Below are 144179 nucleotides of genomic sequence, written 5' to 3' on the forward strand. Positions count from 1 at the left end.
CATGAGATATTAAAATGAGGATTTCTCCACATATAGGAATTAGTAATAATAGAGTGAGATGATTCACTTTCTCTTTTTCAACCTTTCAATAAAATAGCTAGGCAGTCTCACATAAAGATTTGTAGCTAAGATCCTGTATCCTAACCTATTTATTACCTCACATACACCTGTTATATGTGACTACACATTTTGTCCATTTTAACACTCCATGTAAGTTACATCTAAAAAGTATTATCAGTTTTCTTATAGTTTGATAAAAGCAGTTTGGACAATTTCCACGTTGATGTAATTATTGGAAGACACATCACTACCTCCATAATTGATCCATAAGCATGAAGACATAAGGATATTTATGGACATTTTTAATGGGAAAATAGAACGAGAAAGACTAAATAATAGATGATTTTGAGAGAAAATTATGAAATACGGATGAAAATGTGAGAACAGCCACATGCACAACAGCTATTTGATACTACAGTGTTTGATACTACAAATGTAGACAAAAATCTGATTTTAAAAAAGGATTACATATTAAAAGTGTTATCACAAAGCAAATTATTATATTGAAGACATAGTCTCTCAACTGCAATGTAAGAAAGAATAATATCAAAATACCCTTTAATATTGCTAAAGAAGTAATACTGAGATATTCAGCAGATCAACAAAACAAATGCATATTTGTTCATCCCACCTATTTGAATTTTAGATTTTCAAAACATAAACTAGTTGGTTGATGTAAAGGGCTATTAAAATTTATTTCTAGACCTCTGGAAACAAAGTTGGTTTTCTATAAATTGTAGAGAAATATTAAACATTTTATAAGTTAAATTCAGGCATAATCAGAACAATTTCACTTTTGACTAACCAGCTTGAAAATGACTCTGACAACAATTGCAATCTCTCTTTTTCATCTGATCATTGAAGAAGCCAATGATAAAGTATTTTATCCAATGTGGATGTGGCAAGTCAAAGATTTCTTTAAAAATGTGTTGTTCATCACTTAGCCATACTGCTACTGCTTAAATTCCCTCTCACCTTTATTTTGTGATATTGGTTTTTGAAATCAGTCAACTCTCATGCCTTTATATGTGTATATTAATCCATACATATAGGTGTAGGATTTTAAATATCTCTTCAGTATTATCAGAGTTTATGTAATTACTTAAAAGAAGCCAATTAAAAAAAATAAATAAAAAATAAAAGAAGCCAATTATTTATTAGTTTAGTATATGTCAAACTTCATGATATAAAGGGATTCACTACAGCCTGTATGATTGTTTCTATATACAAGTTCACAGAAAAACTAATATCTGATAATAGTCATTTAGAATATTTTGGAGAATATACTACCAATGTTGCGAAACAGTTTTACAGATACCAACAAAACATGAGAGAAATCTTAAGAGAAGCATGATTCTAATGATGTCTTCATTTTCTTGGAGACTACAATCCCTACTCTCTGCTTCTCAAGTTACTTAATACTGTTATGAACTATTAACATAGAAACTATCTAAATTTTATGATTGTCAACTTAAAGGGGAAGGTATATTACTCGCAGAGTTTAATTTTTTCAGATAATAAATTTAATATACTAAAGAGGAAAGATATTAAATAGGGCAAGACTAGAGAATTCACAAAATCTGGAACAAGCAGAAGCGCTGAACTTTTGGTTCAATTGTGGGCTTAAGGCTTCCTAGCTAATTGCCCTTGGATAAATACTTTTACCATTTTGAGTTTCAGAATCCTTAATGCTTTAATGTCTTGTAAATTTGTGAAAATGCTCTGTGAATTGGAAAGTTTCTACAAACAGAACTTATCAGTATCAATTTTCACAAATTTGGTTTTGTGATTAGTGATCTTTGAAAAATATTATGAAATAATCTGAGTAACGTAACTTCAAGAAAGTAGGCTTTAAAATATAAATCACAACCAAAACTTAGTTTATAAAAATGCCATAGATAATGTAATATGTATAAGAAAAAAGGGAGTGAAACAAATAATAAGTTGTTCCTCTCAAAATGAAATGTTTCTCTTGTAAGACAAAAACTGGAATACCTATCTTCACCTAATGGGTGGTAAGTCAACCTCTGTGAAACAAAATTTGTAAAAGCTCACTGGAATCTTCCCTCTCTCAATCAACCCTTGTAAGAGACTCGTTATCATTAAAGTAATTAAAAAATAAAGTTATTTTTTGATAACTCTTTCCGAAATATAACTCTTTCTGAAACAATAAAAGAAGCTCCACCCTCTTCTAAGAATACTGAGAATTTAATCCCTGGTGTACAATGGATTGTTTTGTAATTCTAGGGTCGGAAATGAACAGAAAATGATATATTCCTTGGCGAACCATGTGCAACCATCTCCAAAAGCATGTAATAAAGAGTTTGGGGATGGTCCATTAACTTGCTGATCAATTTCTCTGTGCTGTATGGATGCTATAGTGACCTTTAAGAATTCATTCTCTTCCTATCCTACCAAGAATTGTTCTCTACAGTTGTCAAATAACTATATTTTGTGGGCATATCTATTTAAAAAAGCTTAATTTGAGGGACATACTAGCTTATTGACATGGTATAAGCCTGTGATATATGTTGCATTCATGGCTTCCTTCTAATTGCAGCATTGCCAGATAAGGGTCTTCATTTGAATGACCAGTGCTCCCTCAACCCTGGTCAGATGTATCAGGAGAGACCATTAACAGCTTGCTCTACTTGCTCTACCCTCACACTTGAAAGTGATGAATGGTAGCCATATGATTTTTGCTATTCTTAAAATTTTCCTTATGAAAAGAGAATAGTTTCAAGGGAACATAAGGTCCATTCCCATGTTAGTGTATATCACCTGGGCACAAACTACTGAGGGCAACATAATTATAATTGTCTTAGTTCTTTGTAACTTAAGGTCCTTGTATAGCCCGCTAAGTGGTGTTCAATGAAAAAGAAACAGAGAATTCAACAAATAAATGAGCAAAAGAATGATTATATAAGCCTATTAGTCTATCCCAATAATCTTAAACCATAAAGGTCTTCTGAAATGTGGAAAAGCTGTGCATGCTTCTTGATATATATTATGCTTTAGGAGAAAATTAAAAGAACAATCCAAATGGGCAGATTGTTATGTTTTTAATTTAGGAGATGCCATTCACTGAGAGTGAGAAATAAGGGATACATGGAGAAACTGAGGAAAAATGCAAACAACCAAATCCAATTTATAAAGAGCAAGTGTATTAGAACTTACCTATCTGTTTCCCCCATAAGACTGTGATCCAGGGACCACTGCTTTGTTTACAGTCTACTTCTGGGTCATAGTAGCCAATGGCAAACACAAAGTAGCAATTCAGTAGATGTTTGTTGAATGAGTAGAAAAAGCAGCTTATTATTTTAAGATGCCATGATAAGTATGTATTTACTTTAAAATGCTATTTATAAATATGTGTTTTCCTCAATCATGTAAGATTATGAGAAAGCTTTAAAAAAAGACTTTTCTGAAGTCCTTTGGGTTCTTGTACTAAATTATTTTAAAACCAACTGTAGCTATAAAAAGCCGTGAACGTTTAGGCCATGACTCCATAGTGATTATTTGACTAGCCAATACTTGTCGAAGCTGTCCGAGAGATTGTCAACCCATTCTTATTGAGAACCTAGTGACATTATTATTAAATAAAGTTTTAAGAAATCTTACTTTACTGGTAAACAAATAACTTGCAAAATAGTCGTGATACCATAGTTGGTTTCCAAAATAATTATGAAGAGGTACACAGAGTATAACACACCACTTCTGCGTTAATGAATTCAAGGGAAGGCAACGCCACTATTAGTAATAGCTTTTTATTCGGAGTCCTCATTTTCCAGATAGGTCACATTAAACACAGCCATTAAACAATAGCGTTGAGATAAATCCATACAATGTATGCTGCTTTTGTTGTTGTCCTTGTTCACCAATTGCTTGGTGCAGCTAAGAACCTTATGGAGTGATGGGGCTGATACATGGGAATAGCCAACCTGCAAAACACTGAGGCCAGGAAAGTCAGACTTTAATCAGGTCTCATTCAATTATGTTTCAAATCAACACATCTTGATAGCCAAAACTCTCATTTGAATTAATGCTGTGATAAATGCTGCCTGTTGTCAAAAGAATATAATTAGACAATAATGAGTGGGCATATATTATGCCAGACCTCAGTCTACTTGTTGACCTCAGCAACTTCTACTCCATTAGGCAACAAACAGCTTTTAACCTAGTTCTAATAAAGCATATACTGCTCTATCGCTACATGACTTTTTTTTTTTTATGGTGTCATTTTTTAAATTGAGCACTGCCTAGATCCTTTAAAGGGAAGTCATGTTTTACAAGATCTCGGGAAAACGAAACAGAGTCAATTTCCCAACCAGGGATTCAATTAATTCATGGAGTAGTGAGCCAATCCTTGTATATTGCCTGCAATAAGGATAAGTATGTAAGGTTAAGAAATAATATGAAAGTATTCTTTAGAATTGCATGATATGTCTCTTTAATGTTTACTTTGGTATAGGAATAACTAACACTGATTCTCACTACTTTTAACTTTGATGAAAAGATCTTTTATTAACATTTAATGAAAAGATTGTTGTGTTACTGATTTTTTTTTAAGTTCACCAGTGAACAATTTGAGAACTTTTGACTTTCTTACAAAAATTTCTATAAATTCTTATTCTGTGCTTGACTTCAGTGATTGAAGGACCTAAAAGACAAAGTATTATCAAGTTATTCATTTTTGAACGTGTGGGATTTTTTTGAGGGGTTAGTTTTGGAGGACGTGACTTTTTCCACATTCTGAATTATGCTGAAACCCCTTGAAATATCACTGTTTGATCATATATCACCCCCCCAGAGCAAGTTGCTCCTTAGAGGGGTGATTTTGGCATCTCATAGACTTCCTTGGAAGCCAAGCACCAGAGGTCTGTGATAAAGGCAGTCGCCAGCCAAATGAATAAAGGCGAGATTCCCTCAACTCAACTACAAAACCTCAGAGTCCTGACTGCTGAATTACCACCAACTTGTAAATAAATAATCACTACTAAATACAGATAATGTGTTAAACAGCTAACACTAGTAAATCACCGGTGACAGAGAGCCTAAAGGTAAATCCCTCACACATTGGCACAACCAATTCTTAAAATCGTATAGTGTTTTAATGTCTTCAGACACATATAATAAATTGAACAATTGGTTACTCAGCGTTAAGAATGTTTTAAAAATAAAGCCTACTCTCTGTTGATTTCATTTACATACTGCCTTAGATTGTACTACGTGGCTATCTGTCTAGTAAGAGAGAGGCAACACTTGGTAAGACTAAATGGAAATTAGTTTTCCATCAAATTTCAGCTATCAAGCTAAATCAACCTGTAGTCTCCTGGCAAAAAATAACATCATATAACAGAGACAACACATTTCAGATACATAAATTGTCCAAAATATAGAGAGTCAATTAGGTTTCACGTGTACAAGATCCCTTCTTTTCTAATTTAAACATTTATGAGTAATAAAAACCAAGAGTAGCGCTTTGGAAAGGCTGTTACTAGGAACCAAATACAGTTCTCGAGAGAATAAGGCTGATGGGAGTTGTCCACTCTTCCCTTTCAAAGCAGTTTTGCAAACGAGGTACAGTCTAAATTCTTGACGGCATTTGACGGAAATATTTTCAGCTGAATTTTTCGAGGTTTAAAATTACAAAACTTAATTCAGTTCAATGTTTGTTTTTGCTTTTGCTTTTGTTTTAAATATAATGATTTTATGACATTTATGCTGTTTCTACACTGGCTTGGTGGCCAGAAAAGAAGGCACAGAATTCTCCACCAGTTTGCAAATAACGCATTTTTCTGCTCCAGTGCACAAACAGCCTTTATTTAACTCAGCACCACATTTTCTAAGGTATGGGCTGGAAACTGTTTGTCATGAAGCTGTAAAATGCCAAAAATTTTAAATGCTGAAGGAAAATGTCAATCAAGGCATTTTCCCATCTGCTGCTACTTCTGCAAGTGCTAATTTTGTTTTTCCCAATTCCTGAAATTTGAGGTTTCCTAGCCTCACATGGAAGTAAGTTTGAAACTTGCTAAATGTCACAAGAGAAGGTGTAAGCAAATGAAGGAATAGGAGGTGTATTGTTCTCAAAGGACACCAATAAAAAGAGGCTGAAGAGCATTGAGAGAAAGGAAAAACATTTTGTTAAGACCCAGACCTCTTGAGAAACACTACACAATGCAAGTAACCGGTTCTGGTGTCACACATGCATTAAAGCATTTTTTCATGGTTTTGAAATATAATGGGAACACACATCTTGAACCACTTAAGATACTTTTGAGAAACCAATCAACGTTATGATATCTACATAGGCAGAAGCTGGATGTTATCGAAAAAACGTGAAGAAGTTTCAGGTATCAGTACAAATGTAATTCTTGTGATTTAGCATGACTTTAATAAAAGCTTCTACAAGGACTTGCACATAACCATGACTGACGGATGTATTTTTTGACCTTTCAGTTAGCTCCATCAGCTCACTCAAACACATTTTGAACAGATTATGTACTGTAGTACTTGGTAGACTATACATTAAACGAGAGACTTTGCTCTGAGGCACTGCTTCCCACACTCCATGGGGAAAAGGAAGCAGGAAAAAACAAAACTCATAGAGTTCGACAGCTACCGAGGCAACACTTGCCATTTACAATATAAGCCCAAATATTTTTGCAACACAACTATATATTAATTTAATAAAATACACAATATAGCTCTTATACACTCAACAATTTGGCTCATATGCACTGAATCTGCAATAAATCAATAAAAATATGTCATTTGATGTAAACACATTGAATCTTCTTACATTTGCACATTTAAATGGTCATATGATTTGTGTATGTCTAAGACATTTTCACTTTCCTGAGCTATTTTAGTGTCCACAAATGAATAAAACCTATCAATCATGTTAATTTCCTCTGAATATTAATCATTCCGCGGTCACTATTTTTTTTCAGGTCAAATTTAAAACATATCCGTCATTATTTATACAGTTTGTTGGACACTAAAAAGCTGAAGAGGCATTTTAAACCTTTTAAAATTTCTTCTCCTTTAATGAAGTGAATTAGTCTATGTGTGTGCAGGACAAAATGGACTATATCTTTTTACATTTAACTTTAATACGACATGAAGTGTCTTACAAATGACCAAGTTTTTTTTCTTTTTTTAAACTTTTTTTCCGACTAATGATATGGAATGTTCTTTGTGTTTATATGTGTGGCAGGTAACTTTATACAGAAATGTTTACCACAAATATGTGTTAATGTTTGGTGTAGCTTGGACTACTGCAAGGTCTTTTCGGGACTTTAAGTAGAAGCCTGTGATGACTGCTAGAAATCCACCACAGATCACAAATTATGACCCTGCTTTGTATGGGGTTTATAGGTAAACAGTTAAGTCAGCATAAATCACGGAGGACAGTCTTAAGAGTGATCAGAAATACTTCCATTCTCACACTGCATACCTTCCTAACAGATTGTCAAAAGGTAACTCGCCTCCTCATCCTCCTTTTTCTTCTTTCTTTTCTCTTCTCTCTTTTTCTTTTCTCTTTCAGCATCATTAATTCTGTCCTAATAGAAGTTTGGTCAAAACAAAACCATTGTTATCTCTGGAAAAGAAACAGCAGTGAAAAGAACATACTTGTGGGCACTTCAGATGTTCACTAAAAGCCTTAAAGCAGCATTGGTCTTTCTTCATCCCTGTAAAACGGGTTGTCACCAGGAGGGATCATTTTTAAATCAACAGAAGAGACAAGAAAATGCCAATGCTTTTTTTTTTTCTTTTTTTTTTTTTTTCACTTTCTCACAGCCACAGGGTCATTTCCCCGGCAGTCCTGCAAAAGCTTATCAATTTCTCTCACGACTTCCTCTGCATCCACCGATTCTCTGCCCAGATCCCTGTTGGGGTGATCAAGCTGCTCAAGAACAGCGCTCATCTCGCTGGAATCCCGGCTGGCTCTAGAATGCACATCTGCAAAGACCCTTGCCATTTGATCAGAAGCCATGAACGGAGGGTCTCTTGGTTGCTTACTGGGTGACAGGTACTGACTGTCAGTGGGCAAGTACTGGCTGCTTGCTTCGGCCAGGGCTCCTGGTTTTGCTTCGCAACCATCCAGAGAGCCTTTTGTTGAGGTGCAAGGCTCGATGCATGCCTTGGTGGGGCTGCTTGATGCTGAGGGGACCTCCTGGAGGAGAGGGCTCAGGGCACGTTTGGCTTTTAAATAAGGTTTAACATTGGCAATGAGAATAGTGTGCTCTCGCTTGTCTTTTCCAAATGTACAAAAAGTCTTTTTCCCAGTGGGGTTCACAGTTTCGTAAGTCTCAGTCTCAACATTAGCTTCAACTGTGGGTACAAAGAGATTTGTGCGGTAATCTGCATTTTCAGCCTGATTGGCTGCAGGGAACTGTGGCATCCAACACCTGTCAGAATGACCAAGCACTCGGCATTCATCTGTGCAATTAACACACTCTTCTGGTTCTGCAAAACAAAAGAGAAAACAGCAAATCCAATCATTAGGGTTGCTTTTAAATTTCTACTGAGGCTGCGATCAGCTCTCAGTGGGCTTGTTTGACCTCTGGTCTCTTAATTAAAAAGGAAAAGAAAACAATAATTAAAACATTTCAGGATGGTTGCATAAACCTGCTGGTTGAGACAATGGTTTTATTTAAGTCTATTCTCTAGATATTAATGAATTCCCATAGCCTGGGAAGAGGTAAAAAGTGGCCATTGGAGAATCATTCTCAGTGGAATAGAACATCACTGTAAACTAATCTCCTGGAGTATCAGTTAGTCTTTGTTCTGTATAACCCATCCTAGAAACAGTGAACTTCAAAAAGGATGACCAGGATTAATTTTTCAAATCAAATAATGGGGTAAAAACTAGATCACATACTTCCATAACAAGTCCTAAGCTGCTTTTTTTTTCTTCATGTTTCATCCCTATTTTGCTTGTAATTGTTATTTTGGTGACAGTCATGAAATAAAAGGTTTCCTTAAAAAGCCTACTTTTCCTACTGAGAGGAGCAAATGGAATTTTCTATCAGAATGTGTTATGAATAAACTTGTCAAAAAGTGTACATTCCTATTTTATTAGATATGGGCATAGATCATGCAATCAGTTTTCTTCACTTCAGCTTTTTGTTTTTGGTGTAAGTAGGTGAAAATGGATTTAGTCAACAGATATAGTTCAGATGAATGACAACTCATGATTTCCTATTTTAAATGATAATGTTTTCTGTGAGAATGTTTGCTTCTCTCTTTTGCCAATAGGCATACAGAGAATCTAAATAAAGCCTTCTTTAATGATCCCTATTTCAAAGATGCTGAACAGAAAATATGAAAGAAAATTCCTGCATTATGACAACAGCTGCATAATTCCACCACCCCAATATTTTAAACAATAACTTTGAACTACATCTTCCTAGTTGTCCCTTTCACCTACAAATGATTGTTTCCCTTTATGTTTAATGGTTCTTTTTAAATCAGGACTTTTTTTTTTTTTTTTCCAGGAGAGGATATTTACAATTTACCTTTGTGTGATGGGAATAGAATTCCCTACACATTTAGGGACCTTTGGGATAGTCATTTAATTGATGTGAGAGGATCCCTACAAATTCATAGTATCCTGTGCAAGGAAAAAATAGTCTATATGAAAGATATTTAAAATAGAAAGCACCAAATTTAACACCACTGATAAATTCATTTCTAAAGTCATATATAAAACCTGAGTTCATATTTAAAACACATAAATAATTCCTTATCCTAAAATAAAATAAAATAAACCACAACTTTATTTATCTCAAAAGGTAAAAGAATTTCTTATGAGATTAATTATTTTTTAGAAAGATATCAAAATGGTGTCTTGATAGAACCAAAGTACTGTGGTATTTCATAGCATGTGTCATTCATATTTGTGAAATGTTAAAAATGTATTCAGGTATCTTGCCTCTATTTTAATTTTTCATGTTTTCAAAAAATATATTTACAGATGAATGAATGAAATATGTTGTTTATTATGTAATGGTGGCAGGAATGGTGAAAGATAGCCTCAAACTGAACTCAAATACTACCTGTCTTGGAAGATTATTAGGCAGATGGACACGAACAGCAGCAGAAAACTCTAGACATAGAAATTTGCTAGGAAGCCTTCCTATGTGGATTTAAAGTCGAGCAGAATTTTTTTAAAAAATGGATATCAGAAAATTTTAATATCAGGTATTTTTTTTCTACGTATTGTGAATGAGAACCATAAATATAACCTCTACATGAGTGTTAGTCTGTGTTAGAAAATAAATATGTATCATTTCTTTCAACCAATTTTATCATCCAAAAATACAGTAGAAAACTTTACTATCTATTTCATTACTTTTGTGTCTTTTAGAGCCATGACTTTTAAAAAATTCATTTACAACTCGTACATTCTCTTTGAAATATGCTAACATAGTTTTATATCTCAATATTGACTGGACTTCAATTTCAGCAACTTGGATAGCCTGGCACTGCATGAATTCAATATGAATTTAAGAAGAGACTGAAAGAGATAGAATAATGCAGATGTATGAAAGTATAAATCGACCCTGAATTTGAAACCATCAACATGAAATGATTGTTTGCATTTCACAGCTGAAAATCTGCAGCTTTTTACTTGACTCCTTTATGTCACGACCTAGGGAGCAAATTCTAAGTATTGATTATGATACATTATAAGCTCTTCACCTTCTGATTAGACTGTAATTTTGACGGTTGCAGTTCCCAGACAGAGAAGAAAATCTAATGGATACTCTTGTACAAGCAGCAGAAACTATGAGCAAAAAGTGAACTATTACTGCCAGGGGTCAAATAAGAATTTATGAGAAAGTGAAATTATTTCTGAAGGAACATAAATAAATAGATGAATAGGTAGGCACAAAAAAGGGACATAGGTAGTATGTAACGAGTGACTACCCAGACATAAAAATAGACAAAATGAAAAACAGAAGAAAAAAAAGAGGGAAGAAGGAAAGCTAAGTGAAGGGAAGGACAGAGGGGGAAGGGGCGGTTGTGCAGGAGGATTTCTGTCATATGTACCTTCTATTATGTATTTTTAAGATCCCCTCAATGAACCCCTCAATAAACCAAGTATGTATAATAAAAATAACAGTGTGGAGTATTTTCTCAAGACCTAGAGCTACAAGGTAAATAATCAAACTCTTTCTTGTACCTTACGGAAAATGCATCTCAGAATAGGTAGGTTGAATTATATACCACACAAATGAAAAAGAAGAAAATTATATAGATTGCTGCTATTAGCATAGATTAGATATTTGTATTAGAAAACAAATTCAGAGACTCCGGATAGAAGAAATCAAGGTAAACATAATTGATCCAAGACTCAGTTTCTTCCTCTGGACCAATCTGGATTTACAAAGAAATTATTTACCTGCATTTTCACCCTTTCCTCAATAAAACATGATTACCTTTTCACAGAAGGCACCCTTTGCCAAAATGATGGCATAATGCAAATGGTATGCAGATGAGAAACTAAGAGATAAGCATGCTTATATTGCAAAGAGAAAAACTATTCTGAAGGCCAACAGCTGGAATTCTGGGCAGTTCTGCCTATAGGGAAAGTTTAGTGTCTCATTTTTAAAATGCATGATTCCTTGAAGGACCATGGAATAATATAATAAATTTGTATACTTGTTTAGTATTAGGAATTTTCTATACTCCTGGGCACCTGGGTGGCTCAGTGTTTGAGTATCTACCTTTGGCTCAGGTCATGATCCTGGGGTCCTGGGTTCAAGTCCCGCATGGGGCTCCCTGCAAGGAGCCTGCTTCTCTCTTTGCCTGTGTCTCTGCCTCTCATGAATAAATAATTAAAATCTTAAAAAAAAAAGAATTTTCTATACTCCTATAGCCACTATTACACAAGCTCTCAAAAAGAGGGATCTAAACACAGTCATATTATTTTAACTTTTCATCTTAATTATATAATATTTTTGCGAACGATATAAAGTCACTCAGATGACTACAGTACTTGCAATTCAGTTGTACAATAAACCACACATACAGACACACATATAGATCTTTATTTGCATGTGTGTGTGCACGTGCGTGTGTTTTTACACATGTGTTAAAAAACTGAACTTTCTCTGGGATATAGTCCAAAGAAAATCTTAAAACTCAAATGTATAACCAATGTATTCCTGAAAATTTACTATCTGTAGTTGTCTTAAGAGAAATACAGATGAATCAATAAAATGCACAAGAAAGTTCTATACTCATAGTTTAGGAGATAACATGAATACATATAAAACACACACACAGACACATATATATATACACAAATTTTTAAATATAAAACATTACAAACATAATGTATACATATAGGTATTTATATATATATTTTTATTTTATTTTATTTTATTTTTTTTATTTTTTTTTTTATTTTTTATGATAGTCACAGAGAGAGAGAGAGAGAGAGGCAGAGACACAGGCAGAGGGAGAAGCAGGCTCCATGCACCGGGAGCCCGACGTGGGATTCGATCCCGGGTCTCCAGGATCGCGCCCTGGGCCAAAGGCAGGCGCCAAACCGCTGCGCCACCCAGGGATCCCGGTATTTATATTTTTATTTAAAATCTCCAAAATTTTAATTTCCCTTTGCCCTACAACTGTAGGTATGAAATCCATGATTGGACTAACAACTTGGCTACCCCTGATTTTAGAATATTATGTAATTCAAATTGATTTAGGCATAAATGCCTGAAATCTACGTATTCATATTTTCTGACATTTCTGGAAGCTCTCTCTCTTTTTAACCTAGACTAGCAGTTTACTAACTTAATCTTAGCGATATTCTGCAAGCAATCGTTGGGTGCCAAACTACACCTTCAAAGGAACTATAATTGCAGAAGTTACATCTCTGTGAGGAAAGAAAATATTTAGGTAAAACATCAAACTACCTGCTCTTAAATTATCGGGTTTTAGCAATCTTCCACAAAGGTGTCCGTAGCTTAATGTTCACACTGTGATTTTCATGTTGTAACTAAGGTCCCTGTATTGCTAGGCGTGCATAGCCATCTCAGCAGTGGGTAAAAGGTGCCAAAGATTACTATGTATAAGATTAAAATTTGAAGCCAAAACACCATTTAAACTAGCAAGGACTAGTAAAGATTCAGGGAGCCTTTGGTAAACATGATTATTTTGGGAAAAGTCAAGGGAACCAATCCTTGTGTGTTATGGCTTTAGTGGTGTTCACTGCAAAGGGAACATGTCAAGGAGTCAGTCTCCATAAAATGTCTTGGCCCTGAGTAAATCTATGTATTTATTCTAGTCTCTCCCACTCTCAAGCAGGAATTTATCACAAATCAGAAATTAAGCTTATTTTCCCAGTCTTCAAAGCACTATGCCACATTACCCAAACAGAGATACTTGGCAACTAATTTGTTACTACTTAGGGAGATATTAGAAAACATAAAAGGATTTCCTCCCCTAGTTTCAACTAGCTTGCTGCCTCGGGAGCCCACATATTTGTACAAAAACATGCATAGAGTTTCTAGCATAAGAGTTTCACATATGCGTCTGATTTATTTATTTTTTTATGATACAGAAATAAATGTCTGTGTCATAAAAATCCAGAAACCAAAATCCCCTGAGTCAAGGTATCAATGAGGAGGTTCTAAAATGCTGTGGCCACGGGGTAAGGGCATTTGAGAGAGAGAGAGAGAGAGAGTTTTCTTTGCTTTTTGACTGTCAACAAAATGGTTTTATTTCTGCTTTGTAAACAGCTTTAAATAGGAAGAGTTTTTATTCTCTTAGTGTGGTGGTTGCTACTGTTTCTAACAGCATCTTAAAATTAGAGTTGTTTCCAAGTAGACAACTCTATAAATGGAAGTCCATTTTTTATTTGTTCTCATTTTTCTTTTTTATTTCTAATTTACCTTCTTTCACCAACGTAAGCTTTCATAACACCTAATTAGCTGTCTGGAAAAGCAGAGACCAGGCACCCATCTCTATTTATGGCTGGCACTGGGGTTTTGGAGATTAACTCTACAGAATCTAAACTAGGTACCCATCACAGACCAGCAAAAATGACAAGCCAAGACCTTCGACTGGCAGTTTCTGTGTAACCAGTTTTCTCCTGAAGGGTTTCACTGGTATAAGAACAGCTTGTTTTCGCTCTTTTTCTGTTCTTCAGCACACACACTCAATTTCACACATGCACACACACTCCCTTATGAGTGCGGCAAATTACAATTTAATCCAAATATATTCTAACACATCAGATACAAAGGATCGATGCTAAAATAGAAATCTCACCAGAATACAGTCCAACGGATCCCTAATAAAATGTTCCTTTCAGTGGGTTGACATGATTCACAAAGTCCTGTGAGCTGACACTTTTCTAACATAAACAATCCTTTCTTTTTTTTGGCGGTGGGTTATTACTCACTTACTTTCCTTTACCGTCCTGTAAACTCCCTATACTTGTTGGGGTGATGGGGTGAATCATTCCGCATACATGGCACCTTAATCTACATTCATTCAAATTATTTTCATTTATGATTTCTATGTCCCATTTACTAGCCTCTTAGTTAAAAATAAACCTTCTGATTTTGCTCTGACTATGAGAGGGGTGAAAATTTCACTTTCAATCTTATTTCTAGAGACAGCTTTGGAAAGTTGTCTCCAAATTTTTTTCCCCTGTGTCAGAACAAGAAAGAAAAGAATACATTACAATTTTATCACATGCTTTTCTTTTCTTTTTTTTTTTTTTCTGCTACTGTTCACATGACTGCCAGGCTTAATTTTAGCACAATTTTTAATAAGCTTGGTGCATCCCTCGTGCACGGAAGAAAAGGAAAAGGTTAGGGAAAATGTGGTATCAGAAAACTAACCACTTTGGCTGAGTGATCTTTCATCTATTGCATTGTATTTCCCCTGCTTCTTGTGCACAGGAACATACTGTTTTACGAATCGAGGAACATGCACAAATACATACAGGCAGGATGTGTTTTTGCCTCTTTCACTTTTTTAATGTAAGGGGGACCATGAATCTCATTATAATATGACGATGCTCATTTTATGAGGATGCCTGTTTACGTGTTGGCAGCAATACCTGATTAAACCCTGGGTATACAACTCCAGAAACTTAAATACTTCCTGATAATTGGCTGTAAGGAATCAGAAGGTGGAAACATAGTTCACATAATAAAAAACCTCGGAGACAAACACATATAGTTTTAGGTTGATCCACTGCCAACAGGGCTTCCAGACTGTGCCTCAGTTGCACAATACCACTCTGCCTGCTTTTGATAGGTGGAGAGCATATTTTGAAGAGGAAGTTATTATAACACCATCAAATAGTCAAACCGTGGCAGCTTTGAAGTAGCAATCCTCTAGCGTGCACCTGCATTGCACAATGCTTCCCAATGTACTGCCACGGTTGCATTCAGACACCAGAAACCACTGGCCTATATCATATTCAACTGCATCCAATTGCAGCTGGGTATCTGGAGCACTTGGAGCCCCTGCACTTATTATTCAGCGCACCTGCACGCCTTCAGGGATGGTTTTAAGTGTTTGTGACCCCTTGGACATAATAGCACGTCTACCAGAGTGAATTTTCTGGCATATATACTGACAACACACAGATAATGCTCCGAGATGAAGACGACTTACATTAAATGGAAACTTACGTTAAGGAATGAAAGCAAAAGGATATAAGGAGATTTGCTATGCAAGCATCAAAAATATTTTAAAAATGAGACTGCAGATCACGCATTGGGAATCCATAGCACAAACCTAATTGTGTGCCCTGGTACACTGCTCTGGGATTAGCCTTCAGTTTTTAGCTACCCCCTTCCCCCTAATCCCATAATGTAGGTGCAGCCATCACCTGGGGGAGCAGCAGATGCTTGGAAGCGAAGGCACGGATAAATGGGGGCCATCTCTGTCTTAACTTAGGCTGAGGAGAACTGGCTCAGAAGTTGGATACTATACTAATGAAACAAACTTTGTTTTTTGTTTTTGTTTCTGTTTTCTGAGAAAAGGACCCTGACAGAGTCTCTTAAGGAGAAACAATATGACACTAATGTGCCAGCAGAGGAAAGACAGCTCAAATTCAGTGACAATTTTAGATGTGTACAGTTCAGTAGTTAGTTTAAAGAAGTTATACTTAAGCATTCACAAGAATGAATAAAACACCAACTTTGTGCTTCGAAGGCATTGGAGATTTTCAAGCAAAGGCATCTTGAATAGAATGTTGTAGAACAGTAAGGTTGTGTCAAGATAAGGTTGGTAGTACGTAAAACTATGTCTCTCCACTTGTAAAATTCTGTAGGATTTTTTAAGAAAAGATTTTATTTATTGAGACACACAGAGAGAGAGGCAGAGACATGGGCAGAGGGAGAAGCAGGCTGCTCCATGTAGGGAGCCCGATGTGGGACTAGATCTTGGGGTTCCAGGATCACGCCCTAGGCCAAAGGCAGGCGCTCCATCACTGAGCCACCCAGGCATCCTCCATCCGTAAAATTTTATCTCTTCATTAAGGCATTTACACTTTGACTAGAATTAGAAAGTAGGTTTAAAACCAACTACGGGAAATAATTCACGATCAATAACATTTTGAACACAGGAGTGTCAGGCGACAGAAATACAGGGACAAGTACAAACTATGATATTGTGAAAGGCTTTGTACAAGGAGTGGTACTTGATCTGCAATTCAGTGGATGATCAGGGTTTCAATAAATAGTGGGGAGAGCAGGCAAAGGATGATCTAGGGAAAGGGATGAGAAAGTGAAATAAGAACCACACAGGACTGTGCATTTCACAGGGTAGTAAAAGATCAGCTTAATAAGTCAAAGGACATATGTTACAATGCCAAAAATGTAAAATAATAATGCACAGAAAATTTGCTAGGATTTGAAAGAGAATGGAAAAGCTCTGAATAAAAACAAATGTAATGAAGCAGGCTATGGGCACTGTGATAGGTATCTGAGCAGTGTATTGTATGTCTCAGACAATTTTTGAAATATTTAGGTGCTTGACTGAAAAAGTATTAGACAACACTTATTAACATACAACACTTTGATGCATTCAAATCAGCATTATTTCTGGAAACAGATAGCTGGAGCTTTGGTCCCAACCAGGATTATCTCCAGTGGAGCACAGCAGGACATGACATGATTCACTGGCATAGTTATTCCAACTTCATCGTGACCCCATTCTGCTTGTGTCTCATCCTACTCCTTCTAAACTAAAGAAAGTCTTAATGTATGTTGACTTAACTGGTACTTTATATTAACTATATAAATCCTACAATTTATAATTCTTCATTAGAAAAAATATTTCCTCTTCTTACATCTATTTCTCTCTTTTCACTCTTTCTCTAATTCGCTATTATTATTAATAAACTATAAAATTGATCACATATTAGAAAGATTAAATGATTCTTTGAGAAGGCCAGAGGAGGAAAGGTTTGGAAGAAAGAAGACCCTTTAGGTAACTAGGAGAGAGGTAATAAGTACTTCTCAAGGCGAGGCAGAAAGCCACAAATAGGTAGATGTTGAATCTCAGAAACCTTTCCAAGTTGTTTCTGGATATCATGAAGAATAAATTACTACAGGAAATTCCTGAAAATGTTGTCTAAAATAAGCACTCTATTTTGGATGAAGATAGTGCCACCATTTCCCCACTGAATTATGGATTCTAGCATTAGCTCCCTAACTCTTATTTTTCAAGCCGTCTGCCTCCATGAGATCCTTATATCTCTTGAGGATCAAGACACTGATACCATTATATACGCTTTCATGCTCCATTCCTTGAGCACACAGAACTCATTATTCACACCTGAATGTTATCATTGATGTGAAGGAAGACTACACCAAGAAGATATCAAATACTATTGATAATCTATGATGAGAAAGACCACTCCTTACAAATTACTTATTTCAAAACCATTCAGACTGGAATATAAATAAAAACTTGAAACCAAACACCAAAACCAAACCAAACAATAAAAATCCCATTCATTTTTGAAGCTGTGATGCTGGCATTCAGAATGATCCCAGGACCTAAACAGTTATGCATACTGGCTCTCGTTTGCTGTAAGGTATAGAGGATTTAAGGTAACACCAGGTCTGGGGTACCTGGCCAGCTCAGTTGGTAGAGCAGCTGACTCTAGATCTCAGGGTCATGAGTTCAAGTTCCACATTAGGCCTAGAGCTTATTTTAAAAATAAATAAAGTAACATCACGTCTGTATGTCAAGTACCATGTTTACATAAAAATCCAAAGTCCTCTGGTAATTATTGAGAACTTATAAAATTCAACGTTTATGATTTATTTATTATAATTTCAAATAAGATAAACAAACCTGCCTGGCATATATCCACAGAAGCACAAAGGCCAGAATATTTTCCCCTCAGGGACTTTTAAAAATCAGTGACACCTCTATTGAAATTAAAGTCTATATTTAAATAACCACCTCTTTATACTTTTAAATTACAGAAAACAGCGAGTGTCCTTAAAACCCACACCTCAGCATCTATAGGTTTCTTTCTTCACGCCTACGTTTCTCCCTTTGTCCTTTTTTTGACTCTACTGCATTGTGTCAAGTGTGCCAGTTTCTCCCTTTTATTTTATTTAGCTGCATCTGTATCTTACCCTTTATCTTATAGCTATCATCACATATGAATTAATTAATAAATCCTTGTAATTTTAGAGTCCTAAAAGGGTTAATGCAGCTTCCAAAAGAACCTGATTTACATGCAGCGATAAACTTATGCTCTGGCATGCAATAGTTAGTAAAAGCTGTTTGGTTTACAGGGGCAAATTCGAAAGTATAGCATCTTTGAAAATAGTCTGATTTAAATATGAGACTATTCTTCATCTTTAAAAAGGATGTTTTCTTATGCTTTTATTGCCTGTGTTAGCTAACCCCATCTCAGATAATGACACCATTTTTGATGACACAGATGAATACATCTAAAATTCAAGTCATCCTCCCAGCAAAGTGGTAATCCAGTAAGGAAGGTCAATGAAAACATGCCTATTAAGCCGAACCCTTTGCAAGAAGCAGGCAAGATAGTCTTATTAGCGTTTTTCTCCCAGGCTTGCTATCTGATTTCTATTGGGATGTGTATCTATTTACCAGTTTAAATTTCATTGTTCATCTTATTTCTAGCACTTGTTTGTTTTCAATTGCTAGAGACAAGTACGCAGAATCGGGTGTCATTTTTAACAGTCTCAGAAAATAGAGTTAATTCAGATGCAACTAATCCTCTCCTGCTTATTATTTAGTAATCAACACCTGCCAATAGGATTTGGGAGTCCCAAAAGATAGATTTTTCAGAAAAAATTTTATATGTTCTGTATTTTCAAAGACATTCTAGTCTCCAAAAGCTTTTCATTAAATTCATAGAACTCCACTCTTGAGACAGATCTAAAGTTTCAATTCAGTTACCTTAAGTGAGATGGATATAGTTCTGAAAAAATAGAGGGGTACCTTGCTCAGATGAGTATTTTTAAAAATACAATTTTTTTAAAAAATATTTTATTTATCCATCCATGATAGACACACGGAGAGAGAGAGAGAGAGAGAGAGAGAGAGAGAGAGAGAGCAAGAGAGAGGCAGAGACACAGCAGAGGGAGAAGCAGGCTCCATGCAGGGAGCCCGAGGTTGGACTTGACCCCAGGTCTCCAGGATCATGCCCTGGGCTGAAGGCAGCGCTAAACCGCTGAGCCACCTGGGCTGCCCAAATACAATGTTTTTAAAGAAAGAAGCAATATGAAATACATGTATGTAAATATATGAGTGGGGAATATATATAAAACTATACTTCTCTGTAAGTGTGATTCCTACAAAAACTATTTTTATTGTGATTTAAACAAAAGCTAAAAGTCCTTAACGCATATGCATACACATACACAGATGACAATAAATATGTATTTTAAGCAAAAATGCCTTCTGTGAAATGAAGTTTGTCTGAAAGAACTATTAAAATTGATAGTGTCGGGATGCCTGGGTAGAGCGTCTGCCTTCAGCCCAGGGCGTGATCCTGGAGTATGGGGATCGAGTCCCTCATCAGGCTCCCTGCATGGAGCCTGCTTCTCCCTCTGCTGGTGTCTTTGCCTCTCTCTCTCTGTGTGTCTCTCATGAAAAAAATAAATAAAATTTAAAATAAAATAAAATAAAATAATAAATAAAATAAATAAAATAAAATAAAATAAAATAATAAAATTGATAGTGTCCCAAAGGTAACTTTAGAATAATATACAGATAGTTTGAACCTAAACAATTTGGCCTTGATCTTACTAAACAACTCCTACCCTCACGCTGCTAATACTGCAACAATTGTTGCTACTATTATTATGGATAGTTTTAAAATACATTAAGAGTAGGAAAGGAAGGATAACTGACATTTTAAATAAAGCCTGTTCTTGGAATTATTTCTCTAAAACCATTCTGTTCTTATTACCTTTAGTGTTCTGTAAGTTTATTGGAAGCTGATGTTTTTTATCCTGTATGATTGGGTCATCCCAAGAATGAAAATTTAAGCAAAATCAATACACTCAATAGCATGTTCTAGAGTAAATATACAGAAGTGTTTCTTGTAATGGATTTTACTGGCAATGACAAGCCATTTTTCTGTAACAGCTTTAATATTTTGTAATCATGAAAGCACACTGAAGCAATGGAGAAACTGGGAAAAGAGGTCAGGAAATTCATATATAGGAAGATAGGAGATGTGTCCCTATATATCACCCTGCTATGTAATCAAACTGAGAGTCAAAAAGCTATTGGAGAATGCTACCCTTGAATCAGAGCAAAAATAAAAATGTGCTTTTAAAGGATATGAAAGCTTATCCATACATAATGCAGTATGAACATCAAAAGGTGTCTACAGTGATGTTTTAAATACTTTCTTATCTTGGAGAGTACTTTCTGTGATTTAATTGATAATCAACCATACCTGGAGCAAAGAACAGATGATAAAAGTGAAGTGTATTTCCCATGAGTAATATTAACAGGGAAATAAATATAAATACATGAGAGCTCATTTTATTTTCAGACTTGTAATCTAAATCCAATCTAAAAAGAAATTCATATTGACATCACAAGGAGAATTCGTTGAGACAGTCTTTTTTAATTTCAGGCATGCTATATTTGAATTTTTCCCCCTAAAAATATGTATGCTCAGTCTTAGGAGAAGTGATCCTTTGTGCTGCCAAAACTATTTTTGAATAGCTGCCTAACAATTTCCATGGTCATTACCGAAAAAGGTTATACAGTAGTCCTCCCTTCTCTATGGGGATATGTTCTACACCCCCAGTGGATGCCTGAAACCATGGATAGTACCAAACCTTATATAAGCTATATTTTTGCCTGTATATACATACCTACAATAAAGTTTATTTTTCAAATTTATTTTAAAAATTAGGTACACTAAGAGATTAACAATATCTAATGACAATATAATGCAATTATAACAATATACTCTAATAAAAATTATATGAATATGATCTCTCTCAAAATATCTTATTGTATTGTACACACCCTTTTTGTGATAATGTGAGATGATAAAATACCTATGTGATGAGATGAAGTGAAGTGAACAAGTCAAATTTCAATACTTTATTTCACAATGAATCCCTTTGCAATCTTTAGGAAAATGTCAGAAACCTCCACACTGAACCCTAAAATACCTTTAGAATGTTGTAATTATTTGAGACAATTGGAGAATGTGGAACCTGCTAGTGGACACATATTTAGGATCACAAAGTATCTGCCCAAAGAGAGACCAACTTGAATTTGAGAGAGTGTCACCTAACCTTAAATTTTTAGGTGACTTATTTTAATTTTACTAGTTCAGATGAGTATGTTCCTTTACCTATAAATATCTAGTATTAAAACTCAAGCCCCCTCCCCAAAAAAATGGAATGAAATCTAACTATTTGATTGGGCAAATTTCTCTTTTTTTTTAAGATTTTATTTATTACTTATTCATGAGAAAGAGAGAGAGGCAGAGACACAGGCAGAGGGAGAAGCAGGCTCCATGCTGAGAGCCTGACGCGGGACTCGACCCCGGGACTCCAGGATCATGCCCTGGGCCAAAGGCTGACGCTGAACCGCTGAGCCATCCAGGGATCCCCTGATTTGGCAAATTTCTAATAAAAGATATATTTTAGTATTTTATTCACTGAATTGATAAAAACATACATGATCACAAAAGAAAATACCTAATTATTACTGTAAATAAGGTCATGGTGATAAGTATAATAGCAAAATAGAAAAATTATTAAGTTAGAAGTACTTGGCAAATAAAAACTTCTTATCTATTGGGAATGACGCTTTTATGATTAAAAACATATATATCTGCACATAATTTTGCATAAAATTCCAAATATGAATGATTTATTGTAAGATCAACCATTTATTTTAAAAGTTCACAGTCTAACATATAATAACTATTGATCTCCTTATTATCCATAAACATAAAGATTATCTAAGCCATATATTTGAGAGATAACCATGATTTAAACAAAAATATAGTTATGATGACTTTATAACACACAGATAAAATGATTATATGTGATATAATCATTCTAGTATGTTAAAAATCAAAGAAATATATATGTGCAAAAATAGGAAAAGATAATAGTCAGTGAAACTTCAGTAAGTGTGTTGTAAATTGAAGAGTTTTATTGTAGCATATATGTTGATAGAAAAAATTCACAAGCTTCACCATCTTAATACTTTAAGTGAAGGAAATAGAAGTTTTGAAATGATAAGATAACTTCCAATGCACCAGAAAACTATCAATAAAGGACTACAACCAAAAAGGCAAGCATGCATATCCTTATCTATGCACCCTTTGTACCCATGATGAAAGAACATATTCCCATACCAAATGGAAATGAATGGAAGGAGCCTTGCCTAAGGACAAAAATCTTCTGGAACTATTTAGTGGACGTAAAAATAAAGGCCTAATCTACCTTGCAAAGGCCTTTGGGTTTCCTGAGGCCCAGTTCTAACTCCCAGATGACGCTGGTTCACATTAGTAGATAGTGATGGTGGAGCATAGGTGAGTACATGCACACACCTGTGCGTGTGCGGGAAGCATGCACGTGCTCACCAGCAGAGAGTCTATGTCAAGTTAAGAGGGAGAGATTTTTTTAAGAACACATAGAATAATGTTCAGAAATTTAAATTCTAAAAGCCAAAATGTTTTTTCAGTATAAATTTTATCCTTAAATTTAATTTCAATTTTTACAGAATTGAAAAAATAAAACTTTTTTCCCAATTGATTTTAATAAATGTGAAGTCGCAACTATTTAAGGATAACAGGGATGATTTTACATAGATGTGTCAGTATATGTGTAGGTACATGCACTCATGTTGTCAAACTTTCCCCCTCACTCCCCCGAATCAGACATAAATAAAACTCTCCTCACTGTAGCACTATCTGTTTAAGGACTTTACTTGCATTTTCTCTCCAATTTCCATTCATTTCCATACAGAAATAATGTAACCTCTTCTCTTTTTCTGGCATGAGTAAAGCAACACAAATGAATATAACAGTAATTGGTAGATTGGTTTAACACACATGTATATTTTTCAAGTACCACAAAAACCTGATATAGTATTTTTCTCAACTGGCTTGTTTGCCTTGTGTAGAGGTTAAACTGCTCAGAAACCAATCTAATCTCTCAAAAGCATTCAAGTGACTCAGGCTTGGACTATATACAATCCAGACATAGAAAAATATAATGTGATGAACTAAAATTTCACCTGAGATACTTATTTCTCTTACTTAATCCATTCAGTCATGTCAAATTTCAATGTGTTTTCCCAGAGTCTCTGAGTCCCATTCTGAACATACTTCGAAATTAAAATATGTTGACAAAATTTATCAAGTTCAGAGGATTTTAATTTTGAGCTTCACTAGCTGTTGCAATTGATAGGAACTTTTTTCTGCCCTGCCTTTAGGAATCTGTAATAGGGTGATGTGTACAGATTTTACAGTCATGCGTAAAGTAGTCTTTGATATATATCCATAAAATAACACTTCTAATATGGAGTGCAATTGCCTGTCCAAAGTGGAAGAAGAATTTGTGGACTCAATTTCTTAGGTGAAACAGTTTCTTCTTCAGGCTGCAACAGTCATGTAACTTGCTCTATACCCACAACTAACACCGGAGGAAAATAATCAACCTCCTTTCCTATATCAACTCACAGTCCAATCTACCAATTTCCTCCCTAGTATATTCTACACTAACTCCAAAGTGAAATTTGTATAAGAGGTGATTTTCTTTTTACATTAAATAACTAAAGAATTGAACTACTTCAACTCACTTAAGAACAATAAATGTAAAAAAAACTCTGATGTAAAAAAAAAAAAAAAAACTCTGATGTAAAAAAAAAAAAAAAAACTCTGATGTAAATGAATATTTAGATTCTCTTTTCAATCCTTTATGCCACACAGCTTTTCCTGAGATACTAATAGTACTGATGCAGATATAATAGAATAGAATTACTTATTTACTATACCACTTTCTCTTAAAGAAATCAAGTCTACAAGTTCTGCATTAATGTGTGTATAGTCTTACGAGTGCCATCATCTAACAAGTAAAATTCGGATCACAGAGAAGAAAGCTAGCAGATGAAGAAATTGCTCACCTGGAGGAAGCAGATCAACAGACTGAAGTCTAGTTGTGATGGTGTGTAGGGTGAGGATAGCAAAGGAAAGCAAAGTCGGGAATGCTTGAAAAATAAAATATTTTTAGTTAACAACTAGAAAAACCAAGTGGGAAAAAAGGGCCAATTGAATCATGAATCCTTCTCTACCGATTGCAATTTTTATATTAAAATTCTTTAGATTGTTCAGTCCTTAAAAGATAACGGTCATTGGTATTTCCCCAGATATGTACAACTTAGTGTGATTGGAAGAAAATTACTTTGGGGGAGTATTTCAGTTTAGATGAGATAGAAACAATGCAAAATAGCTATATGAATGCCTAGGTCAATGGGAAAAATACTCTTGTGATGATGGATTCACTTATCCTAGATAAAACAAAAACCTTTCTGTAATAGTGGGTAGAAGATAAGTAAGCAGGCCACCAAGTCAGTTGCAGACTGTTCTTTAATATCCCTAGAGAACGAGGCTTAATAGAAATGTTCACTGCTAGTGAAATTTCGATGTGTATTGTCTGGAACTTGAAACAACAGACTATTTGAAACTTAGCTCTTTACTCAGTCACTTAGAAACTCTTAATTTTTGGAAGCATACTGACTTTAATAATGAGAAATATGCATATTTCTGTAACTAATCCAACTCTTTTTTGTACATATATTTTTTATAAAATTAAAGAGATGCTACATTTTGTTTTTGTCTTGCCTTTTAAGCACCTCTAACTTAGCCATATATGGAGGTACAACTGGTCAGCTTCTTACACATGAAAAACAGAGAACGCTTTCTTTGGACCTAAATGCACAGTGAATATATGAAATCAATTGCTATCTGAAAATTCTGCCCCCCAACCCCCCCAAAATGCCTGTTGGTAAGCAAAGTAGCTTTATTTTTTAAATAGTCTCATTTTCTTATTTTCAACCTTTATTCAACATCTGTTGCTTGCCCCTCCCCTGTAATGTAATTATACAGGATTCCAATGTAAAACAGGTTGAGTAGTTAATAACAGGCAGCTCAAACATTTTTCCACACTGTTGCCCTGCAGATGTTTTCTTTCATTTTTTTCTCTTTTCCCTGGCTTTGTGTTTAATTTGTGTATGTTTCTCTCCTATTCTTAAAGTATATTCCCACAACAGATGGAAACACCTGAAAATAAGTCTGCCTCATACACATGCTTAAATGATGCCTATTGTGATATTTAAGTCAGAATAGAGAATACAGAATATTGGTTAATAGAAAAAAAATAATCTGTAAGTCACCTTGTTACTACGTTCAATTTAAAATTCTGAAGAGACAATCTGGTTTTTGCCAAAGTAATTTGAGGAAAAGTTTATAGTCTACAACCTTCATTTATTCTTATTTTGTTACCAGACTCATTTGTCATTTTTGCATTTGACACAATTCTCTTAAGTTTTCATTCCCCAGATATTGGATTGTTTTTTTTTTTTTCTATCCATGGACCATTTTACTATGTAAAAGGCACTTTACATTCATTTGATAATAATCCAAATTCAGTGACCAAAATCTAACATATTTCAGGTATATTCAAAATATAGCATATATTTTGAAAATAATAAAAGAATCATATAAGGTATAGAACTGTTTTGTTCAGAAAAATATATTTTATCAAAATTGGAGGAATAAAAAAAAGGTATAAGGTATGTTCTGGGTTGGATACTGTCCCCAAGTAGTCCTGTGCACCAGGAACATTTGAATATGACCTTATTCAGAAAGAGGGTCCTTGCAAATGTAATTACTTAAAATGAAGTCATACTGGATTGGAGTGGGCCTTAATCCAAAGTATGATGCTCTTATAAGAAAACTGAGACACAGAAACAGTCACACCGAGAAAATGCCATGTTAGGATGGAAATAATCATTGGAGTATTGTGCTAGCTTTGCTGCAACCATCAGAAGTCACTAGAGGCAAGGAAGGATCCTCCTCTGGAGTCATTTGAGAGCATAGCCCTGATGATACCTTGATTTTGGACTTCTGGCCTCCGGAATAGAGAGAGAATAAATTTCTGTTATTTTCAGCCACCCAGTATATTATTTTGTTGTGGCAGCCCTCTAAAACTGATTTTGGTTTCTGGAAGTGATATGCTGTTTCACACCTAAAAATGTGGAAGTGACTTTGGAACTGGGAATGGTAATAAGCTGGAAGAATTTTGAGGTTCATGAGTTTTAAAAGCCTCGTTTGCCTTGAGGGGCCTATTGGAAGAAATACAGACATCAAAAAACTTATGACTCTGCTCAGAGCTCAGTAAGAAGTAAGGAGAGCTCGAGAGAAAGTTTCTACCATCTTTGAGGATATATATGTGGCTTTATCATCAAGCACAGAAAGTACATAAAAATATGAATGTTAAAGGTGTTTCTCATAAAGTCTCAGATGGAAATGTTATTGGGCAGTGGAAGGCAGGAAACTTGGCCAATCTTGAATGAAAAGTAGAAATTGTAATTGACGAATTTGGATATTTAGCTAAAGAGCTTTCTGAGCAAAGTATAGGAGGTATGGTCTTGGTTTCTCCTTTCTGGCTATAGTAAAATGTGAGGGCAAAGAGGTCAACTGAGGAATGAACTTTTAGGCAAAAAAGAAACCAACACCTGATTTGGAAAATCATCTGCCTATCCAGATAACATGCTCTGGAAACAAGGATGAGTGTGTAGCTAGACAGCCATTTGCTGTAGAGATTAGGGTGTGATTTATGGATCCAATCAACCATCATTAGAGAAGTCAGAATTAGAGATAAGACTACTAAGGATGGATCTATGGAGAACATGTTTGTTTAAGGGTGTGGATCCCCTCAACATCCACAGAAGACAAACAGTTACCGAGAATTTTATGTAACACTGCTAACGTGGACCGAAGAGGACAGAGGTGAGACAAAATGAAGGAAAAATTACTCTCAAGTACAGCCAGAGATACAGGGACCAGGAAGAGTAGGCTACTGCCGCAGAGGGTCAAGAGGGCTTAGAGCATAGAGCACCAGGACACAGAGAATTATTCTCAGGCCTCTAAAAATCTAATGGAATTTGCCCTGCTGTGCTCCACTTCCTTTAGACTAGTAACCCTTTTATTCCTTCCATTTTCTTCCATTTACAAAGAGAGTGTCTATCCTATGGTTGTTCCACCACTGCATTTTGGAAACAGGTAATTTCTTTTCTAGTTTGATAGGTCTGTGGAAGGAGAGGAATGCTGCCCAGGGGGGACCATACCCAGAGTCTCACCTATACCTGATTTAGATGCTGAAATGTGAGACTTTTTTAGTTGATATTTAGATGAGATATGGGACTTATGGTTATGCTATAAAGAGTTAAGATGTTCGGGTGATATTGGGAGGGGAGATGGATTTTTTAAATGGGACAGATATGAATTTGGGGGTCCACAGGGTAGACTGGGTTGGAGACTGCTCCTCCAAAATTCATGTCCACCTAGAAAATAAAAATGTGACCTTATTTGGAAATAGGGTTTTTGCAGACATAATCACTTAAGGTGAAGTCAGTTAATACTAGAATGAATCTAAATCCTAAGACTGCTATCCTTACACAAAGAGAAACAAGGGACACAGAGACAGTCATACAAGGAGAATACCATATAACCATGGGAGTAGAAATGGGAGTGATTTGTCTACAATCGCTGGCAACTACCAAAAGCTGGGAACAGGCAAAGAAGAACCCTAGTCTAGAGCTGTGAGAGTATGGCCCTGCTAATACCTTAATTTTGGACTTCTAGTCTCTAGAACTGCCAGAGAATAAATTTCTGTTTTTTTAAGCCACCCAATTACTCGTATTTTGTTACAGCAGCCCTAGGAAACTAGTACGGATTGTCAAAAACAAAACAAAACAAAACCCTTCAAAATATAAAATACCCAGATGGAAAAAAAAAAAAATCGCTGTGGAGAATGACAATAGGGCAAATTAAAAAGTAGATACCAGGAAAAGCAAAATAAGATTAATATGAATGAATTAACATGTTGTCTTCTACACTATGGTTCATAAATAAACTAAATTTGGCATAAGAGATAGATGCATATGCCAGTAAAATTGATGCTGTTGAGTATAAGGCTTAAGTGAAATCACACAGGAAAAATATATCTGTGTGTGTGTGTGTGTGTGTGTGCGTGTGTTTGTGTGAGATTATCCAAATCTTATGAAGTATTTTGAAATAGAATATTTTCTTAAAATTCCTGCAAATTAATAGCTCTCTGTGCTTATTGTCTAAGATCGCTAAGACTTCTCACTTCAGTGTCTATTACTTTCGATTTGTGTGTATATTAATCACATTTTTGGTACCATGTGTATGGCAGCTTTGCTTAAGATTTTCATGCATATAAATGGGCTTTTAAACAAAATGTGACTGTAGGTATGTACACATAGGTGCATGAGTATTTAGATTAACAATAAAAAAAGTCTCTTGTAAGGAGAAAGTATATCTCCATATATGTAAATATGGCTTCAAATACATGCTTGTTTTTAGTCAGAAATTTACTTAGCATTATCTGAAGGCATATATTAATAAATTTTTCCACTTTTTTAAGGAAATGAATGCATAAAAATCAAAATAGTTTTTATGCTTATATGGGTGACATTTGACTTAATTTTTTCATTTAAGGGGAAAAAAATAAGGCAGAAATATATTTCCATTAAGAAATACAATATTGGGCAGCCCGGGTGGCTCAGCGGGTTTAGCGCCGCCTTCGGCCCAGGGCGTGATCCTGGAGACCTGGGATCAAGTCCCATGTCAGGCTCCCTGTATGGAGCCTGCTTCTCCCTCTGCCTGTATCTCTGCTTCTCTCTCTACCTGTTTCTTGAATAAATAAATAAAATCCTTAAAGAAAAAAAAAGAAATATGATACTTGAGGCTCGCCTGGGTGGCTCAGTTGGTTAAGTGGCTGCCTTCGGCTCAGATCATGATCTCAGGGTCCTGGGATAGAGCCTCATGTCAGGGGGGTGCTCAGTGGGGAATCTGCTCAGTGGGGAATCTGCTTCTCAGTGGGGAATCTGCTTCTCCCTCCCACTCATGCTCTCTCTCTCTCTCACAAATAAACAAATAAAGATTAAAAAAAAAAAGAAATATAATACTACATTTCACCCAGAGATTCTGCACATTAGCAAAAGTTATATGCATTATTAGCAAAGTATTTCTTTTTAATAATTGAGTGCACACATGCACAAAAACATAGTTTCCCTGGGGGCTTTATGTCCCAGCATATTAATAAGTCATCTTTTTTTTGGTAAACACTTACCTTAGTCCTTTTGGGGTATTATAACAAACTACCATAGACCAATGATTATAAACAACAGAAATTTATTTTCACAGTCCTGTTAGCTAAAAGTCCAAAACTCAGCCACCTGCAGACTCAGTGTTTGGAGAAGACCTACTTATTGGTTCATGGAAAGCTGTGTTTTCTCTATGTCCTCACATGGGAGAAGGGGGGCTATTATAAGGCCATGAATCCCATTCTTGAGGGCCCCACCCTCATGACCTAATCTTCTCTCAAAAGCATCATACTAAACATTAGGTTTCAGTATATAAAATTTGGAAGGGCACAAAAATTCAGTCTATAGCCACACTCTTCTTCATGAAAGGAAACAAATGCTGTGAGAGGGGAAAAACTAAATATCAAAGAGCTCTACAAAGAAATGGAACCAAATCTCATACCTGGTGTTTTGGAACCACCTAAAAATAATTATATATTATTATATATATATATGTATAATATACATATATTATATCTCAGTGTATGTTAGTTATTGGGTATTCATGTGCGCTTTGCAAGTGAACAGTCTAAGAATGGATCCAAGTTACATATCTCTCAAAGTGGTTGAACCTAATGGTGTATAAAAACTGACATTAGTATCTTACACATAAATGCAAGAAATTTATCTTTCACTGTTTTGTTATACTGTTTCAAAGTAGAATATTTCTGTCATTTTATTTCAGTTTCTTTAAATAAAAAATCAATGCATGCTTTATTGCGGCATAGCAAATTACCCCCTGTCACTTTATCTCAAATAATGTCTTCTAAGTACCATACCTACATCTTAGGTTTCAGTGGCTTCTTGGTAGGGATTTGAGTCACCGAGCTGAGCTTTACAATAGCAACGAGCTATTAAATTAATTTTTCTTTGCTATTTGGCTCTCAATCATTATGCTGACCCAGAAAAAGAATGCAAAATTAAATTTTCAAAACTGATTTATAATATCAGAACTATAATCAAAGGGAAACAATACTTGGTACACTTTGGGTTTTCTACAAAAGTTCAGCTGACTATTAGACTGCTTTAGTGAGCAGATTTTATAATCTGTAATTCTTACCAAAACGCCATGAAGGCATAATAGGCCACGTAATCATCATTATCTTTGACGACGGCTACAGAGAAGAGGGAAATCATTTAATCCATGTGACATGTGCCATGTCAAAACAAAATGGCACACTGACAGGGACAGGCTGGGTTATGATTAAATTTCAGAAATTACAAACCTATGTAGCTGAATTCTCATTCATTTTAGTCTTGTAATCAGAGGACAGGTATTTAAGAATATTAAAATACCCAACTAGGTCAGAAGAAAATCTTATCTGAAAATTCTCTGTGAATTTCCTTAATTCAACAACAATAACAATGACAGTAAAAAAGAAAAAAGGTAAGTCAACATTCTTATTACAACAGAAAGCAAACATCACTAGAGCGCTGTGCAAGCAAAAAAATGCACGAGCTTACATATATGCCACAAGCACAGATGAGTTCTATTGTGAAACTTTATTCCTTATTCTGACTTTGGACTTCAAAATGTATTTCATTACATAAAAAAGCCATAGTAAAATAGATTCTGAGTTTAGTTTACAAAAAACCCGCTTAAGTCGTAGGGTGGCTGACTATAGTACTAAGAATACTAATTCTGACTTTAATTTGAAGTCCTAGCAACAAGGAACAGTAAAACATAATAGGAAGTGGAGAAGGAACAGAGCTGGTTCCCTCCAGTCCAGACACTGGAGTGATTCTATGAGAATATATGAGTAAGAGTTTGTCTTCTTCCAGTCTCCTTTGTTCTCTCCTGTATTTTCCCTCCATTTAACACACTTTTCTCCCACTTTTGAATTTATTAGACTTCCCTTACTTTCCCAATCAAGAAATACCATATTGGTTTATTTACTTCCTCAGTAAGTTTGCTATGCTCCCAAACTGCCTAAAGATTTTTTCCTCCCTCGAGAAAACTCTCCTTCAGGCCACGCAGTTCATATCTGGTATATGTTACGCATACAAACATGAAAGCAACCCGATTAACTTTATCCAAATTCAGGCGACTTAATAAACCCCTAATTCCCTCAATATTTAGAGAAAAATAAGGCACCTTTTGTGACCTTTTTAATGAATTTCTTGGCCAAAGAGTCCAGGTCTTTACAAAAAATGGTAACATTTACGAAACTAGTTAACTGCCTGGTCTGTGAAAATTGATCAAAGTAAGCTGAGGGCATGAAAACACGAGCAAAGCAGAACACACAAATGCACACGTGCACCTGCATTCACACAGATGCATACACACTTTTATAGAGAAACAGAAAGGCCAGTGTCACATGGGAGCCTGCCAGCATCCCTGGCTGGGCCTGCTTCTAATAGCCATTTCCTTTTCCCACTTTTTGAAGGCACAGTCAGCAGCAGGGGTTCAGAATGTGGCAAAGACAATGAGGAAGGGAGAGTGTTCTGTGTATGTGGGTCATTTATAAATCAGGCACTGCCTGTCTTGCTACATGCAGCTGCATATGACACTGCTGAGTTCTTTCACTACTCAGAGAGCACAATGCAGGCAATGAGAGAGCAGTCCTACCATCTTCGTCTCCAGCTATCTGCTCTGTGTGAGAAGTTGAAAATTTCAACCTTTAAAACTGCATTCTTACGAATATAAATAATATTTGGCGGTTAAGAATAGTGAGGAAGGGCAGAGACTGAATTTGGCAAACCCCATAGCTGGATCTGAAGTCTCACTGCACTTATTCTGGATCAAATCACTGAACTTCAACGTTCCTTCATTCTTCATCTGCAAAATGGGGATATCCTCATTGGGCCGTTTTGAAGATTAAAGGAGCACATGCATGCAAAGCACTTAGAACAGTTCACAAAAACAACTCAGTGGACGATGCCAGGAAGTTATAATGCCAGGGCAGTGCTGGCAAGTCAAAGAAAGTACAATAAAATTTGTACACAGACTCAGTGTGAATGAGAAGCTTGCTGGAAGTGAAAGCCACTCATCTTGGGGCTCAATGTTTTAATATTACAGAGCAAAACATACATTACTGTTGTCACTTTTATTTTTATAATACATCTCACCCTAAATTCAAGCATAGGATGAGTAATACACATAATCTTTTTGGGGGTGGTATTAATTTATACAGTTGCAGTAGAAAGGTCGAAAATATATGAATTTTTTCCTCTAGGGCATTTTGGGAGTGAATGGAATCAGAATTTCTGAAACAATGATGTCTGTGCTTCTTTAAGAGGAAAGTACATTCAAGATACACAAGGTAATTTTATAAACTATGAAAGGTGATGCTAGTTTTGGTTTTTCTTTGATTATTTTAATTAATCAAATACCAGTTTGAACAATTATTTCCACTACATCTTAATGTTGGGAAAAATAATGAAGAAGGTTTATTTTTTGTTTGGCCTTTTTTTTTTAAGAGTTTCTTTATAGTAATCTCTATACCCTCTGTAGAATTTGAACTCAGAACCTCAACCAAGATCAAGAGTCTATTGTACCTACTGAACCAGCTAGGAGCCCCTGTTTGGCCTTCTATTCATTATTCACATATGGTTTATTAACATTCAAAGAAATAGTGACTAAAAAATACATCTTATTTAACTCTTAATTGAACATTGTGGAAAGAACTTAATTTTCAGAATTGCTTGCCTGAAATTTTCTTAAGATCTATTTCATGTTTCCACGTGTATGACTTACTTCTCACATACAGAGTAATAGTTACAGTGATGCACTTGTTTTATATTTTTCCAAAGGTATTTGGACAATATCAATATACCTCTAAACAAAAGAAAGCAAGTATTCACTCCCACAATCAAGCCATCTCTTAAGTCAAGCATACTCATCCAAACTCCTTTCCTATTTATGAGAGAGAGAGAGAGAGAGAGAGAGCGAATGGGAGAGACACAGGCAGAGGGAGAAGCAGGCTCCATTCAGGGAGCCCTATGTGACACTCGATCCTGGCTCTCCAGGATCACGCCCTGGGCCGAAGGCAGGCACTCAACCGCTGAGCCACCCAGGGATCCCTCCAAATTTCTTTCCTAGCAACTATTGTTTATATGCATACACAGTCTTTGTGTAGTTTGAATCTCAAAGGAAATGTAATTATGTGTGGTAATTTATATTTTAGGGATGAGAGGCTTAGAGATCCTGCAATAAAATGTCCTTATTTTCCAGGTAAGAAAACTAAATTCAGAATAGTTAGTAGCAAAATAAAAAATTACTCTCCTAATCCCAAGTACAGTTCTTTTCCCTCAATCTATGTATTCATACATTTTTCTTTTTATGTTGTGTTTTTGTAGTAGTCACCCATAAAAAACAGATGACCACATAACATGTCCAAACAAGGGTATTTCTGAAAGTGATAGAGACCACTATTAATGATTATGTCTGGACAACAGGTGTATACAGAGATTTTTTCTGGGTAAATAATGACAAATGATAATCTATCTATAAAGAAAGACTAAGTTTAGCATCCTCTGATATGTTTCTGAAAAGGTCATTTAAATAATAAAACAAAAACCTTATTTGGGATCAGTAATATTAACATTTATTCTAGATACTAATATGAATTTTTATTATTTAAAACTGGAAAACGATCGCATATTTATTGACTGTATTAAAAGATGTTTCATCTACATACATAGAAAAGTGCAGTAGAAAATCTTTACGGCATGGGGTGCCTGGGTGGCTCAGTTGTTTGGGCATTCAACTCTTGATTTTATTTCAGGTCATGATCTCAGGGTCGTGAGATCAAGCCCGGTGTTGGGATCCATGCAGGGTATGGAGCTTACTTAAGATTCTTCCTCTCCTTCTCCTTCTGCCCCACCCCTTACTCAGAAAGAAAGAAAAGAAAGAAAGAAGGAAAGAAGAAAGAAAGAAAGAAAGAAAGAAAGAAAGAAAGAAAGAAAGAAAGAAAGAAAGAAAGAAAGAAAGAAAGAAAGAAAGAAAGAAAGAAAGAAAGAAAGAAAGAAAGAAAAATGAAGAAAGAGGAAAAAAAGAAAATCTTTGCTGGTTTGTGAGAAAAATCCTTAATACCACAAACAAAAATAAGGGAATGTTAGGGAAATCCACACAAAATAAGAGCTAATCAAAAACCTTTAAACCAAATTAAGAGTTATAAAAAAGAGTAGTGATAAAAACATGCCTTAAAAAATCAAATAAATAAAACAGCTAGTGAAAAACAACATATAAAAAAAGAGGAGAGATCCCTGGGTGGCTCGGTGGTTTAGCACCTGCCTTTGGCCCAGGGCGTGGTCCTGGAGTCCTGGGATCCAGTCCAGGGTTGGGCTCCCTGCATGGAACCCGCTTCTCCCTCCTCCTGTGTCTCTGCCTCTCTCCTTCTCTCTCTCTCTCTCTCTCTGTCTATCATGAATAAATAAATAAAATCTTTAAAAAAAGAGAGAGAGAGAGAGAAGGATAAAAAGGCACTAGATCCAGAATGAAAATGCAAGTATGCAAAGAGACTGTATGAATTAATCATACAAAACAGAAGGGAGAAATATAATGTGCAAATTTGATGAAGCGATTCTAGTGGTGCTCACTTGAGTAATCAAAGAATGACAGATCAATAATTAAAGTTAGGAAGAACTGAAAGAATAGTTTCTTTAAAATTCAGGAAATTAATAGAAAGGAAACCTCACCTCTTTTTTTTTTTTAATTTGGGGAAGAAACAAACCAGAAATATGAATAATTTCACACACACACAAACTTTAAAAACACAAATCAATGAAACATAACTAAATATAGACTCTCTAATATCTCTTTTGACACAACATCAATGCCTACAAGGGAATGCACACATTACAATAATACACGCTGAAACCATTCAAATGTACCATGGCTAGTAATTATCTAGGACACTAAAAGATCCTGGCAAAAGTTAATCTAATAAATCTGCCATTATCTTTAATACTTCAAATCTGCGCCTTGAGCTAAACAGTTGTCAGAACGGAGCTCTGTTTACATAGAACTGAATCAGAGTGGGGAAATAAAGATGTCAAGGCTTTTCCATTTTTTTTTTTCCCTTTCGGTTGTTGACATGAAATGATTAGCTGGTACATTTTATTCTGACTTTCCACACGGTGCCAAAGATCGCCTTTCTCCCCCCTCCTAAATATGCTACATAACGTGAAGGTGACTGCTCATTTGAGTTCTTCAGCTCTGAAAACTGGCTTTGGCAGTGTTCAAGGCCATTCTACACGGCAACATTTCTGATCATTATATCTCTATGACCCGAATCAATCAGCCTCAGGGTGAGAAGCAATATGTTGGAATATTTTTCGAAAGGATCATATTATTTAATGATTTCTGTAAAACAGGTGATTTCATTTCACTAGATAATACTCAAAATTAGTACTGTAAATTGTTCAAAACACAATACGGTGCTCTTTGGTGTTTTCAGGAACATAAGCAGAAATAATTGCCTGCTGTTTCCCTGGAAGATTAAGAGAAAGTAGTATGAACTTTATAAAACATGAAACACTGATGTTGGAACCTTGATTTTCCTTCAAAACTGTTGGACTCTGCGCAGGCAAATATTCTATAATCTCGATTTCTCTATCAAGTCAACAAGAAAAGTTACTCTGAATATCTCTCAGTAATGGTAGCTAATATGAATGATCATATGTTGTTAAAGAAAAGCTAAGCAAAATAAACAAAAACCACAAAACCCTCTCCTCTTTCTATATGTATCTTTTCATATCTATACATTCTTTCCATATTTATACATACATACAGAAATGCAACCAATCAATTCAGAATACATCAGGTTAAGGTAAAAATCCACTTAATGAAATCTCTGTGTACACTCTTAACATCATAATTACATTTTACTGCTTTATCAAGATTATGGGTGTTCACCTTCACGGAATTTAGATGCTCCACTGTTATGACTTGATTGATTATGCATGGAAAGAACTGGAGAATACCTGAAATACTGAAGCATATTTTAATGTATTTGAAGGAATGATGGAAAGATAAGTGAGATTATGATCTATTTGATTTCATATAACAAAGAAAACTTAAATTCATTTAATGTGAAATACTGACGACTTGTAGTATCAGTTCCGTTTTGTTTCTGACCCCCTTTTCAACTTTCTTTGTAGTCTTAAAAAAATTCAGTTTTGTTTTGAGCTGTAGGATGAGGATGCTAAATAAATAGACCCTGTGTTTTTTATTTCGTTATTAGCATTCCATGATCTTAAAAAAATTCTAGAATATTTGATTTTTGATCTATATAGAGAATATATAAAGATGGTCATTCTTATCCAAGCAGTGTGATTTGGTAACAAGTGGTTCATTGCACTTCTGGTAGAAATGCATTTATAATAAACCTAAATAGCAGATAATGTGGTAACAGAGCTATTCATGTTGGATATGAGGCAGTTGGCTTCTTAACAACATTTTCCGTATTCTGCTTATTTGGCAAAATCTCTGCATTTTTTTCTGTATGAGTTGTATAAAGTACATGTTACATTAACATAAATCTGAAAAGATAGCTTGTAAAACTAATATCCTGTCAGGAATAAAGAGAATCATCTTAGATTTCTAGCATGAAACACTCATGCAAAAATTTGCTAAACTGCTGTTCTGTAACATGGCTAATATACATAAAATAATTTTATTTTATGAATAAATAAGAACTACTCTGTATAGGCATGAGGTGTAGAAAGAGCGGAAAACCAACCTGAATTCATCGGTTTTCAACTTAATGAAAACAAGTGCATGTAGCTCAATGGAGTGGGGGCACCTGAAAATGTAAGCAGGTACCTAAATGAATGGTAGATTGTCTCTATAAAAAAATGGATCCTCTACCATAAGAAAAGCAAATGACTCCTCTAAAAAAGTAAAGTTTTAATAATGAATAAAAACAAATAAAGGATAAAAGTCAAAGCCACACAAATGATTACACTTGATGCAAGTATTTCCTAATGATTTAAGTCTACTTAAAAATCCAAAAAAAAAAAAAAAGAGAATTATTTAAAACAAATCAAGTGGGCAATTATTAGTTTGTTGAGAGTGTCAATCAACTCTGGACGTGGGAGGAATTTGAGTAGATGAAAGCACTGCCAACCTTCATATTTGACTCCTTTCTTCTATTAACATAGATAAAAACTTAAGCAGTTTCACTGTCATTTAGAAGAAAAATGTTTTTTACCTCAATGTGAATTTCAATTTATAATTCTTTTCTAATCTCTTTTGTTAACACTCAAAATGTGTGAAATCTTATACCTTGCTTAAAAAAGAGAACCACTAACTTCATTATTCAATATAAATGATAAAAATAAATTTAAATCTCACTATTAATGCTTTGAAATATGTAATATATTTTGCTCAATACTGTTTAAGACTGAGTGCAAAGAATTAACTTTAAGACATTTAAAAATAGCCAAATTATTTCCCTTATTTTTTTGTCTGCAAAAAAGTATGTATCTTTATTTTCTTCTGTTAAAATAATCTATCTGAAGTAACATTAACATTTTCTAATTGTATTCTAATACAATTTTCTATTCACATAATATGGTTTTTCTTTCTTAAAGTATTAGGACTAAATAAATTAATTTATAGAAAATTATAAACCCATTCTTGAAAATTTACAAAATAAGAATTTGGTCCTTGAAAACTGAGGACTCAAATAATTTTATGCCATCTGCAGTTTTCTTTTTGTGTTCTAGAATCAAATTGTATTCTCATAAAATGTTGTCTGTTAAAAGTTAAAGGTAACTGGTTTAGAAAACCAAGGTAATAGTTAAAAATAAAATATAAAGATCAACCATCTATTCTTGTGTCTTGGTAAGAACAACTCTTATAATATCATGTATGTATAGAGCTTACAAACTGTGCTCACATTTATCGGTACGCTTGAACTTCACCTCTAAAGAAGATGGGGTATTGCTATTCTTTCAAGAGGATCCTGAAATCCAGCCTTAAAAGAACAAATGGCAAAAATCCAGAATCCAGGTTTTCTTCCTCACTATTTACTTCTACATGAACCAAGATATCCTGAGCAGACTTAAAGTACAAGAATAATTGCAAAGCCATAATCCCTCTTTTAGTAAAGTGGAAATAATATCTAAATTACAGAAGTTTTATCTGTGAGGACAGTGATGATATTTGTAAAGTGTTTAATACAAAGTAGAGATGTGATAAATGGCAAAGAGGTAGTCTACTGCCTTGGTCCAAATTTTCCCATCCAAAATTAACTTTACTTCAGAAAAGCTTAGTCGGAGAAGGGGAATGATAACCAGCAGGCTATATCTTAAAAATGAGTTGATTTTTACTGAAGTAGTTGTAGTAAGTACAATTTCCCCTGAAGACATAATTTATCTTTGGAAACCAGTCTTTTCCTTTCCTTCTTGCCCTCCCTCTTTCATCCTTTCTCCCTTCCTTCCTTTCCTTTTCTCTTTCCTTCCTTTCTTCCTTTCCCTCTTCCTTCCTTCTTTCTCATTTGTAATCTTACTTTTATCTTGTATGTTTTTATATGACATATTTTTTTTCTGTCAGCATCTCAAAACCAAGGAGCTGAGCTAGTATTGATAATAAAAGGCAAAATTTCATTAACTAAATGTGATCATGCCCCTCCTTTTTGAGAACTACTTAATTTCTTAAGATGTAAATTGTCATTATATTTGGAGCCATTTTTTTTAAGACTTAGTATTTTGAAAGAGAGAGAGTGAGCGTGTGCATGCACACCAGAGAATGAAAGGAGGGGCAAAGGGAGAGAATCTTAAGCAGGTTCTGGGTTGAGTGTAGAGCCCAATCTCAAGAAAGTCACCTGAACTGAAAGCAATAGTCTGCTGCTTAACCGACTTTGCTACCGAGTGTGCCTGGAGCCACTGTTTTATACCAGGTACCTCACAACAGAGAAAAAGCAATTCAACTTCTCCGTCCGCATACACTCAATTTTAACTTATTTGGAAAAGAAAAACAGAGTTGGTTTCATTTCTTGCAGACAGTAAGAAACTGTTTTCAAAATTATATTCAATTGAATAATTGAAGCTTTCACTTACTGGAACAAAAGTGTGTCCTACTTAGCAGGTATGCTGAGCAGGAATCAACTGGTTAATAACATATAAAACACTAAAGTCTATATAGCTCAAAGGCCAATATCTTTCTACTCCTCATCAGGGAATTACAGAAACATCCTGACCCAGCTCTCTGGACACACAGGAGTTCCATCCTGATTCAGATCCTTGATTAATATACTCTAGAATGATACATCTGGCAATGGCCTACATAGGATCTCTCTGAGGACTAGGGAAAAAATAGATTCTATTAAAATAGAACAATTATACTACCATATATTGTGACTGTATTTTGGTTTGCAGCAAAACAAAATGAAAAAAAAAAAGGTTAAAAATTTTAAAATAATCAAATGCTGATCTCAGGAGACTTCAGGATAACATAAAAAAATGATAAAATTTACCTTCATATTGCTTATTTTAGAGACTAAAACTACTACTTCGTGTATTTATTCAACAATCAATAAAAACTTCATTTTGAAGGTTAAAAAATTGCTTCTAACTTCTGAATTAGCTAATGCTTCATGACACTTTTCTTAATACTGAACATTCAGTTCTAGAGGAAATCCCTGCATGTAAGAGGAAGACTGACACCAGGATTGTCCTTCATCCTCATTGATTACTTTACACATTCATTACTTTCCAAATTCTAACAATTGCTTTGTATGATGGTAAATCTGCAAAGCATTGCTGAACATAATTTTATACACAAAAAAGTAGCTATTATAATGTAGGAATTGTATTGTGCTCCAAAAATATTGCAGAGAGAACCCTCCTCCAACAGCCATTTTTAGTAATAAACACCTGTGGCTGAGAAAATATAGCATGAGGAGTCATACAGTTGAACTGGTCTACCTACTTCTAGCATTTACATCTAAATAACTAACATCAGAGTAGGACCAATTTTATTTGCATCTAACTTGACCCAGAAAAAATATATAAAACTTGGCTATAAAATATCCAGGACATGTTGCCATCAATTATCTGCACATTCCTGATATGCCATTCTTTAAGCACATGGACTAAAAAATATACCTCACTGAGTATTGCAATATGGCCTCTAAAATGTATGCATCTATGATTGATAAATTGTAAGTATTCTTACAAACTATTTTGATTTTAATTAGTCTCTGAAAACCCAGCTTAAATTATTATAAAAGAATATAGAATATGAAACTATAAAAATGCAATAGTTTTTAGATTTTCTTCTTAAATAGGGACTTTATAAACTGTGTTCTTTTTTCTTCTTAAATAAGGGATTTATAAACTGTGTTCTTTTTTTTTTCACAATACGTATATCCTACAAAGACAGTAAAAGATTACAAAATGTTAGAAAGTAGTATAAAAGACTTATATAATTAAGAAAACGCTTTTCTGACTGAAGTGAAGAGCTATGTAATAATTTAATTTTTCTCATAAAAGATGTTTCTGAGGGCAGCTTGGGTGGCTCAGCGGCTAAATGCCACCTTCAGTCCAGGATGTGATCCTGGAGACCCGGGATCGAGTCCTGCATCGGGCTCCCTGCATAGAGCCTGCTTCTCCCTCTGCCTGTGTCTCTGCCTCTCTCTCTCTTGTCTCTCAAGAATGAATGAATAAATAAATAAATAAATAAATAAATAAATAAATAAAATAAAATAAAATCTTAAAAATAGATATTTCTGAGTAATTGAAAATTAAATAAAGCAATCATCAATGCTAAATTATTGTATCACCACCATGATATTTGAGATAGTAAGATCCAGATGATTTTAAGCAATTTAATTCACCATTGCCACATAAAGTATATAGGATCCATCTCTACTCTGATCAACCTGTAATTCCTCTAATAATATGCTCAAACTTTAAAAAGATAAAACATGAAAGACCAATGCAAACATTTTTAGTAGGCCTGAATTTGAAAATTTGAGTATTATTTGAGAAAATGTTTTCTGTGTCCTAACCCCTTGATATATTTATAAAAGTAAATGAACATATCAGTTTCCTTTAAAATAATTTTTCCCCTCAAATAATATTTTGATTCACAGGAGCTTATAACACTTAAACAGGAAAAAAATGTTGATTTGTATTTCAAATGTTCTCTTTTCTTGTTTTAACAGCAGTAATTTCCTTGGTATTTGAAAACTGTGGACATACCTTAAAACGGAAGTATTGACAAGAGTCACATCCCTTGAAATGAGGAGTCAGGAACTATACCCTCCAATCTAATCTGTGCCATGGATTTCTTTTGGCTATGGTGAAGCTGAGAAATTCTACTGTTTCTATTTCTTTAATTGAAGAAATTCTTAAGCCTCTTAAGAGTTTATTTATTAGGGAAATGGATATGAAATTCTTTAATTATAAAACAAGTTCAAATAAAGATAAAATCAGATATTGTATCACATAGATTATCTTCCCACTGAATATATATGTTTAAATACACATAATGTTTGTTTTTTTAATTGGAATGCTAATTTGGAAAATGAGATTTTCTTTTATGGAATGAGCTAGAAAAATTAAATAAGCATTTTTTTCCTCCCGTTTAGAAGGAACAGTATGAACAGGAGATTAAAAAAGAAGAAAAGAGAAACAAAGCAAGAAAAGTACTAATCTAGAGTAAGTGAATGTGAAAATACAAGTTAATTTGTGTTCTTCCCTTCTATTATAAATTATATTAATTCATCGAGCATTGCCATTTTTAGAGATGCATTCCAAAAAATGGATATGAAATACATGCAGCATTTTAGAATTCCCAGATGTAACTATTTTACACTAAGTAAAATATTTAAATTACTATAGAAGAAACTAGCTGTACTAGTTTATGGCACATCTTAATTCATTTTAATAAAAGGCTTTTCAAATTTTATTTCATTGTAAGACTGCCAAATATCACCCTAGTTAACTTCAAAACATTAATAATATTACAAAAGTAAAAAGTAAACTAATACAGATAAAATTAACTGTTGATAAATGAAGAAGGCAGCTAGTTAAAGAAACATTCAGTTCTTGTATAGAAATGAAAGCTGGCAGTATGCTTCCTGGGCATGGCTGAGAAATGGAGAATTTCTCATTTATTTATCCATAAAATTACAGACAATTTAATAATAAGCATAGAACTGTTATTCAAAGCATGAAAATGCTAAATATCAATGTCTGGATACCAGAAAATAGAGGATGAAAAGAAATAGTAACAGAAATTTTTATCAGTCTGCAGCATGAAATATTATCAAGTTGAAATTATCTTCCTGAATTTTATAAGCCTTTTAACTTCCTGTTCTCACTGGCATTTATTAAACCATAAGTCACCTTAAATTGGTTTACTTGTATTAAAATTTAATAAGCTCCAGTATATATTCAAAATAAAAAGTCATAGTCTGATATGCATTCAAATATAGGTTTGCCTTTAATTTAAAAATAAATACCTTTGTTAGTTGGCATAATATTAACATGTTTATTGATTTAGGAAAAGGTAAAATATGTAAGGACAATATATTTTACTTTGGAGAAACTAAAATAATTCTAGATCAGCTGTTTCTATGAATTACATTTTAAATAATTTTCTTTCTCATGGATTCTCTTTCAAACTAAACATTTCCACTTGTAAATACACAAGGGAGATGAGTAAAGCTATTTGTAAAGCTATTAAACATTTAATTGATGTGTATACACACTACATCTCTAAGTAAAAAAACAGCTTGTATTCTTTTTAAAAATTAATATGCAAATGTTAAAAGCTTTAACATTAAAAAATAATCACCAAGGAGCCAAAAAGAACAATATTAATTTTTATGTTTCACTTTTTATCTGTCCATTGGTCTTATATTTCTGTTTTCCTGCACAATCACTGTTTATCTTATTATATTAAAAACCCCGATACAGTAAACTAACTATTGGTTGATCTGCTGTGCAAAATCAGTCTCAGAGAAAGTACTAAAAGTGCCCCTTTTGCCCTAAAAAATGAGCCACTATGGATAATAAATCATGGTCATCCCACTAACTCCTGTTACTAAGTGGTATTAAGATGGTTATAAGTTAATGGGTGAATGAAGTTAATTTATTTTATTTTTTCACATGAATTTAATTTAAAATGAACACAAAATTTGTTTCATTACTCTCTATTTTTTATTTAATAGAATTTTGGCTAAAATGATTCAAAGTCTATAATTTCTTCATACTCAATTTTGTGAAACACTTTTGACAAATGAATTGATAAACAGTCACCAAAGAATTAATAAGTTAAACTTTCAATGAGCTGGAGTAGATGAAAAAAGTATATTACAGACATTTTTCAGAAGATATGATTTTAATTCAAATCCATGTAACTTAAATACCTGCAAAATGATTCTGCCAAAATGTTGATGCTGGATTTAAAAATCACAAGGGATACCATTTTCAAAGGTTATATAGTTATACTGTCAAATGAAGGGCATACAATATAGCTAGTTAGAGTAATGCAATTAGTGAACATGCTGTGGTTAGATTATTTTGAAAATTGTACCTGGCACAAAGTAAAGACTACACAATTTACACATCACACATCATCAAACACGAATGATACCATAAAGGGTTTGTAAGGCTCATGCATTGAATCTTTTTTTTCTTTTTTTAACCAGAAGAATTTTCAGTTTTATTCAGAAGTCATATTCTCTGATCATAGCTACATACTAAATATATTATTTCACCTACTAAAAATTCATGATTTTGCTCATTTTTGTCTTTTCCATTCAATTTCAGGTACCTAATTTGATAAAACAAAGTATATTCCTGTGTGCATATTATGGCAATAACTTGAGGTTTTTTAAACTGCCGTATCTAACATCTGAACTCTTTTACTTCATTAAACAATCTCTTTAAATTCTAATTGGACAAAGAACCTTTGAGCACAATCCCCTAAACTCTTTATTACATTAAACTGACATTATAGTCATTCTTGAAGCTATTTGTGAAAACATTTTTGCTCAAATAATGCCAATAATATGAATATGGTTAGAGTGCTGATCTAAAAATTAAAAATATTGTTTTCGTATATGATTTCTAGAACCTAGTATGAGATATGAAAAATTAATTATATTTCTTTCTTAAGAATATCCCCTTTAAGAAAACTGGGCTAGTTTTCCACGTAAAAACTTTGAGGAATCTATAGCCTATTATTTTTTTTTTTAATTCCTATGGGGATCTGTTTGTCTCCTTTGGAAAATTGTCTATTTGCAAGACATGGATGAAGCTAGAGAGTTTTATGCTAACCGAAATAAGTCAGTCACGAAAAGACAAATACCATATTATTTCACTCATATATGTAGAATTTAAGAAACAAAACAGATGAGCAAAAGGAAAAAAAGAGAGAGAGAAATAAGCCAAGAAGCAGACTCTTAACTATAGAGAACAAACTGATGGTTAACAGAGGGGAGGCAGGTGGGGCATAGGTTAAATGGCTGATGGGGATTAAGAAGGGCACTTGTGAGGAGCACCCAGGTTTCACAAAATGTTGAATCACCATATTGTACACCTGAAACTAATATTACACTGCATGTTAACTAACTGGAATTTAAATAGAAACTTAAAAAAAACTTCCTATGGAGTTTTAGTTTTTATCAGGAACCTTAAAAATCATTCATGTTCTTTGAAACAGTAATTTTGCTTCTAGGATAAATTCCTAAAGAAATAATAAGATATATTAATGCAAATTCCCCATTATATATAAAAGTAATTATAAAGTATATGTATATGACATATAAATAACTTTCCCCAAATGGAAGCATGCATCAATAAAGACTTGTTCAACCACATTTTTGAATAGTGAGTTTAAATATTGAGTTGAATATAACTAATGCTTTTGAAGATTTACAAATTGGGGATTTGCCCAAGATATAATGCTAAGTGGCAAGGAAATGCACAAATTATATATTTGGGATGAATCCAATTGCAATACATATGTGTGTATATACACACATACACGCACACACACACAATACACACACACAGAATATATTTGAAGGCACTAAGAAAACATATAAACGGGTTTACAAAGATTGTCTCTAGGGAAGTTTTATTATAATTTAGAATCCCCACAAAGTTGGATATTTTAATGTGAGAGAACTCAAATTAGATGATTCTTTCAATAAACAGATCACAAGCATCATCAGAAAGATAATTAACCAGAAACTGGGTCCTTTTCCATTTTCTATAACTATATGGTGCTATACTATCTCTCTACCCCTTCTCTCTTCCCTAATGCCTCCTTCTACCTCAAACTCACCTCCTCTGCCCCAGTCATCCTGGACTTTGTGCTTTTCAATCAATATGCCAGATAAGCAGGGACCACACTGGTCCTTCGCTGCTTGAAACTCTCTTTCCCAGAGAACAATCTGGTTGCACTTCCTCAGGACCTTCATGGCTCTCCTCCCCGCTGACTTGCATATGTTGACTAGAATGCATATTCTCCATGAGGACTCCTGCCTCACCTTTCCACAATATATCTGGCTTAGTGTAGATAGTGAAAAAGTGTTAAGTGAATGAACATTATTGCCCAGAAATATTTTAAATTATTAATACACTATCATCCATCCTCATCATTAGCAACAACAGGACCGCTGAAAATTTGGGACAGCACAAATGAATTCCCTCTCAATGACCTTTTAGTTATTGATATTATATGTGTAGAATTAATCATATTTCTATACTGAGGAAATAATTGGTAGAATTTGAATAGAGGCTGCAAAATCAATCTTACAGTAGCAAAACATTTCAGAGTCCATACATCAGTATATATATATACAGCATTACAAGTAGTGAGGCATGATAGAGATAACCTAGTTTGTTCCTTTCATTTAAAGGTAAGACCCAGTCAGTTAAGGTCCTAGTGAAAGACAGAGATAAGCAACTGATATTATTACTAAGCCAATACCAGGAATGAATCTACTAATTCCAAAGCTGACATTCATTACAATGATGTAAAAAGTTTCATAATGTATAGCATTTCTACAAATACTCATGCAACCACCTCTGATACTTGAATGTCAGAAAGTGTTTACAAAACAACAAAAACAAAAACAAATCTTATATTAAAGAGACAGATCAGCTTAAATATAACAGTTACTAATCTAGCTTTTTATCCGACCAAAAAAATAAAATAAAAAATGCATTAGTATGTGTTGATTTGTATAAAATAGAAGTGTTGTTATACACAAACACAACTTTTCGTAAATAATTTTTAAATGCACTATCTAATGATCCAAAGAGAAAAGACCATGACCTCTAAAGATTTCAGAGAAAATGGACTGAAGGTGGGGGACGATTGTATCAAGCTTTTCTCAGCAGAGAAAAAAATTTCCAAAGATGTTTGTAGCTCATTGCAGTATGGGTAATCTCAACGAACAGTCACTCTCTCTGCACGGTTTATCCTGACCAATATACTCTCACAGGATTCCAACCATCCTGAAAATACTGTACCTGATGGGAAAAAAAAAAAAATACTTCTATCATGTTCTAGGGCTTCATTTCCCCGAGGGAGCTCCCTCCTCAGCTTCAGCCTTATACAACAATGACAGTGGGATTTGAGAGAATAGTTCATCACAGGAGACTTTGTGGTATCTGTCCTCTTGTGTGACAAAACTCCACTATTATTTTCTGGTATTCATGGCAAATTGGTGGTCAATATATACATCTTTATCTATTTTAATCACAAAATTGTAAGGCACACTTTACTAAATCCAATAAAAAGTAATGTACAAATCAACAATGAATGTGAGTTCCCTCACCCCTACCCAGAGAACTACTTCATAACTGTTCTTTGGATGATGCAATGTTAGATTCTTTTTTTAATGAAAAGGTGGTTTCTTTAATAAGAATGACCCTAAAGAGCTGGTCACATCTATAAAATGAAAATTTAAATCCAATTGAGATTGTGTTTAAACTAATAGTTATTTCTAATTTAAATACTTCAAATTACCTACAAAATCGTTCTTACGAACCTCCATTGACATCAAGGGGACTGTTCCACACAATGGGAACAAATTCAGCTCTCTTTCTCTCATTACTCGCGTTTTGTGGGTCACTTTCAAATTTCGTAATTTCAACCATTTACCCCTCTTTAAAAGTTTCAGAAGTAATTTATTTTGCACTTGTGAGATAGGGAACATAAAATTGCTTTTAATAAGCAAAAGTAGAAATGTAAATGGTAATAAAATAAAAGTTAACTACCTAAAATTTCATTTTATCAAGTGACTTTGGAATTGTAGCCATGTGCCATTTTTAGACTTCTATTAAAACCATTAATTAATATTCTGAATACATATTAGAGATTACTGATTAAGTGATAGTCTGGCAGCTAGAAATTTTCCTATTTTACTTCTAATTCTTAGTTTATGCACTGAGAGTATGACTCACTGTGCACTTATAAGAAAATACTAATATTTCAAATAAGAATACAATCATTATTGCAAAGACTATGAAACAGTCCACAGTGACATTCTAGGCTCAGAAATTCCAAACATTCCTTGTTCACTGTTCAAGAGGATTCAGATTATTTAAACACAGGACATTCCTGGAGGAAATGATTAAACTTTCATTTAGCCTTGGGAACTGAAATATATCTTCTTTTACCCTACCTAACCACAACTGTAGTTTCTAAGTCTAAAATGATATGTTACTTTCCTATGTTATATCCTGTTTATATTATAAATCACTGTTCCTGTTTATATTATAAATCACTGTTCAAAATCACCCGACTGTGTTTCTCTGATAGACTTTATATCTCATAAATTGCCAAATAGTGTTAATTATTTTATTTGTACTGAGTCAAACCTTTGCTTTTCCATTCGTACTGACCACCACATGAATGCTGGTCTTTACCACTTTGTATGAAAGTTACCCAACCCAACTGGCCTCAATGCCACCTTTCCCTTTCTATATTTTGTGCAGTCACAGAGAAAGTTTCCCTGTGTAGCTGCATTACCTACCAACACATTTTTAATGGCTTCCTACTCATCATTAAAAATGCCCAAATTCTTAGGTTAACATCTAACAACTGGCACAATTTTGTCTCCTCAATTTTTTCTACCAAAGTTAATAATGTTTTAAATAAACTTTTAAATTCTAGAATAATTTTGGATTTATAGAAAAATCGGTAATACAGAGAGCTCCATGTACCTCACACCCAACTGGCCCTATTATTATTATCTTATATTCATATGGTACATTTGTCACAATTAATGAACCAATATTGATGCATTATAGTTAACTGAAGTCCATATTATACTGAAATTTCCTTAGTTTTCACTGTATATCTTTGTTCTGTTCAAAATTCCACACAGGATATTGCTCCTCAATATTTTTATCTGCAGAAGAGATGAAAATACCATCCTACAGATTTCACAGCTGCAGGTATGATAAAATTTTCCCTCTCCCCCCATTTTTAAAGTCAACACTTGTTGATTTCACATGCATGGTAGGTAGATCTAAGATGTGCTTTTCAGACTTGTATGTTTCAATAACAAAAACTCAAGCTAGATGTTGTTTCAAGAGCTTCAGATGGCATAAATATTTACTGGGGCAAACTACCAGATATCAGGACTTAGGTTTGTTTTGTGCATAATTTTATTCCTTAGTGCCTAATACATTGTCTGGCACACATAAATGTTGAATCATCTATTGCAAAATATTTTTGTAAAGATAAAAAAATAATGTATGCCACTTTGAAATATCAGTAATGCTTTAGACATCAGTATAATTACTACAGCATGGATTTTTTATTTTTTCCAAAATTTTAACAGATACTACACATTAGGAGCACAGACATAATTATAAGGGGATACTTATAGCACCAAAGGAACAAACTACTTTTAGTCTCCCTCAAATAAATTAGAAGTAAATTACAGATAACATACTAACTACTATCTATAATATCTATTCATCATTGAAGATTTCAATAAGGATTTATATGGCAACATACTCAATTGAGTCAATATTGACTCAATTTGAATTTCAGTTGTTTTTGGATCAAAGCAAAAGAGAAATCTGACTTCTTTTTAAAGTAATTTATGATGCAGATGGGTTCCCCAAGATAGAATTAATGATTGTGCTGTATTATTAAAGTGAATTTGAGCAGTTTAGCATTATTAAACTGATATCACTGAAAGACTGGTTACATCTGAAAAAAATGATAGTGTATCACTCAAATATTGATAGTATTAATAAATGAACTGAGGACATGTAAGTAATACATATATTGAAGTGAATGTACATATTTATATTCATGTCACTACAGTTCCAAAAAACAAATTAGACAAAATGTGTAACCTCTATTTATAAAACATATTGCTCATTATCTAAAATAAATACTTTTTCTTATAGCTTTTTACAAAGCTGTTTCTTTCACTCTTTTCAACAATCTGCAAAAAAATCTGCAAATGATTATTAATAAGATATTGTCATGTGAACATGAAAATAATTATATTGTTAATGGGTTTTGAATATTCTTATGCTAATAAATCTATGTGAAAGTGTATTATTATATACTGTTTAAATATTTTTGTAATTTCAAGTTAAAGTGTCTAATAACCTCATAGAATTTCCAGGCACAATTATAATACATTTCAGGAGTTAATGATATTCTGATGGATGTAGGCTAAGTGTAAAAAAAAAATTAGAAAGCTTTCTCCATTCAAATTTTGAAGATAAATAATATATACATACATGTATATATATCTCATATATGCTTTCATACACACGTATGGGTATGAAACAGAAAATGAGTTTAGTAATCAAATGTATAGATAATCAAAATACCTAATTAAAGCAAGTCTAGGAGATGCATTTTCTGAACTGAAATTGTATGTAGCCTAGTTTTAAAATCTCAATATTTTATAGGAGGAAAGGGGAGCAGAAAGAGTGTTGGTATCCTCGGTATAATGCAAGGAAGAAATCCAGAAAACTCTTGCCTCTAGAGGGTTGTTTCTCTAGTCTTTTCCATTTTATTTTGTTTAAATATTTTATTTATTTGAGAAAGAGAGAGGGTGTGCCCACGCGTGGGCAAGAGCACAAGCAGGGGGAGGGGTAAGGAAGAGGGAGAAGCAGGTTTCTCACTGAACAGACAGATGCTTAAACTTAACCAGCTGAACCACCCAAGCACCCCTAATCTTTACTATTTTAAAAATATGTTCTTATTAAAGTATAAACTCCAGAGGATTTTACATCATGTTCTGACGAGGTACACTTACACTTCTCTTTGGATATTCTTCAGTATATGAGGACTTTCCTGCTCTTCCTTTTCTTAGTGTTGTCTCCTTTTCCTTCTGACAAATATTTCATTTCCACCATTATTTTCCCACTCTTCTTTCACTCTAAATAGACTTATCTAATTATTGATGTATTTTTAAATCAGTACATAGATATGGCCAACTGTAATAGTATTCTCACAAATAAAGGAACACCACTTTCCGGGGTGTTCAAATATAATGACTTTATTGCAAATATGGCTTCTGGGTCTAGTAATATGAAGGACCGCTTCTGAGCTCTGTCTCAGCTAAGAATCAAGATAAGTCTTCATTTTACTAATTTGTCTCCTGTGTTTCATAGGAGACAATTCATTTTACTCTTTTCCTGAACATGTCGATTTATCCACATACTCTAATTTTTGTATATACTTTATAGTCCAATATTAATAACACTCAAAAAGATAACCCAAATTTACCCATCTTTCCCTCAATATTACACAATAATCTAAAAGTCTGCAGTCAGATATTTCAAGGGGAGTATCATATGTTTCAAATGGATTGTATTTTCTTTTTGGATCGTCTCATTTTTCTTGTACTCATTCCTGCTGCACCACTTGCTTTCTCTGCACATTGCTTTAACCAGCCAATATTATTCAATAACCAACAATATTATTACGACCTGATGGAAGTAGTGAAAGGGAATAGAAGGGAAGGGAGAAGAAATGGGTAGGAAATATCAGAAAGGGAGACAGAACATGAAGACTCCTAACTCTGGGAAACGAACTAGGGGTGGTGGAAGGGGAGGAGGGCCGGGGGTGGGGGTGAATGGGTGATGGGCACTGAGGGGGGCACTTGACGGGATGATCACTGGGTGTTATTCTGTATGTTGGCAAATTGAACACCAATAAAAAATAAATTTATTATTATTAAAAAAATTGAAATCTTGATGACCCTCTCTTACTCCCTACCAAGATGTTGAGGCTTTTAGTCTCAAAATATTGGCACCCCCATGACTCCCTCTTATTTTCAATATCACCTAGACTACCGAGAACTTCATTACTTCTCACATACGCAATTGCCACTGTGAGATAATGAACAGACCCATGAAATTGTAATCAGATAGCCTAGGCTAAAGTTTTGGTTCAGCCACACAAAAGCTTGATGACCTTAGACTGGTTGTTTCCTCTATTTAAAATGGAAAAGGCAATTATATCTTATAAAGTTATCTTATAACTATCTTATAAAATTATTCAAAATTGTGTATGGTGAATGAGATAATTTAAGTAAATGTGCATAATTCAGTTCTTTGAAGTCATTAAACGTTTGTTGGATCCGTTTCTAACTGCAACAGACTTGACTACCCTGAAGATTAATATACTACCATGTCATTTACCAGAATCAAGATCCAATAATATTTACCCCGAGACTTCAAGTTCTTTAAAATCTTCTCCTTGATCTTGTTTTAATCCTCCATAACTTTTTTTTTTTTGTAAATAAACATTGGGGATATACTGAAAGTACATCAAGAATAAGAGAGGTATCTCTTTTGCAACACAAAGCTTGCAGACCACTAGGGAGACAAATTAGTGCAGAAAAGGTCTCAACACCAGAAGCCACTTTCTTGAGAAATGAAAGAAGAAATTGGAAGAAGACCTCCCTGGCTGGTGTAGAGTAAGCTAGCAGGAGGATGACACAAGGGTAAGGTTTATAGGCCAAGGTTAAAACTGTAGAGTTCTTTCCCCAGTCCTCCATGGAAATCACTGCAGGGTTGTAATTGGGGGAGTGCAATGATCAAATTTACATCTCAAGGACAACACTATCTTGCTAATGGATGGCATTTAACTACCAGACAACAAAAGAAGCAAGTGAGCACTTGCCAGGGAGGGTATTCTGAGAAAGGGAGGCAACCTGGGAAGGGGAAATACACTGGAAGGAGGGGAACTGAAGAAATTTCAAGTCGAAATGGATGGTGTAACAACAAGACTTAGTGATACCTAGTGAGACAATGGAGAGAAAGAAAAGGAGTCCCATTCTTTGTTTCTGACTTGGGTGAGTAAGTAGATGGTAATAACCCTTACTGGGATTAGAACGAGCTGGCTGGGGAGACATAATGAAAATAGAAAATACTGGCCGGTTTGGGATGGAGAAAAAAAAAATGAGGTAAATGGAATTTATCCAAGCTTTTTTTGCTCCGTTTTAATTGTGCAAAACCTTTGATCAAATACCTAGAGAACTGTGAAATGCCTTAATACATAGAGACTACAGTGTTTTACAAATTGTAGATCATTAATAAAGTGGAATTAAATGTGTGTATGTAACTTCCATATCTCTGAGTCGTCTGTCATAGTTCTAAAAGTAACATGGATGCTTGAGTTTAATATATGCAGCATAACTGCCTTGGGGATTTCTCTTTGCACATGATTATTGAAGACTAAATAAGCAGAAGGGACTAGAGTGGAAAGAGCACAGACGTGAAGTCAAGCAGACAACTGTTACGCTGCTAAAGGCCTCAACTGTGGGCAACTTCCTTCAGTGCTCTGATGCAAAGGCTTTTCATTGATTACAGGAGATAAGAGCATCTCATCAGCTTGCCATTAGGACAAATTTGTTTAAAAGTACTTGGAGCAGGAGCACCTGGGTGGCTGAGTGGGTTAAGCATCCAACTCTTGATTTTGGCTCAGGTCATGATCTCAGGGTTGCGGGGGATCTAGCCCAGGTGGGGCTCTGTGTTGGGCTATAGAGCCTGCTTAAGATCTTTCTCCTCAATCAGTCCCTCCCCCTGCTCCCTCTCTCTCTTAAAAAAAAAAGTGCTTGGTGCAGTGCTTGCCATATATAGGTGTTCAATATTTTTTTTTCTTTTTAATTCTTTATTGCTAGTAGCTGATCTTCTGTTATCTGAGTAAGTTCACACAGTCAGTCCAGTGTTTATAATCTTTTAATGATTTTGCTAGGATTTATATTTAAGATATGGTTGCCAGCTCTGACAACTTTGCTAATTATCAACAAATATAGATAATACTTTGAACTCAGTAATTTTCCTTTTGAATTATATTGCTCAGAATGATTTCAGTGAAATTTTATGGGCAAAGTAATTAAATTGCATGGCTTGATATACAAAAACTAGAAAGTATTAAACATGCCCCAGCTTTTTTGAAATTTGATGATTGATCAGTTTGGCCATTGCACTCCTTTCTTTTTCAACTCTCCTCTGGTCTATTATTAATTAATCACTCTAAAAAAAGTGATAGATAACTCCACTCAAAATAAAGTTTTCAATTGCTTGTAGAATATGATTCAAACTCGTTAGTATGGCATTCAGGGTCTTTCATAATCTGACCCTAATCTATTCATTTGGTCCAATTTCTTTCCATTATAACTCTACACCCCATATTCCAATAAGAATATTTCTACTTTTTTTTTTTCTATACCTGGATTATGGTGTCACCTGCCACATCTCTAAATCTTTGATCATGTTATTATCCCAGTTTCAAATATTTGATTTACCCTGTGTCTTATAGTCTTACTCCACTTTTAAGAAGCATGTCTAATATATGAAGTTATTCCCTATTCATTTCTCACCAGAATTAATTTTATTTATTAATTAATGAATGAAATCATAGCTAGGTGGATAGAGAGGATTGACATCTTCAAAGACTAAACAACTTGAAGGCAGAGTGTCATATACATGAGTGTTAAAATAATATTTACTGAATTAATGTATTTATATTTTAATTAATGGTTATGAGCAACAGTTACAATACAACTCTATGAATTAAAAAAATGATCAGATACATTTACTTAAGATTTATTGTCTATCATTTTTCAGCAGTGTAGAGCAGTGCTTATCTACGTGCATATCAAAGTTTTCTTTTTTGTATCAAAAGTTTTCTTTCCATGTATCAAAGTTTTCTTGCCATCATTCTCTTAAATATCTTAAAAATGTTAATTTGTAGAGGCAAAAAATCATATGTCTATATAAAGGATATTATGTAAAAAACATAGTAATTAATATTAGGAAGGAAATGACTCAGGACAAAAACAAAACAAAATAATTTCATCCCTCAATATGAATTTTCAAAACCTCAAAGAAACTAAAATCCGGGGCAGACAAATCAATCTCCATGAAATATGTATTTTGCTTCAAAAATACACCCTGTATCAGAAGTGGGGGTGTATTTGTTATCAGTCTGCAGATTCTGAAAGTAGTACTCAAAAGGATCTTATGAAGTAATTAAACATTTACATGTTCCCAGGTTACATTTTAGCTTCCAAAGGCAAATATTTATCATATCAAAATTATTACAGAGGTGATAGACCTTTTTTTTCCTATATTTGGTCTGAAGCAAGACCTGAAGTGCACATTTATATTATGATTTAATAGGAAACTGGATAAATAATTTCTCTGAGTGGTAGAATTTTTTTTCATTATGTTACTACTTGAATCACAGTATAAATGGTTGTTAATAAGGAAACAAAAGCCTCAAAATACAAATTAAGTACAATTCCTTGTCCATAATTTTAAAATCCAAAAATAGTTTATTTATTTACTTAAAGATTTTATTTTTTATTCATAAGAGACACATAGAGAGAGAGGCAGAGACACAGGCAGAGGGAGAAACAGGCTCCATGCATGGAGCCTGACATGGGACTCGATCCCAGGTCTCCAGGTCACGCCCCGGGCTGAAGGCGACACTAAACCACTGAGCCACCCGGGCTGCCCTCAAAAATATTTTAGATCTGGAAATGATGCTTACTCATAGAGTGGTAAAAACTGACTTGAACTGATATAAGCTATTTATAGTAATCATTTAGTCCATTTAGCATAAACATTCAGCCTTTTTTACTACAAAATTTAATGTGTTTGATTGTGAATACAGTCCCACAATCCAGTGGGGATGTTATATAACATATGATCTACGTATTATATCACCTTTCCAAAATCTGAAAAATTCTTAATTCTGGAAAGCATCTTGTTCTAAGAATTTTAAGCATATATAACAAAACATCAGCTTTCAAACATTTATTCAAACTGTGAAACTGGAAAGTATGTGAGGAACAAATTTGAATATGTTAATGTATTTGGCTATATAGTTACCAAATATACATAGTTTGCTATATGACCTATTCCTATTTCTGGTTTTTTAAAAATAATTATAAATATAAAACAAATGCCATATCTGTTTTTGACAGGTGTGTACCTTGGCATAGAATTTTTTGGTAATTTCTGGATCTCCCTTGGCTTTTCACAAAAGTGAGGCCAATTATATAATATAAATGCTTATGTAAAATAATAAGATTAAAGATCTTTGCCTTGTACTTTATAGAGAAGATTGGGCCCACCTATTATGAACTCTATAATTATTTTCCCTTTACCTCTACATTGCTGTTTATCTTTTTAATTTATTTCTCCTTTCTTTCCTTCACAGAAAAAGAGTTGATCTTTACTTTAAAGCTAGCATCTCCATTACATGCTCCAATGAATATCCTCTATCTGGCCCAATCCTTCAATATTTCCTTCTAATGGGATCCTCTGCCTTAGCATATTAATAATTAGTTACCCTAAATAATTACAGCATTTTTCACTCATAATATTATCTTCCTTAGCTACTATTTTCCTTTTCTTTCCCTCATTCCATTATTTGCTGGTCTCTTTGAAATAACAGAGAAATTACTATCTCCAATCCCTGACCTTACTTCATGGTCTATCTTTTTGAATTTTTTTTTCATCACTCCATTATAACTCCTGTCATGGAAATCAAGAGTGATCTGTCAGTTATCAGATTGCATAGTTCCTTGAGCCTCATTTTCTTGGATTCTCTAAAGAATCAAAATGTTTGTTTTTGCCTATCTCTGGCTACTGCGATGTTATGGCTTTCCTATTTCCTTCCTCCCTTACCTATCACCTCTTTCCCATTTTCTTTCTTTTTTATAAAATTTTTATTTATTTATGATAGTCACAGAGAGAGAGAGAGAGGTAGAGACACAGGCAGAGGGAGAAGCAGGCTCCATGCACCGGGAGCAACGACGTGGGACTCGATCCCAGGTCTCCAGGATCGCGCCCTGGGCCAAAGGCAGGCGCCAAACCGCTGCGCCACCCAGGGATCCCCCCTCTTTCCCATTTTCATCGGCATTTCTCTTTGTCCCTTCTCCTCTGAACACACTGGACTATTCATTATCCTCCAAATATTATATACAGTTTCCATATCCCATGACTGCATTTATGTATTTGTTGTATTTCTTCCACCTCTCAAAGTAAAAACCTTCTTTATCCCTTAGGGCTTAGCTCAAATTCCATCTTCTGTAAGAAGTCTTCATCGAATAATTATCAGTATTCTATTCTTTTGAAACTCTCAGACCCTTTTATAGGCACATAATCAATAGCACATTATTTTCTACATTTCATTATTTTTTGGCATATGTTTTACTTCCATTACAAGACAATCAGTTCTGTGAAAATGGGTTTTGGAAATTTCAAAAGAGTTCATTTGAAAATTTTATCATCATTTGAATGTAAGCTCAATGTGAACAGGGATATGTGTTTTGCTTACTATTCAATCCTCAACACTTGGGGGAGTGCTTGGCACATACCAGAAACCCAACGAATATTTGTTGAATAAATACACAACATAGCACCTAAGATATATGATGTGTGTATATGATACTATACAAAGTGTTACTGAATTACATTAAAAATTCAAAACATTTGATTTCAAATGAATGTCCTTCCTTCAAAGCAAGTGAGCTCTGGAATTTATATATTTATGCTCACGATGCCAGGTCACATCTATGGGCCTTTACTCCAAACTAGTTCATTGAATTGCAAAATAGAACTCAGTATCGCCCTGTTTTTAATATAACAGCATTATCCAATTTTACTTAATGTATCGATTTAATTTGGCTCTCAAGTATACGTGGCTGGAAATGAAATCTAAAAATTCTAGATTTTAGTCACCTAACTCATCTATGAGGTCTCTGGATTTTGGATTGTCACAGAACATACTGAATATGTTCCCTGGCGGGTTGAACAATTATTGAACTTTCTCCCTTCCCAACTTCGAAATCCTGCAGGATTCCACCCTGGATCCTTCCCTTACAATACTCATGGATTCTAATCTCCTGGATTCTTTTCTCTCAATGGCCTTTCTCATTCATTGATTTACATACTTTGAATATCATCCTATGTCAATGGTTTCCAAATTTATACCTCCTCACTTCTACTCTATCAAACTATAATTTCCAGTTGCCTCTTCTGATATTCATCTGAAGTATTTTTATTTCCCAAATATTTTCCCAGTGATGACCTCAACCTGTCTTTGCCACGTTGGTCAACTGAACTCAGTTGCTCAAGTAATAATGCTAAGATTCATTGTGACCCATGTCCCATACTACCTCATTGTTTTTTAAAAGTTCTCTCAAAGATTTGGTTAACTGATTTTTGTTTTGTTTTTTCCTATCATCTTTCAGTGGTGGAGTTTCTTTAGTAAGTCAGTTCCAGCATACAAATAAGCATTGTTCATTTGGAGAAAATGCTGCACGTTTCTAATATTTATGTGTTAATTTAACATATGTGGTATAAATTACACAAAATTGTACTTAAATAATTCAAGTTATAGTCCATTTATTTGGGTATAAAATGATTTCTTTCCTTTAGAAACTTTTATCCTAAAGTCAATTTTAAATGAATGCTAAGCAATTTATTATAATCGTAAAAGTAGTGTCATATATAAAAAGGAGTTTTTAATCTTTCACTTAGTTCCATTCCTGCTACTTCTTTACTACTTTGAGCCTCATTTCACCTTGCTTTGGACTACTTTCTCAGCTTCTTAGAGTATCCCTGTCTCCCCAGGCATTGACAAAAATAATCTCTTTAAAATGAAACTTTGAACTGTTACCTCCTGAACCTCTAATGGCTCCCTGTCAGCTGTCCCATTACCGGGCTTGTCATCTCTGTGTCATACACCTCTTTCTAAATCTCACACCTTCCTACTCACATGTGTCCATACGTTGCTTTACTTCACTTGTGTTTCTGAGAGTGCCCTGTCATCCTCTCTCCCCAACATCTCTAGGCCAAGTGAGATAAACATTTTCTGAAGGAAGTCAGCTCACATGTCTCCTCCAGGAATTTTCTTTGATCTGCCCAAATGTTGGCTGGGTTTTCTTTCTCATGACTCCAAGTATACCTGGGGTCTATCTCTCACTGCACCAACCTCATATTTTATATGTCAAATATCTTACTACAGTGTGAGCTCCTTGAGAACCCAGCCTGTGCATTAGCTCATCGTTGCATCCTTGGCACAGTTGTTCATTAAAAGAAAAAAGTAATTATATAAATGAGTCGATGAAAATCTCTCCTGGAGTCATTATTCCTTGGTGCACAAGAAAATATCAGGGACCTACAATTAGAAGTGTAGATCTTATGCCCAGGGATGAAATACATGCATCCTTATACTTGGTGACAAATAACACAGTAGTGTCAATGTCTACATCCGGTATGATAGTTTTTTTGTTTGTTTGTTTTTTTACCTTTTGGAGCTTCTATTTAATATATTTATTATATATATAATATATAAGCATACTAAATATTTATTCAATATATATGAAAGAATCAAGAATTAAGCTCTCAATCATAACTGCTTACATATTTAGATTAATAAAGAAATGAAATGTGATGACACATCTGAAGTACCTGCTTAGAGGCACAGAAGTTTCTTTTTTTTTTTTTTAATTTTTTTTTTAATTTTTTAATTTTTATTTATTTATGATAGTCACAGAGAGAGACAGAGAGGCAGAGACACAGGCGGAGGAAGAAGCAGGCTCCATGCACCGGGAGCCCGATGTGGGATTCGATCCCGGGTCTCCAGGATCGCGCCCTGGGCTAAAGGCAGGCACCAAACCGCTGTGCCACCCAGGGATCCCGCACAGAAGTTTCTTTATCAAGTGTTATAGGAATGGAAAGACACGAAGAGCTACAGACCAACAAATTATAAACCTGGAATTAGTACTGCCTCTGCCTCTAACTGAAGATTCTTTTTTTTTTTTTTTTTTTTTTTTTTTTTTTTTTTTTTTTTTTTTTTTTTTTTTTTTTTTTTTTTTTTTTTTTTGAAGATTCTATTAAAGTCATTGAACCTGTTTGCTTTCTTACTTACAAAACAGGGAAATTATACTTCAAAAATCTTTCTACTCTAATATTTCATAACATGGCTTTCAAAAGAACAGAGAACTTACAATAGTAGTAGCTTATATGTTTCAAATGAAATAATGGAAAATTTTTGAAAGAAACTTAAGACCTATTAACATTATTTCTCAGTTCTCAATTAACAGATGAACTGAAAACCTTTCTAGATTGTTAGAGTTTACAGGCATACTCCAATATTCATAAAGGTCTACATAAAATTACTATAGAATTTTACTTGTAAAAATGAAAAAAATGTCATTCTAAAACACTATTATAGGAAAATCCTCTGGTTGTATTGGAGTATTTGAAAGATAAAATAATTCTAAGGCTGGGAAGGGTGCCCCTCCCCCAAGGCAAAATGAGTTTTTAAAAGTTTGAGAAATACTGTCCCAACATCCAAATTGGAGTGTTTAGCAAAAGTCATTGCTGTGCTTACTAAAAGCAAGAGAATCTCAAAAACACATTGAGTCTATAGTAAATCATGCAACACTTGTTAAGGAGGCTTTACGATGAGAACAAATGTGAGGGTGATAAAATCTCTCTATTTTCATGATACCAGCTGCTGGATTCTAGAAGCAGATGTTTGCACACGAGTAAAAGAGATGTCATTGAAACTTTTAAAGTTAGGTGAACTATGGGACTATTTGCAAGTTTGGTAATCAAAAATAAGCTGAAACTGCTCACAGTTTGGGGAATATTTTATTCAGTAAAATGTAAAGCCAGATGAATTCTGCAAGTCCTAAAAGACAGCACAAGAGAGTGAAAATGTGGATATTAAGGTCCTCTTCAATAAGTGCAGTCCAATAAAAACTTATAGGGCTTGAAAATAATAATTCTTGGCAAATAATACAATTTCTTAAATGCCACATATTGGAATCATAAAGCAGCAGTGCCTTTAAAAATTCGTAAATGATTTCTTCCTGACATTAAATACTCAACAGTTCCTTCTCGTCCCCCGTGTATGGCAATAATTTTCTATTTTCTTCCAAAGACAAGTTGACTATTAGTAAGTTTACAGCAGCATTTCTTTTTAAGATTATTTTCAGAGATTGTGAGATGGCTGCTGAGAGGATGGACGTTGCCATCACCTCCTTGTCCTTATGTATGTAGAAGCAATTTGCTGTTGTCCATTTTAGAAAGGTCTGGGGGAAAGCAGCGATGGATTGGAAGGGTCAGAGCTGCAGTAACCATAGTGCAGCACAGAAAACAGAATGGAAGCTTGAGAATGAATATAAAAGTACTATGCTGGTACTTTCCCATTATGGGTCAGTTCTAGAGGAAATTGCAAAGGAGGTCAAAATTGTGTTCAGGGTCCTAATCCTGTCTAATAACCCCCTCCAAAATCCTATATATATGGCCCGACCCCTTTTTGGTGGACAAAAGCTTCACGTTCTATTCTTCTATTTCCCTATTACTTCATTTTTTAAATCATTCCTTCATGGTAAAGTATAGGCTGTGGAAACTTTAAACATTTCCTTTCCAAACATAACTAGAAATATGGTGAAACTGAAGTGATTATGCAGTAAATTAGGGAGGCAGATTTGAAGGAGTGGGACTCAGAGGCTCACCAAACTCTGAAATCACATAACCAATATGCAGTCCTTTAAAGTGGCCTAATCCTGTTTTGAATATGGGGCCCACAAACAAAATTCAAGCACTGTCTTAAAAAAAGGGGGAGGGGAATAACAACAACAAAAATCCATTAGCTTTAGTTTTTGTAGTTTTCCAGAATGTCCTCTGGGAAGAAGGAAGGCAACCCTTAAGAATGTAATTTTGTTTTAAAACTGAATTCACTGAAGCAAATCTGGCTTATTTGGTATTTCTATCATTCTCAACTTTCCATTGATTTTATTTGTATTAGATTTTAATCAGGGATTCCATTGTGAAATGTTTTGAATCCAGAATGTAATTTAGGAAGTCAGATTTTCTAGCAGAAGAGGAAGGACAGGGGAGGCACAGAATTGAATAGTAAAAAAAAAAAAGAAGAAGAAGAAATTAAACGGCAATTAATTAAAAGGAGAATTGAGAAAGAATTTGAGTGAAGCAACTTATGAGGATCAGAAAAGTACTGGAATCCAATTATAGAGGAAGGGACCAACAGCTGGTCACCGAGAAGGTATTTTAGATTCCCCCATGGTGATGTTCCACTGCCATCCCTCGCAAAGGCTGTCAACACTTACCATGTGCGATGCTATTATACTAGCTTGTGGCTTCAATTCAAGAAGTTGGTTTCGATAGCAGAAGACTGACTATCCTTGAAAAACTGAGAATGGTCCTAAGCTATTGATAAGGAGCTCAGAGAAATTATCAGCATTCATGAATTCTACACATTTATTATTTGGGAATCAGTATAGACTACTGAATTTTAGGGAAGGCTTACTAAATCTTTTCAAAGAAGGAAAATGTCATTGCTAACAAACAAAATACTTGACCAGGATTCTGTAGTCTGTACCAGACTTTCTGTAGGACAGAAATTCAAAGGTACAGGCACTTCTTTAAAGTGGTCAAATTGGATTGCTTTGTCTACCTACTTACCTACCTACCTACCTACCCACCTATAATATTTGGCAAAGGGAGTATGGAGAAAATCTAATTGACAAATAGAAAGGCAAGGTAAAAAATGCAATCAAATATAAAGAAACTAAGGGCATTCTTTGAGAATTTTTAAAATCCCACTAAAAGAAACTAAAATAACCTCTTTCTATTAGAGGATTTATTAATATAAAATCCTTACACCTATCCCTAGCTGTAGTGCTGTTCATCACCCATTCAATTAACTACTGAACCCTTACAAATATTTTTTGCTAAAATAATGAGTAACATATACTAGTGCTGTATATTTGGGGTGATTAAATTGATGGTAGCAAAAAACACAATTAACAGGAGTAGAATAAATGGGAAAAATCTGCAAAAAAGGGAAGCAAAAAAAAAAAACTTGTTTAATTTTTGGTTTCTTTCCTCTAAGAGGAAATTTACTTTTGTTCTTTAAGAAATTTTTAAAGGTATTAAAAATTGGGTTTAATATTTGAAATCTGACATAATTGCTTAAATACAGCTGTCATCATCTTTCATCTGTAAAGAAAATTATTCTTTATAGGTGTGCATTGAATCAATTTGGCATTGCTTCTCATGATGCTTTTCAAATAAATTAACAAGAGTACATTGACCAAGACAATGGCTGATTGCTTCTTCAAACATTTTAAAATTATTTCTGAGTAAACTGTTCATTATGTGAATAGTATAAAGCACTGGGTAAGAGGGTGGGTTCTGAAGGCGTGTCATTTTATTTCTAATGCTAACTTCACTATTTACAGCTATAGAATATTGAGAAAATTTCTTAATACACACTAAATGTGAGAGTAACAGTACTTACCTATTTATAAATGCAATGAAAACGAAATAGGATAATAAGTTTTAAGTACTGAATGATTCATTCAATGCATATGAACGATTTTAATGTTCTCCCTTAAGGTTTGCATACATGAACTCAGGTTTTAACTTATTCTTCAATTTTGTTTGATATCTAGTCATAGCAGTGAATCAGATTGTCTATTTGAGCAAATCCTCCCATTTGGAGGCAAAGTTGTGTATCAAAGACACAAGTTTTGGCTATATCTAGACCTAGGATAAAACTCCAAACTTGAAATGCAACTAGCAGTGTTTATAGAAAATTGTAGAAGCTCAGTAAGTGCTAGTCTCCTCCTTGAATCTAGATAGGTAGATCGAAGGCATAAACATTGATACGTGGGAGAAAGAAAGAAAATAAAGAGAGAGAAAGAGAGAAAGAGAGGAAGGAAGGAAGAAAGGGAGAAAGGGAGAGAGCAGAAGGGAGGGAGGGAGAGGGAAGGAAGAAGAAAAAGGGAAGAAAAAGATCATACAGATAATGGAGATAGATAGGGAGATAGGTAAGATGACAGAGGCAAATGACAAAGAGAGATGGAGGGGGAGAGAGAGAGGGAGAGAAGGAGAAAGTGAGAGAGAGATCTCCCATCTCTACTAGTTACATACAGTTTCTTGAAGGCAGGCTCCAAGTCAAATTTATTTTTGATGTTCCTAAAGAATCTAACCTTCCTCACGTGTTGAAAAGATGTATAGATATTTATTAAAAAATGAGTTTATAAACAGTCAACGAATCAATGAAATACTATTTTAACTAATCCTCCAAAATCATGCTTTAAAGTAGAGGTCAGTGTCTCTCCTATAATTCATAGATTATCTAAGTGTGGCTTTCAGATTCATTATAACTTTCCCATATTTATTAATAAGGATGTGTGGAAACTCTTGTTTTAGAGGAGACATTTGCATTAGCATTCTCACTCTTAGACTAGCAATTTTTTTTATGTGTAGTATTAGCTAAAATATATGCCCAATATATACTCTTCTAAGAACAATAGCCACCTTTCTAAGGTATTATTTTCTAATATCAAAATTGAAAAAACAGATTTTTAGTACAAATTACATCTTCAGACATAAATAAAACCACTTCCTTTTTCCATAGGGGTCCTTACCCCTTCTCATCAAATACATTGCTCACTTGGTTGATGAAAAAAATTTAGAGTTAATGTGAACAGCATATAAACTTTTTGATTAATACAGTTTCTCATGAAGATATAATAAATGCAAACTCTTTACTTTATGCAGCCTTACAAAAAGTAGCCAATGCATTATCTGTCAATCACTTTATTATACACATAAACGAGTCTATGTTAGGTTCTGTATTCACATATTAAGATCCAACAACCCATTATTTAAAATTCGTCTAAAAAATTAACATACTATAATACGCTATAGTCAAAACCCATCAATATCATTTAAGCCACTTTAAGTAAACATTCAAATCTGTAGGCATTATGAATATTCCATAAGCATTCAAATACTTTTTATTGAAAATAATTTAAAATGCAATATTGCATTGTTAGACAAAAAATTGCTATGGTATATCTGGCAGTTATTACTTATAAAAAGAAGGCTTTTGGAGAGGCCAACCTTAAAATAAATCCAGAATAATTATATTCAGTGCAGAAATATAAATATATATTATACTGAACATATGTATTTATTTCTGCATTGAATTTATATATGTGTGAATGTGTATATTAACATTTCAACATGATTAGAGAAAGTAATAAACATATCTGTTGAAGTATGTGTGACATGACAGATTGCACTACAGGAAAAAAATTATTTTCTATGAATTGTCAATCAATAAATGACTTACAAGAATAAGTGACTATGTCGCATAGTATAAATGTAGCTTCTCATTAAAAAACTGAAATAATAAATATTAGATATTTTAAATGCCATTAGTATTTTGAAAACTAATATTAACAAATATAACATGCATTTGTAATTCTGAAATACCATTTATACAACAGTCCTTTTCATTTTTTATAACGAGATGTAAAAACTTATTCATTGCATCTAAGTTTTACACATGAGTTGCTTACTTCTCTTTGGGTGAATCAGTAGCAAATAGTTTGTTGTGTTTGAAATGATAAAAACATCAAAACTAATAAAAAGGAGGCATATCAAACATTGAAGATAGACTTTCAGGAAAAAAATATGTGTATTTAATAAGAAGTGTTTCTTTTTTATGTCTCTATCAGGGTAAACAAATACATGTCTATTTGACATCCATGCAGATTTAGATGTAAATCAAAAAAAGTAGCCAAAAGTGTTGCTTCGCTATAATTTGACTCATGAAAAACCACATTGAAGCTACAATCCGTGCTAAAAATAAACCCTGCTAAGAGTTATAAAATCCCAGTCAGGTTTTCTTTTTACCTAAAAGTGGTGCATTTACTAAATTTAATCTTGTAAGTTAGTATATTAAGATGTGCAAATCTAGCTAACATATGCCCTATTTTCCTTGCTAATAAAACACAAAATGGGAAGGGTTAAGAAATGCCCATAAAGATAAGAACAATCTAGTGACTTAGGTCAAGTTCTCATTTTAAGAAGATTATAGACTAATATCCATGCCCTTCCTCTTCCTGTTGTTAACTGAGGTATTGAATAAGTTGCTTTCTATCTGGGACAAGCTGAGGATTTGCTGTTTCTTTTGATATATTATCAATGGTCCATTCCACCGTGATAAACTGCAACTCTCGTACTAATAGGTTTATAATGATTGCTTAAGCTTTACACTTTGTAAGCATTGGAAGGCTTCACTCACCTTGTTCAAGTGGTTGGCTTTTAGTTGAAGTAGTTTTCATCTTGAGTGCCTCCCTAACAGACATGTCACAGCAGGAGCCTTTGTTAGTGTCTTGGTCACTGTCAGCCTGATCACTGTCCCCGTGCCCACTGTCTCTCAGGCTGGCTCTTTCTGGGTCCTTAAACGTGGAGCTACTGAAATACATATAAAGAAAAAGAAGAGAAAGTGTTGTCTCTACGAGTCCGAATCTGAAGTGTAGTCTCTTGCAAAGCAATTTTGACACGAATGCAAATGGGGAAGCCGAGAAAGTTATTTAATAGGCCTTACCTTTGAACAAACTGCTGCCTGCTGCCCATGTAATTGGGCTCTGCGGGAAAATTGTCTGTCTGCGAAAGAGAAGGAAAAAAATACGTATAGTTGTACACTGGACAAATCTCCTGCAGAGCAACAAGATTTCCTAGTGGAAAAATGATTAATAATTCAAAAATTCCCTTAATCTTCAGATTTGGACATTTTAATTAAATTGGAAATTGCTGACATGTAATTATGTACTCAGAACAATTAAATGATTCCGGTCCACAAATTACCTGTTAATAAGTAAACAATGAGCCTGTCATAACTGGCATTCTCTGCTACTACACTGTCTGTGTTGTTTCATGACTTAGATATTAAGATTGAACATATGTGGGAGGAGTGGAAAAATGACCTAATTTCTCCATATTAAAAGTGTGAATTATTTAATAATACTCATTTTTAAACATAATTACATCATCTGCTGGGACTCTATGCCCTCCTTGATGTAATATCACTTAAAGTCATCCACTCCTCAATTAAGAGAGACAGGGCCTTTACTTCAAATTTTGCCAATAACAATTACAAGCATGGCACATATGGCTGAACTCATCTCTATAATTCATTCTCATCTACATTCCGACTATGGCATTGAACTCAAACTATACAGAATAAAAGGGTATTACTTCTGGTTATTCAGAGTGAAGTAAAATTAAAAAAAAAAAAGAAATAAAATGTTACTTAAAATATTGAGAGTAACGACATTGAGAAACCAGGCTTGTTTTTGTGGTTGTTTTACTGCTTCCAAACTGATGTGGAGGTCTGCCAAAAAGAACTGAATTCTCCTTGTATCACGGAACAGAGTCTTTTGGGAGAAAGATACTAGATCTTTCATAGATCTCCCTATACTGTACATTCATACACATCACTTCTTCTTGCAGCTGACTCAGCAACAAAGGTTCTCCTGTTTTCTGCATCACTTCATATCACACCATTGTGCTCTGAAGCAGCTATGGATACATACAAGATCACCCAGCATGCAAGAATCAGGGACACCGGAGCATACAATTCATGAAGAAGAGGGCCCAAGGTAAGGCTTAATGTAATACAATATGTGTTTTCCTTATAAAAAGTTAATTTAAACAACTAGTACTCTTTTCTCATGTCATAATTTTATTTTTTTTCTGTGTGTGTGGTTTTTTTGAACTATTACTGGAAAAAAAAAAAAGACATGTTCAGACTAATAGCTTAATGTACTAAGTTTCACTGTCTGTTAAAAGTTTGGGGACAGTAAATACTCTCATAAATTTCTTAATCTATAGTCTTTTGTTGTTGTTCAAAAGACCTTTATCAAAGTGCAAAGATGAAGGCAAACAAGGTCAAAACATTTTTTACTTCTAATGCACTTTAATTAGTAGTGGTACAGACATTTTTCATTAACATGTTTTACTAGGTTTTAGATTCTGTGAAGCATCTTAGTGTTTATTTCTATAATGGTAAACTATCCATTCTTAAGGATAACAATGTAATAAAAATATTAGGGAGGGAGGCAGTGCCTGGGTGGCTCAGCTAGTTAAGCATCAGACTCTTTACATCAGTTCAGGTCCTGAACTCAAGGTCATGAGTTCAAGCCCCACACTGGGCTCCATGCTGGGAATGGAGCCTACATAAAAAAATAAAATAAATAAAGTAAAATAAAATAAAACAAAAAGTAGGTGGAAAACAACACTGGGGCAAAATATTTGCAAAACAATTTTGCCAATTTTTGGGCAGCTCTGGTGGCTTAGTGGTTTAGCTCCGCCTTCAGCCTGGGGTGTGATCCTGGAGACCTGGGATCGAGTCCCAAGTCAGGCTTCCTGCATGGAGCCTGCTTTTCCCTCTCCCTGTGTCTCTGCCCCTCTCTCCCTCTCTCTGTGTCTTTCATGAATAAATAAATAAAATCTTTAAAAAAAAGAATGTTGCCAATTTTTAAAACTTCAATTACTTGAAATTCCACATTTTAACTTAATAAAATCTGTTGACTTGGTCAAAAACATGTATGTAACCCATTTTTGTTGTCAGTTAAAGACTAAGCCATGGATATCTTAGAACACTTCAGAAAAACAGAATCCTGGGGAGAGAACAAAATGTAAAGTGAGTGGAAACTCTGGTTATCATAAATGCTATTATAAGTTACCTTGTGGTTTTAAGGCTTTAATTAGGTGGAGCATCACAGGATATGGATTCCTATTCAGTTAGACACAGAGAGACAGACTGGGAAACTTTTCCTTTCTCTGCTCTAACAGGGACAGTATCTGAAAGTGTTTGCCTATTAGTAAACTTCTAAATAGCTCTGATAAAATACAGAACTTACACTGAGAATTAGAATACATTTCCCCACCGAATGAAGAGCTATTTTGTGTGCATGTGCACGTGTGTGTATGTTTGCAGGTATGCATCAGAGTGTTTGATGAACACTGAGCAATAGCATTGTTACCAAATGTTATTCTGATGAAAATAGAAACATAAGAGGAAGAGGTTTTAGAAGAGAAAGAAAGGTGAGAAAAATAAAAGGAGAAAGGCAAGAGAAAAACAGGAGAGAGAGACAAACAGGTATACATATGCAGGAAGAAGAATGAGAGTAGAAAGAGATAAAAAAGATGTAAAAAAGAAAGAAAGAAAGGTTGGTTTATTATTGTAGAATTTCACAAAGTACAACTTTAAAAAATGTACAACTTAATCAGCAGCAGAGTATCAGAAGTTTACTAATACGGCTTGCATTTACCCACTAAAATAGGTAGAAATGTGAGAAATTGTGTGTGTGCTTATAATTACCATAATGAAATAGCCATTTGGCCTTTAACAAACATATAACTAACTCACTATAAAAACCACACTGGCTTTAATACAGAAAATAACATTTTCATTATCCAGGCTCCAAGAGTGTCAGAAAACTCATTTAAAATAATCTGAATATAAAATAACTGTATTTGCATAGAAAAATGAAAATAGACCCAAAACAAAAGCCATATGTACCACAGCATCATTTAATTCAGAAATAAAAGGGCCTTAAGATATTTTCCAATAATGTACTCTAAAAATTTAGTTCTACCTTGCATATCTCTAAATCTTAACTTTTAAGTCTAAGAAAAAAGTAAAATCTGAGGTCAGACACTTGCAGCTTGTTAGGTTTCAGCAAAGTAATTAAATATGAATATTTATAACTCTTGAAAATTTTATCCTCTTCCGTTCATACTAATCTTAAAACTAATGTTTTCTCTTCAAACTCAACTTGAATGCAGTGACTTTTACTTTTACAACATATAATTTGTTTATTATTTTTTAAAGTACCTGGAATTAATAGGTAGTTACAGAAAAGTCCCAAAATAAACACTTTAAAAACTTTAGAATATGAGGATCTTTTTATTCTTTTTCAGTCGAGATACAAAGCCAAAAGTTTGGGGATTTTTTAGAGATTATTTGCTCATGACAGACTGAGTCCCTCCCTCCTTGTCTAATTTTTTTTGTTTCTTGTTATTTTGTTTGCTGAACATGAAAACTTAGATATTCTTTACTTTCCTCTGCACTGAAAACACAGAGATATAAACAAGTAATCACTTAAACACACAAAGCACATAAGTCTGCATGATATGAAACATTTCTTTGATTATTTGCCTCTATGTATTTCTCCTCTGTATTACTCAGCAAACTGTAGTCAATTTATAAATGATATTCAAAATCAGATTTTTTTTCAGCAATAGTCAATAAATTATTCCTGAAGTATATCAGACTATATATTTACATATTCTACAATTTGCTCATCCTATTATAACTCTAGAAAACAAATCATGATTTTAAAAATATGCATCCATGAGGAAAACCAAAAGGAAACACCTATTGAAACTGAACCATGTTGGCTGAAATTGGGTAAGTTCTACTAAAAGACCCAGTATGCTCAATAAGGCAAGAAAAATAAAGGGTAAATTAAAAAGAGAGGGGGAAAATTTAAATATTTTGAAATAACAAGTATAGAATCTGTACCGTGAACATGACAAAAACTGATGAAATAAATCAAAGAAGACCTAAATAGATGAAGAGATATATTGTGTTAATGTAGTGGAAAACTCAATATGGTAAAGACATCAATGTTCCTCAAATAATCTGTACATGTAACATAATAACATTCATATTTACAGTATTGTTTCCTGTAAATACCTATAGAGGATACTAAAATTTGTAACGAGAAGCAAAGTGACTATAATAGGCAAAATAGTTTTGAGAAAGAATAAAGTTGAAGAACTCACACTATTTTCAGAGTTACTGTGAAGCTACACTAATCAAGACAGTGTAGTCCTGTAGACAGCAAAGATACATAGCCCAATAGAACAGAGAGACTGTCTATAAGTAGCCCACAGAAATACGGCCAATTGATTTTTGACAAAGTGGCAGAGGCAATTCAATAGATAATTCAGTAGAAATGAACCTTAACATGTGTATGTATGTGTACATATATGTATATATACACACATATGTATATATATCTACATGTCAAAGTGTATTATATGTCTAAATGTAAATATAAAACTTCAGGTAAAACCTAGAAGAAAATCTTTGTGACCTGACATTTGGCAGTTCTTAGACATGATGTCAATAAAGCATAATCCGTAGGAAAAAAAAGAAAAAGAGACCCAGACTGACACAGCAATTTGGTATTTACCTTAAGGAAATGTAAACTAGGCTCACACAAAAGATCTGTACATAAATATTTACAGGAGCTCTCTTTTCAAAACTGGAGTCAATCCAAATATCTTTCAATAGGTGAACAGATAGACTGTGGAGCATGGATGCAATGGAAAACAATTTAGCCATAAAAAAACAAACTAGTGATGTAACAACTTGCATGAATCTCAACAGCATTTTGGTGAGTGAAAGTCGCCATCTCAAGAATTTGCATACAGTCTGATTCCATTTATAAAAGTTCTCAAAAAAGCAAAAAGCAAAAACTATTATGACAAAGAACAGGTCAGTGGATGCCAAGGTTTAAGGTTGACTAGAGAGATATAACATAAAGAAGTTTAAAAAAAAGATTTTTATTTATTTATTCATAAGAGAGACACACAGAGAGAGAGAGAGAGAGAGGCAGAGACATAGGCAGAGGGAGGAGCAGGCTCCCTGCAGGGAGCCTTATATGGGATCCAGTCCATGAAAACCCCGGATAGCATCCTGGGCCGAAGGCAGATGCTCAACCACTGAGCCACCTAGGCATTCCATAAAGAAGCTTTTTAGGGTGATCGAATGTTTAGTATCCTGACTGTGATGGTGGTTTCATGAAGTTTTTATATGTACACGATTAAAAATACATAGAACTCTACACTCAAAAAAAGGTTCATTACTGTATGCTAATAAAAGGTAATTCCGAATTAAATCTAAGGTGATATCTGCATATCACATGTGCTGAAGATCCTTCCATCTCACGGAAGATTATAAAACTACAAGCTCTTTTATTAAAATATCTTCAATAAAGACTGTTTCTGAACTTTGTCTTTTAAAGTTACACAGGGCCAACTATTAAAATCTATGTAGAAGTTCCATATTCATTTGGACAGACTACAAATGGATTCAAGATATAAAGATCTATTTAGCCACACTAGCAAACCCAAGCAACAGTTCTATAAGATAGCCACCTTAGTATGAATTATTTAGCTAAATTTTCACTTATTTCAAAGATGTTTTTCTTGTGCACAGTTCCCATTTACCCAGCCATAACATAAACACTTCAAACGAAGTTTGCAGACTGCATTTATTGCAAAGGAACAGCTTTTTTTTTTTTTTTTCTTTGTTCAAATAGGCTCCAAGCCCAACTTGGAACTTGAACTCGTGACCCTGAAATCCTGAAATCAGGAGTTGCATGCTCTACGGACAGAGCCAGCCAAGCACTCCAACAAAGGAACAGCTTTCTTATTTCAATGCAGAAAACAAACATGGCTATATTGTGAAGAACTGGGATCCGTCCTCAGAAACAGTGAGTTTTTACATTTAGAAAATGTCTTGTAAATTGATTCTACAATTGGAAGTGAATAGAATATCTTTGTAAGGACTCTAAAGGCATTTATTTATTTATTTTTAAAGATTGTATTTATTTATTCATGAGAGACACACACAGAGAGAGAGAGAGAGAGAGGCAGAGACACAGGCAGAGGGAGAAGCAGGCTCCATGCAGGAGCTGAACGTGGGACTCGATCCATGGTCTCCAGGATCATGCCCTGGGCCGAAGGCGGTGCTAAACTGAGCCACCCAGGCTGCCCTCTAAAGGCATTTAATATAAAATGATTAGTATCTAAGATGTACCAAAAGTGTATGCAAAATATCTTCAAAATAATTTTGCAACTTTGGTGGTAAAATTAGGATATACTGTTTAAAATGTGTAGTTTTATATTTTATATGAGATAATATATGAATATTTCTTGGTTACCGAAGACAATTCTTGTTATAACTTTTACACTTAAATCCTACATTCAGCACTGTAATAATCGTGAAATAATGATAAGCGAATGAAAGTCTGAGCAATTTTAAAACAATATTTAGATTACTAGAAAATGAGACAACTGTGGGATAAGAAAAATAAAGACCTCATCGTTCTGAGTCCCATTTCTAATTAATTTCTAAGGAAAAAAAATCAGAAAACTATTTTCCAAAAGTATTCCTGCAAAAGGAAGAGAAAAAAATAATTCAATCATTAGAAAGATGGATTGTATGGTTAGTTTTCACCATCATAGATGCTATTTCGGCAAATGCTAGAATTCAATCTGTGATTAGTGCTATATATATACACACACACAATACCTTGGTGATAATTTGCCAATATTCTCTTATATTTCCCGTGACAGAGTCACGGAATGTTAACAGACTCATGGGGGCAGTCAGGAAATTTCCTATGGAGAGAACAATTTTTGACAAACCAAAGGGCTCTGGCGTTTCCAGAATCATTGGTGTGGAAACATAGGTGGCAGTGGTTTCTAAACTGCTGGTATCCTAGACATTCTTTTGCTTTTCTACGTCTGTTTTTTTTTTTTAATTTTATTATTATTTTTTTTAACCTTTGAGACGGAGACTCAGTGGGTAAATTCATTCCACAAACATACACTTAGCTCGGACTCCAGGCAATATTTTAAATATCCAACATTCAACAATGTAAAATTAGCAGCATCTGAGATCTGATCAGGAATTATAACGTATGCAATAAACTACAAAAATATAATCCATAGCTAAGAGGAAAGGGTTGCTGGAGGGGGGGTGGGTAGGGGGATGGGGTAACTCGGTGATGGGCATTAAGGAAGGCACATGATGTAATGAGCACTGGGGATAATATATAATTGAGAATGCCTAAATTTGCTGAAACTAATAATACACTGTATGTTAATTAATTAAATATAAATAAAAGACAAAAAGAGGGACCTCCCAAATGTTGCAATACAAATATGAAGAAAGTTTTAATTCTAAAGGTATTGATTTAGAATGGGATTTATTGAAGAAGAATGAAGGTATGTCTTTTTTCTTTTTTTTTTTTTTTTTTAGCCTAAATGCTATTTATTGAAAAAGGCAGAGAAGAGAGAGTACAGGCTCCCTATGCACAGGATGGAATAAAACAAGCAGATCAAGTCCACCTCCTGCTCAGCATATTCTCTTGTTGCCCCACAGGGCCATCTTGTTGTTGATGGGCATCTTCAGGAAGCGGTCAGACTGCATGTAGTTAGCTATCTTCTCCAAAGCCTCAAAACGGCACATGAAAGCCTTCAGATCTGGAAATTCATCCAGGCACTTGGGCTCAAACATACGGTTCTGACCCAAGACATCATAAGTGAGGAAATCCACAAAGGTGAGCTTTGACGCCCTCAGAAAGAACTTGTGACAAATGAATTTGGGGTTGGATGTGTAGTAATAGTGTTAAATCTTATCATTATAGCTTCAGCTACACTAAGATAGTCAGTGTTTTCATACCCAAAGGGTACAGGGGAGTGGAATTTTGAAAATTCTTTTGAATTAGGGACATAAGTTTGACTAAGTATATCGATGCCATTGGGTTGAAAACAAAGCCAAACAAGTTGAACTTTTCCCTTACTTCAAAGGCACTGCTTTAACATTGATAGTGAGCATTCTCTTTGCAGCAGACTGAACACAAGGGAGTGTTAAGAGGTGAATAATTCACTTTAAGCCTTTTCATACCGACATTGCTTCTGATAGCTTTGCCTTCAACAGAATATATGGTGTGGTTCTTTCTACATTGCTGAAGTAGGCAACAGCATTTTAAGCCACCACTTATAAAGTTATCTGACAGCACCCTATGGCTTTGGAATTTTCAAAGTGCATGAGGTATGGCAATAACTATATTTATCAATGATTTTCAAAATAATACATTTTATACAAGTATAGCGTGGTCGACATTTGTGTTTTGCAACTAAAGGCATAACAAAAATATAAGAAATTCTTACCACATTTAGCAAAAGCTAGCATTACTTTAAATTAAAAATGAGAGGACCAGAACAGCCACATCCTGTAAGCGAGCATTTTAAGCCTACTGCTCAATTAGGATGACTGAGATGATTTTTTTTAAAGTAATGTGGCTGTATATTAGAACATTTTTGCAAATGTTAACTCTTTTATAAATGACACCGATAACTTTAATAATAACCTGTATGCCAGAATTTAATTATGTAACTTATCAATCTTAAAGAAAATCATCTTGGACAAGAAAGAAGAAAATTGAGATAATCAAAAGTTAAGAGGAGTGCTATTTGTTATCTATAAAAGCACACATTCTCTTTTTATAGCTGCTGAAGCATGGAGCCCATAGGCCACCAAGGTGCCACTGAATGTTAGATGTTCTTTCTCACTGCCAATTGCATAGTTATACCATGAGTTGATGTCTTGGGGAAAAAGATCCAAAATTCAAATTGCTAACTTCAACATCTCCAATTAACCCTTTCTCTTCAGTACAGTCAGCCTCTCCAACTCAATCCTAGCTCATACCTAGTCTTTTCTTTTTCTTCCAGTTATGGCAGTGGTCACGGTGATGGTGGAGGAGAGGAGGAGTTCTATTCCTTTCTGCTTTTTGTTTGTTTGTTTGGTTTTTGCTATCTCTTGTCTTTGAAGACTCCCCTCTGCTTTCCTCCTATCGTGCTCTTTTTCTGTCTCTATTGAGTATGGAAGGATTACCCCACTGGAGGGAATGCCTAAAATTGGATTCTCTGCAATTGGACCTCCAAACTAAGCAGTCAAAGTTATATGTAGCCAATGCAATTCATTAGAAGTCTGAACTTCTAGAATTCTGACATTGAAGAGAAGGAGAAAAAAAAGGGAGGGACACAAATTGGTGACTCATAATTTTACTTATTATCCCTATGAATGCCGAGTCTTCTGCAGGATACATTTTCTTAAAATCTTAATTTATTAGGGTTAAAGAACTTGCTAACAAGTTAGTAAAAAAAGGTTTTTATAAATTGATTGACTTAGATTAATTTAGCTAATATGGATCTGTCTTGAAACCATACTGTGTGAATCTAAATGTATGTAAATCCTATCATTGTGCTCTTTCTGTGGTAGGAGGTTTGGAGTATGCGGTCCTATTTTGGGATCTACAAAACAGCATTATTGATATTTATTATCATCCTTCTCAATTGCCCTAGAAGACATAGTAGTGTTACTGTCTACATGTTTTGTTTTTTAACAGAGAAACTACAGCTAACTAACTTTCAAAAAGTCAACCCATCATATAACCAATTCATTGCAGAAAGATAACTCTTGCTGGTGACTGCCAGGACCCAGTCAGTTGCTGCACTGCCTTTCTGAGGAATAGAGAAAAATAAGGCTCCATCCAGATATGTTCAGAAGTTAATGAGAAATTCAGGTATCTTGCCTTGAAGTGCTTTTAAAAATTACTGTTACACACTGAGAAAACAAGAGTACTATCACCCCTAATGAGAAGACAACCCATTGAAAAAGTCTGCACTTTTACCTTTCTATACTTGCATGTTAAATTATTTAAATATGCTGAACATTATATATAACTGCAATAACTAGATTTCCTTTCCTTTGGCCAATAACATAAAAAGGCAATAATGGCCATTTATTATCAAATGTTCTAATGCATGCAGTAGGCTTAACTGTATGATTACTTACCATCATGATAGTCATATAAATTATCAAAATGGGCACTTCTGAAAACTTACCTTTTAAAGTGCAAAAGAAATTCAAGGCATTATATTTAATCAATCATTATGTAAAATTCCTCAAAAACAAATATGTAATTTAAAAGGTGAACCAAAGTGTATGTCTGTTATCCATTTCATCAGTTTGTTTTTTCAAAATACATTCAAATTAAAAACATGAATGTGATGATTTCGGTACACACAGTTCACCAATCTTGCCCCCCCCAAATATTAAATTGTTAATTATAAGATAAAGTCAATTGTTATTCAGATAATTCAATTTGTAAGTGAAAAAAAATCATGAACAATATCAGGTTCCTGTCTGATTTTGAAACTGCCTTTCAAATTGTCACCTGTAAAGGTATATTCGAGTTCTCAATATGATTTAAAAAAAGAGAAGGAATTCAGGGTGAAATTGAATGATGCAACACCTTTCTCATTTTTTTTTCCTTCCTCCAACACTTGATAGAGAATTTTTAAATCTTCAGAAGCAACAATTCAGGCAATCAGCTAACCAACCAATATATTTAACAATAATTAGTAAATACTTTGGGGTAATTTTGAAGTCCCTAGTCTTTTGCATTGGCTTCAAACATAACTTATTACTACCCTTTCCAAAACAACAAAAATCATATGCAAATTTAAATTGTCCAAAAAAATTACCCATTGTATTTGAATTTCTGGTTTGAAAAACAAGAATAATGTGAGAATACAGTTATGAAAATTTAGGAGATAATATACAAGGAATTTGGAAGGCCTGTCCTCAGAAATGACTATTACAAAGTAAAAGGCATTCCTAAATTTGAAGAAAGAATATTAATTATTGATCAAATTTATGAGTATTATATTACTAGAATATTTATCATTATCCCTCTGAAATACAGGAATAAGTATCACATTCAAAATGTATGATTCAATGGCAAGAGTCTATTTTAGGTTGGCATTCATACCTGAAATTAAAATAAAGCTAAGTGTCTTTACTAATGTTAACAGATTTTTAATTAAACATTAGCACAAAATGAAATGAAATATCTCTACTCTTTATCAGACTGACACTTAATACCTAATTCAAGTATCTCTGGCTTTCTTTGCTTGGAGACTTCATTCAAAGAATTTTTATCCTATAGTAAAAGTATCAGTCTTACCTACACAACAAATTCATGAGATAATAGGCCTGCATTCTTCCATAACTAATTTTGAAATAACAGACAAATACCTTGATCTTGTTAGAGACTATTTATAATTTGCATGGTACAGGTTTTTTTTTTTTTTTCTTTTTTATACACAAATGGAAAGAAATTAAGAAATGTTAACAGTTAGTGATGCCTTGCAAAAATAGTTGGTCGACCCTGGCTGGTGGCTCACTATCTGATTCTGAAAATCAAATTTTATTGGAATTCAGCTGGGCTCTTTCATTTATATGTTGTCTATGGCCGCTTTCATGCTTCAATGGCAGAGTTGAGTAGTTGTGACAGAGACCGTATGGCCCATAAATCCGAAGATATTTACTATCTGACCCTTAACAGAAAAAGTTGCAGGATCCTGGCTGAGCAAACCTAAGTCTCCGTTCTTAACCTTATAATTAAAATTTTCACTCCACTCATTCCTGTAGATAAAATACTAATGAGGCATTTTCACATATACACTATCTTTAATTAGGTTACAGTCAAGAAACACACACACACACACACACACACACAAACACACACACACACACACACACACACACACGTCGTTTTCATCCTCTGTGTGACACAGACTTCTCTTACAGAGTTTGCATTTGGAAGGTGCCTGATTAAAAAAACTTTTCATATTTTTTAAGTGGATTTCAGTGTTAGGTGATTTGTAGCATGTTTATATTCAATTCCAAACTACTTAAAACTGTGGAAACAGTACCATCATGGGAACACCTGAAAACAAAATGCACTTAGACACATTAAGTTTCCTGAAGTGTATTACAAGTTCCTCTAGAGTGTACTTAGAATAAGAGTAAGTAACCTGTTCTTTCCCAGAGAAAACAACTCTTCTGTTCTTGGTCCTTTGTCTCCTTTGCTTCCTTACGCATATTACAGGGTGTTTTTGTCATTGTTTCTCAACCTCTCCAAAACTATTCCTCCCTTTCAACCTCACCAGCTGGAACCATTATAGTTATTTCTATTTTATGCATGGAGAAACTGAGGCCTGTGGAATTCATGAAAGGCTAGCTGGAGGTCCCAATAAGAGTAAGTAAGAGGAACAAGTTTTCATTGACTCAAAATTTTGCACTCCTTCAAATAAAAAACCTGCAAGTCCTGTATGATCCATCTTCCTTTTGTGTGTATTGTACTATGCTTTCTAATCTATTTATCATTGTCTGATGTATTTTACAGATTTATTACTTTCATTCTAATAATGCCTGTTAATCGATGCTCCCTAAAGAGTTCTGATACCAAGTCACACCCCTTTGAATGGCTTTGTTCCTATAATTGTTCAGCTCTGAATCATATTAAACACAGATAAAAGCAATGAGGTCTATTGGACAACTTTGGTTCAAATAAGAGAATCAAAGCCGGTTCTATGATCAAATCTGACTATCCTGGGCTTCTTCTGGAGTCTCCGAAATTTGGAACTATTTTCACTCTAAAGGACCAAATTACAGAACCTCTTGAAACTACTGCTGGTTATCAGTTTGAAAGACCTTGTGGCAATGTCTTATACGTACATAGGTCCCAGCAGAGTTTCTGAAGCGTAATATATAGAAGCCTTAAAGAATTCTTTTCCAAATTGACCTGCATTCTAGGAACTAAGTTGCAGTAACTCCTACTAGCAATTATTCATGCTATAAAATGTTTGTTATATAGATAACTCAATATAAATGCATATCAAACATGATATCCTAACTGGTATAGGAACAGAAACCCTAAACTGAATCAGATGACATTAATTCTCTCGCTCTCTCTCTCTATATATATGAGTAACATTTTTATGCTTCAATTTTCTTACATGAAAAGCGGGGTAAATGAAATCAGATGTTATCATATGTCTCTAACTTTCTGGTATTCATTGCCCTTTTGTGGAAACTTCTCTTCAGTTTCTACCTGGTGTGAGGTTTTCTTCCCACAAGTTCTCCCTGCATAAAATGCACAGGTCTTAAGGAAGATTTAATAACATCTTACCACTTCGGAGTTTGCTTCAGTAGTGTAAGAAATTTAAAATATCTGGAAATTATTTTTTTGGAAGACGTTCTATCAAAAATTGGTCACTTCTTAAAATGTCTGTTTAACATTAAAACAAAAGTGACCAATCCTGGTGTAGAAAGGTCAGAATGGAAATGTATGATAAAATAAATTAACATTCCAGTAAAATCACTTTTTTATAATCATAAACATTCTGGAATAAAATTGTACTCTTGTACAACTGCTAACATTCGGGCCAACTGAAATATTGTTTTTATGGAGAATAAGCTTGCATATCAGTACCCTAACTGCTTCAATGTTTTATGTCATTTGCTGTTAACAACAATAATCATATGTGTTAACATTTATTCAACATTTAGTATTGATCATATCCTTTATATGCATAATCGTATTTCATCTTGAATTCCTATGAGAGCTCTATGAGTAGCAAATATTATTACATCTAATAAGAGAACAGAAAAAAAAGTCAAGCAATTTTCTCTGGACCAAAAAGCTAATTTTTTTTTTTTTAAATCAAGAACCTTAGGAATTGAATCTCAGTGTAAAGGATCAAAATGTCAGAGAGTAACTGATTAAATTAATGATAAATTCATTGACCCAGAATTCCAGCATTGTTAAGATAATATGAATAAACATCACTGATATGGAATGATGTGTACCTATGATATTTATATCATTTTAGGCAAAAAGCAGCTTATGGTATTATGTTTAGTATATATCTGTAAAAAAAAATCTATTTGTGTCTCATGCACGTGTGTGTGTATAACAGCATGGGAAGATAGACAGGTTTACAAACCCTTATTCAAAACCCTTGCACCCAAATGTGTCTTGTAATCCCTAACTCTTTCATATTTCAGAATAATGTTTTGTTGTACATGTACCCATCCCAGCAGGGACGAGTACAATACCTCAAATTTAAACATGTTACTACTTCTTCAGTAAAAAATGTAAAAAAATTAACACTAAGTGGAACATGTAAAGATTAAAAATTGTCCTAAATCAGTTTAGGTCCTAGTCCTTTGGATTTGTACTTAGTGAAGGGATTGTGGATCTCAACAACCTCTGAGTACTAAATTGCAAGCAATTAAAACTTTTAAATTACAAATTTATTTTCAGCCCACAAATACATAATGAGTCCGTACTATACACCAGGTGCTACTTTAGGTACGATTTTTTAGTAGAAGTTTTGCAGTAAAAATTCCTCTTAAAATATAAAATGATGATAAATATAATGACTATCATTAAAATGACTATATATAAATGACTATAATGATTAAATAAGTAAGAGTATAATCATTTAATTTTGGAAAAAACAAAAAAGGAAGAAACTCAAAGACACATTTCCTGGACCAAAAAAAAAAAAAAATCTGAAATTACTTTTAATGCAAAAACTTGGATTTTTTGCATGTAAAATTTTTATAATAGTTGTTATTCCTGAGAGTAAAATCTCTTCTAGGGAAACTATTGACTTGGCGAAAATCAAATAGGAAAGAAGTAACTGGCCCTGCAGTCAAATGTAGCCAATTCATCCCCGGAGGCTGACTACAAATTCCCAGTTCAATGTTAGAGTAGTTGAAATCCAAAAGGCAATAGACTAGCAGTGCCTGAATCTCAACTATACAGGTCTAGAAGCACAGTCTCAGTGGAGTAGCTTCATCTTTAGAATATCTGTCATGGAGCACAAAAACCAACGGCCCCAAAATCTCATATATTTATCTTTCAATTGTCCTTGAAAAATTCTTCCTTATAGATTACTTAATTCTATGTTTTTTTTTAAAAAAAACGTTATGTGCCCTGCTTATATGTGCATTAGACATATTTTTGTATGAATATAAAACACAAAGTAGATATTTTTTTCCCAAAAAGAAGTGAAAAAAAAAACGGAAGAATTTTGCTCTTTTTTGATAGCCTGCTTTCTCCTTTCTTCTTTTGAAAACAGAATCAGGTTGTCATACATAGTTTGAAAAATAGGTTTTTCCTGTCTCTGAAGGAGCATGAGTTTATTCAAGCAGAGTTACGTAGTTTATAAAAGCTATACACTTAATATAAAAAAGACAAAGTGTAAAACTCTTCCTGTAGTCTAATTTGATTTAAATTTCCTGATACCCCTTTTCTTAAGAGGACAGAACATCACAATATGAAATGGTGCCCCTAGTAGCACAGTGCATAAATAGCTCAAGCTGAAAGCCTAACAATAAGCTCTCCGTCTATTATTGTAGAACCAATAAATAAGCATAATGAAAATCATGACACATTATTACATTACTCCGGATTGCCTCTATTCATTAAAAAAAAAAAAAAAAAGATGAGCGCATTTAAAATAATTTCACATGTCAAACGACAGTAAGCCTTCTAATTGAGATGATGTTGAAAGGAATATTTGTAAAGGGCAGATGCACAGTCTTATGTGGCTTATATCAAGATTACAATAGAAGCATGAAGAATCTGAGCTATAACTATTTCATTCCAAACTGAAGATAGCATAGTATCCCAAACAGTCACATTGTTCACCTGCGCTATGTGTGTTCTGACAGTATGAAGTCAATAAAAAACACATTAAAAAGCTTTAGAAAAGACATCCCTGTCAATTAGCCCTTGGATGGATTCTATTTTTCAGTTTCCCTGTTGATTTAATATACTAGATTATATTAGTAGCACTGGCTTGTAAACAAGGAAGAACTGAATCCTATTAATGGAGCTATGCTGCCAAAATAATCAGCTTCCTACTTATCAAGTTTCCAAGTATTTGGAAAAGCTGTGAAATGGGATTATAAGGTTAAGCTGTGTACATCTGGCTCATCACTATATAAATATTTCAGAAATTTGATCTCATAGACTGAAAAAACACCTGTCTAATCATGACTCTTTTCCAAGTTACATGAACTTCAGTGAGCAGAGCAGTACGCAGATGCTGACGAGAAATGATGATCCATTTACATAATGTATTTCGTGTTAGGCATATAATTTTATCATATATCACTCTTCCGAGTGAAAACATAAGAACTACTTTGAGAAGTTCTGTGGTATCATACTTATTTTGGCAAAAGGTATTGAGAGAGGTGCAAAATTTTTAAATTCAGGTTAATCACCTGAAATACTAAATATTGTTTTTTTTCTTGTGGCGTGGTATATAATTTTAGAGGAATTGGATGTTGTAAGTATAAAGTAGTATAACATGGACCCAAAGAATAATTAATGAGAGGCAGGAGTTTGTGCATAAAATAACAGTAAAAAGTTCAGCAGTCCCTCTAGTTAATTGAAAGCTTAATGAATTTGAACATCAGTTGCTTTAACTAGATCCAGGATTAAACAACTACTCTGACTCGGTCAAATATACACCAGCCCATTAGGTCTGACTTTATTTTTTTCCAATTTTGTTCAAAAAGGTAATTGTGTTAAAAGTGTACTGACTATGGCTCTTACCGAATTAACTACAAATGTCCAACTTGAAAACAGAGATTTTGAAATGGTGGCCCAAAATGGCAGCTAAAGGTCAATGAATCAAATTTCCAATTATATTTCCTGGGAGCAGATGGGTGCAATGAAACCTAATGATTGAATTTTAAATGCTTTCATGCACCTTTTATCTGTTTCCCAACATGTTGATTCTACCTTAATGCTCTAACAAGATAATAGGTTTATTACAATTAACCAACTGAAATGATATCTCCATTTTCCAATTATTTATATCATATTACCTGGGGATACTGAATCAGAGCTCCTTTCCTCTCCCACCTGTAGTGCCTTTCCATCACCATCCTATACTGACACCAAACAAAACCCAAACTCTAATATCATTAAATAACAGATGTGCCCTGGGAGATTTGATTTCTCTAGTTAAATGATGAATACTTAAAATGAAGCCCAACCTCACTGAAGCTCATTGGGGGATCTGTAATGAAAATAGTTGGAAGGTATTTGTTGAATAAGTTAACTATAAATTCCCTTTCCTTACGTTAGGAACTGATACGTCAGTCTATTTCACTGGACTGCATAAGCTTAATATATAAAGAAGGTTTATTAAGTGGTTAAAAATTTGTATGTTCTAGGGGCACCTAGCTGGCTCAGTTGGTACAACATTAAACTCTTGATCCTGGGGTTTGTGATTTAAGCCCCAAGTTGGGCATAGAGTTTACTTAAAAAAATTAAATGCTCTATTTTCAGGAATGGCAGATGAAGGATTTTATCTCTACTATATCTCAGTAGAGCACATTCTTGCCCAAGGAACAAAAGGAAGGAATTATGGAAAGACTTATTTTATTGCTTTTAAGTAACAGAAATCAATATTTTATCTCTTAAAAGTCTAGATGAAAGGAAATCCAAAAAGATTTTTAACTAATAAACAAAAGCTTACCTAATTAACAAATATATTAAGTGCATTTTAATAATGTTAAATATAACATTAGTTCATCCAACCCATCTCAAATTCAACCCACTGCTCTATTGCTCCACTATCGGAATCGACCATAGGCATCTGAGGTCCGAATGTACATATAGTAAAACAGCTTAAGGTGAGAAACACCACCATGGTCTCATCAATGAATATATCGGAGTTCTTTAAAAATATTTACATTAGATGTAAATGTGCAGTGTTCTTAAGGTATCCCTGTAAAAATATATTTTCTGAATAGATATCACAGAAAAGAGACCAGAAGAAAAGAAGAAAAGAATCAGAACAAGTCAGTATAAGTCATAAATAATAATTCCTTCCTTTAGCTTCAAATTTTGTACTTTGATGGTGACTTTCAAATATCTAAACAACTTTTTGAAATTTCTAAACAAATAATATGTATTCAGATTATATGGTTTCATGTAAAGACTAATGTGCGAAATTTGGTATATCTTCAGGACATTCACATTTTTACCAATATTCCTTAGAAGTCACATTTCCAGGAGATTTCTAAGCTGTATTCTTTAAGATAAAGTATGCATGATAGCTCAAGAAAAAGCACAGTCAGAGAAATGAGTAAAATTCAGACCGATTATGGATGATTACAGGCCCAGTTTCTGATCTACTGAGAGGGTATCTGCTCCCAGTACTCAAGCTTCTAGTGACAGAAAAGCAAGACCCAGCCTGGCATCCTCTCCAGAGAGAGCAGCACCATTGGTGCTATGCCTCTGTTCCCAAAATACCAAATATTCCAGAGTAAATTTACAGATGGGCTCAAACTATAATGTTTGGATAACTGCGGATATAAACGTCCCCTCTGAGAACTTGCAATTTGTCAGTTTATCTTACACAATATTTAACACTATAATCTTTCAGAAAGTCTTTCTCTTGCTTTTGAATGTTCATTGACAATGAATTCTAAACTTCTTAAATTTGCATTTCTATGCCCCTATTATTTTTTCTTTGATTTTGTATCCCAACTATCTGGCAAGTGGAGATAAATTTTTAATATGGTTTGAAAGTTCATTCTGCTTTAAGACTTTATTCTATCAAACTTCCTTATTGTTTGATATGCATTTTTACAGTTAAAGTTTAAAATTCAGGAAAATAGTAATTAAGTCCTAGAATAGCTTAAAAATAGTAAATTATTTCAATTAAGAGCTTTAAATTTTTTTGCTATTTATTACTTGAATTGATGATTATGGATTGAACAACTCTGCAGGTTGTAGATGTATTTTAAATAACAATACTGTAATGGGCAACATACTGTTTATATAAAAGCTTAGATTATGTTACCTCAATATGTGCATAAAAATTTCATGCCACCTACATAAAATAGATTCTGAAATTTTGAGAAAAATTTTGTAGGTTGGGTTATTATTATTATACACTTTGATAATTGCCCACAGTGATATTCTTTCCCCATTATCAGATGGCAAATGGTTGGTACTAAAGTGATTAAGTCATGAAATTATATTAACAAATACAAATAAATGCAATCCTAAAATTACTATTTATGGTTTATCTATAATTTCATTTCATTAAAAAAGTCATATAGGAAAAATAATAACATTACTTTCTTCATAATTTACTAGATCTGTGTGATTCTTAAGCCTTAACAAAGAGACATAATATTTGGATTGTGCAGTTTTAATACTTCGTAAAGCATATCAAGGAATAGGACAAAAGATAAAAGATATACTCCTAACACTATTTGCTCTTGATATACAGTATATATATATATATATATATATATATATATATTAATGTATAAACATATATATGTGTGTGTATAAATATAAACAAATTCATTGAAAGCTTGATGCTCATGATCATGAACTTTGGTCATTTTTTTCCAGGAACTTGTAATAGTACCAATAGACTTGTATAGGAATTTTTCATTGTAGTTATTAAGAAGGTAACAATTAAAAATTATCAAAATATACCACCTTCAAATAAACTGTTTGCCAGTATGTTTATATAAATAATATCTTAGACTTTGGCCTCTGTAATTTCTAGGTTTGAATCTAAATTCTAGCTCGTATCTGATCAGATCTCAGACTTACAAAGGATCCATATTTTCAAGTGCTTACTATGTATTAGAAACCTCGTTAGTTTCTCCCAACTACAGAGACAAGCAAATTGTATATGGTCCCTGTCTTCCAATATTCAGCGATTTAAGCTGCTTTGTGACAAATTAGCTTTGCCAACAGTTATAACACTGATCCAGAGTTTTAAAGCTGTTGAGATGTAACAATATTCATGTTTTTGTGTGTGTAGATGAATTAGATCTCTATAAAAACAAAGCCTCCCTACCACAATCAAAGAAAGAATGAATGGAAATAGGTAGGGTATTAAATCTCCTGTTAGTCATCCAGTCTCAATATCTTTATTATGGCTCTTTAAAATTCTTATGCATTTAGTAGCTTTAGGATCAGGCATAGAAGAAAAATACTTGCATTGACTTCTGTTGATTAAATATCATTTTCTAGTTCAAAGGATTGCACTTTTCTTTTTTACCTCCCAGTCTGTCCTGCTTTCTCCAACACTGTCAAATGGTCCTACCACCATGTACTTCAAACTTAACCAGGCAAAAGAGGAGCATGATGAAAAATATTATCTACTCCTTTGCGAAAGCTGCTAAAGCGTTACATGTCAACTTTTGGCCTGAGGCAAAATTTAATGGCTGACTTGTGGATCTTTATTTCTAGAGATTTACTATGGAAACACTGACATAACCTTTAACCAGAGCAAACAGAGCCACTCTAATAAGCAGGCAACACCAAACCTAAAAATGCACGAGGAACAGAAAGATCCTGGCAGGAATTAATCTGCCATTTTCACACATCTGCCCGAGGGAGGTATTGTAATTGCAAAAATTTACTCTAAGACTGCTGAGACTCATAGTAATTATGTTTCTTTTTTTTAATAGAAATAGCCACAGGTGGTAACAAATTGGGTTTTGAGATGGGGAACTGGGCATGCATTCTAACCCAAATTACTATGTAATTGTCTTGATTATAAAAAAAAAAAAATCGTAGAAAGTCTATTGCTCAAAATCAGAAAAAAGAAATTCTCCTTAAATGTATTCCTTGTCTTTCAGTTCTTTTAGTTTCTCTCCACTTAGGCATATAGCTTCATTTGTTGGTATTGGCACATCTGATAGCAGGGCCACACTGTAGAATAGGCTTTTGCCAATAACCCTTAGAAATTCCTCCGAGTGGGATTTGTTTAATAGGATAGTTGACTTATTTCCTGCCTTATTATCATCTAGAGATAAGTAGTAGCTTTCCTAGAAGGTCAGGATCTGGAAATGTAGCTAATAATTATTATTATCCATGCCAATGCTAAAAGTGCAAGGTTATAGACTTTTTATTTCAATCTATGTGTTTTATTAAAATGTTTGCTATTTTTCACACACACATGCATACACACACACATGCTCTCAATAATCCTCTATCTTACTCTACACTTAGATTCATGCATTAGCACCAACATATTATCATTGTTGTTGTTTTTTTTTTTTTTAAACTGCAAACATATTCCAGGCATACAAAGCCAAATAAGATTCAATAGTCAAGTGTACCACCAAACTTTCTTAACTAGGAAATTCTGGTTTACTCAACGAAGATTAAAATAAGAAATTAGGCACTGGCTTAAAACAAAACAAAATTCATTAATGTAACACGAGGTCACACAAAACTTAAAATAATAATAAAAATAAAGCAATCGGGGATCCCTGAGTGGCACAGCGGTTTGGCGCCTGCCTTTGGCCCAGGGTGCGATCCTGGAGACCCGGGATCGAATCCCACGTCGGGCTCCCGGTGCATGGAGCCTGCTTCTCCCTATGTCTCTGCCTCTCTCTCTCTCTCTCTCTCTCTCTCTCTCTCTCTCTGTGACTATCATAAATAAATAAAAATTTAAAAATTAAAAAAAAGCAATCAAGTGTCTTGCCTTGAAATTATATGAAGGTGAGTTTTTATAAAATCTATAATTCCCATCTTAATTATAATGATCATAAAGATAAATCATTTCTTTTTTTATTTTTCTTTTTTTTAAGATTTTATTTACTTATTCATGAGAGACAGAGAGAGGCAGAGACACAGGCAGAGGGAGAAGCAGGCTCCATGCAAGGAACCGGATGTGGGACTCGATTCTGGGACCCCAGGATCACACCCTGAGCTGAAGGCAGACACATAACCACTAAGTCACCCAGGGGTCCCATTTCTCTTTTATTTTTCTCGACTTATAACTCCCCTTATTCACAATCTTAGTGCAATAAGTTAATTGGGGCAAACTATTTTATAATAGATGCAAAACTGCAAAAACAAAATAGAAAGCAAGACTTGTGTGCCTCAAGAAGTCACCACAACAAAATTCACCAATATTTAGACAATATTCCACTCTTTGCTGACAGAACCATGGAAATAAGCAAATTATTTTTAAGGTTGTTTGGAAAGTTTTTATGACAAATGTTTATCAGAGATGTATTATTAAGCGATTATCGCTTTGAGCTGGAAAACATTTCCTTTTGGAGCTAATTCCTTCCCCTCCCCCCAGAATGCTAAATTATGATGTGTTTCCTTAGTAAGTTTTGCTGAAATTTTAAGTATATTATATATCTCAAACATTCCGATTTCTTATTGTCATGTCATATACTGAAATGGAGATATTGGCAAAAAAGCACACATTGGCCACCTTATACTCTGGTAAGATAATGCTTCTCATTGTAATCACAGGTGAATTTCTTTTATAAATATCAGTTCTGCATATTGCAATTGCTCTGGTGAAATACCAAAAAGCTATTGAATATTCAGTCATAAAATAATCTCAGCTTTACTCTGATAAATTATATCGTGTGAAAAATAAAATAAACAGCTTTAAGCAAAGGCATTTATATTGGGGTCTATGATTTGAAAAAAAAAGTATATCTTGAAGATAAAAACTATCATTTTATGTTTCAAAACTGATGGAAGTGTTCATACTGCAAGCAAATATTTAGAAACTTATCCAAGACACCGATAGTGTAAAATTGGGTTATAGAAATAAGAAAGATATTTAAGCCACTGTGACATTTCTGCCTATAATAAAATACCTGTTGCATTGCTTTATAAAAGTAAGCTATTGGAATTTAGGAAATATGTGTATATTTCTACTTGAATGTTATTGAATTGGAGGGCATGAAAATTCTAGGTATAATTATAATCCAATCATTGCTCAGCAATGATTAATAGTGACTCAGACAGAAATACTGCAAAGAGGTATTTCAATTGCTGACTTATGCTTAAATTACATTTTTTAAAAGTCATCAACAGAAGAAGCTGAAGAAAATATATCTAAAAAGCCATACTTGTTAGAAAGAAATTATTTAGTCACATTTTAAGTTAAATCTGTTATTTAAAAAATATTTTTTGCCACCAAAATAGCACTGGAATTTTTCTGAATATAAAGTCATTCTCTACATTATGTATTAGTATAATTTACAAACAAGCACGCAGTGTCTTAAAAACAAGACATATCTACAAAACAATTATAAAGGTATAGCTTTGAAAGCTTGAAATAGAGTTTTAATACTCTCACTTTCAAATTCTACAGAGGCTGCTTTTAGCTGATAAAGAGAGTAAACAAGAAATTGTCCTTTATATGGTCCCTTTAATGTGTTCCACTAATTAAAAATCAATCAAAAACATTATAAGTTTAAAAAATAATAAATATTGTTCAGAGAGGGTGTATTCCAGAGCCAAACAAGCTTACATGATTATACTTATCTGTACCTTGCCCATTTTGCCTCCAATATAAATATGGTTCTTAACTGTATTACTGAGTAGAAATGTAAAGAAAATAACACAAGTCTTTAAATATTTCAAAATGACTAAAACAAAATGCATTTCTAATACCATTAAATTATTTTAATATATTCCATTCCTCTAATCAAACCAAAGTCTATTTATGTAGATTAGTTACATCTAAAGTCTCATTTACCCAACCTGTATTTATCCTTTGATCACAAAGCTTGTTAACTTAAATGGTCTTTTATTGTTATGATTCATTTTCCCATAATTATGCTGTTTAACTGCCTTATTTTTTGAATAAATATATGCAAACGCGCCAATCATATTCAGTACAGTTATGCTAGATGCTCAATGAACTGTAAGAGCCATTTCACTACAATAAAACTGCCTGGATTAGATCCAGGGCCAGGCCTACAGATACCAGTAATCACAATGCCACTAGGACCAGAACAGATAGAAGTGTGTCACATGTATATCAATAGATTCTCTCAAACACTGTCGGAAACCAATTTTACAGTCTGTCACTGGAAGAACTTTGTGCATACAAGTGAAGGATGCCACCCACACAGCCACAGTTTTGCATCTGTATTTTTGCCTTTTTTTCCGTCTTTCTTTGCTTTACCTAAAAAATACTGAACTTGTACTTCTGCAGTAGCAAGGAAGTACAAGCAAACTTCTGCTTAGTCACAGCAGGGAATGTTGATGTTATTAAGGACTTCTTTATTATAGATAATTTATTTCAGGCGACCAAAGGATAGCAATATATCACTGTCAAAGCTGGTGGTGAAAGCTATGACTAACCGTAAAATACTGTGTGCCACTGAAGGAAACTCTTGTCAACGTCTCCTTTGCTGAAATAGGTTGACAATAGATTAGTGTAGGTCTGATGAACTTTAAAAGTGTTTTGTAGGTGGGTGGCAAAAGTCAGTCTTCAAATTGATAGGCAAAATGAACTTTATGCCATTCTCTAACAAATATACAGTCATTGGTTAAAGGAATTCAGTACAGGAAAAAAAAAAAAAAAAAAAAAACCTTCCCTCATGACTTTACTAAAATACGACTTTAAGATAATGCCCTGTGGGATTTATTAAACAGAAGTATCACTGAGGGGAATACATTCTGGAGCAATGACTAATATCATAATTAGCAGGTGCATTTGTAAGAATTTACCCACTATTGAGTGTATTGCAAGACTTCTCAGCATAAGGGAGTTAAGTTTTACTTCCTAACTGGCATAAGGGCAGCTCTAGCGGCTTTATCCTCCTCCTGTCGTTGTTTCATCATCGGGATCAAGGCATATATTTTCACAATGCCTCTAGCCATCCTACCAGCATCCCGAAACAATCAGAAACTTGGATGAAAACTTTTTTTTTTTTCTTAATCTACCTAAACTCCAACCTATTGTTCACTGAAGGCCAGTAGTTCCTCAAATTCTCTGCTCTAGAGCGACTGGCTCTACTTTAAGGAACTTCAAAATGTGTGAAGTTTGAAAACAGTGCAATCATCAAGTTTTAAAATATTTTCAAAGAAAAAATAAAGATTTGAATACATCCTTTAAAAAGAGGAGAGCTGCCTTTGAACTAAAAAAGTATATAATAGGCTAATATTTATTCTTGAGTATTTGTATACATTTTATGGGAAATATAAAGACATATATACATATATACACACATTTTAACTTTGCTGAGAAGTTTTAGGATTCACATTTTCATAAATATAGGCAGAGCCAAACTTCACCTCAGCAAGTGCATGTAACCCTTTATTAATCTAAACATGAACTATTTTCTTAATTTAAAGATATATTTTTATTCGTATAGATCTATTTCTATTGCATTGTATTACACAAGCAGCACTCACAGTAAAAAAATTGAAACCTGATAGTGGTAGCGAAACATAAGAAAAGAGTAAAATCATATTTGTAAATAGTTTTAAATACCTATCTGGAGATTTTTAAGTTTTTTTTTTTTAATTTTAAAATATGTATATTTCTTAATCCTTTGCTAAAAAATATTTGAGATTATTTTAAGAGTAACCAATTTGTTAACCTCACATGTAAATCTATTTGCACTGTAAAAAAGTAAATAATATATAACTTCAACTTTACTATGAGAGGTTTCTAGAAATTATGTTTTCTTATTTATTAAATTTCTTTAATGTGGCTTGAACAATATAGTCACAGGTGATGTTTTAGAACATGGAAACTTTTTTCTTGACTAAGAAATATGTTCAAGCAACTGAGACTGGAATTCTAAGACATACTTTTCTATTATATAGCTTTCATGATCACACACAGCCTTAAATAACATGAAGAATCAAATTCCAAAACCTCCATGTAGACTTAGATATGATAATATTTATTGAATTTATAAAATTCACTCATAGAACTTAAAATCATAAACTCACTCATGCACTCATAAAAATTTAAAAGTATCCTACTTCTATATTTTTAAAAGATAGATGAATTATCATCTCAGCAAAATAATGATGAAGTATTTTACCTGGCTGACATTTTGGAAATTTTATTGAAAACTAACAACTAATAGATGAAGAGGGGTTATTACCTATAAGTAGTTATATCAACTAAATGTAAAAATAAGGATCTGGGCTTTCTAGTCCATATAGTTTTAAAAACTATACTTTTGTGTTTTCTTTCAAAATAAAGAAATGGACCCAAATTAACATTGGAGTGGAGATTTTCATGGGTTCACACAAAACCAAGAATAAAAGTAACAATGTATCAAAAATGATAATAATCTGAATTTTAAACTCTTCTTTGAAGAAACTCAAAACACCTTGATGGAGGTTTTTTTTTTTTTGTATATTATTTATACTATTTTTAGTATATGATAGAACAAAAAAAATGCCTTTTGATTGTGTACTTATATTGACTTAGAGTAGGAATTAATCCTTTCATCTTTTAAAAATTAAAAAAAGTAAAGACACTCTTGAAGGCATCCTATAGGAAAGACACATTCCTTTTTTGTTTAGCCCACCATTACCCTTAGAAATACAGATGTATATAATGTTTATGGAAATGAGTGGGTGTCACTAATCAAACTGTGCCATCTTAGAACAACACCGCAGAAAAATATCCCCAAAATTATATACGAAGAAAGAAATTGTTCACATGTTTTATGCTTGTTATTGAGATCGCTGATAGACGAGAATATGAAGTTTTAAAGATCATGATCTTGGGAGCTCATCAGAGTCCCTATAGGTCAAAAGTCTCTTGTATTAGAGAAGTGAGACTAAAGGCAGACAATGTATAATGTTGCTAGTAAAGATATACTTTTCGTTTCACCTTTTCCTTCTAAAATACTGATTTATCATCTATGCTATGTTACTTTAGTCCTCTATGCTCCAATCTCATTTTTATATATTTGGATTGACTGTATTTACCATGTGTTTAATTCCTTTTTATTGAAAAGGCCATGCACATATATCAAAAGGATTTTCTCTTCCTAGCATAAAAAGTCTAAAGTCAATCCTAATGTGACTCTTTTGAAATTGAACTATAAAATGCTACATGAGAATGTATTCTTTTTAAAAATTTATTTTAGTAGATCTTATTCTGCAGGCTCAATGTATTTTCTTCTATGAGATCATACTGAAATGACTTGCAGTAGTGCTACAAAAAAAATCTGAAAACACAGATGTTCAAACAAAGCTGGAAATTCTCCCAACAGTGAAGAAGTCCCCAGCCTCTTCTCAGTCAGGCCTTCGTTGAAAACACCTGTTGAGAAGTTACCATGAGGCTGAACAAATAATTCTTGATAAGCCTCGATATGCAGTTACTCGTGACAATTAGTAATGATCTCTACTTGATTTTAGATTCTCATATTAACATATGAAATAAGTCACATAAAATGACTAAGAAAAGTGCTTTTATAAATTTGTCTGACAATCTCTTTTCCTTACCTAGCACAAAATAAATCTGTGCTCCTATTTTTCAAAATCAGTGTTATAGCTTTAAAATGAATAAAATATTTCATTGTAACAATGTTGTATTATGACTCACATTATTGAGCATATTTTAATCACTAGTCTATTATTTAAACACTTCACAGACTGGCTCTACTTCAGCTGAGAAACTTGAAGAAATCCTGAAATAAAATCTCTTCTCACAAACCACTGTTTCTACATAGTGGTTATTTGTGTAACTCAGCCTACATGATTGTTCTGCATTCATTTTCAATAAAAAAAATACTCTCAGGCCCAAGAACCTACAGATCTTAACCTCAGAAATTGGACTCACATAATGTCATTTGATACTCAGAAAAATCTTAATGTAAGCTTTAATATGAGTCTTACACATCCTGAAATCCTTAAATTTCATATACCACTCTGTACCAGTGTATTTCAAAACAATTACAAAGTACGTTTCATTGCATCAGTAGAAGTACACCCCGTGCCCCTTCTAAACAGCACAAACATGCTGGAAAATAAAGCTAATGCAGACCTAGTAGCTGCTAGTCCCAGGGTACTCTGTGGATTAAAATACTACCTTCAGAAATACTTGTGAGTTTAGTCGTGTGTTTCCTAGCAGGCTGTGTTAAGTATGCACATTAATAAATGCACTCGGAAACAAGGTTATGGATACCTGAGCCCTTGAATTTAAGCGTGTCACTTCAGCACAGAGTGTTTGCAGCATGCTAGTTTAAACAGAAAGAGAAAAAAGGAGGGTCACCATAGTTACTCTGTTCTCAACAACAGGTACTGAGAAAAACCTGATGATATTTAAGAGGAAAGTAACATATTAGGAATTTACAAAGCATTCTCTGTAAAACTGTAAAAACTCAGTAGGAACAAAAAAAGAGAAAGAAAGAGTGCCTATTTTAACGGTTTATATCGAGGATATTTCCAGGGCAGGAGCAATATGCCACACTGAGTCACCTTGGAGAAAATTTCCAGAACTTAAAAAACTGAAACTTTTTTCCGTGTTTTTATGGCATGGATTAAGATTCCAGAAGAAAGAGAATGGCAAGGAAGTTTGTTCCTTTGTTTTCTTTTCAAATTATCTCTTTCCCTGCATGTGTGAGATGTGCTTTGGCTTAAGATTTACTGCTGAGAGAAATCGTCATCATCATCATCATCACCACCACCACCATCATCATCATCATCATCACCATCATCCATTCCTCAAGCAATGAACAGCTTAAAGAACAGCGTGGTGTAAATACAGTATAGGCCCCCCGGCCCCTCAAAACCTTCTGGATGCCTCCATCCAAATGTGTTCCCCACTAATCTGACCCAAGTAATCAGGCTTTCTGATATTCTACTGCGCCCACTTCATTTTTACTGGAACCTAAATAAGAATTCATCTAACAGCATTTGAAATGGAAGAAGAGGCATTAACTCTCTGTGATATCTTTGTAATTGTCAATGGTAAAAATAGAGGAAAGGTATTTAACATATGTGTATAATAAGATGACTGCAAAAGATCTATAAATACATATTTTAACATATCTCCCTAAAGGGATTATCATAAATACCAGTTTTACACAGTCACGGAAAGACTTTCATAGAAACCACAATATTTTTTAAAGGATATATTTCTTGTTCAGCCTTCTATAGACATCAAAATATCGTGATTACTGGTATACAGCAGACATCATAAAAAGTGGGATTTAATACTAGAATTGATACTTTAGTATTCAGCAGCATCAAGTACAAGAGTGTTTTACAAGGACATTAAACTACCTTAAGAAAATATGTTTTGCTTTTAGCATTTGTCACACTCATGTTGGAAAGGATAAGGTTACGGAATGTACCTATTCATTTTAATAATAAAAACATTACTGAATCAAGGGTCATTAAAAGGTATTTGCTTTTCAAAGCATACAATTAAGAACAAATCAACTTCATTTGCCCCAAACTAATCTTCCTCCCAAAGTGTCACTTTCAGTTAAACTCAATTTTGAATTTCAAGTAGTGCTCATCCAGGGTAATTTGTAGCAACATGCATCTATAATAAGCAAGAATTAAGTTTTTCTGTGACACGACTTAATAGTGGATAAAAGAAGCTAGGCAGCGACCAAAGTCCAGTCACCTGCTATTGTTAGAATCTATGTCCATGATGGGTCAGTCATTTAGGTTGTTTATTTTTTTGAATATATATACATATATCAATAACTTTGGATTACACTACCTAAAATATATTAAATTATCACTTAGCTATACTGGAAATACACAGTATGCAAACTAAATGCATCCTGAAATTCTTTTTTGGTGCATCAAGTGCCTTTCAGGCCAACTTTGCCTCCTGTTTTCAACCATATGAAACGACTCTGTGTACACTCTATTCCTTCCTCAATGACTCCAAGAAACAGCACTGGAAAAACTACAGGACAAAATAGACATAAACTTTTCTTGGACAGTTAATGGTCATTATGCAGAGCCCACATTTATTCAAACTTTTGTAAGAGCTTCAGAACATAATTCACATATTAAGAGTTTAAACTACCCTGAGTCATTAGGATGCAGTTTCTGCTGAGAAGAGGAAATAGAACTCATGTTCTTTAACACACTGTTTAAAATCTAAAAGGGACTTTTGGTGGGGGTGAGGGGGGGGGAGGAGTGAAAACTTGGCTCATACTCAGGATCTGAAATTCAGGCTAGCTGCTATCTTGCACTTGAAGAAGAAGTTAACTTCTGAATATTTGAGTATACACTTCTTTCATTTCTGGCATCAGATTTAAAAAACAAAACAGAATTAAAAGGCAAATCTAATTAAAACCTTTTATCCCCCCCTACTCTGGGTATCCTCCGTTATGGAGAGAAATGTCGACCAACAAGTAAAATGAACTCTAAATACTGAACGCTGCCAACATTTTTAAACCTACAAAAATAAACTTTAACATACAGCAGAAGTACACACATCCACATCCTTTAGATCTCAGGCTATTTACAAGGGAGGGGTCACGTATAGACAGGTACAGGTAGTGGCAAAAGTGTAAACCGATTTTCATTGGAAAAAAAAAAAAAAACTTTTTTTTTTTTTTTTTTTTTTTTTTCCCCTCTCACTGCTGCTGGCCAGGCGGCTGGTCCTGTTCCAAAGGTGTCAGGACCGCTGCGGACGCCAGCAATAAAGTCAAGTCCCAGCTATGCTACAAGTCTCTTACCTGGATTATGGACATCCGAGTGGCGGGGGTCTCGCTTGCGTTAGTCCCTTGTCCGGTGAAGCTGGTGTGGCAGCCCGCGTGGCCCTGGGGCACAGTCAGGTTGTTGGAGGCCGGTTTGAGGTACATGACCTCGGAGCGGGGCGAGCTGAGGGGCAGGCGGGTCTGGTAGTCGAAGTACATGGGGGAGGTGGCCAGGGAGGGGCTGCTCACCACGTTCATGACGTTCATGGCGTTCCTCTCCTCCACCTCGCTCTGCACCAGCATAATATCATTTTTGTTGATCTTCTTCTTCTTGCCCTTGCCGCCGCCCAGCTGCGGGTGGCTGTACTCGGCGATGCGGCAGTTGTAGGTGCGAATCTCCTTGTTCTCGCGCTTGCACTTGACGGCGATGGTGACCATGGCCGCGAGCAGGATGATGGAGATGGTGCTCAGGGTCACGATGAGCGGCAGCGACATGTCCCAGTGGTGCTGCTCGCCGTTCACCCGCGGGACCCCCTCGGGCAGGGAGCCGCTCACCGAGCGGATGATGAGCTTGGCCACGGCGGACAGCGTGGGCTTCCCGTGGTCGGTGACCTTCACGACCAGCTCCACCACTGGGGTCACGTCCTCCCAGAAGGGGTGCAGCGTGCGGATCTCGCCGCTGGAGGGGTCGATCTCGAACAGGTGGTCGTCGTTCCCGTCCACGATCTCGTAGGTGAGGCGGCCGCTCTCGCCGAAGTCGCTGTCGAGGGCGCGCACGGTGCTCACCAGGTAGCCCAGGCCGGCGTTGCGCGGCACCTGCAGCTCGGCCGTGTCGTTCTGCAGCGTGGGCAGCACGATCACCGGCGCGTTGTCGTTCACGTCCAGCACGGTCACCCTCACGGTCGCGTTGCTCTCCAGGTGCGCGGGCGCCCCCGAGTCCTTGGCGAGCACCTTGAACTCGAACGCCTTGGTCTGCTCGTAGTTGAAGGAGCGCAGGGCGTAGATGGCCCCGTTGGTGGGGTTCACGCTCACGTAGGTGTAGATGGACACGTCGCCGATGTGCGAGGGCAGGATGGAGTAGGACACGGTGCCGTTCTGGCCCAGGTCGGGGTCCTGGGCGAGCACCGAGCCCAGGTACTCCCCGGGGATGTTGTTTTCGTGCACCTGCAGCACGTAGAGCCCCTTGGTGAAGCGAGGGGGGTTGTCGTTCTCGTCCAGGATCTTGACGGCGAACGACTTGGTGGAGTTGAGCGGGGGCGAGCCCCCGTCCCGCGCCACGATCGTCACGTTGTACTCGTCCTGCGTCTCGCGGTCCAGCGGGCGGTCGGTCACCACCGTGTAGAAGTTGTCGTAGTTCTCCTCCAGCTTGAAGGGCACGGCCCCCCCGGGCCCGCCCAGGCCGCCGCCGCCGCCGCCGCCGCCGCCGCCGGCCGTGCCCCCCCCGCCCAGGACCCTGCACTGCAGCTGCCCGTTCTTGCCGGAGTCGCGGTCGGTGACCCGCACCAGGGCGATGACGGTGCCGGGCGGGGCGGCCTCGCTCAGCGCCCCCTGGCGCACGGAGACGAAACCGATGGACGGCGCGTTGTCGTTGCGGTCGACCAGCTTGACGGTGACCTTGCAGTGCGCCGGGATGGGGTTGGGCCCCAGGTCCCGGGCCTGCACGTCGATCTCCAGCATCCCGTTCTCCTCGTAGTCCAGGTTGCCCTTGACGCGGATCAGGCCGGTCTTCGGGTCGATGGAGAAGAGCTCTCGCACGCGGTCGGGCACGTAGCTGCTGAAGGAGTAGAGCACCTCGCCGTTGGGGCCCTCGTCGGCGTCCGTGGCGTTCAGGTCGATGACCACGGTGCCCAGCGGGGCGTTCTCGGGCAGCTCCACCAGGTAGGAGGGCGCCTCGAAGACGGGGCTGTTGTCGTTGGAGTCGATCACCTTCACGTTGATTTGCACAGTGGCCGACCTGGGCGGCTCGCCGCCGTCCAGGGCGGTCAGCACCAGCGTGTGGTGGTTCTGCTGCTCGCGGTCCAGGGCCTTCTGGATGACCAGCTCCGGGAACTTGGTGCCGTCGCCGCGGGACTTGACGTCCAGCGCGAAGAGCCCGTGGTCGTCGCGCGTGAGCAGGTAGGTGCGGAGCCCGTTGTCGCCGGCGTCGGGGTCGTGCGCGCTGGTGAGCGGGAAGCGGGTGCCCGGCGCCGCGTTCTCCGAGATGTCCATCTCGATCTGGTCCGAGGGGAAGGAGGGCGCGTTGTCGTTGATGTCCTGGATCTCCACCTTGATCATGCAGATCTCCTTGTCGTTGGCGAACACCTCGAGGGACAGCTGGCACTTGGCGTTGTGGCGGCACAGGGACTCGCGGTCGATGCGCTGCTTGGTGTAGAGGAGCCCGCTGTCGGCGTCCACGTCCAGCAGGTGCGGCGCGGAGTTCTCCAGCACCCGGTAGCTCCCGGACTTGCCGCGCCCGCCGCCGCCGCCGCCGCCGCCGCCGCCGCGCTCTGCGGGCGGAAGCCCGGGCTGCAGTCGAGCATCCTTGCCGATGTTGCCGATCACCGTGCCGGCCCCTTGCTCCTCCGGCACCGAGTAGTTGAGGTTCTTGAGCGTCAGGGCAGGGGCCCACAGGAGGAAACAGCAACAGATGGACAGGTACATCCCAGACCGGTGGGGTGGGGGCGGGAGCAGCCGGGCCGGAGCGGCGAGCGGGTGGGTGCGCGCCAGCCTGGGGCCCCGGCGCAGCGCGCGCGCGCCACGCGAGCCCCAAGTCCGCGGGTCCTTGCTTCCCCGCGCTCGGGGGCTGCGGCACCCCCCCGGGGGCGGTCTCCTTATTCGGCTCAAGTTCCCCGAACCTGTTGATCTACAGCATCCGCACCGGGCGCGAAGCGGCGGCGGCGCAGCGAGGCTGCAGGGGCGCGGAGCAAGGCGGCGGCTCCCTGCGGCGGGGGGCGAGCCCCGCGCTTTGTCTCGGCCGCCGGGACTTGGGGACGCCCGAAGTTGAGCGGCGAGGCCGGCGGGGGGATGGCAGCCGCGTGTCCGAGGGCCGGCGGGGCGTTCGCAGGTCTCCCCGGCTCCCGCTGGGGCGCTGCACCTCCACTCCCGCGGCGGCCGCCCAGGACTCCTCACCTCGGGCGGGGGAGGGCGCGGGGAGGTGTGTCCGCGGGCAGCGGGGAAAGTGCGACCCTCGCTCGCTCCTCGCCTCCGGTGGTGGGATTGCTGGGGCTGGGGAGCGGCGGAGGGACGGCGGAGCCGAGGCAGAGCCGGCGGGTTCCGAAGCGGCGCCGGAGCCCTGGGCACCGAACGTCTGCTGGCTCCGCGGGCTGCTGGGTCTCAGGCTGTGTTTTGCTGCATTTCGAGATCTAATCTTGCATTGCTGGCTGAGGCAGAGGCGGCGGCGGACTGCAGCTCCCAGCCAAGCGTATTCTTTTTTTTCTTTTTTCTTTTTTTTTTTTTTCTTCCTCTTTTCCCTCCTCCTCTCGCTCTCTCCTTTCCGAGCAGCCAAAGGGAGGGGAGGAAATGCAGCGCAAAGAACTAGTGTCCCGATTTGTAGTTTCCTCCCTCCAGCAGGCTCCTCCCTCTCTTCCTCGGAAAAGGCTGTCCCCCGAAGTCAGGAAAGCCACCGCCAGATCAGCGTTTGCGGTGTGAGTCTGTTGGGAGGAGGCGGGGGGCGGTGGTGGAGGGTGGTGGTGGGGGGGGCGGTGGCGGTGATGGTGATGGTGATGGGGAGGTGGTGGTGGGGGGGTCTATAGCTCTATCCCCGCCTCTGTTCGGAGAACACACACGCTGTGCTTCCTCGGTGCCAAGCCAGTAGCCGCCGCTACCATCCCATTCTCTCCGCGAGAGAGCAAGGACTCCTCTCGATGCAGTTTAATTCCAGTTTGCTTTTCTTCCCAGGCGAGAGGAAATCAACAGGCAACTCATGGTTGGAGGTGCAGGTCTGAAGGGGGAGGGGGAGGCGGAATAAAAAGGAAGGGGGAGCCACCCTCCCAAGTCCTCGCACACACACACTCTCCCTGTGTCTCTCGCTAGAAGGGAAACAGTCTCTGCATTCACAGGGCTGGGCTGTCAAGTGCCTCTCTTTTCTTTCTATTCAGCATCTCCTTCCAATGGCCCTGCCTCCCAGTCCTCTTCATCTAGAAAAGGAAAACCTTGGCGAGGAATAAAAGTGGTGAATATTGGAAGCTAATAAAGTGCGGGGTGTTCCCCTCCCCCCGTCAATTTCTTTCCTTTTTTTTTTTTTCCTTTCTCTCTCCTCTCTCTCTTTTTTTCTTTCTTTTTTTTCTTTTTTCTTTTCTTTTTTTTTTTTTAATAGTAGGAGTGGGCTGGATGGAAGAAACACATCAAGGTTTGGCGTGATGCATTCTGCAGTCTGGCTCTCAGTCTGGCTCTGGGCGACTCGAGGAGGGCAGGGGGTGAGGAGCTGCGGCCGCCGCGGTCCAGCAGGGGAGGGGGGGGGTGCCCAACCCCCGAGAGCTCCCTCCGAGGGGCTGTCAGGCACAGGTCTGGCCGCACATCATTTCGGGTTCTCGAGGCACCTCGACATACGGGAATGACACATCCAGAAATGCAGGTGTTCCGATCCGCCCGATGAGTCAGAAGCGGTGGAACGAATCGGATTCACTCTGGCCTCATGGTCCTTCCTTCACAGACATTAGTTGCGGCTTCTTCCTAACGCTTTCTCTGACTCACTCTAGAGAAAGAAAAGCCAGATTCATGTTTTGGAGGAAAAGAAAAAAAAAAGGGGGGGGGAGGGAGAGAAAAGGGAGGGAGGGAAGGAAGGAAGGTGTAGCTGAATCCAGCAGCACTTTTACTCTACCTCTTTCTGCCGGGGTCCGAGGGTCTGGAAAACAAGGCGTCTGTTTTTGCTAGGTGTAATTTTTTTTGTTTGTTTTGTTTATTTTTTTAAACCTTTCCTTGGGGAACCCCCAAATCTTTCAGAGTCTTGGGGAAAAAAAAAGAGAGAGAGAGAGAGAGAGAAAAAAAAAATCAGGATTCCAATGACTGTTCACAGCTTAGCCCCGCATCATAGTTCACGATTTTCCTCTCAATGTTCTCTATTCACAAAGTCCAGCACCGGTGTGCATAGTTAATTGTGCAGTCCGTAGTGGAGGGCTTTTTTTTTTTTTCTTTCTTTTTTTTTTTTTTTCTTTCTTTTCCTCCTCTTCTATCACGGGTGGTCTCTTTCAATCTGGTGCCCGTCAGGATCAGCTCATAGCCTGCAAAAGACGTGCGGATTTCAAGGCAAATAAATCCATCTCCGCAAAGCAAAGCACCGGAGGAAACGAAAGGTGAAAATTCAACAGTTGGAGCGGCGTCTCCCCAGCCGCCCTCCGCCGCTGCCGCATCCGCCGGGCTCGCGGTCCCCGCTCTCTCCCCAGCGCCTCTGGCTCACTGACTCTATGCACCTCACGCCGCCGCTTAAACATTGATACTGATTCCCTGCCAGCCAATCCGCGCGCGGGACGAGGCCCCGCCCCCTCGGCCCACGCCCAATAGGAGGCGGAGAAGACACTGGCGGGGGCGGAGCCAGGAGCCCCAGCTCCTCGGAGTCATTGATTAGATCAGTTAGATGGGAGACCGGCTGGGCTGCCCGGGGCCCCGCGCTCCGCCTGGGCAGCGGCGCCCAGGGCCTCGCCGCCGGCTCTCCCGAGTCTCCAGCTACCGGGGGGAGAAGCTCCTCCACCGTCTTCCTCCAGAAGCAGGAGATTTAAAAGAAAAAAAAAAAAAGTTTGACAGCGATTTAATTTTTTTTTTTTTTTTTGGTTCCATGTACACAGGAACCGGAATCGCAGCGTGCTTGCAGAATAAGGTAGCTGCGGTCTTCCCGATGGGTTTCTGTACACACACACACACACACACACACACACACACATCCTGGCACCAAACGCACACCTAGAGAGGCTCAGATGCAGATGCAGATGCAGAGAGAGGCTCAGATCTGGCCGCGTGTGGATCCGTCTGCATGTGGTGCAGAGGGATGTGTGTGCGTGGAGTGCGTGTGTGTATGTGTGTGTGTGTGTGTGTCTAGGGGTGTTATGTGTATTTCAGGGTGTGTGTGTGTGTGTGTGTGTGTGTGTGTGTGAATGCGAGGGCGCTCGCGCGCCCGCTTCTGCCAGAGCTGGTGCAAACCCCGAGCAACAGCAATCGATATGTAACTTTCTTTATCCTCGGAGAAAAATCAGCCGTCCCCAGGCACCCATGCAAGGAAAGTCACTTGATTATGAAAGTGTTTCAGAAGAAAAGCAGAAAGCCCGGTGGAAGAGAGGCCGTGTCTCCCCAGAGGAAAAACTCTCCTTTAAGGAAAAGGCTCACTGTCAATTCCAGCTTTGTAGTTTGGGGAAGCTCAAATTTGGATATGTAATACTTAGGACCCTACCCTTTTAGGTCACCCTCAGCGCAGTCCAGATTTAAGGTGAAGCGGACACCTCTCCGTGGACACACACAGTAGTTTTCAGGCTTTGTTACTGGATCTTGTCATTGAAGTGCTATGTGGCATCTGAATTTTATCTCAAGACCGAATGAGTGTTGATAACCACGTTTGCCAAAGCTCCTATGCATAACAGCTGGCCTTTAGCGCAAAGCAGATCAGTGGGGGATCTGTTAAGATTCATGTTGTGTAAGGAACACCACCACCACCACCACACACACACACACACACACACACAGACACACACACAGAGGCTCCTGATTCATTTACTTTGTCAAGTTCAGTTTCCAATTTCAGAGATCCTTTCTTCCCAAACTATTATCACAGACATCCACAAGTGAAGACTGATTTGCTTCTGAGCCTGTGGTTCTGGGAAAGAGTTAAGAAGGAAAAAGAAAACTGAAGTATTGAAATAGAAAAGGTGAGTGTTTTGATTGCTAGCGTATTGATCGCAATTCATAAATACTAAAGTTAAGTTGCCATTTATAAATTGTGAATGACTAACGTACAAGTCTGTTACATGAATCATTCAGGATTCGGAGAAAATCAAATCCAGACCAATTACAGAAAGTTCTGATGATTGTTGTTGGGATAATTGCTTAAAGATTCAAGTAAAGGAGCTATTTATTTCCTGGAGGATTCAATGAGATAACCTATAGTCTGAGTTTACAGTCTGATCTGGATCCAAAATTCACCACTCCCTTAAGAGATTATCTTCAACAATTTAAAAATTCAAAGAGGAGCTCTTTATAGCCAGACCTTCAAATCCTAAAATGTCTTTGTATTTTCCCAGTAGGTAGTTTATGCATATACCGTCGATAAACGGGGAGGCTAGAGCTTTGTAGAAATCTGGGATGTTTTGCTGAGTGGGTGCCTAACCATGCTGCTTTGTGAAACTTTACCTTTCTATCTCTTTAGGCTTGGTACGTCTGTCCCAACACATGTGCCTTGGAAACTGCGGCTTTGATGCTTTAAAAGCAGCAGCTAACCTAAATAAAGAGTAATAGTTACGCACTCATTTATTGATCATTACTTTTTAAAAATATGACAAACAAACAAAAAAAAAAATATGACAAACATGGCTTTTATGCATTATATGCTAATTCTAGGAAAGTCATAAAGTATCCCTGAGCTTTACAATAAGGCAAAAACAAGAAAATGAAAAAAATTTCAAGGGTAGGGAAATATGGCTTATTGACTGACTCTGATTAAGTGTGCTGTTACACAAATGAGGGGGGGAAGAGTGTTTAGGAAGAGACCTGTGAAAGGAAAATACATCCTCGTAGACAATTTGCTCACCACCCTTCCAGAGTAATTATGTCACACTTCCCCCTAGTGTATAGAAAGAGAATAACATGCCACAGGGCATTTGCCAAAGGGAGCAAAATGGACCTATGTCAGATATCTAGTTATTTTTTTTTTTAAAAGCATCTGCCTCTTTTTTTAAATTTTTATTTATTTATGATAGTCACACACAGAGAGGAGAGAGAGAGGCAGAGACATAGGCAGAGGGAGAAGCAGGCTCCATGCACCGGGAGCCCAACGTGGGATTCGATCCCGGATCTCCAGGATCACGCCCTGGGCCAAAGGCAGGCGCCAAACCGCTGCACCACTCAGGGATCCCAGATATCTAGTTATTTTTTAAGTTGTAGTATGGGGTTCTGTTATTAAAGACTGACATGTACTCAAACTAATTAATTTTTATCCTTATGTCTCATCCCTATATTATTCTTAAAGGATATAGAATCAACTGATATTTTCAATTCTTCTGCTTCTTCTTAACCAGATACAATTTTAAGCTATTATCACTACTAATTTTTTATCATTTATATCACTACATGTATTTTATCATTATAAGTTCTATCTTGCTTCCCAAATATTTTTGTTTGATAGTTCTTAGGTAATTTATTTGTAAGTATGCTTAAAATATTAAGTTCATTTTAAAAATTGATATACATATGGTTAAATAGTTCAAAGATGTTATTGTATTCTATACCATAGTAGGCTACGGACATATGAGACCTGGTTGAGGAATCTAGAAGAATGTAGTGTTATGTATAACTAACAGTACCCACGATCTCACATTTCGCAAAAAGAGACTGGTTGATAATCATGATTTACAATCAGAGATGGTAGTCTCAGCCTTAAACCAAAATTGTGTTAATACTTTTTTTGTTAAACATATCTGGAACATCCAAAGATTTCGTTGATTTAATCAAAATACAATGTGTATGGACTCTTATTGAGAAAAGGTACTTGAAAAGACATAAAAATATAAAACTATTTAGTTAATAAGATATGCTAGTCCAAGTAAGATTTAAAACGAATTGATTGTTAGGTTAGTCTAGCTACCGACAGGGGCCACCTGGATGGCTCACTCAGTTAAGCATTTACCTTCTGCTCAGGTCATGATCTCAGGGTCCTGGTATCAAGCCCTGTATGGGACTCCCTGCTCAGTGGGGCACCTGCTTCTCCCTCTCCCTCTGCCACTCTCCCTGTGTATCCTCTGTCTCAGGTAAAATCCTTAAAAAAAAACCCCAAACAAACAAAAATGAATAGCTACCAACAGAAGCATCATGGTCTATAGTCTATATTATAGACTAAGAAATATTTATTAATACTTCTACATTAAATCAATAATTCTTAACACATAATCTTAAAGATGCTTTTTAATGAAATCTCATGTTATCTAAGTTACTTAATTTTGTCTCTGAGAGACTGTTTTTCACTACTTACTAGTTGTAGTTGTAGTTCTGAGAATTTATGCATGCAGCCCTAAAGGCAGCACTTACAGCATTCTTCAAAAACTTGTCCTATTTGCTGTATTCTTGAGCTCAATAAAATATAGCTCTTAAAAGAAATTTTGATGCTGATATTTTCAGCACAATCACTGTTTATATGAATGAAAAATCTCCTCTCTACTATTTCTTTTCGGTCCTAATTTTTACCTTCATTTCATTACCTGGTTACATATATTTCTATTTGTTAATAGAGAATCTTCAAAAATAATTTTAACAGCCAAACTGTTTTAGATATAATAAGTATCAAAAGTTGCCACATTATATTTGGATACTAAAATGAGTAACAGTATTTCATTCATAGATAGTTCTCTTAGTTCATTGCCTTTTAGAGAGATATTTGTGACACTCCTCTAAACACAGCTATTGGCCATTTGCTAACTTTTTAACAAAGCTTTCTCTTTTAACGAATGACGAATTTACATTACTGTTAGGAAAATCACTAGAACATCTTTCTCTGTTATAATAAATATAAATTATAATAAAAATGTGAATTAAGTATATTTTTTTAGGCTTTTTCCTTAATTTTAAGGAGAAATATTTTATGATTTAAAAAAGCTTTTGACAACTCAATCTCTCCTATACAGCAAAATAAGAAAAAAATCTAAAATATCTTCATAAATTAACAGTATTTTAAATTGAATATTTTTTTTCTAATTTTTATTAAAACTACAGAATCTTGCTATTAGAAAATATTTGTTAGGAAATAATATATTTTACTTTTCTTCTTTATTCTATATATAAATGTTGTTATAAAATGATAATATATACATATATATGTGACCTCCTCCCACACATATGAAGTATCTTCCTAGTGAAAGTCATAAATAAAGTTACAGGATTAACTCTCCAAAAACATACAAGTTCTATTAATTTGAAATTCACACAAGAAATGAATTAAATTTCCACCCAGTATTCATGTATTTTACATTTCTAAGTATGTTAGTCAGAAGGACATACTCATAAATTAGTAACGAATGATCAATTTTTGAACAGTGATACATATTTCAGGACTTTTATTTTTAAGTATCTACCGAGACAAATTTAAAAGTTAATTAACACTTTTATATTTAAATTTGACAATTTAAGCTCATTTGGTATGGTGTAAATAATTTGTGTGTGCAGTTGTGTGTAGAGTACTTGAGAGAGAGACCACACAGAAACAAGATTGTCAGATGAAAAAAATGTTACATCTAACGTATTAGTTAACATATAATTAAAACGGGGAGTTGGATTACATTGTGCAATATGTAATTCTGAGAAAGCTTCATGAATTCCAAATGCTATATTCATGTCTTCTCCTGACTTAGCCAGAAATTAAAGGATTCAATTAATTGTGAAACCTCAACATTCCTGCCCCAGGAGAAGTTACATGCTGGCTCCCCCTTGTGGTCACTGCAACAATAAAGAGAGACATCCAGGCATTTGTTTTGAAAATTTTCTTCATTAAAGTTAGGCTTGTTCAATCTTTGTATACAGTTTTTTTTTTTTTAAGAAATGAAAAGTTTATGAATGAAATAGTTAACTTATATATGCACCTGCTGGATGGTTAAAATAAAATAGCTCAGGCGAGTAACAAAGATAGTATTTCATGTATGGTGCAGCAATCCCATTGTTTCTTACAGCTAACGGCAAGTTAGGACAGTTCTAAAGCTGTGTAAGGCCAGCCCTTGGAGGGAACCTGGGCCACTTGATTCAGTAGGTGGCACTCTTTCCTCAGAGTCAGTTTTGCTGTGATGACCTGAAATGTTTCACAAATCTTTGTCACTGGAGGTCCTGCCTTTCAGGTGAGGCAAAACCCAGAAGCTTATAATCACTTATTGGTATAAGAGGTCACACATTTTTGTCTATTATTCTGAGATATTTAAATGTCCCGTTATATAGTTATCACATAGAGAAGTATGAGAAGGATATACGAGAAGTACACTGAGCTCTTCAGAAAGCAAGTAAGTGTTCTACAAATCCCCTGCATTTTAATTATCATCATAATCATTAACCCTCCCAAGTCTCAGCGACAAGGTCTTACTTGGATAATTATGTTCTACTTATGTAAATTCCTCTTTTCAGTGAGCTAAGCATATTATTACCTCTTATCTTTAAAAAATTTGGAGCAGTTCAATTGAAAACCAAGCGCTATTAAATAGCTATCGTCCATCACCGTGGAAGCAGCACACTTTTGTTTTAGGTGAAGCACCTTTGTCTAGTCTCCTCTATTCCAGAACTGCATAAACAAGTGTATACCCAATAAAATTATTTCTGTTCTTACTCAAGGGATGTTTTAAAAGTCATGTTAAGTAAAAGGAATCACTGGATTGAATCATTCTTAAAATTACCATGGCTTGGCTGGTTTGATTCATGGAGCTATGAAACCTCAGTTCTAACCTCAGATTCTTAGAGAGTCCACAGATTTCTGAGTCAGTGTCATCTGTTTCTCGAAAAGAGGACAGCAAACTATGCAGAAAAAAGGCCATGGTCATTTACAAGTTACCAGTACTAAAGGAAATATAATAATTTTTGACATTTTAAAGTAAACATTGAAGAACTTGAGTCTAACTTTGGTAGTAAAAAAAGTGAGGTATCTTTATCAACAAGACTAGTTATTATATAGTATAAGCTTGCTAAGTGACAACAACAAATATACTATGAAAACAAAAATTACTTAGATACTTGAGTACTTATGAAATGTTGGCCAGCTCTGGGGCAGCTGGGTGGTTGAACAACCAGCTCTTGGTTTCAGCTCAGGTCATGATCAGGGTCCTGGGATGGAGGCCCGCTCAGTGCCAAGTCGGCTTGAGATTCTCTCTACCTCTCTCTCTCTTTCTCTCTCTCCCTCTCTCTCTCTCAAATAAATCTTAAAAATAAATAAATAAATGTTGGCCAGCTCAGCTTAGAAAAACACAAGTAAATTCTAAAATATATTGGCTATAATACTTAGATGAGTTGGGATGATCTATTTTCCCCTTCTATATGATTTGATTGGCGTATAGGAATCAGAGAAAAGCCTAAAAAAGAAAGTCTTTAAAATTTACTGTACTACTCAGCCATTTATATAAATAGAAATATAAATTAACAATACTCTGAAGGTATATCAATAACGAACAGGAGTAATTAAAATCTTTTGTGACAGGGATCCTTCCAAGAATCTGCTGAGTGTTACAGAATGTCTTTCCAATAAATGTGATGGTAATCTATAAATTCAGTCCGCATAAATATTTTCTTGAACACTTGTAAGAATTGTGTACACTTTCTTAGCATACTCAGGTACAAACACTAAAAGTAACTGTTTTAGAAAATTATCAAAAAGTAGCTTTGTCTACTGATACTAAATTTTTAAGAGAGGTGAGATGAGTTTGTGTGATGCACTGCACAGTATGAGATATATTTTAATAATTAAAAAAGCCATTTTTTTTTAAAAAAAGAAAAAGCTTCCTGTGCTGTGATCAGAAGCTTCATTTGCAGTGGAAGCTCAATTGACTATAACTATTGTGATACAAGTGAATCTCACAATCAGCAGAGAAGGAAAAAGATTGCTCAGGGGGCAGCCCTTTCACTTTACTATTCATGTTTAGTAGCAACAGGTCTGTTGAGATTAGAGATCTTTCTCACTCTGGTGAACAATGGATTTATAATTCTCTCTGGTTAGAGGTAAAGGGCACTGCTCACATGAACAGGCAAGAGCAATCAGAGGAGGGCATAAAAATGGTGAGGATTTAAATACAATTTTATTTTGTGGCTTATCCATTTCAACAAGTATAAATTGATAATATTCTAAAAATGGTAGCTAGACTCTTTTTGGAAAGATTTTTTTTATTTATTTAAGAGGGAGTATGAGGGCAGGGGCTGAGAGAGGGAGAGAATCTCAAGCAGATGCTGCGCTGAGCAAGGAGCCCAACATGGGGCTCCATCCCAGGACCTGAGATCATGACCTGAGTTGAAGTCAAGAGCTGGACCCTCAACCAACTGAGCCACCCTGGTACCCCATGGTAGCTAGATTCTTGAGTCATGTACCTCTCCAGGTGTCTGCTGAATGCTTAGAGCTCATTTTCGAGATATTTGTATATAAAAATACAGATTTAAAACATTGCATTAAAAATTTTTATCTATTCATGAGAGACACAGAGAGAGGGGCAAAGACACACACACACACACACAGAGCAGAGAGAGAGAGAGAGAGAGAGAGAGAGAAGCAGGTCCTCCATGGGGAACCTGATTTGGGACTCAATCCCAGGACTCCCGGATTATGCCCTAAACCAAAAGCAGATGCTCAGCCATTGAGCTACCCAGGGATCCCAAAGTGTTGCATATTTTTAAGGGAGCATTTGTGAAGAAGCAACCCAAGGATCTCCTTGTGCCCCATGAACTCCTGATTAGAGAAATCTCCAGCCCTGTTATTAGATTAAGGTATCACTCCAAGTAGTTTATGTTAAGAATAAAACATTTAAGGAAAGAACACCAAACTACTTGGTTTTAAATAGGTACATGCATCGAAAGAAATACTTATGAGCAGTCAAAGTCTAAAATCTTGTCCTAGCGTCAAAGTGAATTGGTGACATGTAGATGTCACTAATTCCTGTCTTGCCTCAAACCTTGCTAAATTTCCATTGAAAATATCATTAGAAAAATAAAGGGAAAATAGAGAAAATTGTGTGTCATTGTGGAAAGGACAATAATGGCATATTTAAATCACTGAAGATATTTTTTAACATACAGTTGAGATTGGACTAGACTGAAGGAAACTTCTCAAATTTTTCATTTTTTTAATTTTTTGGGGGGAAAAAGAGGAAAAGACCTGGGAAAATGTAAATATGTGCCCTAGAGAGAGAAGAAGCCAAAAACATAAGCCATGGAAAATTATACGAAAAAGTTCAGCTATTTTCCTATAACTCAGAGGAAGGGGCCAATGAAGAAATAAATAAAATCAGAGAAAAATGAACACAGTGACAAATGCAGGCCATCCATTAACAGAACACAATAATAAATAATAGAAATTATAAAAGAGAAAATAAAATAGAATGGAAAAAATGAGGAAATTCTATTACCATAAAAATATGAAAGGAATGAGTTTTGGGGTGGAAAAGGCCAGATTTGTTAATTAAAATAGCTCATTGACTACCAGGCAAAACATAAAAACCAACACAGAAATAGTCTCTTGATTTTTGAACTGCAAGGATAATGAAAACAAAATATATGTATTGTTAATTGTTAATTCTGGGTTATGCTCCTAGTGCTGTTTTGCCTGGGCTCCACCCCGTGGGCAGAAAGCATAGGATGAGCAGCAGCCTGCTATATTGGTTCATGACCCAACCCCACAGGTCAACGCAGAGTGGGGCTTCGACCATTTCCAGGACAAGTGACATTTCAGGGAAGAAGCTGATGGGAAAATGAGCAAGACAACGTGCCTTGCAGGCACTCCGCTGTAGCTAAGCCATGGAAGAAACCACAGTGCTGCAGGACACCAGGAGCTCCTTAACATTTGGGCTCGGTTTAAGATTCTTATAAATAATATATATTTTCCCCTTCATGACTTCATTTATTTTTTAAAATTTTTTCATTTGTTTTTATTGAAGTTCGATTTGCCAACATATAGTATAATACCCAGTGCTCATCCCATCAAGTGCCCTCCTCAGGGTCCATCACCCAGTTACCCCAACCACCTGCCCACCTCCCCTTCTGCAACCCTTTGTTCATTCCCCAGAGTTAGGAGTCTCTCACGGTTTGTCTCCCTCACTGATTTGTCCCACTCAGTTCCCATCCTTTCCCTTAAAATCCCTTTAACTAGTTCTTATATTCCCCCTAGGAGTGAAATCATATGATGATTGTCCTTCTCTGATTACTTACTTCACTCAGCATAATACCCTCCAGTTCCATCCACATCGAAGCAAATGGTGGGTATTCTTCCTTTTTGATGGCTGAGTAATATTCCATTGTATGTCTATACCACATCTTCTTTATCCATTCCTCTGTCAAAGGGCATCGTGGCTCCTTCCACAGTTTGGCTATTGTGGACATTGCTGCTGCATGACTTCATTTGTTGCACAAACTCATTCTACACTCCCACCTGGAATCAAGAGTGGTGCTTCAGTCTTTTATAAAACCTTGACTCCATATACTCAAAATCCTACTGCATTCTTGGTGGTTCCCACTCCTATACCAGAGTAATAAGCAATTTCCATGGTTCTGCATATTTCTTCTCCTTATTTTGTTTTTCTTTCTATAAGGTAACCGAACAATATAGTAATTTCCTGATTTTACTGAATTATTTCTATTTCTAGTAACTCCCTTTGGTGCATTTTGTTACTCCTATAAAATAGAGTCCCCTTCCAACTTTCTCATCCTAACAATACTACGAATGTAATATAGAACTCCTAGTTCCTGCAAATCAAGAAAAATGGAATCATCTCTCAAGTGACCGAGCCCCCACCCCCCCAAAAAAAACTGGAAAGTGATATTAACAATCTACAAAAGCAGAACTACAATTCATTGATTTTGCAAATGAGATATATATTTTATGTTCTGGAATTGGGGAGACAAGGAAAGTCCTTTCTCCATGATCCAGAACTATTGGCTAAATTCAGTTGTGTATGATTGTAGGAATGAGGTCCCCATTTCCTTGTTGGTGGTCAGTCAGGAGATTTTCTCAGCTCCATAAGGCTGTCTGCATTCCTTGTCACATTGTCCTCTCAATTTTCAAACTATCAGAGTCGGCCTCTTTTCAAATTTTGAATCTCTTTGACTTCTGCTTCTGCTGCATCTATTTTGATACCAGTTGGAGAAAGTTCCCTAGCTTTAAGAGCTTATGTCCTTAGATTAGGTCCATTCAGATAGATCTGACAATCTCTCTAAATTAAAGCTTGTAACCTTACTTACATCTATGAAGTCCCTTCTTCCATGTCCTATAAAATTTTCAAATGTCCAGGGATTAGAATATAGACATCTTTGGAAGGAGTATTTTGGCTACCACAATGAGGGAGTGGATAAATATATCATACAACAGCTATCTGTTAGCGTCCTACCCAAACGTTAATGTAAGAAAAATTAATAAGATGAGAGAACACCTAAAACGTCATAGTAGGCAGCATTTAATAAAAGCAGAGTATACTCTACTAGAATTTTCTTATAACTTATGTATACACATTTGTACATAAAAAATAAGTAGGGAAAAAAAATAAGTAGGGACATAAGCCTGAGGCATTTATAAGGCTATGTTGTAAGCATTTGTATCTGGTGGTAGGATGGTGGGTGACGTCTTATGTTTGATTTTATAAATTTTCTATTATGAACACATAATAATCTATGTTAAAAATATATAAATAAGCTAATATTACTATTTCCCCTCACTAACACTTTAACTTCGATCACTTTACTATCTCTCATATAGGCAATATTAATTTCCATGTTTGCTTTTGTTCCTCTTCCCACCAGGCAAGTCTTTTTTTTTTTTTTTCATAGAGATCACTTAGTTTTCTAAAACGCTAGTTCCATAAGAAACAATTGATTGTTTATAACTACTCTCTCTTGTTTTTCATTGTTTCATTCATTGTAAATAATTTATTCCCCAAGTAAAATAACAATATCTTTGGTGTATGTCCATGACTAGCATTCTTTTTTATTTTGGTGCATTGCTGGAAACCAAACAATGGTAAGGAGAAAAATTAATTTATAGGTAAATGAAATAAGAACCTGTTTGACTTGGTATACCTTAACATAACATTTCAAAGAGAAAAGATGTTTTAGTACTTCCCACTTTTATTTATGTGACTTTACTCTTAGATAAGGCATACAAAATAGCTATGTTCCAATATCGCAATATATGTAAGGTTCAATATCAGATAGATTTCTTTAGTGATTCATGTAGAATAGTTGCATATTAATAAAATACTATTTTTCTTATGGAAGTGTGGATTAATTCTTTGAAACTTATTGCCTTCATTTCTGTCCAAATGAATACATCGATCATTCATCCCAATGGGTTTAAGATATTTATGACACAAAACCAAAGCTAAATGGTTTATGTGGACTTAGCATTTTCAACAAAAGCATAAAAAATAAATTTATTCAACAAAGTCTCTATAAATATAATTACATCACAAAATACAGTACATAGGATCAGTAGTGGTCTCGATTATATCTAAAATTTTCTGAGGGGAGGGGTGGGCTATTCAGGGTAAGATGTCTTATTAATGATGTTGAAAATATTATTGGAAGACTTTGGTTTCATCTGGTCCAGTAGGCAAGTAGGTTAACCTCCCAGAGACTAAATTTTATCATTTCAAAAAGACTAATAAAATATTTGATGTTCCTCTCCCAAATTTGCAGAGAACCACAGGACATTTGGGAAAGATATTGCTTACTCTAAAAAATAGTTGCCACTATTATTATAGTATTAGTTCATTTTGTAGCTAAATTATGACAAAAATGGGCATAAGAAAAATTGAAGAATTATAACTTTGTTTCAAAAAATACAGAACTGCATTTATTTATATCACTAGTCTCTTGGCCATCCTATATATCATTCGTTCTCAAATATTCCGAATGTTTAGAGATGTGCTTTCTAGGTTAATCTCTCATTTGTTTAATCTAATAAGTATTTTACATATTTGAAATTAACTTGCTTTTGATTTATATGTTTATCTGAAAATAGTTAACTGGGTCATATTTTTACTTTTGTTTACTTTTTCATTTGTTTGCTCCTGAATGTGTGGCAGCATAAACACAACTATAAAGAGCACAGATAAGCTCTCAAAATGTTACATGGCATTTTACCCAAACATCTGTCAAGTAAAAGGTTAGAATTTTCACTTCCAGAAGAAAAACATATACCAATTAGCAGCAATATTCTACTTTGTATTGCATGGTCTGAGGGGTTGGAAATTGACATGCTGGTTGATTATATGGAGGGTATTTCTACGTAGGGCCTTTTCTGCCAAATAACTGTAAGTTAATTCAAAGGGTAACCTGTACACATTATTTAGATAGTTTTTTGATACATAAACATTTAGCTTTAGTGTGTATTTGACTTTATATTGGATATGTTATCAAAAATTATCAGTTAAATTAATTATTAATCAGTTAAATTAATAATCTGACATATTCTAAAACACTAGTGGATACTGCTTTTCTGGATATATAGAAAATTTGCTATTGAAAGTCCCATATTGAAAAAAAATACTTGAGGTTATAATATTTTTAAATGCCATTTTAAATTCTTATAGGTATCTAATGTCAGAAACCTACTGAAAAGTAAAAATTCTAAAAGTTTTTAAAAGATGGGGTTTTATTTATATGGATTAGTATTCAAATATAATCTGGATGATATTCTAAGTTTGTGTTTGATATAAAAATAATAGCACAAAGCAGGGATCCGTGGGTGGCGCAGCGGTTTAGCGCCTGCCTTTGGCCCAGGGCGCGATCCTGGAGACCCGGGATCGAATCCCACATTGGGCTCCTGGTGCATGGAGCCTGCTTCTCCCTCTGCCTATGTCTCTGCCTCTCTCTCTCTCTCTCTCTCTCTGTGACTATCATAAATAAATAAAAAATTAAAAAAAATAGCACAAAGCAAAATTAATATGATGTTCAGTCATAGTATTTATAAAAGCAAGCAATACCTACATGCTATGTAAGTAGGGCATGTATGTGATGAAATTACTAATCACATCTTTATATAATTTATTTTTTCTCAGTAATGATAAATCAAGCACATCTTTCTATACCAGAACATTATCTTTTTGAATAAATATGTAGAATTTTATTGTGTAAACACATAATTATATATGTAACTAATTTCTTCTCAATAGACATATAGATTGTTTCCAGTGTTTTATTCATAAAATGTTGAAACTGACACAATTATTAGCATATTTATATATATGTGGAAATATTTTTCATACGAAATGAACTTATTAGAAAGTAACTAGCTATGTCAAGAGAAACACATATTTTAATAACAAATGTAGATATATTCTACTAAAAAGTTAGAGGAACTGTATTCTTCATAAATGTCAATGTCACATGGAAAGGCTTTGGAAATACTTCAGATTAAAGGAGACTAAAGAGACATGACAATTGTAATATCTGATGCTAAACAGAATTCTGTACTGTATTTTAAAAATGCTGTAAAGGACATTATTGGATAAAGTGACAAAGTTGAAATACACATAGTTGATTAGACATAGACAAAAAACATATATCGATGTTATATTTTAATGCAGTAACCCTACTGGGATTATGCAAGGCAATACTCTTATTTTAAGGAAATATACATAACAGTATTTAGTACCAAAAGGCCATGGCATACGAAACTTACTTTCAAATGATTCTGAAAAAACATGTGTGTTTCTACAGATCGATGTATATGCATATGTGCTTACATAGACATATGTGCATATGTATATAGACACTATATAGAGAACAGAGAAAAGAAGAGAGAGATCGAGAAAGCAAATGTGGTAAAGTGTTTATAAAAAGTAAACCTATTAAGGGATTTATGTGTGTTCTTTGTGCTACCACTACAGTTGCAACTTTTTGGTAATTGTGAAATTATTTCTAGGTAGAAAGTTATAAAAATCAATAGATATTCACAAATTGCTCTCACAGAAACAGGACTGTTTTTCTTCCTCTTTATTTTCCCCTACTTTTTTTTTTTTGACAGTATTTACAGCTTTTCTTCCTCTATCTTCTGCTCGCCTTTTTCCTTCCTTCCACTGTCAAAAATCCAACCAGCAAACTCAAATGAGGAAAGCAGCCCTGGGTTAGGCAGGCTTAAGTCAGTGTAGGGGCCCTGTGGGGGTGCTGCAAACTAGCAGCCATGGGAGATTGGCTACATGCAAGACAACTGAGGTGATGGGAGCAATATTTCACACTCCACCAAGGGAGGGACAAATTTGGAACTGGGTAGAGGTAGTGTGAACTCTGTAATTTAGTAGTGGAATTGGAAGTACTGGTATATATTCATGGTTATTAACATACGTGCATATATGCAGAAATACATAAGGTGTGTGTGTGTGTGTGTGTGTGTGTGTGTGTGTGTCTGCACGTACATACATACATGTCTTTTCTAGCTGTTTCCACTGAAAGAGCCTGGGACAAGTGACACTCCAGTAGCAATGAACTTATCTGGTCCCCACTTGCTTTTCATATATCATTCTCCAATTAAGGAACCAAGTATCCTTGAATAAATTGTTGCTTCTAGGGCTGAGGTAGAGAAAAGAGTAAAATGAGACTGAAAAAGCTTGTTTTATAAGAAGGTAAAAGGATGACGAACAAATGATAGGGATATTGTAGAAAAGACTCCTGAAAAGGTTTCTATGGGCCAAATTGACACAGTAGAGTATCAAAATAATGACGGTAGTAGATTATAACCCATTGAATAAGATAAGAAACTACAAGTACTCAATGATACAAATATATAAGTAAGGAGAAGAGAAAGTGCTACTTAGCAAGCCAAATAATAAATATGGAGGGAATTATAGTGTTGAAGATCATCATTTGGCAATTACCCGAATGATTCAGGCAAGTTACATAAATGAATTTAATCACTACGGAAAGTAGTGAATAAAAGTGGGATGAGGATAGAATATGTACACAATTTCAAGAATCTCACTACAAAAATAGTTATTAATTACAAAGTGGTAATAAGTAACATTACAGTGGAAAAGCCTGCCTGATCTATTATCATCAAATAATTAATGTTACCATCAACAAAGGGACAAATAGACATTGTGTGCTACCCATTGGTATACAATAAAAAGAAACAGCATCTGTGATATTCCTCCTAAAAGTAATTGGGGAAATATTGGAAAAACCCAAAATGAGAGACTGTAGTAATCAGAATAATGGCCACCCCAAAGACTTCCATATTCTAATCCCAGAATCCGTTGCTATGTTTGATTCAATGGCAAAGAAGAATTAAGTTTACAAGTGGAATTAAGCCTGTTAATCAACAACAAACCTTGAGATTAGCTCGATTATTTCAGTACCAATGTAATCCTGTATGTCCTAGAAGTGGATAAAAGGAGTCAGAAGAGAGAACCAGAGAGGTGGCAGTATGAGATTTAGTGCAAGGTTGCTGATTTCAAAGACGGTGGAATGGGAACACAAGCCAAAGAATAAGAGTGGCTTCTAGCTCTAAAAGAAAAGGAAATCAATTTTTTCCTTGGGCTTCTAGGAAGAAACAGAAGATTGGCATTGTGGTTTTAATCCAGTGAACTCATTTGCTTCTGACCACCAGAACTATAAAATTTGTATTGTTTTAAGCCAGTAAATCTGTGGTAATTTGCGACAGCAGCAAGGAACAGCAGCAAGGATATAAGGGCAATCTAAAAAATGACTGACATATAATACACAAACCTGCCAAATTTGGACAAATCAAAGAGAAACTGACAGACTGTTCCCAATTGAATGGCAGCAACACATAATGGGGTCCAATGGTAATTCTGGATTGGATCTTTGACTACAAAGAACTTTACTAAGAAACCTGGGCTTACTGGGTGAAGGTACATGGTAGTTCTTTGCACTAGTCTTGCAATTATTCTTTACATTTGAAACTGTCAAAATAAAATTAATAGAAATAAAGCAGGATCAAATTCTAACTTTTCCAGGTATTGAATGTCTATTTCTGCATATTTTCCCATTAGTGGGTATTAGAAAATATTTTTCTTCATTGCCAGACAAATAAAAATTTATAATTTTATTATTGGCAACTTATATTTTTACATATAATAGCATGCATTTCTAAAAATCAATTATATGCTTGATTTTTAAGAAATTTGTTTTAGATTAGTCTGAGTAAGACAGAATATTTTGCTAAAGCAGAAAAATATGGCCTAAATCAAATGCTTTGCTTATACACCAATACATTTATTGAACTAAATCAATAAATTTACTGAGTTTAAACATATGAAATAGGAAAACATTAAAGAGTTCAAGAATGGGTTGTTTAATTTAATTTTAATATATGTTTAAATAGACTTGCTTACATTTTTTTTTAAATTTTTATTTATTTTAGATAGTCACAGAGAGATAGAGAGAGGCAGAGACACAGGCAGAGGGAGAAGCAGGCTCCATGCACCGGGAGCCCGACGTGGGATTCGATCCTGGGTCTCCAGGATTGCGCCCTGGGCCAAAGGCAGGCGCCAAACCGCTGCGCCACCCAGGGATCCCAGACTTGCTTACTTTTAAAAGCCAAAATGAGATATTTTTCCTCAATAGAAATTTGGGGTTGGGGCATGTAGCTGGCTCAGTCAGAAGACCATGCAGCTCTTGATCTCAGGGTCATGAGCTTGAGTCCCACACTGGGTGTGGAGATGACCAAAAATAAACAAACTTAAGGAAAAAAATAATTTTAGGGTTAAGTTGCAATTGTCTGGATCTAGTGGCCCAGTTTTTATTTTTGTTTATATATTTATATTTAGAGGTGAAGAAAAAGACAAATATATTACTAACTAGAATTTACATTCTATCTGGCAGTTTTAAAAACACTTTTATACATATTTTACTCTAATGACACAAAACCTTTCTGAAATAGATATGCCAGAAATTATTTTTCTCATTTTTCAGAGGAAACTGACTTTCTCAGGGTTTCAGAGCTCTTAAATGGCAGAGCTAAAACTGTATTCAGTAAATATGGTTAAGTTAATATCACCAAAGGATCCATCCATGCTCCTTGAGTCTATTTTATTTATCTTTGCTGTGTATTAATAAAGGAAAAAACATTTGAATATGCAAATATTTGATAAGACAGCTGAGCTTTGCATTTCAGAGTGAAGGTTACAAAGTTAGATTTCCTCAGTTCAAATCCTGGTTCCACCATCTACTTGCTGTGTTACTTTACACCATTTAAAAAGTCCTGTCTGTGCCTGTGTATCATTTATGCAGTTAATTATATAGCTATAAAAGCCTTCATCCAAGTCTTGACAAATAATAAGTGCCCAAATAAATTACTATTACTATTGCTATGATTTAAAATAAAAGTAAATGGCATTGATCTAATTAAATAAGACAAATCAACACTATTGGGAAGAAAAAGTAGCTCATGATAGATCAGTGTTAAATCAGCTATTGAATGTAAATCACCTAGCTCAGGATCCAGAGTGGTTTGGTCAGTGTGATTTATCTGCATTTGCTAATTTCCCTTGTGAAAATTAGGGTCATTTTCTTCATCATCATCATCATCATCATCATCATCATCATCATCATCAATCATCATCATCATGTTATCATCTTGTAAGGAAAAGATACATAACATGGCCTAATGCAAAATGTCAAATCAATACAATGGAAAAATTTATACATACAGAGTGCTATTTAGATCTCTTTTCTGTTTTCCTTTCTCCAAGACAAAAAAAAAAAACACACAAAAAACCCACAAACCCCCAATTCTCTTCACAGTTGATGCTCCTTTCATGATTTGAATGAGGCTTTTGTTATTAAGCCCAGAAATGTACTTATTTTCTACCAGGTTTGTACATAGGCTCAAGCAAATGCTAAATATTTGTTTGATTTTTTGGGCAAGTTACTTAAATGTTTCTATAGTTCCATTTCCTCTGCTCTAATATGGAGACAATGCAAATATCTACTTCAAGGTGGTGTTATGAAGATTCATTTGGTCTGTATCAAGTGATTATAACATATGATCTATGTTCAATTTTGGTGTCATAAGAATCACAACTGGAAGAAGTCTAATATTTTTAAAATGCTGGCACTTGAGATGTATTAGTAATTAAGAGACCTGTTGGAATCCAAAGTGAGCAGTAGAAAAATTGGCAACCGTTTTTAGTATCATGTCCCACCTCTTCACAAAATGTTCATTTTTAAATAAAGGTGAAACAGATCATCTGAACAAGATGGCCTTACATTTCCCTAACCTTGACTAAACTTCAACAGGCTTCTTCCTGACTCCAGGCCCCTGACCTCTTTTTTCTTAGAGCATTTACTTTAGAAAACTGGCAATTGCAATTTCTCCTCTGCCCCTTTGAGATGTTCATTTTCTACATCCAAAGATACATCGCTTTGAAATGTAATCATCTAGAAAGATAAAAGCCTCCATCTTCCAGTTTCTGTGAAAATTTAGAGCCTAACTTCCACAAGAGACAATTAGCAAATGCAGAGAAATCATATTGACCAAACTACCCCTGGAATGTCCTCTAGTAATTTTGCACTAGCTCACATTGGTATTTAAAAACTGCTGTCTTTTGTTTCAGTGAAGTGGAGTTCAATCTTTGTCTCCTATTGCAAAAATCTTTAATACGGTCTTCATTGCCTATTTAACTAGTCTGGTAGAATTTTTCTTTTATACATCTGATCACAGAAATTGTCTCCAGATTTAGAGAATTTATTATCTTATTGTGTATAAAATAATTATAGCAGTCTGTTACATTTTCAAAGAAGAGACTCATCAAAATTCAGTAAAAATTTATATTTATATTTTCATTTTAGGTAGATAGTTATCAGTTTTGACATCATATGCTAAGTACTTGACAGGATTAATTTTGGAATCATTTTATGATATGTCTTTTAACTTGCTTTATTGTTTCAATTATCCTTATGAAGTTAATTTCATTTTTTACTGAAGTGTCAGATCCACAAATTTTAGCAAACTGCTTTACTCATATAAGTCATACATATAAATGACTCAATGTTATAGTTTAAGATGTGTTATGGTAATTAATCAAGGACTTAATTCTACTTTATGATGAAGACTTGAGAAAGCATTTCTATTTCTTTAGTTATTAGCTTGATCTTAGAATCAAATAATTTATGAGACACCAAACTGTCATAAACATAAAAACGTACTCTTAAAGTTTCAGTTACATTTTATATAGTTTTAATTAATTTAATGAAAATTATGTACATATTCTACTTTTATGTATATTCCATGTGATATTCAAAATGAGTTTTTTATTTAAAGTATGGTGAATGATTTAGTTGGTAGGTTAAATTAAATGACTTACATTAAATACCACACATAGGGTAAATGTAGACAGAATGAATGCCTTTGATTTTCCTCTCCTCAGCTTTTCTTAAATCCTTCCCTTGTTCATTTAGAACAATCGAAATGATTGGAATGATGCAGGTTAGGTTAGGATGGTAAATGAAATTAGCATAAAGATGGTTGGATATGGATAAAACAATGCGGGTTGGAATATAATAATAAAACACTCAATTAAAGATCAGTTTGTTAATCAATAATATTAAATCTGGAATAAGCATTATGTTGTTAGATTGCACATGGTTTAGATATTAGTCATCAGAATGGAGAAAGGAACATGGCAATAAGTACCTCTTAGAATGTGCCAATAAACCTTTGTGTCTATTTATACTTATTTTAATGACCTAATTAGAATAGCCATTATCTATATCCAAACCTAGGAGAAACTATAAATCTAACACTATGATCACAAAATAAAATAAGTGCAATGGAAAGCAATATATAAAAGAAACCTGAATTTATAATCATTGATTTTAATATGCAATAAAAGACAATATGCCTTCAAACAGGAGAAGTATTTTAAAAAGATGTGGGAATTCAAAAAAATTATTTGAGGGGCTCTTGGGCAACTCAGTTGGTTAAGTGTCTAGTTCTTGATTTTGGCTCAGGTCATGATCTCAGGATCATGAGATCAAACCCTGCATAAGGCTCTGTAGTAGGCATGAAACCTGCTTGAGATTCTCTCTCCTTTTGCCTCTGCCCTTTGCCTTCTGCTTTCTCTCTTTCAAAAAAAGAAATTTTTCATTTTTTTTTCAATTTTGAAATATTTCTAAATATAAGTGCAAAATATGCCATAATACTTTGACTCAAATTTGCTTTTTTTTCAGGTTGTTACTAATTTTATAAGAATGCGGCTACTCTTCAATCTCAACTTCAAAACATATAGTTCAGTCCAAAATATTCTTATTAGAAGATTTTTATAAATCATAGGTAAATTTTCTTGACTCTTTCTATTTCTTAGTTAATATATTATTTAATGAAAAACAAGGCTTCCAATTATAGTGGCAAAAAGAAAGAAACAATGTAAAAATATAACTTAGGAGTGATTTCCAACTTTAAGCAGACCATAGTGATTTTATATAATTTGCAGGTGTCATTTTAGATAGACAATATACCATGTACCCAATTACATTCCTTTTTGAGACAACAGTTGCAATCAGGAGAATGTGTGATGAGGTTTAATCAAAGATTAGAACTTTTTAATTAAATAGGGCCTTTTGTGACTAGTCATTTGACATTAATTACTGTTTTAGTTGGATTCCTTTTGATTTGTAAAGGGCCCTGAGCACTGCAAAAATTATATCGCATCACAGAAATTGTTGATAATTAAAACAAAAGCTTGTCTTCATCAACCCATCACATACCTTAAAAAGGAACATCATTTTAAATGTTAAATGGCTCCCTTAGATAAACAGACTAGAGGGTTTTAAAGGAAAAATAACAGATGGCGTGTCAAGCCAGTTGCTTTGGATGGGCAGTTTAAAAGTTGTTGATTGTAATGATTTATTAACGGTTTTACAATGTTCAGCCACACTTTTAGGGCTAACTAAGAAGTATATGTGCAGTTCTAAAGCCTCAACAACCCTATGAGAATCATAAGCCTAACATACACCACTGCCATGAATAGAGGTCATCATTCAAACTTAATACTAAAACAGAAACTGACCTAAAAGTTCAAATAGTATTTTTACTTGTGGACCCCTGAAGAATGAAATGAAAGTTGAAACCATTTTTGTAAGATGATAACTCTAAATCCAGATTGAATGCCCACACTAAGAACTACCATTCACCTCTTTGTGACTTGGAGTTTATATGCGAGCGTTAATCAAAATAAAACAATTTGAGAACCAATGAACTAATTTGCTTCAAAAGAATCTGAGAAAAAAAGTAAGAATTTATACATGAAAAGGTAATTTAAAAAATAATAATGTGTTGTGTTTCTCTAAGACTATAGTGATTTAACTTGTATGGGCATAGACAGTAAATTGTTTTTCCAGATGGAACAAAAGAATCACACTTTTCTACGTGCTGGCCATTCTGTAATGGAGGGCATTCAATTTTTGTACAATTTGCCTTAGGTTAGGGTTATAGTCTGTGGACAGAGTAAAACTAATTGGCCTGAAAACAGATATCACCCATGCCCTCAGCTTCATTAGCAGCATGTGCTAACCAACTGAGTTAAATAGACATGGTAGTAATAAAACAGAACTTGAAAAACACATGGTTGTATGAACAAAGGATATACAGTACTGAGAATGGGACATGTTGTGGTTAATTTTGCCTTTCTTAGACCATGTGTAAAAGCTAGTCAGCTAAACTGTATTTGATATAACTGTACTTAAGAAACTTAATAATCTCTCACAACAATACAATTAAGTAATTATTCCTTAAATAATATCAATAATGAGGCTATTTCAATCTCCGTTAAAATAAAATAAAAATTACAAATACAAATTTGTAAGAAAAGATACTCTATATTGTCTGTAGATGCATATTTAGACATGTTATTAGCTGACATTTCAAGTGTAAAATTTATGCTCTTTTCACGTTCAATGGAGACTTACTATGAAAACATCCAAGAGTGGAAATTAATTGCTCATTAATGGTGAATAGCTTTAGGGTGTTGAGGAGACTTTACTGACCTCGCCCCTCTCTTATCCAGCACTGGGATGAAACAAAGTGGTACCACAGTGAAGGACAACTACAATGCCAAATTGTCCAAGATAACTAGGAAAATCGGCTACGCCATTATGATATGCCCAAAATATCATTAAAATTAACTTCATACCTTGGGTTTTCCTAGCAAACTGAAGAATTAAAGAAGCGTAAAATTAAGAAACTAGATAGAACTTTACAAGTAATGTTAATAAATATCATGTATTTTTGCTATCAGAAACTTACATGTATTATGTCATTTAATCCTCTTAACAACATTCTGATGCATGATTATCCTCATTTTACAAGTGAAAAATTCAGAGGTTAGAAAACTTTTCAAGATGACACAGTTAGTAATGACCTGTTATATATGTTAATCATGATCATATTTGGAAAACAAATCTAAGATTAAAAATAAGATTACAAAAAGACTAGATTTAAATGCTCTATTTGGTCTTTTAATAAATAAATTCCATTTCTTTTAAATGCTGAGATATCACAGAAACTATGGAAAACTAGATGTTGGGCAAGAAAAAAAAAATGAGTCAAAACGGGCATTAGAAATGTGTTTTTCATTGAAGTTCCATAAGTCCAGACCAAAGATTCTTCTCCTATTTATCTGTGTATTTAATAACATTCTGTTCAGTGTAAACTTTGCCTCTGTACATCCTGGCCAACTTTGGCCCCTGGGCTCCGTTTGGCTTTTGGTCTAGTACTAGAATCAAGGATATACTCCTCCTCCTCCTCCTCCTCCTCCTCCTCCTCCTCCTCCTCCTTCTTCTTCTTCTTCTTCTTCTTCTTCTTCTTCTTCTTCTTCTTCTTCTTCTTCTTCTTCTTCTTCTTCTTCTTCTTCTTCTTCTTCTTCTTCTTCTTCTATTTTATTTATTTATTTGACAGAGAGAGCAAGGGAGAGAGAGTGCATGAGCTGGGAAAGGAGCAAAGGGAGAGGACAAAGCTGACTCCTGGCTGAGCAGGGAGCCCAACATGGTCTCGATCCCAGAACCCTGAGACCATGACCTAAGACCATGACCTGAACCCAAGACAGACGCTTAACCCAGGAGACCCAAGGATATACTCTTTCAAATCTCTCTCTCTCTCACTCATGTAAACAAAAATGCTTCTGGAAAAATCAAGCCTCCAGTTCTTCCTTAACCCCTAATAAAAGAATCTCATAACTCGACTTGGTTCAATATCGATCCTGATATGAAAGGAATTCTACATCCTTGGGGCCTCACTTCTATCCCACTGCCTAGGCTCTTCAGGTCTCACAAGCTTCTTTTGTAATCATTTGTGCAAGTTCCCCTCTGTTTGAACAAAACCAAAGCTTTTTATATTAATATCTCTTAAAGTCAGATCACCTTCAGTAACTACTTTCAGGCAATTTGCTCTCCTCCTTTGCTATAGAAGCAGTTTGTGGATCTCCTCAAAGGCCCCATGGCCTCTAGATTAAGAAGCTAGAAGACAAGAGGAGTAAATCCAACAAAAACGTCTATGAAACAAATATCAGTTCTGACTTGTTGTCTTTAGATAATCTGGAGTTTGGATATTTAGTCTTGGGGTTAAAGATCTTTCTCATTTATGTTCTAAGTAAAGGGAAAGAATGATATTAGAGTCGCTCTATGACAGAAACAATCTTTGGCATGGCATTAATCAGACCAAGGTTGGAACCCAAGAAAACTTCATCTTGGTGTCATAGTTTACTACTACTAATTCTCTTTTTTTTCTAATGAAACCAGAAGAATGCTAATGACCTTAAACTTTTCCTTGCTTTACTTCCCAACATGAACAAAAGCTGAAAGGTAAGAATTATGGAAGTTTCTTTTTTAAAAAAAATCTGATTCATACTCCTAAGAAGATATTAATGTTTTAAATTTACAATTGAAGTTAATTCTATTCCTTGTACCCATGAAAGACAGGCTCAAACTTAAACCAATGGATTTAGCACATCAAACACGAAGGAGTTAAAATTACAATTCGTGGTTGGACTGAATTTAAAAGAAAGTGTTAAATTTTTTCATTCAATGTTTTTTAAACTAAAAAATGTATCTTATTAGAACAATTAAATAAAAAACAATAATAATCATAAGAAGCTTATTTACAATTAAAGTAATAAACTTATTTTTCTCCTAGAAAATGTATTTGGGAAGACTATAAAATGAAAACTATGTTTGGTATTCTTTGCATTGCTTATTTTCCCATAGAAAGCCTATCAGTTAAAATGATGAATTTTAACCTTTTCCATTTCTCCCAGAGAACATTTAATTCATATTCTTCAGGCTTTTGAAACTGGTTCCCCATACTGATGAAGAAGTTATTGTTTTTATAATATTTACTAAGGCCCAGTTATTGAACCTTCGTCAAGGACATTTCATTTGCTTTTAATGTGTAAATCTCCGAGAATCATTTTGGGAAAAAGGCAGGCAAAATATTAATATATGCAGCTAATTGTATGGTTTAATGAATTCAAATTAAGTCATAATATATTATATTAAATACAATGCATGTGGTGAATAGGAAATAAAAAGGTCATGACATCTAAGAATAGTAGGAACAAGAACTAGAATACTAATGGATCAAAAATGTCCTGTATAAAATATTCTTTTACTCCAAGTCCCAGTTTTTTTTTCTTTTCAAACCAACTGTTCTCAAAACTACTCAAAAAAAGTCAGCCATAGGATTTTTCATTGTTCTGTGACTTCAAGGAAGTGCAGGATTGTGTTATATATTAAAATATGCTATTTTCAGAAATAATTCATTAAATCATAACGTTCTGAACATTAATTATCTGAAAATGTGCACGATAAGCTATAATTTAAGAACAACGTCCTCACTCTTTTTACAATGACATTGAAATACATTGCTCAGAAGATGTTGACTCATCCAATAGAAAAAACTACTACTCAAATGGTTGTCCCAGAATAGGTACTGTACAAAGTGTATGTAGAATGGTGGTAGTTGGTCTACATGACTTTTTCTAGTTCCTTCCAGTCTAAGTAGGTGGTCACTGAGGAACACAGAGAAAAACATCTTCTGAATCTTTGCCTTGTGATCCTTCAGGTATATGATTTGATAGTTTCCATTGTGTATTTTATTGATATAGCACCATGCCACATATATTGATCTTTTCTTCAAAATCACCTCCAAAGCCGTACTATGGTAATAAAGACTAATTCATGTTTATTGCTCTATTCATAAATAGTTTGGGATTTAAAATTTTAAGCTCTGAAAGTGAGTTTAGAAATTTTATATATTCACACTTACTGTCTGCTGTGATGATGTTTCTTCTCAGTTTCCTTTGCTGACCTCTTTTGGCATAGAGGTAGGAGCATGGACTCTGGGAGGTACTACCTCAGTCAAAACCTGGTTCTACTACTTACTAGCTATGTCATCTTGGAGAAGTTACTGAGCCTTTCTTTGGCTTGAATTCCTTATCTGTAAAACGTGGATGTCAACAATATGTAAACAGACATTTTTGTTACCCAGTGCATAAGGAAGGAAACCAAATGTCACACAGTTGATAGCAAATTCACACGTTAGCTGAAATCAAATAGCTGGTATAAAATGATAAATTTCTGGTTAGTAATTAGTAAGTAGCAAAACCAGGATTTGAAAACAGAATGGCTTTTTCCTCCTTGGTATTGGTGAATTATGTTTTTTTAAATTTTACAAATGAGTATAAGTTCTTCAATGGGACTCTTCCCCCATGTAATATAAACATTAGCTTAACAAAGGATCAGTTCATATTCAAGTAACATTTACTTTTGATTCAAATATATTTTTCTCAGCTTTCAGAACAAGTCACTCAAATCAAGACCACTTCGTAAATTCAGTGGTCTTCAGGAAATGAGTAGTGAACAAATGCAATGGTTAGTAATAGCAAGAAACGCTTTCTCCCTTCATTCACTATGCTTGCCATTGTCTTTCCTGGATATGACTGCATGCAAGGGGTAAAAAAAAAATTAATGTGACCAAATTTTTAGAATCTGCAGAAATAGCAGAGCCTCGGGATTTGAACATCTCAATAATCTCTGAATAACCCTGCACTTAACTTTGCCACTACTTTATCAAGATTAAGAATAAAATAGTAGGGTTCTAAGTCTCCTCCCTTATTACCAGAGGTGCTTTCCTGAGTAGGGTGATAGAATGTTATAGGCAAGGATTGCTCTGCTCACCTTAATCATGTCCCTCAATCACTGTATCCAGTAGATACTCATGGAAGTTTCTAGAAAATACAGTTGACTCTTTTATGACAAGGGGCTTATGTGTATTTACCCCCACATGGTAAAAAATTCACATATAACTTTTGACTCCCCCAAAATCTAAATACTAATAGCCAGTTGGTTGGAAGCCTTACTGAAACCATAAACAATCAATTAACATATGTTTGTACGTTATATGTATATGTTTTTTTCTTACAATAAAACCAGAGAAGAAAATATTATTAAGAAAATCATAAGAAAAAAAAAGAAAATCATAAGGAAGTGAGAATGTATTTACAATATTTACTGAAATGTATTTATACCAAAGATCTGCATATAAGTGGATCCATGCAGTTCCAACTCATGTTGATCAAGGGTCAACTGTAGTGGGCAAGGAGTTGCTACTCCTCCATTTATATACTTTATTGTTAATTTTTGGAGAATCGTGAGAAGTGTGGATAAATAGCTGTTGTCACATTGCTATTGAGCATGAAAGCCTTACCAAAATACTGAGTATTTATTCAGAGATGTGGACCTTGAATTTAGGATTGGCATCATAAAAGAGGTTTTTCCTTATATACACGTGTGTGCGTGCACACACACACACACACACGCACACACATAAGCCCTAGAGAACTGTAGTCATAGAATTGAGAAAGGATTATATATCTGGCCCATCTTCCACAGGTTTTGCTCCTCAGATGGAATTCTGCTTCTCCATAAAGAATCAGGTGGTGAAATAAAGCAGTGATCAGATAATACATATTGTGCTTACATGCATTTCTGCTATTCCTTAAACATGCCTTATGTTTTCCTAAATATTTTCCTTTTAATTAGAATGCCTTTAGCACCTCGCCTCTACCTGTTAAAATCATATCAATTTTTAAAATTTATATCCCATAAAGTCATTCCTTACCATCCTTTTAGACCCCCTTAAAAAGCCCACATCTATGTAAATCTCTTTTGAGTCCTTGCAACTGATGTGATTGTTCCTTTTTTAGACCATTACAGCAATTTATTTATAATTTCTTATGTCACACACTTTATTTTGTTCTGTATTGTCATTTCTGTTTAATTGCTGTATCATTCTTCTCCTTTTTAAATTTATAAAGTACTGGAGGAGAAAAAATGGCTTACCCATCTCTGTGTAGCCCGCAGTGTCTAGTGCAATGTTTTACAAATAGTGTCCTCTTGATAAACACTGAAATAAATTATTTTATCCTTTTCTAATAGTGCCTGTAACTGTGTTTTGTTCCCTCCATCAGAATACTCTGTTGAATATCTGAAATTTTAGGAATATGGAACTTCCTTTATCTTAGCACACAATAAATACAAGAGAAGAGCCATGTAATTACTGCCTCTCAACTGGCTTCAGCTTGTCCAGATACCAAGTTTGAATATCACTTAGTACAGCTGAGCGAACAACAGACTGATGAGGAAATATTTCATAATTGTTGTGCATGATATGTGAGCCTATAAATTAAGAAAGAAAAAATATGCAAAGCTTATCATTTACAAATCATCATAAACAAAGGGCATCAAATAAATATAAATACATCCAGGATCCATAAGTAATTTTTTATTTACATAAATATTTTATTTATTTATACATTTGTGTGTATATAATCTCCAGGATATATAAACAAATGAGATATACAGTGATCATTAAAAGCCATTTTCTAAAATCATGACTCACATAACCCCTATTTTGCAAGTGGGATGTCCTGGTATATTACTTTATTGTCCTAAAATCATTGCTTAATTTTAAGGGACTTCATTTAAACTTCTTAAAATATGACATGGTAATCATTAGCATAATTTGTATGAATAACAAATAACAATGATGATACTGCAGTTCTTTTAATGAAATAATTCGTTATTTGAGCTGTCTAAGCATTATGCATGACAGCTACCCTATCAACAGAGGAGTTAATTCAATGCACATGCAAGAATAGTTTAAATATTAAGCAATCAATCAATCATTCTCTCATCCTAGTTAATGAATAAGACTATTACTTCAGTTGTTTCTTCTCTGCTGAAAGGATGAACATAATCAAATTGGAATTTTGCAGAAAATGAGGCGAATTAACATTTATACTCCATATTCACATATGCATATCATAGGTTAGACTTACTTGAAGTAACATTAAATAGATTAATGAAGATTCAAACTTGTAGAAATTATTTTAGCTTTAGTCAGTCTTTGGTAATAATTACTGAAACTGTTAACATATTTTATTAACACAGGCAGGTTTCTTTCATGACTAACAAGTGAGTTACTGATTTTTACAAATCTTGTAAGTAGCAGAGAAATTTTACTATGTTTCACACCATGAAAGAACAGTCTTTGTTACCACTTGATCATGGGCTTATATTAAAGAAAGGCTCTGGATAAAAATATAGAATAAATTAATCTGTGTAAAAGTAAGCAATGAAAATAGAATAGCTAAACCAGGATCCTTCCTGCACTCTTGCAGATACGCAAGCAGAGAATATCTGTTGGTAGAGACGAGATGTACTTTAATCAAGTAAAAGCTAAAAAGATTTTGACAAAAAAGAGATTTTGACAAAAAGAGATAGAAAGTAACAGAGTAATAAAGTATTGGACCTTTTAACTGTAAGTAGGAGAGAATTAGAAAGTTGTATGGATGGGAGACTTTTACGAAGAAAGCAAACATCAGGGGCACCTGGATGATTTGCTTAAGTGTCTGCCTTTGGCTCTGGTCCTTGATCCCAGATACTGGGATTAGAGCCCCTCATGGAGAAAAAAATAATTTTTAAAAAGTTTTATTTATTTAAGAGACAGAGAAAGAGAGAGAGAGCAGGAGCAGGGAGGAGAGGTAGAAGGAGAGGGAGAAGCAGACCCCCGTTGAGCAGGGAGCCTGACATGGGGGCTTGATTCGAGGACCCTGAGATCATGACCTGACCTGAAATCAAGAGCCTACTTAGTGGACTGAGCAACCCAGGCACATCAATAAATATATATTTTTTAAAATAACTTATTATGAGCAAATGTTTGGGAAATCTTTCAATAAAACATCTTAGGGTGTGTCATCCTGCAAGTGAGGGTGTTTTAAATTAAGTGTGCATCAAAGAATATGTGTATATATAAGACCTATATAGAAATTGTAAATAGTGAACACTGATGATTAAATAACATGTTAAAATTAGGAATCACTGTTAAGAGTTTATCTCTGAATTGTTATACTGAAAACATCATTTGTTTAATTTGAAATAGTATTATAAAAAGGATGGTAAGAAAAACTATCCAACAAGATTTAAATAATTAACTACTTAACTAGTAACTCGATTTTTATGGAACACAGAAAACAGATTTTGTGATATAGAAAAGAAGAAAATGTCACCAAAATTTTCAAAATTAAAAATAAGCATACAAAAAAGGTTTAAAAGCTCTTTCATTCTGTTGAATTGATGAAATATATACACAGGTGTTCTTAGAGTCTTCACTGGTGGAGCCCCCATGAGGTTGCATATGGAAGCAAAATTGTCTTAACAAAATACAGCTTAGGATATGACTCCAAATATTTCTTTCCATTTAATATCAGCTGTTCTTTGGTTTATTGCATCAAAATTTCATCAGCTATTTTCTCTCCACAATTCCATATTTCAAACATCCCACAATACAATGTAAACCAATATGTATATTTTTAATAATAAAAATTGAAATTCTGGAGAAAGATGCAAGATTTCAGGATTTCATAAAAGCAATGGAAGAGAGAGAAGTGCAGCTGCTGGAATCAAATGCAAAGTAATACAAAGCATGTCAGTTTTAAAAAAATTAATGACTAATGAAGAAAATCTTACAAAATATCCTGACAAGATTTATTTTTTTACTTTTTTTTTAAAATTTTTATTTATTTATTATAGTCACAGAGAGAGAGAGGGGCAGAGACATAGGCAGAGGGAGAGAAGCAGGCTCCATGCACCGGGAGCCTGACGTGGGATTCGATCCCGGGTCTCCAGGATCGTGCCCTGGGCCAAAGGCAGGCGCCAAACCGCTGCGCCACCCAGGGATCCCTATTTTTTTACTTTTATGTTAATCTCTAAAACCTTATTTTGTCCTTTCTTCATAGAAAATTTTGGTTCTTGCTTTAAGTGGATTTACTTTGAGTGACTTTTTTTCTAGAACTGATTATCCTTAGATAATGAGTTTTATATTAAAAGAAAATACAGTGCAACCATAACATGCTCAAAAAAAAGCATATGGTAGTTGATCAGTTAGTTCCCTGAATATATAAAAAAAAATAAATTGGATTTGGATTTAGAAAAATGAAACAGAAAAGCAAACAGTACCTCCAAATACCAGAGATAAAGTTTCCTTCCCAAGCAACCTCAGACAAGAAGCTTTAAGTGCAAGGTCAATAAATCCAAAGAGCAGGAGATGAGAAGAAGAAATTGTCTAGGTAATTTATTACAGAACTTTAATTAAAACATCTGAGCCAGGCTGAGCTTTCCTCCCTCCATCCCCTTGTCCTACATAGAAGGCATAGGCAGCAACTGCTGTGGCCTGATTTAAAACTGAGATCCACTCTTTAAATTAAGTGATAGTTATGGCACAAGAAGTTCCAAATGTTTGTGTCAGGGCCTGAGAAAAGGAAATAACTTCTGAGGGAAAAAAATTTAAAAACACACAAGACCGTTTTTGCCTGTTTATTACATTTGCTGAAGTACTGCAGTCACAGGGTGAAGTTGTCCTTACGTTGTGAGTGATGCTGTGATTAGGCATTTTGCAGACAAGCATCCTGCCCCACAGGTATTCCCTTGTGTGGAGCCCCTCATCAGCCTTCTTTACTAGGAATCATCCTGTGGAAAGAGACCTATCGAACTGAAAAAAGAAGCCTGTATCAACTGCTTACATTAAACAACATGGTCTTTTTCATAAAAATGAAACAAAGAGGGGCATCCGGTATCCAGGAGAGTTAAGTGTCTGACTTTTGATTTCAGCTCAAGTCATGATCTCAGGGTTCTAGGACTGAGCCCCTCACTGGGCTCTGAGCTGAGTAGGAGTCTGTTTGAGATTCTCTCTCTCTCTCTGTTCCTTCCCCTGTGCATCTCTCTCTCTCCCCCCACAATAATAAATAAATAAATAAATCTTTTTTTTTTTTTAAGATTTTTTATTTATTTATTCTTGAGAGATAGAAGGAGAGACAGAGCCAGAGACACAGGCAGAGACAGAGCCAGAGACACAGGCAGAGGGAGAAGCAGGCTCCATGCACCGAGAGCCTGACGTGGGATTCGATCCCGGGTCTCCAGGATCGCGCCCTGGGCCAAAGGCAGGCGCCAAACCGCTGCGCCACCCAGGGATCCCCAAATCTTTTTTTTTTTTAAAAAGAAACCAAAAAACCAAAATTTACCAGACATGTATAGAGTAACAAAGACATGAAAAGACCACATTGATATTATATTATTCAGGAAGAGAGTTTGGAAATAACATATTCCTACTTTTTAATAAATTTCTATGGAGAGATTATGTAGGCCAAAACATATATTGAAAAATAGACTTACCTGTAACAAAGGACAGAGCAAAGAGAACAAGGAAAATTTACTTGACTTTTGAAATAGGAAAAAAACTAATAAATAAACTGGATAATATATTCCCAGGGTTAAAAACCAACTCCTTGATCAGATAAATAGATAATGTTTACTTAGTGGTTATAATAGGTTCGGTATTATTACATATACTTGATATATTCTTAATTCATACAATCTCACAACAATCTATGAATGTGAGACTCTTACCATCTCCAGTTCACAAATGAGGAAACTAAAGCAGAAAGAGAGACTAACTAATTAACATAAGACTATATGGTTAGTAATGAGTAGTTTTGTTTTTTTAAATTTTATTTTATTATTTTATTTTATTTTATTTTATTTTACTTATTTTTATAGTGTTGTATTAGTTTCACGTGTGCAAGATAGTGATTCAACAATTCCATACATTATCCAGGAACAGCCACACTTTGAATCCAGGTGGTATTGTAACATAACCACACACCTACCAATCAAGCTTCAATGATCATGAAGATAAAATTGAAAGAATATCTAAATGTTTAGAACCAAATTATGGACTATTAAAATACAAAAGAAAGACAAATATGGAGTTAAAAAATAAAATATCTCAGGACGTGAAAACATTTATAAAATGTATTGATATGTTTAGCAACAAATATATATAATATTTTGTATTTGTGTCATAAAAGGATCTGTAAGAAAGGTCCAAAATTGTATCAGGGTTTGGTAATTTTCAGAAAAAAATCATATAAAAATATCTGTGTTCAAGTCACCTGAGTGGCTCAGTGATTGAGCGTCTGCCTCTGTTTCAGGTAGTGATCCCAGGGTCCTGGGATTGAGTCCCTAATGGGGCTCCCCACGGGAAGCCTGTCTTTCCATCTGCCTATGTCTCTGCCTCTTTCCCTGTTTCTCTCATGAATAAATAAATAAAATCTTAAAAAAAAAACCAAAACTCTGTGTTCAAAGCTTTTCTGCCAAATGGGCAGAGACAAGTCTTTAAAAGTGACTCTTAAGAGGAGTTAGAGTTTAATTTAGGAGTATCTTAAAAACAACAACAGCAGCAACAACATCGAATGCCATCTAACAATAACTGAAATATTAAAAGTTTTATTAAGGGCTACAAATGCTAACACCTATGGAAATAACAAACATTGGATTTAGAATTCAATGGCAATAGGACAGAAGAGCCAATGGAAATTCTGTGTGGTCTAAAGGAGGTAAAATAAATTACATAAAAATTAAAAGAGAAAAATTTGATATTTTCAGTAACATGAGCAGTTTATTTCTCGGGCCAAATAAATTATTTTCTTTGGGACCAATCATACCACCTGGCTCTGCAGTAACTCATATAAATGCAATGATGCAAATTCTACACATATATCATATATATATATATGTATAAGATATGCAAATTCTATATATGTATCATATATACATGTATCAGATATATATATCTTATAATTGAAAATTGACCTGTAAAACATTAATAACATAGCTATAGCTACAGAGTTTAATGCAGTATTTATAGATAATATAAGCAATAAAATCACCTCATATCCTGTACAAATACAATTTTCAACTATTATTTCAATTAAAGTAGGTATTAATTAAAAGTTGAATGCTTTCCCTTATTTCTTGTAGAGAGAGAGAGAGAGAGAGCATAAGAGGGAGGGGTAAAGAGAGGGAGAGAGAATCTTAAGCAGGCCTTACGCTCAGCATGGAACCGCATGCATTGCTTGATCTCAGGACCTTGAGATCATGACCTGAGCTGAAATCAAGATTCAGATGCTAAGCTGACGGAGCCACTCAGGCACTCCAAGTTGTATACCTTCTAAATGTTCATATTTATACCCCCTGAATTTTATTTGTGCTTTTTTCCTATATTCAGACACTGCATCACACAGTAAATATTTATTTTCTTTGCCAAATATTCTTTTTTAAAAAGTTTTTATTTATTTATTTGAGAGAGAGTGAGAGAGTGCATGGGCCAGGGGAGAGGGGGAGGTAGAGAGAGAAGCAGGCTCCTCGCTGAGCAGGGAGCACCAAGCAGAGACTGATCCCAGGACCCCGAGATCATAACTGCAGCCAAAGGCTGATGCTTAAAACTGAGCCACCCAGGTGCCCCTATTCGTCAAATATTCTCTATATGACTATAATATTCTGATATTTTTCAACATACTGAAATCAAAAGGTTTTTGTCTCCTAAAATACTGCAAGGCTTGTATGGTATTTATACATGGGAAGAGCTAAATCGGTAGATGACTGAACTCTGGTGCATTTTCCTTCCATTGTGATTGCTTTCTCTACAAATGACTAACATGCTGTTTTTACTTTCTCTTTTTCTCTCATTCCTTTCCTTCAACCCATCCCCACACCCTAAATTAGGTTAAAATGGTGTAATGAAAGTCACACCCATGAAAATTTGGTAGAGAATGCCATTAGTTAATTAATTAATTAATTAACGAATTAATCATATTCTTGAGTTTATAGGTCAAATATCTCAATTACCTTAAACTCTCCAAATTCAGTGCAGGTACCCGAGATCAAGCAGTTCTCATTCTATTTCAGTTGTCAGCTGCTAATCCCTGATTTCTGGGAAAAAAAAAAAAAAAAGATAAAACCTAGTTGAGGGATTAATTGTAGTAATGGAAATAGTTGATACTATTGCAATGGCATAAATTGCTTCAAGAAATCCCCCCCCCCAAAAAATAAAATAATAAAATAAGATAAAATAGAAAGAAATCTCCAAATGGTCAGATGACAGAGGGCAAAAATGAATCTGATCATTATAATGGTCACCTACACGTTAGACCACGTTCAGAGCTGACTTACCACAACACCATTTGAGAACTGTGCCAATTTTTTGGTTGTCTTTTGTTTTCTGCTCTATTCACAAATATGCAGTCTGTCTAACTGCCAAAAAACAGACGCTCCTTGCGTTTCATGACTTTAACACCCTGGGATAGAAGTAGGGTTCTGTCAGGTAAAATAAATGTAGGAATAAACAACAGAATCTACACCTTTTTAGCAGCGACATGTTGCCACATTAAGCATTCCGGAGCCACCCTCTCCTCACTCAATGAAAATTGCAGTTGAGTTGAACATACCAAAACCCTTTGACTGCCAGAGGCATTCGAATTTGCTCTGCTGAAAATACTTTCAGAATCCACAGGGGGTCTAATTTGGGATGAGTCCCCCCCCCCCCCCCCGGTTGATTAACACCTTGTCTCCTCACATACTGCAAGGCTTACATGGTGTTTATACTAGCCATTCCACAAAAATACAAAAACAAAACCAAAACAAACAAACAAAAAACAATGCAGAACCAGCAGAGAAGTTTTGCTTTGGACTACTACATCCACTGTACAATAGTGGTAGTGACATAGCTTCCTAACATTTCAGCAACAGAAATCTTGCATTCACAAGCAAATGAGATTACTTGGTTTTCCAGTCAGTCCATAGTTAGTTTGTGCTGTTGTTTTTGCTGTCGTTTCCTTCGGGAGAGGTAAGACAGGCCCTGAGAGAAGCTTCTGGGAGAAGTACTCACTAGAGGATAACATCTGCACTACCAGCCATATAACCACTTATACAGAGAATTAGAATTCCTCTGTTGTGGTTTGAACATAAACTGTAATTGCAATATTCCTTGAACGGAGCTTTCAACTAGATCTTGTTCCAGAAATGAAATTTAATAAGTACGACTCTAAAGTGGCGTGTGCAATGTGTTGTGTATTTTGTGTTTCAGTGTGAGTACAGAGACTCATATGTAGACATCTTACTGTGCTTGCTTCTAAGAAAATCAAGTTAAAAATAGTGAATATGCTTTCCTGTCAAAAAGAAAAAATAAGCTTATTTTAGGAAAAAGAGCCTCACATATTATAAGAATATAATAAATTCCTCATTAGGTATACCAAGTCTCTATACAAAGTAAACGTATCGTTGGTTGCTTTTTCACTTAATTGTAATTCATTTGTTCTGAAGGAAGAAAAGCTTATGTGTAGTTTGGAAAGGCTTGAAGGATTTTAGAAAGATAGGAGATTTCTGTAATGTCCTTACTTTTTGCTTTAACACCACTCTGTGTTAAATCATGTGATTCTCTTAACTTCCTAGTTGCAAAATGGAAGTCATGGTTTTCACAAGAGGAAATTTATACCTTTTCATGTTAGCTGATCAGTTGAATGGATCCTAAAAATACTATATGTGGATTATTTCATTAGTCAGTTTAGGGTTGTAAAGGAGGTAATTAATTACCTCTCTATTGTAGGAAGAAAACTCTCCCTATATTTAAAACGTGAAAGATAAAGACTATAGGGGCACCTGGGTGGCTCAGTGGTTGAGCATCTGCCTTTGGCTGAGGTCATGATTCTGGAGTCATGGGATTGAATCGACATCAGGCTCCTCGCCGGGGAGCCTGTTTCTCCCTCAACCTGTGTCTCTGCCTCTCTCTGTGTGTCTCTCCTGACTAAGTAAATAAAGATCTTTAAAATAAAGATAAAGACTGTAGTGTATAAAGATGACTTAAAAGTTGATAGAAAAATGTGTACAGAAACAATAACTATAATGTGTCATTTATTTAGCACCAGTTAGGCTTCAAACACTTTACTTACCTATTCTTTCATGCTGTAATTTATTCCAATAGAGATAAAGAACAAAGCCAAATGAAATCCACTGTCTCAATATGGTCTAATGCAAACACAGCCACATAAACAATTGATTTTAACCACTGAAGTATTGTAGCTGAACATAAAAAAAAAAAAAAAAAGGACCGTTGGAGTCAAACCATAATTTGAACCCAAACTCTCTCAGGTCAAATCCAAATTTAAAAACTATACCATGCCAAAATTCCATAATACAAATAAAAATAAAGAATAATATTGTAGCTATTGTTGGATATCATTCGATTTTGATTTCAAGTATTCCTTAATGAAAGTCTCCTTTTCTTTATCAAGAGTGCTATTTTAACAGAACTACCTCTGCAGGTGGTAAATACACCCCTTCCAGTTTTATAAGACACACTTGATTAAAAATGGTTTTTAATTCTAAGAAGCTTTGAACTAATTTAAATTTTGCTAAATAATACAGCTGGGTTTATACTAATTTTACTGAAGCTTATCAGGTCCTTAATATAATTCTTATTCTTTCCTCTAGATCCTTTTTAAAAAAAAGATTTCTTTTCTGAGTGTTTGCTGATAAACATCTCAGTGAACCATTCTTTTCACAAGGAAATGAGATTAACTCAAGAAAAATTTCATAGAATTTTTTCTCACTTTGGTTTCTTAAAATGGAATATCCCTTTTTTTAGCCTGCTGAGGGGATAATTAACTAATAACTCAGAATGGAATAATTATAATTTGATGGTTTCAAAATATCACCTCCAATACAGTGCCGTCCTGCCAACATGTGTACTCATCCATAGCCTTTTGCGTGTTTCCTACAGCAATTATTCCAAATTTTTACTCTGTACATTTTCCTTGCTCACCTTGGCCCAGAGCAAATAAACAGAACAAATATACTGCTCGAAGTTTTAACTTCCATTGGTGCCCTGAGATCAAATTTATCTGTTTCTGAAACTTTCTTTACATTCCTTTTGCCTCGGACTCCCTCCTTATCTATTATTTTCTCTTTTGGTTTCTCTTCACTTCCAGACTCTTTGAAAATAACAAAAACAAGAACAAAAAGTTCCCATTTCCCCAAATCAATTCACATCTTTTGACTGACAGTCCAGAATTCTCTGGAAGTCTTCCACGCAAAGGCATAAGTTTTCATTTAATGCGACCTCCTGTTAGTTCTTGACATTGCTACTGATATATTCACTGTTTTTATGAAATTCTTCTCTCCCTAGCATCATAGGAGCTTACTCTTCTGTTTTTTTAAATTATTATTATGAATGCAACTACTTAGAGTTCTCAACAGATCTCTCTCCTACCATACAATAAATTGTGGTTCTGTCTGTTGCACTTTGGCCAATTTCTTGTTCCAGATACCTTCCTGGGTGGAGTCATCTTTAGAATCATCTGGTCTTGTGATTTTCAGTCGGGGATGATTACCGCATCTATGTTCTTCCTCTGTTCTGAGATCCATTATCTTCAGTGTATCTCATGGATGACTTGAAATTGACATGACTCAACCTAAATGAAGTAGCTTGTTCTTCTAAGTCTTACTCCTCCTGTGCTGTCTTGGTTAATGATTATCATCATTTACTTAATTTTACAAGAAATAACTAGAGTCAACCTCTGCTGCTCTCTTTCCCTAAATCTCTCCTACTTGTCCTACAATTGATCCAATAATATGTACTATTATTTTATCAGCTAAATAGATTTTGGGATATAGCTTAGGTTTGTCATCTAGACATTGTCTAGACATTGACTTCAATTTAGATTTCAGAACAAGTAGTCAAGAATAAAGCAAAATAAGAAACATAATCTTGGAAGAAAATTAAACGATTCATTTGTCTTTTAAAGAATTAATATGAAGTTACATAAAAATATTTCATTAATCACAACTTATTTTTACAATTTTATATGAAGTTACAGAGACATAATTAAAAAAAGAACTAAAATATTAGAATCCGCTTTCAATCCATCTATTTTCATTACTTTTACTGGATTTTTTTTTATGTTCAGATTCTCATCACAGTGTACCAAATGTCCTAATTGATCTTCCTGCGTTAGAGATTTTCCATTTTGTTTTTTCCCTTCTGCTTTTCATTTTTGTTTCATTCAGGTTTAGTTTTCTAAAAGTCAGAATTGCATAATCAACTACACTATACTGAAAATACATGTGCAAAGAAAATTGAGCTTTTGTACTTGATCTGTAACTGACTCAATCTTGTAAGTCCTACCGAATATGTAACAAGAAAAAAAAAAAAAAACCTTGTTTTTAAATCAGTTTTGAAAATTTAGTTTCATAATAATTTAAGTAGTCTGTTTTACATGTTTACTATTTTTAGGGAAAAAGTGATTGGCTTTTTAAATTTTAGTCCTGCAAACCCTTCTGTCTTTCCTCTTTTCCTGTCCCAAATAGGTGTGTCACAATATGGAGGCAGATATGGTGTAGCTGACCTGGCGACCTCTGCTCCTGTGAGTCTACGAACCCCTGTCTCTCTTTCCGTAGAGCTTATATAGTTATTGGTGGTGCTTCCTGGTAGGCTCAGCTCTACCTTAGTGACACACGTAGATTTCTCAGGTATGTTCTTCTTCTGAATCCCAGGATCATCTGCATGCCAACCAGTCTTGACTTTGGGGTCAAGTTTCTCTTTGAAATAATAGGCACCAGGTAGGCTACTGGCCTTGATGTCAACTATCTTCTCTGTTTTCTCAATGGAGCACCAAGAAGTTCTTCTGCAGGCTATACAGTCCACCTGGGAGCTCAGGCAAGGAAAGTCAAAACTGGATTCCAATGAATCATGATGTATGTACCACTGTACTGGGATGAGGCCATCTTCAGAGCCGGCGTGGGCAGTAGCCAAGAAGGTGATCTCCCCCTAGAGTCCCACACCGTGGAAGAAAGTAACTTCTATTTTTGACACAACATTCCCTAACGGAACCATTGAGTGTAAGATAATTTACAGTTTTATTCTGAAGGACTAATGGACATTTCTAAGCATCCAGATCTGCTTCTCATTACTTCTAATACAATCCTCCAGGAAGAAAGGGGCTAACTTTTCTAAGTTTTATTTCCTACCTGTCCAGGAATTCCCTTATCTAAAAGTTTATTATCAAGTTTGCCAGTTCAAATTATTATTTGATTAAAAAATGATAATGAAATTTAGCTTGCTTACTTTTTTTGTTACAGAAGGTAATGATTTCCTCTCCCGGGATACTAAATTTCGTATCTTCTGGAGAGATAGGTGCCTGCAAAAGAATGTTATTTAATAGGTTATAGTGTAAACTCTGACAGTTGGTTTTTCTTTTTTGTAATGCAGGAGCCTGACACAAGCTTTGATTTCCTAACCATTCACTTCAAAGAAGTATCCACATCAAAGACAGCTATATCAAATAACACCTTGCCAGTCACATGACTAGATAAAAAGCCAGCCTCCCTGCCCCCTTCCTCCCTCCCCTTGCTAACCTTTTTTGTTTTATAGAACTTAGTTGATTTCAATCACTGACCATTTATTTGGTCCCCTTGTTTTTCTCTTTCAGTGCTTAAATCCCACTTTTAGGTTTTCAATTTACCAATAGTGAGCCTGAGAAAACGTAGCCTCCTCCTTACTGCCTTATACCTTAATAAAAGCAGAACCCCAGGTTTATTCTCCTTTCTCTTTCTCTACCCAGGAACTCACTATGTGACCTACTGTGTATCCTCTAGAACCTGTAAATAATAAAATCTTGTTTCCGAGTGTACTCATATCTATTGCTGCAGACATATTCCAATCATAAGAATCACCAGGGCTGGTCCAGCCACACAGTTATCGATAGGCTGAGATCAGCACAAAACAAGGGTAAAGTGAAAGATCGAGTGAATATTTGCAAATTCTTTTCCCCATAATACTTTCTAAATAAAATTTGATGATACTATTTTTTTTTTTTTTTACACAGGTGTTAAAATAGGGCTTGGGAAACTACAGCCCATTTGTTGCTTTTGTAAATAAAGTTTTATTACAACAGAAGCGCATCTGTCCATTTGCATATTGCATGCGGCTGTTTCACACTACAGTGGTAAAATTGAGTAGCTGTGAATGAAATCATATGTCCCACAAAGCCTAAAATATTTACTATTCAGCCCTTTTAAAAAAAAAGTTTGTTGAGCTTATGCTAAGTAGAGACTAAAATTTAAGAAGTCTTTTGTAGACTGTTTCCAGATGATCAATCCAGAACCATCACTTGTCCACATTCTTAATAAATTTCTTCATAAAAACCATTTTACATTTTTTCCTGAACAGACTGTAGTCCTTCATACCTGTATAATGGTTTCTTTTATTGCACTTTTGGCCTAAAATATCTTTGAAGTCCATTCATACATCATTGACATCTGTGAAGTCTTATAGGTCCATATCCGTTGTTTCTTGTTCTTTGCTTTTTTTCACCTCAGGGATGTCATTCTAAGGCTTATCACAATACTTCATCATTCGAAAATAATTTATCTCCCTCTATACTATGACCTCCTGCTAAATAGAGAGTCTAATTTACCTTATCACTTCTTGGTAGGCCCTGGTCCTTAGACA

At 35.2% G+C, this 144179-nt stretch overlaps 1 protein-coding gene across 1 annotated transcript; it reads right to left on the reverse strand.

Moving 5' to 3' along the window:
- Window positions 1-3811: 3811 nt before the first annotated feature.
- Window positions 3812-100075, reverse strand: PCDH17 (protocadherin 17). Its single transcript, XM_041731198.1, has 4 exons — window positions 97475-100075; window positions 66848-66906; window positions 66542-66714; window positions 3812-8532 (listed from the first exon to the last, which is right to left on the reverse strand). The coding sequence occupies exons 1-4, from the start codon at window positions 100073-100075 to the stop codon at window positions 7850-7852; spliced, it is 3516 nt and encodes a 1171-aa protein (XP_041587132.1). The 3' UTR covers window positions 3812-7849.
- Window positions 100076-144179: the final 44104 nt, after the last annotated feature.

This window comes from Vulpes lagopus, chromosome 16 (genome assembly GCF_018345385.1).
Source record: "Vulpes lagopus strain Blue_001 chromosome 16, ASM1834538v1, whole genome shotgun sequence".
NCBI lineage: Eukaryota > Metazoa > Chordata > Mammalia > Carnivora > Canidae > Vulpes > Vulpes lagopus.

What these genes read in the sequence shown, in the direction of transcription:
- PCDH17 (XM_041731198.1), bottom strand. Translation starts at nt 100,075, where the DNA reads ATGTACCTGTCCATCTGTTGCTGTTTCCTCCTGTGGGCCCCTGCCCTG. An exon ending in CTCGGATGTCCATAATCCAG is followed by an intron (nt 66,907 to 97,474) that starts GTAAGAGACTTG and finishes TCTCTTTCGCAG; the next exon opens with ACAGACAATTTTCCCGCAGA. An exon ending in AGGCAGCAGTTTGTTCAAAG is followed by an intron (nt 66,715 to 66,847) that starts GTAAGGCCTATT and finishes TATGTATTTCAG; the next exon opens with TAGCTCCACGTTTAAGGACC.